The sequence below is a fragment of the Carassius gibelio genome, chromosome A12 (assembly GCF_023724105.1).
Source record: "Carassius gibelio isolate Cgi1373 ecotype wild population from Czech Republic chromosome A12, carGib1.2-hapl.c, whole genome shotgun sequence".
Classification (NCBI taxonomy): domain Eukaryota; kingdom Metazoa; phylum Chordata; class Actinopteri; order Cypriniformes; family Cyprinidae; genus Carassius; species Carassius gibelio.
In genome coordinates, this window is record NC_068382.1 from 18,989,269 (window position 1) to 19,133,447 (window position 144,179).

The 144,179-nt window shown below is 36.3% G+C and overlaps 4 protein-coding genes across 7 annotated transcripts in view; 3 read left to right on the plus strand and 1 right to left on the minus strand.

The window, feature by feature from the left end:
• Nucleotides 1-2,683: 2,683 nt before the first annotated feature.
• Nucleotides 2,684-69,185, plus strand: LOC128025394 (ankyrin repeat and fibronectin type-III domain-containing protein 1-like). The gene is made up of 24 exons (XM_052611724.1): nt 2,684-3,046; nt 3,856-3,959; nt 4,172-4,324; nt 7,543-7,757; nt 15,352-15,581; nt 29,372-29,409; nt 36,965-37,093; nt 40,148-40,340; nt 41,022-41,232; nt 45,240-45,434; nt 46,637-46,750; nt 47,307-47,404; nt 47,649-47,739; nt 48,703-48,810; nt 54,185-54,284; nt 55,077-55,209; nt 55,942-56,058; nt 56,932-57,147; nt 57,565-57,731; nt 60,634-60,775; nt 61,019-61,187; nt 61,900-62,066; nt 66,233-66,446; nt 67,864-69,185. The coding sequence occupies exons 2-24, from the start codon at nt 3,868-3,870 to the stop codon at nt 68,619-68,621; spliced, it is 4,050 nt and encodes a 1,349-aa protein (XP_052467684.1). The 5' UTR covers nt 2,684-3,046; nt 3,856-3,867; the 3' UTR covers nt 68,622-69,185.
• A 4,757-nt stretch (nt 69,186-73,942) lies between these two features.
• Nucleotides 73,943-75,379, plus strand: LOC128025758 (noggin-3-like). The gene has a single exon (XM_052612287.1). The coding sequence runs from the start codon at nt 74,426-74,428 to the stop codon at nt 75,095-75,097; it is 672 nt and encodes a 223-aa protein (XP_052468247.1). The 5' UTR covers nt 73,943-74,425; the 3' UTR covers nt 75,098-75,379.
• Nucleotides 75,380-85,113: 9,734 nt separating this feature from the next.
• Nucleotides 85,114-89,986, minus strand: LOC128025615 (ectonucleotide pyrophosphatase/phosphodiesterase family member 7-like). Its single transcript, XM_052612113.1, has 6 exons — nt 89,605-89,986; nt 88,495-88,640; nt 87,728-88,360; nt 87,385-87,640; nt 86,868-86,991; nt 85,114-86,776 (listed from the first exon to the last, which is right to left on the minus strand). The coding sequence occupies exons 1-6, from the start codon at nt 89,849-89,851 to the stop codon at nt 86,716-86,718; spliced, it is 1,467 nt and encodes a 488-aa protein (XP_052468073.1). The 5' UTR covers nt 89,852-89,986; the 3' UTR covers nt 85,114-86,715.
• A 36,958-nt stretch (nt 89,987-126,944) lies between these two features.
• The window catches only part of LOC128025396 (RNA binding protein fox-1 homolog 3-like), a 388,629-nt gene continuing 371,394 nt past the window's right edge, over nt 126,945-144,179 (plus strand). For 2 of the 4 annotated variants that reach the window (XM_052611727.1, XM_052611728.1), the window contains exon 1: nt 126,954-127,343. The gene's annotated coding sequence lies outside the window, so the exon portion shown is untranslated. Of the gene's footprint in view, nt 127,344-144,179 lie in introns of all 4 variants that reach the window. The other 2 variants (XM_052611731.1, XM_052611730.1) reach the window with 2 other exon arrangements.

Genomic DNA, 144,179 nt, shown 5'->3' on the forward strand with positions numbered 1-144,179 from the left:
AATGCACAAAGTTTCCTGTGAGGGTTAGGGGTAGGGTTGGTCAATGGCGATAGAATATACAGTTTCTACAGTATAAAAACCATTACGCCTATGGGATTTCCCCACTTTTCACAAAAACAAACATGTGTGTGTGTGTGTGTGTGTGTGTTTGTGTGTGTGTGTGTGTGTTAAATACAGCAATGTACTGTAAGTATAATGAATTTTAAGCCAAAGTAAACTACAAAAGTGATAAAAAATATTTAGCAATATTACAAATATGTCATTTTAAATGTCATTTATCAATAAAAATAATTTGGTGTTATACACAAAGGTAAACCAAGGATGCACTATTGTTCATGCTGTTTGTGTTAATGGAGGAAAAAGACAAAGTAGAATGTTTTTCTTAATCTGGGGTTACAACATTTGTCTATTCATGCTTTGATCTGTCCATCAGCATCTATTACAGTTTACAGTTGTGCAGTGAACCCTAGCACATACCACCTAACCAAAGTTTTATGGTTTGACAAGGATTATAGTGTAAAGGTACCAGATGGACAAAAAAAATAAAAATAACGCAGATCTTAAAAAGAAGGTCATAGATGGGGGCCATGCAAAACATGCGTGACAAAGTGCATAATCTGTTTAGAATCTAGTGAATGCGCTGCTCTGGTTTTTATGTGGTTTGAAGTCACCAATATTTCCATTTAAAGCAGATTGTTTTAACCTCAAATGTCATGCACATTGTACAGTTTAATCAAAACCTTGGTATTTTTATGCATATATGTGATCTGGGTCAGTCTGATTCTCTAGAAACTCAAAAGACTGCTGGTTCATTGAAAAAAACTGCAACACTGAATAAACTCATGCATTGTGCATGATGAATATGCTTTTATTTTTTCACTTTAAAAAAATCTTAATATTTTGACAAATATATATATTTTACTAAATTGGATTAAAATGACAAATTAGTTCAATTGAATACATTTTCAGTAATTACAAATATATTTGAATCAAAACTATTCCTCAAACACTCTACCAGGTCAGTCTGACTCTACCACGCTTTTTCCATTTTTCTTCTCTTTCTGCATCTTATTAATATTCCACTGAAGCCCAGAAGCAACAGTCCACTGGTGAGGAGCAGAAGTCCCAGAATGGAGATGGTCGATCCGTGGGTGCTGTAATAATAAGAAAGAAGTTACTTCAGCGCCAAATCAACATATTAGAATGATTTCTGAAGGACTGTATGACACTGGAGTAATGGCTGCTTGAAATGGATAATATTTTAAAATACACTAAAATAGAAAATATTGAACAATATTTCGTTTTTTTCATGTTTTTGTCTAAATAAATTCAGAAATTCTTTGAAAAACATTTTAAAAACCTTGCCGACCCCAAACTTTTGAAAGATAGTGTATGAGCAGATTTACAAGACAGCGAAGTAAAATTAGTTACCAGTTTTCTGAAGTAATGCAAGCAAGTTTAATGCACGAATTATAAAACTGCTCAGATTGAGAAGCTGAAGGAGAAACTTACCATGAGATGAAGCATATGTGCCCTAGAGAGGCAACCAGACTGAAAAGAAGCTTTTCTTTTTCTTCTATATGTTTCTCTTCTTTTAAAGTCTACCTTACTTAACCCTCTACATACCGACTGCACATAGAAAATCATTCCTGTGATGGGTCGGTTTCTGAGCCACCAGGGTGCCACAGTATCCAAGGAATGAAAACAAATCTGTGCACCACAGCTGCAAGGCCAGACACTCCCCTAGCTTTCTCTGGCCATGCCGTCAATTACAGACAGATGTTCAATGCTCTCCGCCTCTTTCATCTTATTCCCACTCCCATTACTGGGTGCTGTGCTCGGGCTCTTGCTCATCTGTGATCTGTGTAGTGCATGAAGAAGTCTAGAAGAGACTCTATAAAAAAATTTATTTTTCCTCAGTCAGGAGATCTGTTCAGTCTCTGAAGATATGCTCCCTCTTGTGGTCTTTATAGTGACTAACAGGGAAAAAAGTTTCATCTGCAGGGAGTGAGTGGGTTTAATATAAATTCTAAATGTATAATTATATACTGTGTTATTTGGACCGTAATGTTTAAAAACAGCATTAAATGTATTTATTTTTCACAAGTATTTTACAGTATGTCCCTCCCCAGCCTTTTAAAATCACTATGTATTTGACTTGAGTAAAATCAGATTATTTAGTTATCACATTAAGTGCATTTTAGATTAATTTACAAAACTTTTACAGGCAGTTTTAACAATAGCTACATATTTCTGACCAATGAAATAGCTAAAACCTGCAAATAATAATAATGATGATAAATAAATAAAATAAAAATGTACTTCATTAAAGTGAATTACCACTTTACTCTCTCTCTCTCTCTCTCTCTCTGTCTTGGTTTAGCAGAGGGTTGTGTGTGTGTGTGTGTTGTTGAATTAATAGTTATATATTTCTCATGAATGTACAAAAACTTTATAGCTTATGTGACTGAGGCTAGTCATCATGTTGTTTGGTGGAAATGGCTGAGATGTTCTTTGGTTAGGCTACATCAACATGAAGATGAAGAACTGTTTATGTGAGATAATTGCAGTCTCTCATTTTCCTGGATAACTACATAAATATTTCCTGTCTTATCATACACTGACAAGCACAAAAAAAAAAAAAAAAAAAAAAAAAAAAAAAAAAAATCTGGACAGACGGGTTTTAACGAATATCGACATTTTAACGGTCATACGGTCGTTAGCAAAACATAGGGAATTTAAACATTACTCCGTGGAACATAGTTTATTGTTACTGAACCAGAGATGAAAAGCGCATATCTTCGGAGCAGATGACAGTGTTTCTTCACTTCCTGATGGCGAACAGGGATCATATCTGGTGAGTTTAGCCGAAATCTTTAGCTTTTGTTCCCAAATACACTCGCAGGAGATAGACGTTTCATTATGCCTGAGTGGAAGACACGTAACGGGAAGTTTTGAGTCCAGTTTCAGGGTTTTACGGGAAGAGGATGCAGATATTCTGAGTATCCGCAGCGGTTCCTTGAGTCCAGAACCGGAGAACAAAGAGGTACATTCCCTGCTTTTCCAAAAGAGTCCGTGTTCGTATTCAATGAAGCTGTCTGCACTGGACGTAGCGTGAAAATGTGTCAACTTTACAGTGTACATCACAGCTGGACTGTTTGCAGTGAAGGTGGGGGTGTTATACGAAAGGAAGATGAGTAATTAAAGATGGATACATGTGGGATACGAACAGTGTTGTGATGGGAAAAGTGTGAGGAGATTTTAAAGCTCATTTCGAAACCACAAGTCTGCTAAAGCTCATTTGCCCGAGGGCATTTCTGTGATTAAGGATATGAGTGTTTGTCATGATAGTTTATTTTTGAAAGTCAGTTTCTTTATTAAGTCAGTCAGAGTCAGTCAAAATGTAACATTTCCTCCGTTATTACACAGGGGTAAATATTCAGTTAATTTAAACATTTACCATGAAATGCTGTCACAGGGTATCCGAGTAAGTGTCACAATGGAACCTGCCTGGTTTGACTTTTCAGTAAAATGTAAACAGTCAAACAATTCATCATGAAACATCATGTTCATATTTCTACGTTTATGATTTCATATTTAAAATGCCAGGACAGGACAGAATTCACATTTTGTATTAAAACTTAAAAAGGCTACTGAGTCATATGTATGGTATGAACATAATAATGTGTGCAGGCTTGATTTGCCAGCTTCTGTTTGGCACCACTAGCAGGGACCTGTGCATAGAAGTGACCTCAGGTCCAAAACATTAGCCATGTGGATAACTGGCTTCATTAGTGGCTGCGGAAGAAAATGATCAGCATACAGTGCACTAACAGGTTGTTGTGTTTTCCTCAGAAATGGCTCAAGATGCCTTGTGAGACTGAGAAAACTTGCCTGCTGGCTCCACAAACATCATGTGGTAGTCACAAATATGAAATCCCAGGAATGGGAGAGGACAGGTACTAAAAGTTGCACACACACACACACACACACACACACACACACACACACACACACACACACACATATATATATATATATATACTTGATCACATTACACAAATAAACATTCTTTTTTCATATATTTTTACAATTCTAAACAATTTTTTACTGTAATATATTTTACAAAAGCACAACTGACATGATATGTCTTTGTATTCCTATACTACAGTGTTTTAGAAATGCTGAGCTACTCCAAATTCTCTGATCTGGAGACATGGCTGTGTATGCCCTCAAATTTGTTACCCAGGAGCCGGGATTCAGTTTGCTCCTTGCCTTCACCGTCCCATGAGAATGGCACTGCAGACACAGAACAAGAGTCCAGGTAACATGTTTGTGAGAGAATTTTAAGGATGGGTCTCGATAGTTCCTGTTTCTTTGTCACAGACCAGTTTGATTGCTTTTCTTAGTGTAGGCGTTTCAGTTAAGGTTTGTGTGTGTGTGTAGGCTGTTTGCTTGGTAAGCAGTGTCTTGCTTTATCTTATAGACATGCAAAAGGATTTTTTAGATTTTGTGTAAAGACCACTTAACTGTATACTGACTATTGACAAGCAGCTAACTACTGTACACTTTTTTTGTGCAAGTTCCAAGCCTCTTCTGTGGTATCTTTCATCTCACATATTCAAATAAGTCTGACTCACATTTGCATTTTGCTTCTGTAGTTGTTAAGTAGACATGCAGTAACTGAAATAATGCATAAATAAATAAATGAAAAAAATATCATCACAGTTTTTGCAATTACTATGTTTTAAATACTGAACAAATATATGTGTGTTTATATATATATATATATATATATATATATATATATATATATATATATATATATATATATATATATATATTTATTTATAAATAGTCTTGATGTTTAGTTTAGTGCAGTTGCTAGACTGCAATTCTTTCAGTGACCACATGATGTCAACATTTACACAGTGTTGGGATCTGCCAGTAAAATCAGCTGAAGCCTAAAGGTCACACCTTATTTAAAGGTCCAATTCACGCTATTTACAAACCATTAACTGTGATTATTACCTCAATAAACTCCTAATTTGCTGCTTATGAATAGTTAGTAACGTAGTTGTTAAGTTTAGTAATTGGGCAATATTAGGGATGTAGAATACGGTCAAATACTAATTCTAATAAACTAATCTAATAATCAGCCATTATGTTAATAATAGGCATGCTAATAAGCAACTAATTAAAATAGATAACTACTCCCTATACTAAAATGTGACCGGGGTCATTTTTAAAGGGGTCATATGATGTTGATAAAAATAACAATATTTTGTGTATTTTTATGTAATCTGTTTTTAGGTTCAAAACACACTATATTTTCCACATAATGTATATTATTGTTTCTCCTCTATGCCCGGCCTTTCTGAAACGTGTCATTTTTTACAAAGCTTATCATTCAGAAAAGCGAGGTGTGCTCTGATTCACCAGCTATCCAGTGCATTGTGATTGGCCGAATGCCTCAAGCGTTTGACGGAAATGTTATGACCCTTATACTGTGATGCGTGTCCCGGTCAGAAAACTGGTACAACAAGACAAAAACAATAAAATCCATTACAAACAAGCCATTTGTTGCATCCAGTGGGGAAATAATTGCAGATTATAATGACTTATACTGTCTTTTTATGTGTTGCGTTGCATCATGCATCATAAACATAAAACCATGTCTGCATTTGTCATCAGAGAAACAAGCAACTATTCTACACTGCTCAAAACTCCCACATGTTGGGCTCTTGGGGTTTCAATAGGAAATCAAAACCAATCATGTCTTCTCAGCTACCTTTTATATGGCACTCTCAACAAAAAGCGAATCATCAAAGCACCCAAAACCATATGCTGCAAAGTAAGAACAAAAATGCAATGCATACAATGACTAAGACCAGCTAATACAGTTTTAATCCTACCTGGGGCACAAAAAGAAACTCACCGCCATTAAAGTTGATATAATCAGGCTACATTCATAAGCTGCTCTGCCATTTATTAAAAACAAAAAGCAGGGTTTCATACTGTGATGGTGTTATTACATCTCTCAGTGGAAACAAAGCATTCACTGGAAACTTCTCCTAACTTGCTACAGTTAATCAAGCCTCACAAAAGCAACACAGTCAACTCTACCATCAGATATACACTGAACTTGACTCTTGACAGACTGATGTGGCTTTTGTGTGCGCGCACGGCTGGTGCACTTCAGCTGAAGGTGCAATTTAATATTTATGCCGGGCGCTGAAGGCTCAGTGGGGCTGGTTTTTGTTTTTTTACTAGGAGCTTTCTTTTTATCCCAGAGCGATTACGCTGTTGATTTGACTATGAAAAGGCTTTAGCTATGGGAAGTCCTGGGCAAAAACTGTGGCGTTAAATCTTGCAGGTGCATTCAAGTTTAAAATGTTGCTCATTGCTCAAATGGAAACACATGGAAAATCTTTAATAAGTTGTTTTACATGAAGAGTAGAAGTCTATGAGGGCATCATGTTTACAATGGAACGGATTGTTGAATTCTTGTTTAGAAGAAAAAAATCAGGATCATGCAAGAGAGGATCATGGAAAAGCCAAAGCTATACCCTTCCTGATTCCAGGTACTGTATGTCCTCAACCAGAAAGGGATATTTTTAGTCTTTTTTGTGTTTGTTTATTTGTATATCTATTTGTTATTTTTATTAAGACTGCTGCTAAATGTATTACTACGGTACATTGAAAAATATTTCATCTTCCAAATTGATCTCAATTTTTTTAAACCCATCTTGAGGTATACAGGTGCATTTCAATAAATTAGAATGTCGTGGAAAAGTTCATTTATTAACTCAAATTGTGAAACTCTTGTATTAAATAAATTCATTTTAACTGTAAAGTAGTATCTGTAAATTATTTTGTGATATACAAAAACTGGTGAAACTGGAAAATCATTTAATGTAGTTTTCTGGTAAAATACTAATGAATGTTACTTTTTGGAGGTAAAAAACAACAATTCGTCTTATGATCTACAGTTTAAAAACTGTATATAAAAAAGAAAAAATGTATTATATGTGATTTTATAATGGGTGTTAGTATATTTTAAATATTATTATTATTATTTGTAAATTGCAGTTTTGAAACTTTAATATGTAAAGGTTGTTCTGTTAAGTATTTTACATTTTGTAAAATAATTATTCTGGCAACCACAGCTGCCATTTTATTCTGTAATGTTGACAGTGTTTTTTTTTTGTTTTTTTTTTTACAGTGTAGAACACAATGTACTCAAACTAAGCATTAAATGTACTCATAATTTTGTCTATACAGCTTGATGTGTTTAATATAATGCTTCAAAATACTCTCTCATTTTGTTCACATACACATTTTTCAAAACTGTAATTCCCTTCTTTTTCTGACATACAGCTGAAAGCATTGATTGGTATGGAAATAAAACATGCGTTTATCCCTGCTGTTATGACATGCTGTGCGGTACGGGGGAGCTCCATTGTGATCGTGAAAACATCACACTATGACAGCTAATTATAGTGGAGGGACAGCAGAAATGAAATCTCTTTTGTTCCACAGGCCCCTGGAGAACGAGTCTATCCATCTGAGCCAGTGCCAGGAGAGGGAAACCCATCTATTGCCAGTTTCAGCCGCCCCTCAGTCCTCATCGCCCCTGTGGACCACCTCAACTCCTCTGCCCAAGCCCACCAGAGACTCCTGTCAAGGTGGCGTGAGTGTGAGGAAACGCCGGCGCCTGGCAGCCAGCCCCGGAGGACTACACTGGGACGCATCAGGTATGCCAATCACAAACTGCATCCATTCATCACAGTCCCCAATACCAACTCCTCTCCAAAACTCTTTTGGCTCTCAGTATGTATAATTGTGCCAGTGCTGTGGGTTGAAACCTTTTTCAAAAAAGTACATATGTGTAGTTTTTCAGTGTCTGAGTTTGATGAACCACATTTGGAGGTCTTGTGGTTCCTGAATGGATTGATTTCTCATTTCGCTATTTTTTGCCAGGCATTGATGTTTGTTTTTATTTGCTTGATTGCCTGCTACATCAAGCAATTTGCACAGTTTGACATACATATTTGTGAAATTCGAGGGCGAAGGCTCTCTGCAAAATTAATGACTCGAGTAATCTGGCTAATTGCTTCTGCTGAGAGTGATACTCTCACTGTGTTTGCTGCAATTACCAATAGTAAATGGCTGATGCTGTGGAATACTGTAGGCACTGTATATGAAATGCTAATTTATTTTTGCATATCTTTTGACATATATTGTGTTATTTTATATCCACTACAAAGCACATCCAAATGAAAACCAAATAGATGAGACCCAGCAATTAACCCTGTGCTGAAAATACTCTGCCTAATTTGGTGTTAAAAATTGCTAGTAAATCTTTCATTGTGCCGTGTTATTATCTAATCTTGGTTTAAACCTTTTTTTGTCAGCATTTCTTTCAATTAGCGCAGGTTTTGTATTTCTTTTTGGAAGTTATCGGTCGTAGGCCTCAATAGTCTCAATGCACCTTAGATTTTGAGTGCCAATAAATGGTAATAATTTTTACCAGACAACAGTCACTTAAAAAAGTTATGCAACTGAGATGCATAAATCTGAGTCTAAAAATAAACACAAAACCTGTCTTAATTAAAATAAAAGTTAATTAAAAGAAATGAATAGCAAGTACAGTTGTCATTTTTGAACAGGAACACCACAAGTGTAAAAAGGTGGGTAAAAAAATCCCCAAAAGTTATAAAAATTATAAAATTGTTTGGAAAATTGTTATAACCTGTGTGAATAAAATAAGTTTTAGTCCAATGTTATAACATTAACTAGCAAAAAGAAAAATGGAACATAGAGATTAAAGCACATTTTTAAAAACCAAGAATATTTTACAGAAAATATCAAAGTATGTGTTTCATATTAGTGTTTTAACTAACCTCATCCAGTGCTAGAGTTCATGCTGTTATGCTGGCACTGTCATTAGTGCTCATGTTGTATGTGAAAATGACTCCTAATTGCAGGTTCATTTGTGGCTCTGCCCTAGTAGTGGTGAACCTTTGGATGGCATAATGAGCAATTCCGTTTACATGGACTTGTCAAGGAAAACAACATTTCCTGGTATCGAGAGATGAAGAAGAGGCAGTGATATTTATTTAGTCACTCTCCAACCCCACCTACCCTTCAAAAGAGTGTTATCACTATCTTTAGGGGTGGTACGGAATGGCAGGAAATGACTTTTGTTAATGCCATAAACAGCTCGGCCTATCTCTGGAAGAGCGTATGACTGGTATGTAAACAGTGGATGGTGTTACTGGGCACTTGGAAGATTGGTAAAGAGTTTGTTCACCATAAAATGTAAATTCTGTCATCATTTACTCTCCTTTATGTCATTCCAAACACCACTTTATTTCTTCCAGGGAAGATGAAAGGAGAAAATATTCACACTTTTCTCCTTACAATGAACACGGCCTTTGGAATGACATGAGGATGAGTTAACCCCTTAACTGTCACTCATATTTTTGAACATTGACTTTGTAGTGCACGATCCAAACTTAAATTTGTGACTGAAAACATTTTGTAACATGATATTGATGTACCATTTACATGGTAATGCAATGTCTGATTTTAAAATGGGTTTTAAAGGATGAATTTTGAGATTTTAAGTTTTCAGTTGATATGTAATTTCTCATGATTTATAAAATGTGATCGAGAAAAAGGCAACAAAGAAGTCTTGTTTTTTTAAATTTATAATGCCATTTATAATGTGTAACTTGTAAGAATGTAATACTTTTATTCAACAAGAATGCCATACATTTCTCAAAAGTGACATTTATAATGTTACAAAAAATTTATATTTTAAATAAATACTTTTTTTCTGACAACAGCAAAAAAAGTATCATGGATTCCAAAGAAATCTTAAGCAGCACAACTGTTTTTAACCTTGATAAGTCTATTAGAATGATTTCTGAAGCATCATGACAACTGAAGACTGGAATAATGACTTTGCTATCACAGGGAATACATTAGATTTCAGAATACAGTTATTTTAAATTGCAATAACATTTCACAATATTACTGTTTTTACTGTTTATTTGTTTAAATAATACATGCAGCCTGGGTAAGCATAAGAGCTTCTTTCAAAAACACTGATGCATTTTGACAATCTCAAACTTTTGAATGGTAATGTGATCTTTCAGTATATACTGCATAAAATACAGCTGACAGTAGACTAGTGCTCCATTCTGAACTTATATGTGATCAAATGTAAGTTAAGTTTGATTCAGTGTACTTAGCAGAGAAAACATCATTCAGTAAAAGTTTTTTTTAGGACAAGCTTTATCAGATTCAAAGATTTGCAAAACATCAGCCTAGCCATGCTGTTGTAAGCATGATGTAAACAATGACAGTGTTTTCCACACCTTTATCTGGTTTGTAATAGTGACTGTTTTCCGTACCTAAATTCACCTTTGGGCTAAAAGTGAAAGACATGAAAAAGAAAGTGTTGATGTGATGCCCCTCTAGGGATCATGGGATTGTTTCTACAGAAGTGTTGAGTACACATATTGATGTCAGCAGTGGCGTCAGAATCAATATTTTATCCAAAGAGCTCCAATGGGTGCTGGGTGTTATCTTCCTATAATGACACCATCATGTGTAACAGAATGAGTGCTGCGGGAGGATTGTTTTCAGCTACTGGGTTCTCTGTTTTTACCTGGGGACGTGAGATTCAGCCTTAATGTACTAAATGATACAATCAGTGTTAGATAACCCCTGTGTACAGGGAAGCGCTTAATGACACAAGCGGGAAATTATAGCTAAAAGGGGTTGTCTGGGTGAAAGCAGTTAAGTCATTCATTCATTTGTTCATTCATAAAGTCTTTTCAGAAAGTTTTTTTCATTATTTGTTGATATTACTTTGGTATGAAAAATCTCAGATTATCTTATAAGAATGAATTTCTTGTATGTTTCTTTTATGTTATATAGGAAACTATATTGGTGTAAACTAAATTACATAAAAACACTGATTCTAAAATAAAGAATCGGTCTATGAAGAATCGGTAAAGATTTTTACGTTGTTTTCTACTTTAAAATAAATGTCAAATTATGTAAAATCACAGTATCCACAAAAATATTTTGCAGCACAGCTGTTTTAAACATTGATAATCATGAAGAAATGTTTCTTGAGCACCAAATAGAAAAATATTAAAATAATTTTTGAAGGATTATGTGAAGACCGGAGGCATGGCTATTGAAATTTAAGCTTTTACATCAAAGCAATAAATTAAATGTTATTATATTACAATAGTGTGCAGTGTGCAGTGCACTGCCCCAGTCATCCAGTAGAGGTCACAATTGCATTTGAGCTTGGACACATAACTGAACAGAAGCCGTGTCGGTTGTCCCGAAGAGATGATTGAGAAGCAAACAATAGAGTATTTGTGTTTTTTCTAACCACAGCTGTATTAAATTTAAATTCCATCATTTCTGAGCTTGTAGGGCAGTAGAAATTCAGCCATTTTTTACCGAACCTTTCATTTCCCATTAAAATGTCATTTGTCATTCAAACTGTAGCCGATGATTAACCACACAGCAGTGTTTCAGCATTAAATGGAATTGTAGCAACTTTGAGTACTGTGATGTCAGATGATTTGCAAGTGCCAACTATGAATATTACTATTGATTTGTTCCTGATGTGTGGTTACTTTTGTTAATTGAAAAAACAATTAACATTTGATTATGTCCCATAATCCTTTGCCCAGTCTCATCAGCACTCATTGTTTGCACCTGTGTCTCATTTACCTTGTTAGCTCACCTTATAAAATCCTGGTTCTCTCTGTCTTTCTTCGTTAAGTCTTCTGTGTGTGGGCAGCTGCATTTCTTAGCCTTTTATCCTTGTTCGCTTGTTTATTTGTCTTCATTATGTGGACTGCTTATTGTGTTCAACCTAAAACCTGTTTTGACTACAATTGTGGATTATCCCTACTATAAACTTCTGCACATGGATCCTCAGCCGTCATGTCTTTGTGCAGTTTTGTGGCAAATAATAGTAGTGAAGTATTGAATAAAACATTTTGAAATTATTTGCAATTTTACAAGACTGAAATAGTATTTTCTTGAAAAATGTACTCCAATGATCTTTGTCTCATTTATAAAATGATATACTGTGTCCATAATTCTGTATGCATTATGTGATGTCCCAGCAGATCATGATTCTTGGTCATATCTCCCAACTAACCTGCACATTATCAGCAGATTTGTTGCCAAACTTTTACTAGAATGGTTAATAAAGATATTGTCTTCCTCTAATGGGCCCGGATGACATGCTGTGTGGCTTTTGGCAAGAAGTATGGCCTTCCCGATGAATGCCAGCATCTCTTTACCCACTGCTTTTGAGGATGAGGAAGATTGAACCCAAATGGTTGTCATGGAAACTGTGATCATTAGCACCAGATGTGGTTTGTTTTAAAGTCTTAAGATTCTTCTCACGTGTTAAATTTATTTGGACGCTGTGTTAAATTACTCTTATCAAATGCTTTACTCTCAGCTGTGCTTGAAAGACAGCCTCAGCGCTTCATCAACATGCATACGTCCTTGTGTCCATCCATGGGTGCTTTTCAGACATAATGGGTAATTGGACAAATTAGATCAGTCCCATAATTTGTGTTTTGATCGCTTATTTGACTTTAAAGTGGGGTTGTTCTGTAAAAAATGCTTTGCAGACTCATTCAATTTGTTAGTGCGCTCACCCCTGGAGCCAAACTCAAGCTGTAGGAGGTTTTACAAATAATGTCACCGCCGCTGATGTGATATAACATCTTCACATAACACCGAGCTGCTTGGTTATGAGTCTTTGTTGAACCCAGACTCCTGGGATTAAATGTCAAACCTCTTTACTGTGTTAGTGACTCATCAGTATAAATATAAAGATTCAACTGCTAACACAGGTATGGATATCTAAATGGTTGGCATTGTAATATATTGTTTTAATAATGTAGTTTGCATGTCAGATAGCAATATGGTGTGTGGAAATGCTGTGAAGGCATCAAGCAGATGGTATGCATACTGTAGATGCGAGCTCATAATGTGAAAATAATTTCTAGCTGCGCTAGCCAGAGCACCACAGGAATCTGTCGTCAGGGACCAGTGAAGGAACTTGATATGGTTCAATTGGACACATGACACACACACATACGCTGCTCCCATCAGTCCAGGTTTCATTCTGCTACGGTCACCATCATTTCCATAGCAATGCGCTAACAAAGTTAGTCTACAGTATTTGTTTGACAAGTGAGATTATATAATGTATGACTGTAGCGTGCAATTCACACTTGGATTGACACCTGGGTAACTAATAAGAGTTGTTGAATAGCATAAAATGCTGAGGTGTTCAGTGGACTATTTGTGGATTTGTCAATGGAACACATGGATTTCCAGTAATTGGGCTGTTTTTAGTTTTTTTTTTTTTTTTTTAGAAAATGAACCTATTTTTTTTTCTGATGCGGTTATTTCAGTTGTTCTTGGCAGTTGGTATTGCTTGCAGTATCTTGGAGAATATGAAATTATATAAAATGATAATTTTAAAACTATGGGGTATGGATGTTTCTTCAAATGTGGGCAAGTAAACAATCTGAAAAAGACATGTTTCTACACAATGTCATTTTACAAATCTCAAATTACAGTATGCATTGTGTCTAATAGCATTCTGTGCAGAAAATGACATTTTAAACTTCATCATAAAATGGACTTATACTGTATGACCTGCTTGTATGTCATTGGAAAAAAAACACCCATGAATCAAAGTATTACTCTCTGATACTATTGCTGTGCTGTGCTACAGTGTTTGGTGCTTCTCTCTATTGACCGTCTGCATTTATGTGGCTTGTTGATTGTTTTCACAAGCTGGCATCATATACTGTATTTGAGCTTGGTTATCAAAATGTTCCAGATTTTGTCTGGACACCATTCAAATTCATTACAGATGCAAAACATAGTGGATTGTAGCTGTAAAACGGAATTCATAAATGTTTATTTGACATCTTCAGAGGATGTTTTCTTCACAACAGGCGAGGTCTTCATGCAGTTTTAATTGTAAGGGGAGGACATGAAACCATGCAATGTGTTGCCCAGTGGATAAAGAGCAAGAACTGCTGCTCACCAGCTGATATACAGAGAAACCAAACACCCCTCTAACAAACCTAGAAACATATGGTGCATGTGTGTGTTTACATTATAAGCCTCCAGTTTACAAGAACTGCTTTATTAGATCATCAGGATACTACACTTTTAATTTTACTTGAGGTGAAAGTGAAATTTTTAGTCATTCGATTTATGTGGTACAATAGGTGGTAATAATATTTTTTTTACATCATGTTCTTTACTATGATGTTGTTACAGACATGACTCACTAGAGAACCATTGGGAAGATGCTTTATCAGAGCATTTAAAATGAAGTGAGAGCATGGGCTATTTAAAATGGTTAGAACGTTCTATTCATATTTCTTCTTATTGAAGTGATTTCTCATATCTCATCGCTGCTGTTTTCTACACTGTTTAGGCCTAAATTTAAGATTTATGTATTTGAAATGCATATCTAATTCCCATCCATTTTGATTACACAGTTTTAACATAAACTAATAAACTTATATTTGTCAGTTATATATATGTAAATCCACTAAAATTGTGGAATAAGCAATATTCAGTTAATTAAAATGTATGGGATCGAATGAAATTGTATTTATTGATGATAAATATATAGTTTAAACCTGGTTGTTCTGTATAAACTTATTCAGTTTTTTCGTAACGTTGTCTTACCTGTTTCATTTATGTAAGGAAGCTAGTTTCTGCCACAAAATATAAATATGAAAAAGGTAATAAATGCAACTTTTATCTCGCTATTCCGACTATTTTCTTGGAATTCTGAGTTTCCATTTCACAATGCTGAGCTTATATTTTGAAATTCTGAGTTTATATTTTATCAGTTCTGACTTTTTTTTTGTTCTCATAACTGAAAAACAATTAAGAGAACTGTGAGATAAACTCATAAATGAAAAAAGTTTAAATTGTGAGATAAAAAGTTGCAATTACACCTTTTTTTAGATTTATTATTATTATTATTATTCCATGGCAAAAACAGGCCTCCATATGTACTGTATGTACATCACATTAAGCTTACAGTATGTTAAGACTGTTTAAAAAGATGTGAAGTTTAAATGCAATTCATATACATAGATCCTAAATGTAGGCCTAAATATTTTTGTGAACACAAACACTTCAAAATGTGTGTTCTTGTGAGGGGAGGTTTTGGTCCTATCCTCATTCTCCGGTGTTTTCTTTCTCTCTGGGTGTCAGCTATCACTTGAAGTGTCTGTTTCTCTCTTTCAGGGTCAGTGCTGCGTGACCATGACCGAGGGGAGACGTTGTCACTGTCGGAAGTGAAGCGCTTTCCTCGGAGTGTGGATTCAGAGAGCCGGGTCCCAGAGCCTTGGAGGGATATAGTGCCTCTTAGGAAGACCATATCCATCGATGACCGCCTTTTCCAGCAAACGCCTAGAGAACATCACAGACTCCTCAGCCGAATAGAGAGGGGCAAGAAGAAACTCAGGAACATTAATGTGAGTGGAAGAGATGTTTCATATAGCTGTCAAATAGAGCTCAGCTTAGGAAATTTCATATTGCTCCTATATATAAATGTGCCCTTCGTTGCTTGTTTTAGCAATGTCTTGTTTAAGGACATTTCTTAGCATATCTATCTTTGTAGGCAGATATTGATGTAGTGCATACAGTGTTTCGACAGTTTCACAGCTGCTGAGCTTTTGCCATGAGGTTCTTCATAGACGTTCAGTTGTGTAACAGTTCAAAAAAGAGGTACGCTTGCACAGAATTCATCCTGGAGTTTGATCATTGCTGTCTATTCAGCGAACACTCATCTGTCATCCTACACCAGTGAGTCAGTGCTTTGAGGACGCACTGCCTTGTAACCTTACATTAGGGACTTTTGCAGAACATGAATTCCATATGCATAAATTTGCTGTAGAAAAGAAGCTGTATCTGCAGTTCTGAGAAAGCTGGTGTGTATATAAATATAGATTTTAAGAAGGCATAGATAAAGAAGTATTTATGAAGTATTAGGCTTTTATGTGCTGGTCTCAGATAATCATGGCCATGAATAAACAAACAGGTCTGCACATTTCTAGCTTCTCGGAATGGATGTTTATGGATTATGGGTGGATTGCATCAAACTTTACCTTTTTTAAAACTCATTACTGAAGCACATGATTCAGCACAACTTGGGGTCATTTACTGACAACAAAGTCCTTTATAAATTGGAAAAAAAAAAGTGAAAAAGTAAAAACATTTTGATCATGAGGCATCTATCAGAAGTTGGATCCCTCTGGGTGAAGCGTGGCTTATTAATATTTTACAACCTCCAAGAGAACACTAAATAGTAGGGGTGTAACGGTACGTGTATTCGTACCGGACCGTTTCAGTACAGGGTTTTCGATACGGTGCACGTGTGTACCGAATGCAATATTTTGATTGCAAAACATAGGTACATTTTGTGCCTTTACACACCAGAATCTTGCCTGACGCGGCACTGGCTCGCTGCTGCTACTGTAGGTGACATAGAGGGAGGCCACCGAGGCGCCGACAGACCAGGATCTTGTCTTCACAACAACAATATCTATACTTCATGTTGGTCATAAATATAAAGCCTACTGATAAAGGACACCGTCAACAGTATTGACGGCAAAATAGACTATGTTTGTCAGGTGCAATATGCCAGTGGTTCACCGGCCTAAGGTTTTCAAAAGGCATCACGCGAGTGTGAACATCACTACAACTAGGAAAAAAACTATTGAAATTCAAACGCAGCTCCTGTCGCATTTAAAAAGACTTTACTCTTTGGAAAAGTTATATATATTTTTTAAATATGAGCAGGCCTACAAGCTGGGATTGTTAATGCTGCACTGTAATCATAGTTATTTATTTATATTTTTCATTATATTTTATTATATGATATTGGTTTGAGACTGAGAATATTTTATTTAGTGGAGAACTTTGCAGCAGTATTTTATTTCTTATACTTTTAAATTTTTTTATATATTTTATTAAAAAGTATTTAATACAAATTGTTAAAAAAAGTTTATAGTAATAAACAACCTACAGTTTAATGTTTGCATTTCTTTCCCTTACTGTACCGAAAATTAACCGAACCGTGACTTTAAAACCGAGGTACGTACCGAACCGTGATTGTTGCGTACCGTTACACCCCTACTAAATAGATAAATGTTTCTAATAAAACTAGAAGTATTAGAATTCATATAATCAAGGTGAAAGCAACAATCAAGGATTTAATTCAGTATTCTACATTACAAAGAAGATATAAAATATCTCACATGGGGAAAGGTGAATAATTCTTTTTTTACATTTTTGAATTTGTTCATTTATTTATCATCTTATTATTTATGTATCATTATTATTTATTGTTTCAAAATAATTTTCCTTTTATTAAAAAAAAACTATTTTAATAAATATTTAAAGCCATTAAAAAAGTTTACATTTATATATTTTTGAACTTGCTTATATACACAAATCTTTGAACGAACTGTTTCACTATAATGAATCTAACTTAATATTACTTTAGATGCTATAGAGGGCAGTCTTGAGCATGCACCTGGTGCAAGAAGGCCACAGCAATTCAAGACTAGTGTGCTTAAACAGCAATGCTGTGTTTTTGTGTAAAAAATCTCTACATTTTGGTAAAAGTAGCTTGTTATTGGAGACGTTAGTCTTTTTTTAGAACTCATGCTACAGCCGTTCTAAGAAAATACTTTTCCATGGTTCAAAATCTCACAATTCACAAATCATCCAGGAATTAGTGTGCTTATCTCAGGAAGGAAATCATGCAGTTCATCATAATGCAGATAAAAAATGAATACTGTGTATTACTGTATATTGTGAGGTATCGGATCCTACTGCACATCAACAAAGCTGAACATCAGTATGGTGTGTGGAAATGCCGTGAAGGCATCAAAGCAGATGGTATGCAAAGATGCGAGCTTATAATGTGAAAATAATTTCTAGCTGCGCTAGCCAGAGCACCACAGGAATCTGTCGTCAGGGACCAGTGAAGGAACTTGATATGGTTCAATTGGACACATGACACACACACAGACGCTGCTCCCATCAGTTCAGGTTTCATTCTGCTACAGTCACCATCGTTTCCATAGCAATCAATGAATGAAGTTGGATTCTTAGTGTGTTTCAAAGTCAGATTACGTAACGTTTTAATGGTGTAGCATGCAAGGCATAATTGCATTGATGCCCTGGTCTTAAAGAACTTAAAGAATCTTTGAAATACATAATATTCTGAGATTTTTACTGCTTGTTTGTGAGTTGTTGAGTGGAAAACAAGTGTCCAATAATTGGTCTGTTTTAAGGGAAAATGTATTATGATTTACTTTTGGTAACACTTTAGAATAGGAAACACTTGTTAACTATTAACTACAAAATTTCTCTCAATAAATTCTTAATTTGCTGCTTATTAATAGTAAATAAGGTAGTTGTTTATGTATTGGGTAAGATTAGGCATGTAGAATAAGGTCAAGTGGAATAAGGCATTAATATGTTCTTAATTAGCACTAATACATGGCTAATAATCTAGTAATATGCATGCTAATAAGCAACTAATAGGTGTTACCTATTCTAAAGTGTTACCACTCAAACCATTGCAGTCTGTTGGCCATATAATGTAAGCGGATGAGAATCACAGCTTTGAGAGTCATAAAACATACACAAACAAAACCAAATGAAACCCTGTGGCTCATGATGATACGTTAGTGATGTTATGTTCTGTGCCTGAGCATGTGTCAAGAAATCCTGGCAGTTTTCAGTGAAGCGTGTATAGAGGCTTGTATCACTTTAGAGCAATGATGTCACTGATGACATCTGAAGCCTCAACTGGCCTGACTGATTCAGGAAGCTGTTCAAATGTTGTAAATTCATAGTGCTCTGTCCTGTTAAACCCAGCCACTTTCCAGTTTTAGATTAATAATATTGCCCTTCCTGCCTATTATGAGCAAATAATTGATTTACACATATTTGATAGCCCCTTTCATTTCAAGCCTACATGTTTATTACACAGTTATTACATTTAAATTAAGTCATTTAGCAGATGCTTTTATCCAAAGCGACTTACAAATGAGGACAATGGAATCAATGACCATCATGGCCTCCTAACAATTCCTATATCTACTGATTGGCTTCATCACTCTGTCTCCTCTCCACCAGTAAGCTGGTGTGTGGTGGGCGTTGTTGCGCACTATGGCTGCCAGCACATCATCCAGGTGGATGCTGCACACTGGTGGTGGATGAGGAGATACCCCCTGACAATGTAAAGCACTTTGAGTGTTTAGAAAAGCGCTATATAAATTTAAGGAATTATTATTATTCATATTATTAGAAGAGTCATCTTCATCGAAACAAGTTTGGAGAAATGTATCATATTATATTACTTGCTCATCCATGGATCCTCTGCAGTGATTGGGTGCCGTCAGAATGATAGTCCAAACAGCTGATAAAACAATAATCACAATAATCCACAGATAATCAACATGACTCCAGTCCATCAATTATGTTTTGTGAAGAAAATAATATTGGATTATTGGGATCCATCAAGACATTTTATACTTTTTTTTAAACAAACCATTGTTTCCGACTAGAATACAAGTCCTTTATACATAATATTGTTTTCTCTAGTGTAAAAGTCATATTTTTCTGTATCAGGAGAGAAATATGCACCGATCAAGCTCACAAGTGAAAAAAGAATACAAATAAAAAAGAACATTGCCATTGTCACATTTCATCACTTGTGATGAACAAGGTCTCAGAAAAACATTCACAATGTCAAATTCTAGCACAAGATCTTTTTTTTTTTTTTTTTTTTTTCATATTTATAGAAACAAATCTGTTTTGTGATGATTCCAAAATTACTCATTGATGTGGTGACAAACTATGGGTCTCATTCATGAAACATTCATAAATATACGAGTAAATATCTGAGTGATTTGCGCGTAAAGAGAACTTCCCGAAAACTCCTGATTCACAAAAACTTCGTAAACGTCAGATGTGATAGTGCAATGTGTGTGTGTGTTAATGAATTCCAAACAGTCGTAAATGGGACGCGCGTGCACGCTCACTCTCAATTACCATAAATCCCGCCTATTAAATCCGACTGACAACTATATATGAGCATCATATTATGATACCAAACGAAGGATTTCAACGTTTCTTCTCAAAAGCGACTGAAAAAGAAACATTTCTCAGCTGCAGAAATTGAAGTTTTATTATCAGAAGTTCATTCAAAACGCCACATTTTATTTTCAAGCGTATTAGTGGCGTATCAGGTCCTAAAAAAGGAAGTTTGGCAGCATATTACAGATCCTATTACTGGCTCTCATAATAAAAGTTAAAAGAAAAACCGTATGTAATTAATATATATAATATTTTTTTCAAAATGCTGTGTAAATATGTACCCGATTAAGGTGAATTAAAATGCAGCCGTATTAATGAGCAAAACGTTCAGACGTTAAACGCACTATTTACGTGTGGCTGGGAGCAGGTGTAGATTTCTTTCGTACCAACTAACATTTGGAAAATACGAACGTTTTAATGAATCCGAAAATTTACGCCAAAACCACTTTACACGCGATTTACACAAAAATTCGTTCTGCTCGTGTTTCATGAATGAGACCCATTGCCCATAAGAGACGGTCTATGGTACTAATAATATTTGATCAAAATGTTTATTCCAGCTTTTGCCCTGTCTGTTAGATAGTAAACATCACATAAAAACTTTATGCATGTATGTTTCAGTAAAAATGAAGACTCTGATCCTTCAGAGCTGAAAACAAAACATGCACAGAGGTTTGCTTGAACAGACACATTCATACTTTAATGATCCTTTTCTGATTTTAAAAGACATAGAAACACATGACAAGAGTTTGTAAAGATATAACAAAAACAAAAAAAATCTCCTTTTGTCTTTGTGGGTTTGCATAGGCATGAGGGTGAGTAAATAATGACAGGGCTTTTGTTTTAGTTTCATTCCCTCCAGACAGGCTAACAAAATAATAGGGCGCTAGGCTCATAGATAATCTGCATACGTTATAAAGATTGACTGGGAATTTTACAGTCCAGCTGGAGATGATTTCCTACTAGTCTAGCAATTTTTTTTTATTATTATTACTACATTCCTTGCTCTCCTATAATTTCCTAACAATTGTTCCACTGAAATTGTTCTGTGACCAAAAATATGAGAGACTAAAGTTTGTGTTTGCTCTGTTTTCATACCAAATGCAGAATTTCATGTCACCCAGTTGTTTTTTTACACCTTGTCGAATGAAAAAGTGCCATGTTTAAGCGGTGCATTTGAATCCTTGGGCCATTTCCAAAGAGACGGATTTCTGAGAAATGATGTGGACGTAAAAAAAAAAAAAAAAAACATGGGTCCACTCCACAACCCAAGTTCCGTTTTTTCATTCCCAGAATGCTTGTGGATGAGTTGTCAAACTTTATAGCCCCATGGCAGGAGAAAACACAGTTACACAGATATTCCAGAATTTTCCCCTGCTCACAGCTCAGGCATGACTGCATGGAAAGTGTCAGCGGAGAGCTCCTTTGTTATGGTGAATAGTAAAGCCTTTAAAATCGAAATGCACCTTAAAGCGGAGTCTGCAAGACCCTCTGTGTAATTATGTTGCCAGTTTATGTCAATCACTCTCTAGCACTGATGGTCATGAAATTCAGAAGGCTAGAGGGTTTGTTCTGATGCTTGTGTTATTATGCAAGGCTTGATATTCTGACGTATGAAAGTCTGAATTGACGCATAAGCAGTGAACTGTATCGAAACCTTAAGAAAAACAACTATACAAATCAGTGAATGAGAATATTAGATACCCAGCACATTGAAACAGAACCTCTTGCTGCAAAACTCATATTATTTTGTATGTTTCACTCGAACTGCATGAGCTCCTCAAGTTTGTTCTGAACTTGTTTACATGGTCATTTCATTTTTGTAATTATTTATAAAGCTCTTTAAAACTCAGTGACACAAATCTGCTTATCCCATTACTGACCTTGTAATAATTGTTTATTTATTTTGCCATCAGTGATTATTTGGTTTAAATTCTTTTTTTTTTTTTTTTTTTTTAATCTGACAAAAGATATGTTGGATGCTGCAGACCAATGCAGCAATTTATTGCCCTTGATTATCACCATATGTTACCATGGTGCTTGGTTAGTGAGGGTCTGAGAGTTGAGTTATTCTACTCAAGGTGCTCAATGCATTCAGGGTGATGTAATTGAAGATCCAGAAGCTTTTAAAACCAATCTTTCCAAAAACTGGCTCCCAGGAATTGTTTCATCTCATGTATTACTGCTTCGGGCATCAAACATCTTTAGACAACAGAACAGCTTTGAAAAATTAACCTTCTATAATTGTTACAGAACAACCACTTGAACCTTCGTTCATACTAGAATAGCATCTCCACAACCATCTCCACATGATTGCGTAATGGATTTCAATCAGTGCTGATTGATAATAGCAAAGCCTATTCTAAGAAACATACAAAAGCTTTAATTTCATGGATTGTATGGAGAATCTCCTACAGAGTTTATTCTTTACAGTTTCACAGTGTTTAAGGTTAATGTATCTCCTTGTTGTGTTTACTCACCACTTTGCATTCCCTCTTTCTAGTGTCCCTATAGTTCCTGCGCTCCAATACAGCATAAGGTCTACATTGCTTCTAGGACTTTTCTGGGATGTTTAGCTCCAGACCTCTCCGACATTCTGTCCTGTTTCCCCTCCCCTCCTCCTCTTTATGGTGGTCTCTGGCAGCGCCTGCCGGATTCCTTCGTGTCTATCACTCTAATCAGGCGGCCAAACTCATTACAGAGTCCACTGAGTCAAGCGCCGCCAAAAAGAGAACTTGCCTGCTGTCTAATGGGGGAGGGCTATTTTATTTTCCTTTTGGATGGGGTGCGGTGGTCTAGTTCGGAAGACTTGCTTTCTACAGGTTTAAGTGTGGCCTTATATGAAAGTTTGCTTCATTAAGAGACCATAAGGGGGCAAGCTTGCCCTCTCTCTGCCATGCCGGAGCTGTTGTCTGGCCCAAGGTGATGAGCGTGGGTAGAAGATGTTACAAAACAATTTCAAAGCTGTCTTGCACCCAGACGTCGTAAAAGGTTGGATAACAATGTGCAGCTGCTTAGTTTAAATCTCTGATTTCAGATGTTTATGAATGTTTTGTTTGTGTGGGTGGAATCAATTTAGCAGCACATTAAGAGGGAAAAGAAAATGCCAGGCCTTCTTACTAAGTTATGGAGAGGAGAATAAGAAGCTGTGAATTTAATGCTCAACATTTCCATGAATTATTAATGTAGCTTAATGCTAAACTCATTACAAGATAAAGTATCAGCAAAACAAATGTTTGCATTCAGAATTGCATTTGAGCTGACCGAAATCCATACATTTATGTAAAATTTTATGATAATACTATCGATCTGAGAATGATACAAAGATCCAGAGCTTTAGTGGAAGCAAAAACATCTGGTCACCTGATTAGTGGTATAGAAATGCCGTCGAATCTTTAAATCTTTTATTTTTTTTCCCCCTTCTTTTTGTTATTTGAAGATTTACATAACAAAAATAACAACTTTCCAAAGTGATTGTACCCTACTGAAACACCATGGTAAAAAATAACTTTTAGTTTTGGGATATTTCGGTTAATTAAAGGTGTGTAGATCTTAACATATTTCATGCTTGCATATTATGCCTGATGCATAATATGTCAGTGAACCTTTTTGTCCATCAACATCAAAATTTGATTTAATTTAAATTAATTTGAAAATTTATTTATTCATTTTCATCATTCCCTTTTTTCCCTTGAACACTATTTTATTTATAATGCTTCTAAGTGGTCATATGAATTATTAGTACAGACATTCCCTGTAGTTTCTCAAGTAATATATGCTAAAAAGGCGGCATTTATGATAATTATAAAACAATGCTGTGTAGAATAGTTTTAGCTGATAATTTAGAAATTTAAAACACTGCAGGATTTGTCAAACAATTACATATTGCATTTACACTTGCACTTGGAGCAAAATATGCTCCAATTATTGAAGCTTTAATCTGATAAGGCAAGAATTGCCAGTAATCGTCATAAAGCTCATGTTTTTCACACCAGGACAGTGTGTTCCTGCACAACTGCACACTAATGAATAATGAAACGGCACAATTTGCTAATGTGTTGCTGAATGCCTGCACCATATGAAAGCCGGTTGTCACCTAAACATATAAAATGGTTGTGCAGGCCATGAATTTCAGCAATCACTTAATATTGCTGCCACAAGAGCTGGGAGCTGCCAAGACCAGGCTGCCAGGGGCATCACCACAGCCCCCTCTTCCTCCCAGACCAGAAGCGAGATCTGGGCTATGAATGCTAGCATTGCTCCCCTAATTGGGCCTGGGAGAGGTTTAACAACCATGCTACAGTTTACTCTACTGACAAATAGAAAAATAAAGGCCTTGTTCAAATTAGCACAGTGAAGTGAGAAGTTCTAGAAGCCCTTGACTGTCTTGGCTGTCAGCTCTGAGCTTGCCTGGCCTAATCTACAGAAAGAGGTTATTTGAGTTCAGTTCAAGCTATTCACTTCATTCATTACGTCCAGAGCTGAAAACAGACTTCGGTTTCAGCCGAGAATGATCCTTTAAGCTGGTATGAGCAGGGTCAAGAAGCAGAAGACTCTATACGGAGTTCAGAGGGCAGATTAGATAAACCAGGCATCCATAATGATCCTCCGGGTGCTAAGCAATTAGCATTCAAATGCCCTGCCATCCGCTATTCCTCTTGACTGAGCCGTATATAAATTAGTCAAAGTGAATTATTGATTACAGTAATTTGAAGTCATACACCTCCGGCTTCCTCGTGGGCTGCAATTGTAGCTATGCTCACGCTAACTAATTTGTCCAATTAACTTGCTATTAAATACCGTGCTGGGTCCTTGATCTGTATTGACTTTTTTTTTTTTTTCTAAATGTGTCATGAAAAACATTTTATCCAAATCGACTTGCAAATGAGCAATGCTACAACACAAACAATTCTGCTTAAATAATCCACCGGCATTGCATTTCCTCTTGGCTGATTTTGGATTTGTTTGGGGACAAATAACTTTATGACTGGCCCTGTACAGTGGCATCACTAATAGTTGGTTAACACCAGGGGAGTGACTAACTTAAAGTGGCTTACTTTTGCTTACGTAGTAAACCCAAAACCATGTACCTTTCCAGTAACATGCTACTTTTCCATTCAAATAGTACATTTATGCATTTAGCATATATAATTGGACTGATATTTATAAGTGAGCGTTTAAAAAAAATAGTAAAAGCAAGTTAATACACTACTTACTGTTCAAAAGTACCTCTAAGTTTGATTTTTTGAAAATCTATATTTGCTACTTTAACTAGAATACTTCATACATTCAATATCAGCTTATAGTATAGCATACTATATCAAAACACTAGCTTTACTGTAGCTTAAGTAACTTGTAGGCACAGTTTTGATTCGCTTCCACATCACTGGTCAACACATTATTGATGCTCATGTGAAAATCAATTGTGATGCAGCAGTGGAGAAAGGTTTAATTCATGCTGCCATGGCAGAAGCAGGATTGTTCAGTACTGTAAAAAAGGAGAATTGCTATGGTATTTATTTGACATGTTTATGAAGGGACATGGTAAAAGCTATCTATATGTACAGTAAGTCTTCACTTGTAAGCTCACAAGACCAGATGTCTGTCCATCCAAGAAGATATTTTGGGATGGTGAATACTTCCGTTTCCTGTCTGCCAGTGTGTTAGATTAGAGTTCGCTGCCAGAATTTATCTGTCCACCGTATGCACAGCTGCAAAATGTTTTTTTCTGCTGTGTGGAGGTTTTAGTTTTAGTATGAGCTTTCAGACACCTGGTTTATAGCTTGATGCCTTACTTTAACACATTATATGAATGAATGAACTCTGTTTGTGCTGTTTGATTTAACATTGTGTTTAATCTTCAGACCTGTCAGAGCAGTGTTCCTCCAGTGACTGTTCTGCATCACAACTAGAAAGACCGTACCATTGCATTGTCTTAGTCTCTGTTCATGTTTTAAAGCAATTACAGCCCTTCCAGACTCCTTTAATTCCCAAAGATTGACAGCTGTCGCCCCTGAACTGTTGTATTGGTCCAGAAGGTTCACTGACATTAAAAAACAGGCACACTCAAGAGCAGCCCTGTGTTGTGTTCCCGATAGAGCTTCCTGAGTGTGACATTTCACCAAAATCAACAAGCCATCAATAGCAATTCTCTCGATTAGAAATCTCAAAGCTGCTAAGCTCAAAGTGCTGGTCGGCTGGCATTTGCTGCTCTCAGACATTTTGCTGTGGTCACATTTTCACATGGTTCAAGATTGCTGTCTCATTTTTACTGGATTGTGTTTGATCTGGATTTTCAAGTCAAAAACACGACCTTGTTGAGTATGATAAAGTCTCGTTATGACAAGTAAACTGACTCCATAAAGTAACTGACTTCTTGTTATTACAAATTTGTTTAAAAAGCAGTTTCTTGCACTTTACACTTTGTCATAATTGTGACATTAGATCTCACATATGCAATTTTTTATTTTGCACTTGCAATTGTGAGTTTATCTATCATAGTTTGGGAATTTTTATTTAAAAATTTGACTTTTGTCAGTTTTACTGTAGTATCATGGGAATGCTATTATAGTTTTTGTTAATATTTTGAATGAGTAATTTTAGTTACATTTTTGGTAACGTTGGGTGTTTTGTATTGTAGTTTTTTTATGTCTATATAATTTTTCAAATATGTATTTTACATGAAATTAAAATAACTTCTAATTTTATATATATTTCAGCTAAAAAAATTTTTTTTTCAAGATTGCATTTTAATATCAAATTTGCAATAAAATCTAACAGCAAGGATACTGTACATTTTGTTCTTTTAACTCAGAATACACTAAAAATGATCCAATGTGTCATCCAATGTGTATGCAGTATAGCATAGGTTTAAATTTAAACATTATGATTTTCATTTGAACTTAAACTTTATATTTGATATCTTAGTATCTGATGTGTATATGATACCTTCATTCATTCACCTTTTAATGTGACCATGTTGTAATCTACTGAATCTGTTGTTTAAAAAGAGATTTCTGACCCAAAAAGTGCAATATTGAGAATTTCTCCCATTTCTACAAATGGTTAGTCTCATTATTTCTTGCCAGGTTTTGTATGATTTTGTGTATACATCTGATGTTTAGCATTGACAGTATGTATGAAACATCTAACCTGCCAAAAGGCCAGTTTATGGAAATGTTAGGGAATTTGATGTCAGTTTGTTACACACAATTACACTCATAATGATCATTGTCATTCATCTCCAGCTGATTTCATCAAGACGCTATGCGAGCAGATAAGCAGCATTTATGGAGGACTCAGTCCCTCTCGGATATATTCACGACTCTTCACGCTATGTGCTTTGTTAGGAAGCATGACTTCAGTCACAGACGCTGCTGGGTTTGGAATAGAACATTGTGTACCACACACTGTGGCAAGTGTGTCATCATCAATGGAAATTGATTCAGCTCGATTTTGTGCATCTCAGTGAGTCACATCATATACTGTAAGACGTGTTCTTTCAGTATGTGAATATATATTTTTCTTTACTTCAGGAGAAAGAGGCTCGTGGCTACTGAGCCTTTTGTCAATATTAACCAGAAGAACGGTCTGGACAGTGTAGTAGTATTTTCATTTCTTTTTATATCAGTGTGATATAGTGATGTTATTTTTGTGCAGATATTGATTTAAGGAGTATTTTTAACATCCAGTGGCACAAGCACTTCAGATATTGCTTTGCACGGAATTTACAGATCTACAGATAATTATTTCTTAATTGCTCATTTCTTTTGTTTGGTTATTTAAAAAGGCTGATTGCCTTGCGTTCCTGCTTCCGTTTCACATTAAAGCTAATTAAGGACTCCTCTCATGAGAATTAACTTTGAATTAACTTTTTAAGAGTTGGTTTCTTTGAACAAATGATGCTATTAAAACAGAGGGGACCAATGAAAGAGTGGTGTGTGACTGGACTCTTGAAATGAGGAAGCAACTTCTCTTCACTGTGTTTAAAGAGCATTTATTTTTGTAATTTTACTTTGAAACCATTTCCGGGTATTGACTGAACACCATTTACTTTAGACTTTCAACAAACAGCCAATAGTTTGAACGATTATATACTCTTAAAAAAGTTCTTTACTGGCATTAATATTTTCATGAATAACCTTTAACATTCATGGAACCTTATATAACCTTATGATATAATATATAATATATACACAGCTGGACTTAAAAAGTAAAATAAATGGTTTATATATTGTTCCATTGCATTATTGTTCTCCATTCCATGTTTCACATTTTATACATTTTTGCTTTTCATATTTCATATTCATATTTTTTGCCTCCCTTGTATCCTCCAAAAAACATTCCTGCAGTGTTTATAATTGCATACAATAACAAAGACCACATAAAGAACAAAGTGCTGTATGCTGTAACAGCTCAAGCATCGTACAAATCTATTTTTGTGTACTTCACCCATAATAATACTTATGATGCGTTTCACTTCATGTGAGTTTCATGCATCGGTAGTTGATCGATGTGCACGGTTTTCAGCACTTGTACATGCCGTTAGATGTCAGATGAAAGGATATGCACATCTACAAGAAAGGTCGTTTTCAAAACATTCTCGAAAGTTGCTATGACAACAGTGAGAGTGCCATTCCCAAGCGTGGGGACACAGTTTCTGGTAACAGAAGTGCTTTGGTATCTGCGTTGATTACGGCATAATTAGAAAATTGAATATTTCTGTTTGGCATTGTAGTAATAGAGAGTGTTAATATCTTTAACTCACATTATGTAAGCAACGAGGGGCCACATTTACACATCTGTTTTATGCATCTGTATGTCTGCTGTGGAATCCTAGACTAGTAATTCAGGCACTGTAGTTTCATGCATTTTTGTCATGTTGCCTTTATTTGACTTATGGGTAATTCAATACCTATACAATCTAGTATTAGTTTGGAAAAGTTCATAATTGCATAACAACTGATTTACTTTCCAAGCAAAAGCATAAAGTGACAGTTTTTAAACAAAACTATTTATATAACTAGTTTTTTACTTTTGAGTAAGTTTTCAGATAGTCTTAATTTAGAATTAATCAAGGTTAATTTATCATTAATGTTAATATAAATGATATTTAAAGTTGTACTGTTTTGTTCATTTAATTTTGCAGAGTCTTGGAGCCACTGGCAGATACGAAACCCATAAAAAGTAAGTGGTTTATTTTACATCCTTCACCTTCTAAAACTCCATGCAGTTGTCCGAAATGAAAACGGAAAAGATAAAGACAAGAAACAGATGTTGAACTAATGACAGCACTATCAAATGTTGTTCACAAAATTGACACACTTGAGAAAACTCATGAATATGATGAAGTGTAACTACAGTTGGCTAATGAGCTCGGTATGAACTCTATAATTATATAATAATCATTGCAAGGCAGTAAAATTCTGTATTTCTGGTTTAGACATGTTCCGACTTCAGAACCAAGATATCAGAAGGTCTTGTTATCACAGAAGACGTTTATAACTGTTTATTTTGTGCTTCTTATCATTGTTATCCGTTGTGATCCACTGAAATTTTAATCCAATCAAATGCACAAAGGAGCATGTTTCTAAGCTATTGGTTTTATCTATATGAATCCATGGGGGGGGGGGGGGGGGGCACCATTAACCAGAAGCAGCCAATATCCTACAGTGTTATGTGCACTATTATTGGCTGCTCTGGTCACCTACTTTGATGAAACTTCATGAAGGTTTGCTTTTTGATATATCAACTTGACTAAGCTATCTGCAGCATTTACTATTTGATAATGTATTTATTCATTCATTTAACTGTTGCAATATGTTAATGAGCAAAAAATGCATGGGTTCTGTGGCAGTTCACAGTGTGTAATAGCTCTACAGGTGTCTGTCATTCCTTTTGATGCAGTTTTATTTTTACAGTGAAGCATTGTATTCAGCTCAACACAACAATACATTTTCTAGAAACAGTAGAGCCTCTTATGGGGTTTTAAAATCCCTAACCTGTCAGTTTGTTTGGGTAATAGTGTGTTTGCATGCGCACGTCTAGTAGCTGCAGAGGGAAACTGTTCTGAATGCTTCCGCTCGGTGAGAAACCGTACTGCCTGCAGTCTGAATCAGTGGAGCCCATGGTATCCATTAAGAAATATGGCACTAGTAGTGTTGCTATGGAGATCAACTCAATGGAAGCCGCATTTAAGCCTCAGCAAGACATAATCAAGTCGTTGGCTTTCATGATTCCAGAGATAGGTGCTGCAACATTGTGGTGTTGATACACTGCATTGTTTCACAGTTTTATAATTCAAATTATTTAGACTTTATTGCAGTTTCATAATTCAAATTATTTAGACTTTATTACAAATATGTTCTGACGCTGCTGTATTCCATAATGCATGAACACTGCTTTTGTAGCAGTGCAATTATGTTATTAAGAGTGAAATTGATAGTTGACCCTAAATGAAAAATCTGTCATCTGTATCTGTGAAAAATAAAAAATCTGTGAAAAAAAAGCTGTTGCCACCATTCACTTTCATTTTATGGAGAAGAACAGCTTGAACTCCCTTTGTGTTCCACAGAGAAAAGAAAGTCATACTGGGTTTGAAAGACATGAATGTACAAATCAGCTTTCGTAGCAGTGCAATTATGTAATTAATGGTGAAAGTGATAGTTGACCCTAAATGAAAAATCTGTCATCGTGTCTCCTTATGTCTGTCCAAACCCGTATGATTTTTTTTTTCTTCTTTGGATCATAAAAGTAGTAGTTTAGAAGAATGCTTGAGATGCTCTTTTCCATTCAATGCAAGTAGATGGGAACTATGTCCTGCCAAATCACAATTAAAGCTAATTAAATTATCCTATACTACCTGTGCAGTATATTTCTAGTCATCTGAAGCCACAAACTGAAATTTAAAGGAATAGGTGAGCCAAAAAATGAAAATTTGCTGAAAATGTACTCAACCGTCAGGCCATCCAAGATATAGATGAGTAGATAAAATCACCAATCGATCATCTGCAGTGAATGGGTGCTGGTAGAATAAGGTCAAACGGCTGATACAATTTAATCACAATAATTTAAAAGTAATCCACACAAATCCAGTCTATCAGTTAACATTAAAGTAAAAACTGCATTGGCAGCGCAAAAGGTTGTGGGTTCAATTCCCAGGGAACACACATACTGGTAAAATATGTATAGCCTGAATGCACTGTAGGTCGCTATGGATAAAAGCGTCTGCTAAATGCATAAAGGTAAATTTAAATCCATCGCTTCTGGCCAAAATATAAAACCATAATACATAAAGCATAAAAACTCTCAATCACCTGTTGTCCTCTCACATCAACATATTTGTTTACGACTGTTTTAGACTGTTTTCAATTCATCTGTTCATATTTCTCTCCTGATTCAGATGAGACAATTATTTTCTTTTGAGAAAGCAATATTATGGATAGAGGACTCATATTTAAGCCAGAAGCAACATTTTTCAGTTATAATTGTCTTAATGAAAAATACAACTCTGAAGACATCTTTGAAACAGCGGATGGCTTCACAGACAAAAATCAAAGTTTGAACATTGCAATCGGCTATTTGCTTCCTATGAAGAATGACAACATCAGGACTAATTGACAGCTGCTTGATTTATGCTCGGTCAGTCGAGGCATTCTCTGGCTCATTTCTCACTGATGGATGTTTCCCGCTCATGACACAGTTGAAACATTACATTTGATGTATGTATTTTATGCCAAAAAAAGAAGAGTCCAGGTTGATCTCAGGATGAGTTGTACTTTCGCTGACACAAATTGTTCTGAATTATAGTTTTGGCTGACTCAACCTAGCATGGGACACAGAAATCCATGTTGCCCACACATAAAGGTAAAACTTGAGTTTATTAAGGAGAGTTACGTAAAGATCTCTTTAATGTTTATATAAGCTTTATACGACACTTGACTTTTATATGCTGAAGGATTGAATCACAGAGTCCTTAATCATGTGCCAATAGTTTAGCTTAACGAATTCAGTCAAACACAGTCACAGTTTGCTAAACTAAAGTATTATCAAATTTTGTTGATTGCAGTGGGTGCCTTCAAATTGAATTTAGTTCACCCAAAAATGAATATCCCGTCATCATTAGTCTCCCTTGTGTCGTTCCAAACCTGTATGACTTCTGTGGAACATAAAAGCAGATATTTTGCGAATCGTCTCAGAATCTCCTTGTCCAAACATTGGAAGTCAGTGGGTTCCAACTTGTTGTTTGGTTCCCAATGTTCTTCTAATATTAGGTTTGGAATGACATGAGGCCAAGTAAGTAATTTCATTTTTGGTCAAGCTGTCCATTTTATTGGAATCGCATTCATTGCAATCAAACTGATAATCTTAACATTGCTAGTGTGGTACTCTACCCATCAAGTATGACAAAAATCAGCGTTTTCATTTATAAAATCTTGCAGACATTTGATAATTTACTCTACAAGTTCTTGGAGCTTGATTTTGGCTCTAGTATCCACTTCCCACATTTTCTGTTCATTGGAGTAGCTGTTTTGAGACTAATCACCATCGTACATGTGGTTTGCACTTCGCCTGAGGAATCGTCGCATGATATTGTGGATTTGCCTGCCAGTAAACGATATTTTTAGGTTTTGAGCAAAATACTAATAGAAACCAAGCATCCAAGCCCATACTCCGATGAGATGTGTGTCGCAGAGCTGTTGTCGTGGCTTTTGTTTTGCCTGCCATGCAAATGGAAGACTTGGCCTTGAGCTGCGGAGAGGAGCTGCACACAAAAGCCTGCTGAGAAGAGAACGCTTGCTCTTTCAAGCCGTCGTGACTTGGTATACTGCCTTCTGATTGGCTACGTGTTTGCTCCTCTCATAGCCCCCCTTCTGCAGGTTTCTTGTCTTTCCATGAGTAAAGAAATATCTGGAAGCGGCTGCAATGTGAGACGACTGGATCAGGTTGGAGATGACATGAGTTTAGAAGTGGTTTTGTGATAGCTACAACTTTACATGAAGTTCCACGAGGACTCATAAAGCCGTTTCATGCTTCAAGCAATAGGAACCAAGGGTGTCTTTTTTATCTCCTTCCATTTGCTTCACTGGTTCTACCTGTTTTCACACCTTCCTTTTGTGCTTTCAGTCATTCTACACCTGTGCTTATGTACTATTACTAGCTGGCCTGGTTTCTTCATTGTTTCCTTCTAGTATCACTTTTAACTTCCTCTTGACTGGTGTTATCAATAGTACAGATGTCAGTACTGAAAGTTCGAAAATGTGACGATACCAGCATTTCCCACTAGCATTTTGAGCACTGTTGAGCAGATCCTTGAACAGCTCTGATTGGCCATTGTGTTCACGCACTCAACAGATATGTCTGTTGAACACAATGGCCAATCAGAGCCGTTTAAGAATTCAAAATGCTGGTATCGTCACATTTTTAACTTTTGACAACACTACTCCTGACGTTAGAAAGAAACTAAGCCCTTTTTAACAGAGCCACTACATGTTGACAGAGTTATTTGTCTTGCTTTTGTAAATTAGTTTCTTTGTCCCAGTGCTGCCAAACATGAGGAATTGAGTTTATAAAGCGTAATGTTGCACGGAGGTATTCCTGTAGGCCACGGGATGCAATATCACTGTGCAAAAGTAGCAGGAAAAATTCAAGAAATAATAAATGTATTTATTTACTCCTTATTAGAGATTGCCTTGGGCTGAGTGGTGCACAATGATACTTTACTTTATTTTTATTAATTTTTTTTCTAATACCCTTTCAAGGACTTCCACTGATAGGAACTGATGACACGGGTATCTCGCTGTACAATTAGTGTCAGTTTTCATTAAGCTTGTGTTTCCTGAATGCTCACATGCAAGACGATGAGAGCTTTGCTTTTAAGCTGCAGCTATGGAAACAGCTTTGTTCTGCCCCCATGGAAAATGTTCTTCAAAATTTTTGCCATTATATTTGAACTGTTTTGATGCAGTTCCCTCTTAAAGAGGCCGACCCCTTATCCCTGGTGTATATATCTGGTGTCATTTAAGAATATACACTTTGAGTATTGCATGTGAGACAGTTTTAGCTCTTGAAAGCTTGTTTTGAGAGTTAGTATTAAAGTAAAGTATGTGAATTTATTTTATTAACTTTAAGTTTAGCTGTGTCTGAAATTGCTGTTTTTTACACATGTACAGTATTAGGTGGTGTATGTTTATAAAACATTATTACTATATTATAATATAATATACACTAAAACATTGTTGTAGGATTTATAATTGTACTCATAAACTCACTTTTATTAATTACTAATGAATTTCACAATTAATTCCTAAGAAATGGCAAGTAACAAATTGAATTAAGTTACATTTTACATTATTTCAGTATTGTTTAGAGCCATAAAAAAGGCTGAAATATACTGCAATATATATATATATATATATATATTAATCAACAATCATTTTTTACAGTGTATAATACTGTTTACTGATTTATGTAATCAAACCATTCACAAAACAAAAAAGCAATGTAAAAGTAAATTTGATTAAAATGTATTATTCTTTTGCTCTTTCATATTGTTCTTGTTATTTGACGTACAAAGAACAGTGAATAAGGGAGGCCGATTTTGGACATTTCATTATTATTTAAATGTATTTCTTATCTAAAAGTGAGTATTTCATATAAACATTGTTTTTAAGCACTTGACCATTGACTTTGTTTTCGATTTAGCATTACCTAAAAAATTAAATAAAAAAACTGTTGACAAATTGAGGACAGAAATTGAGTCTCTGGCTGCACCTCATACGTTTTATGTTAGATAAGGAACAATTGAATCTGTCTTTTTAATTTGGCATATATTCATTAATGCTTAAATAAAGAACACATCCCTATATCATTTAGCTGAATTAAATTGTCAAATTGCAGCTATCTTCATGCATCTTTTTTTGTATCACCTTCTTGTTTTCTTCTCTGTATCTCCTCATTACTTCTTTAAAGTGTCTCTCTCTTCTTTTAGAAGTTTGATTTAACACAGGATGGAATTTATGTGGGTAAGAGTGCAGTAGTAAAATGTCTTGTCTGGCCATGTGGTCGTGTGAATCATCCACTTTTCTTTCCTCAAACTTGTCTTTATCTCCAACTGGAATGGTTGGGTATCTTCAAACCAACTATGGAGGAGGACTGCCTTTAGCTCTTCTTTGTTTTAGTGACCATTTTGCATGCGAAAAAAATGGCTTGAGCTATTCTCTGAGAAATTAAAGCATTTACTAATATCCAAGTAGGTGGAGAGATAAGCCATATTAGTATAATATTCCTTTTCCCCGGGGATCCATTTCACACCATGTCACGACTATAGACACAGTAAAGTCTGAGCACATCCTCCCACAGTAAAACATGTTTTTTTTTTTTTTTTTTGTAGTCTAATTCAGATTTCATCATGAAAAGCTAGTATTACTTCTAAAAAGTCTTCGAAATCTCCTAAATGGAACTGTAATTTTCCATTGGCCTTTGTAGACAATAAAAATCAGGGCATGCTTTTGTGCACTAGGGCACTAAACACACAGTCAAGCATTCCAGCTATTAAGTCAGTATTAATGGATTAAAAGCATTACATGCAGTGATTGAGCACTCATTTTCAATATTGCTTTAAAACCTAAGGGTCTTCACAAATACAGAGACACAAACAACCTTTTTTCCCGTAATGTTCTGATCATTATTATAACAACATCATCAACGAGGGGGAAATTAGGACATGTTTTAGTTTGAAGTATGCCTCAATTAAGTTGGAGCATTATGCATTTTGCCCTCTGGCCACATTTTAAATTGAAGAGTTCAACTAGCCACAATTGAGTTTTCATCAGCTTGCTTTTGTGATTCATGTGTAATCCCAAAACCTAGTGAACTGCCTCACTGCATGCTAATTTAATTGAAGCTGTCTATCTATCTTGATTAGAATTTTTTTATTTTGTATTCTTTCTATAATTATTTGAATATTTTTCTTTAAATAATATCTTTAAATGTTTAGGCAGTCGTGTCACCAGTGTGTGTGGTCAGAGGCTATGACCTTTGTATTCATCTCTTTTTCCAAGAATCTGATGGAAACTCAGTGGTGGCTGGTTGAGCGCCTTAGTATAAAATGCACCCAGAGGGGGCGAAACATAATCTTAATAATTATGCTTGCTACCTTTGGAGCAGGCCTCCTGTGATGTCTTAAAATACTGTGTTGACAGACAGCTCAGTAGGGTTTGAAACTGCAAATTTGTGCAAATGTGTACATGAGAGGCAAGTCACCTGTGGATCCAACTCAGGTCCACTCATGAAAGTCAGAACACCAGATTGTTGTTATGTTGGGGATTAGATGCCTGTTTCTGCAGATAAGAGGAAGAATGAGAGAACTGGAACAACAGGTCCCCCCCCACCCCATCGCTTTCACAGCGTGCTCTGGGCATGCTCAGTGGAATCTCGCGTTAAACGCCTGTGTGCTTTTGTTGTCTCTGTGTCGCTCATCCTAGTGCCTGCAGAATGCCCCTCTCTCCCCCTCCTTCTCTCTTTCTCTCTCTCTCCCTCTCCCTCCCCCCTCCATCTCCTCTCCTCTCACCGCACATTAGCCAGCCAACACCGTGGCGAGATGCTCGTGAAGAGGAGAGCTGCGGTGAACACCTGGTACTCCGGGCGACTCCAGAGCAGGGGTGTCTGTTTTGACCCTTTTCCTCTTCCAGTGTCCTGAATCAAACACTGTCCCACATCTAACTGGACTTTCTCTCATCAGATCTGAGAGTAGAATCTCCCGACTGGCTCAGAGACTCAACCAGAGGCAGAGCGATGCTGCGCTGATTAAGGATTTCAGACCCCTCTTCCTCCTCTCTGGCGCTGCGGGAAGCTCTCAGAGCTTGGACAGGTGAGTTGAGAATCGCTTTCACTCTCGTCCGTCCGCAGTCTCTTACTTCAAGTGTACTTTTCCTCACAGTTCAATTCCCCTCTTAAGTGCTACTAAAATTACCCATCACCCCCATGCTGCTTCCCACAGGTGCTTCTCAGTCATCCAGGCAGCTGCATTTTTCATTTTTTGATTGGCCTTATTGTATTCAAGGCATAACCGTAGAGCACCACTCTGATTTGACCTCTCACTTTGCTCGCTTGAATACTCAGTTGTGTCAGAGGCTTCACTCTGGCACTGCAGAGTGCAATATTATTAGTGCACTGAGTAGGTGTTTGCACACTCAAAACTGCGCACAAGAAAAAAAAAAAAAGGACACTGCCTTAATGTCATGTCTGACAGGATTATGGAGCGCTGAGATGAGAAATACCACAGTGATCCCCTTCGGTTCCATAGCTTTTAAGGGGAATGTCAATTAAGGACAAATTCGATGTAATTGCGAGATTATTATTATTTTTTTTTTCAATAATGAGGACTTCAAGTTCTCTTTTTTTTTAACAGCATGTTTTTTTATGCTCTGTTCAGACAGTGTGTACTCGCACCAGATGTTTTGACAAATGTTTCAGATCTTGTCTTTTATTCAGGCATTTATATGAATTGTTTTCACATGTCATGGAGTGATTGATGGTGTTCAGAGTATTTTTTCACAAATGTATACATTTTTGGGATGTAGCAAAACATATTACATATGTGCGGCCATTTTTTTTTTTTTTTTTTTTTATAAATTGGATTCTCTCAACAGCTACTATAAATTCACTGTCTATATATACTGTTATTCTTAGCTCAGAATTAATTGATTTCCTGGAGGATTTCATTATAGTATAAGAACACTGAGGATATCCTTGATAACCAGATTATGTTGTCCTGCAGTGATGGCCTCGGTCTGGCCAGTGCTGTCTCACGACCAATTCATACATATTTCGCAAGGTAGCAAATTTATACAAATGTAATTTGTATGATTTCTGTAAGGATTGAATCTGTAGATTTAAGGACAGGGTTAGGGGTAATCTTTCATACAAATTTGCCACCTCATAATATATGTAAGATTTTTCACAAATCATACAAATTCATGCGAGTGATGTTGTATTTAGCCACCTAGTAAAGTATCTACGAATTGCAGTTAGGTCAATTTGGCCTGGCTGCCATTGTTAATTAAATTGTTTTGGATCACTGAGTGATATCAGTTTTGATGTTGAGTAATAATGCCATGAAATGAGTTTTTCTTTTTTTAAGGGGTCATATGATGCGATTTAAATTTTTCCTTTCTCTTTGGAGTGTTACAAGCTCTTGGTGCATAAAGATCTGTAAAGTTGCAAAGACTAAAGTCTCAAATCCAAAGAGATATTCTTTATAAAATGTAATAGTCGACTACACCCCCCCACATCTCCATGTCACAATGTGGAAAATTTGCAGAACACCACCCAAATGTTCATTAAAAAAAAGTAGCATAACTTTCTCACTGTTGCTGCACCCGCCATGTTGTCGGGATGCTGTGTTTTGTTGTGAAAGCAAAGCTACTTTATTTGGCCTTCCAAAAGAGGACACAACTAGAAATCAGTGGTTAAGTTGTATTCTGTTCTGGAACAGTTCAACCCAAATATTCAGATGTGTGCAGCACATTATACAGAGGATGAGGACTGTTTCCTCTGAGAGTAGCCTACAAAATGGAGTCTGTTTCTATAAAGTGGGGCAATTCCACAGTCTGGCGCTTCTGACTCACAGTCTGTAAGTATGGTTTCATATTTAAAGAATTTGCTACAAATGATTCAAGCGAGAGTTTTAAACAGTGTAAAGTAGTGCTTGTTGTTTGTCGTTTCTCCGATCACAAATGCAGACATGGTTTTATGTTTATGCAGCGCGATGCGAAATGTGTAGAAAGACAGTGTGAGTAATTATAATTCGTAATTATCCACACGGGATGCAACAAATTCCTCGTTTATACTGTTTTTTTTATTGTTTTTGTCCTGTCGCACCGGTGTTCTGATAAATAATGCTACATACCAGATTGGTAGGGGGTGTAACATTTCCATCACACGCTTGAGGTATTTGTCCAATCACAATGCACTGGATAGCTGGCCAATCAGCTTTTCAGAACAATAAGCTTTGTAAAAATCGACAAGTTTCAGAAAGGCAGGGCATAGATGAGCAGCAATAATGTACATTATGTGGAAAATAATGTGTTTTTTGAACCTTCAACCGCATAAACACATAGCATTACACCAAATAATGTTTATTTTAGCAACGTCATATGACCCCTTTAAAATCTTTTGAAGGAATGAAGTTTATGCCTATGAAATCTCTTATGCTCAAAGCTTTTTTTATCTGATACAGAAATAGTAACATCGTGAAATATTTAAAATAGCTGTTTCAATTTTAATATATTTTCAAATGTAATTGATTCATGTTAAGGCAAAGCTGAATTTTCATCAGTTCTTACTCTTCAGTGTCACATGATAAAATAAAAGCAGATTCACTGCTCAAGGAACCTTTCTTATTAGTTTAAAACAGTTATTTTTTTGGAAACAGTGATACATTTTTTTCAGGATTTTTTCAATAATCAAATTCAGAATAACAGCATTGATTTGAAATAGAAATCTTTTGTAACACTGTAAATGTCACTTTTGATAAATTGAATGCATTCTTGCTGAATTAAAGTGAATTAAATTAATTTCTGTAAAAAAAAAAAAAAAAAAAAAAACATTATGAAAATGTAGTGTAGATATCAGAAAAGTTTATTTAGATGTCACATATTTGCTTTTTCTTTTCAAAATAAAATACCTGTGCATATGCAGTTATTTTGCAGCTAGCTTTATGCTTGAGCTGAGGAATTAATGACTATCCAGTGGCCAGGCCATCTGTCACCAAGACACTGCTGACTCAGATATTAGTCATAAATTGCATACCGAAACACATGCTATTAATTTATTTTGAGAGCACCCCCTTAACTGCACTGATGTAACAGTCATCACACCTAAATGTGTTTTGTCTGTTCTCTTTCCCTTCTCAATTCCACAGGAACTTCTCCATTAGTATGACCCAACAGATGCAGAACCTGCAGCTGACGCAGACTAAGAAGGGGGCAGGTCCCGCCTCCCCGAGTGCTGCCAAGCGCCTCTACCGAAACCTCTCAGAGAAGCTCAAGGGAAGCCACTCCTCCTTTGAGGATGTCTACTTTTTTGGTCGATCTGATCGGATCCGTAAAGTATCTGTGAGTATCTTAATGTTTTTTTTTTTATTCATCAATAATTCACCATTTTTCTTACAGTAAAAAGCTGACATTAGCCAACATTTACATTAATAAACTGTATAATCAATTGATATTAACATTCACTTGACCTTACACATGACATGCTTAAAACTGGAGTGACATTTCGGATGCCCATGAGACTGTCAGCGCTGTGCCATGCTCTCAGAGCTTACACAAATGTCACTGATTATATACGACTAGGTCTAGCAATCCTCTTGTTGACTCAAGTGCCCAAATACATCTTTCACCCTCGCTGCCTGCATATGTTTTCATACATGGATTTAACTCACAATTGAAGAGCAGAAACTCAACTGCTAAGAAACTCAGAAACTATGAATTCACATTTGAATTGTTCATTTATTATTGCATTAATTGATCGGGGTACTAGTAGTTTCTGTTGCACGCCTGGTTAAAGATCTGTGCTACTAATCGTATGGTTGTAGGTCAAACCCATGAGAAATCATCTATTGGCAATCTGTGCTCTTTTTTTCATGTTGTCTGAGTGAGGGGCAAAGGTGCAATAGGGGGACTGTTCCTGTAACAAATATTCTGCAAATTACAGTGTATAAAAAGTTCTGTTAAATGACTACTTAGATTATCATGAGTGCCGCTGCTTACCTTCAAACCGTTTTTTCTCCTCAGAACTTTCAGAGCAGTGAGGCTCTGTTTGAGGCTGTTGAACAGCAGGACCTGGATGCCGTACAGATCCTGCTGTTTCAGTACACAGCTGATGAACTGGACCTCAACACTCCCAACAGTGAAGGTCTGACACCTCTGGACATCTCCATCATGACCAACAACGTCCCCATAGCCAAACTGCTACTCAAAGCTGGAGGGAAGGAGAGCCCTCACTGTGAGTATGCATATTTAACAGCGATGAGCTTCAAACAGTCAAGTCCTTCAGTGTGTCTAATGTGTTTCATTATTAAAGAGCCATTCTTGAGGTTTAAAATGTAATTTGACTGGAGTGAATCAATTAATTAATCTAGCCCTTTATGAACATTTGTCACGGTGGTGTCACAATATCACCTTGTTTGGACGTTGTTCTCTGTTTGCCTGTCTGTCATCATGTTTACCGATTTGATTTCTTCATTACGTTCAGCTGTGTTTTCATTCTCATCTCGTTTGTCTTTCTTTTTAAGTCCTGTGTCTAAAACAAAACATTTTGAAATACTAGCATTTTCTTAGTAATTTATATATATATATATATATATATATATATATAGATATAGATAGATAGATAGATAGATATATATATATATATATATATATATATATATATATAGATAGATAGATAGATAGATAGATAGATAGATAGATAGTATTTGATTTAATGTATTAAGTCTTGTGTCCCCTCATTAAATGTCAGCTGTTGCATATTGATATATAAAATATATATTCCAAATGAATACAGTACTGTATACTATACTAGAATACTAGTTCTACATACATATATAGGCGCACACACACACACATATACACAAACATATGCACACAAACATAGTATGTAGTATTCATTGTATTAACACTTAAACACACTGTGTGATTTAAATATTTAAATTGTATAAAATTAAATTAAGTGGTTTAAAAAGTCAGTTTAGCAATAAAATATCTACATTTATTAATTTAATATTAAACAGTTGTAGTTCTAAATAGTCTCTCTCTCTCTCTCTCTCTCTCTACATATATATATATATATATACAGTTCAATTTAATAAAACTTAGTCACATTTGATAAAATGTTTCAGTTTTACAGTTAATATCACAGTAATACAATAAAATCTCTTTTACAGAAGCAGTAATTCTGTGTTTTTGGCTGAATTAAATTAAATTAGGCATTTTATTTACTATTAACATTTAAATTTGTATTACTTTGATTTTATTACTTATTATCTTAGGTTACTTTTGTATGTTTTGCTTATCTTCACATTTTCATCCCTAAGGAACAGAAGTGCATTCTATGCAGTTTCTTCACCATCAAAAGGTTTTTCTTGTGTCACACGCTCCTGTTTGGCTTGGGTGACCAAAAGCAGATGCTCTGTAATTGGACAAGCTGTTTAGAATGAAGCTGACGATAAACAGACTGAGCCGAAGTGAGTGTTTGGCACTTTGCTTTAGGGGCTCGTGTAATAATCGCCTCCAAGTAGGAATACTAGAATAAACTTTTCCATGAAAGCTGCCATAAGCACGCATAATTTTACTTTAAACATCTACTGACATCTGTCGTGACCACTAATGAGTTAATGAATTATGTAATTATGTAATATTTTGGTAATAACGTTGTACAGTGTCACATACTGTACGCTTATAATAAAACAATCATTGTTGTCATTCATGCATATTTTTTAACATGCATATAAAAATTGTTGTGACAACTTGGGTCCGGATATCAGGTTTTAATGCATCAAGAACAGATCTGTTAAAAATATCTGCGCCCATTGCCCTTGGAATAATCAACAGCATATTCAGTCCATGAGTCTATTGTAACAGTAGAACAGGTGTTTCTTACCTTGAAAGACGTGAAAAAAAAGTCCTCCAGTCCACAGCGCAATCCTGAAAAAGCCGAATGTTGTCTGCGACCTAACAGGGAGTACTGTACTGCAGTCTGAGCAAGGCCGGGGTGGGGTAGACAGCACACGGCATCCCTCACAAAAATCTTAACAAGGTTTGTCGTTTAATGGTTTGACTTTTCCAATTATGCATGTAACAGGAGGCAATTATACAAAGTGATTTATTGTACCCGGGCTACAGTTAAATTTCAAAACAGTTCATCGTGGCACAATCCAATCCTTGTAAACAAACAGAAAACAAACATTGCCGTATTTTCCCCTCCTGGGCTTTGGAATTTATATTTATGTCAAGCCAGAAGTGTCAAGTAAATCAATCAGCCAGACGCCTGACAGTTTAGGGGGCTGACCGAAGACTGATGTTAAAGCATGTTTATGGACAAGACTGGGGCCCATAATGCCTATATTTAGGGCTGTCCCAAAGTCCCAACAATGCCAACTGTGTGTGACAGTGCCGACTTGCCCATTAATTTATAGTTTGTTCAATTAACCGCATGTAGTAGCCAGATGTCAATCTTCAGAGCACAGGAAATTGCACCTCAAGGCAGCTAATATCAACCTTTTCCACTGTGCCCTGGACCCCCGTGTAAGACCGGCTAGGTTAGACCCTCTTTTTTTGAGTTGACAACACGCACTTTATCATCTCCCCCGGAGAGCTCCCGTCTCCAGGGGTTCGGGCTGGGCCAGTGAAAGAGGGTTTCTTCAGCCATGTATTTATTTGTTTATTTTGCTGTCATGGTCTATGACTAAGACTCTGAAAGAAAATGCAGTCGTATTCACAGCCCATGAGGAGGTCTGGTCAGGCAGTATTCATTTTACCATGACAAATCTATATGGCCAAACACAGTCCTGTGTGTTCCAGACGACCGTAGAGTACATTCATCCACACTGCTATGCTGACACATGGAGTGTGAGCTGGGAGAATTAATGGTAGTGTAATGGGCTTCCTGTCATTTCAATTAGGACTTTTATTTTTGGTTCATGTAAGTTGGAGATACATGTCATTTTCACATTACAGTTTTGATTATAAACAAGTTGACGAATTTGCATGCGAAAACTTTTATGCCCTGCCTAAACTGATTTTTTTTTTTTTTTTTGTGACAAAACAATTTTGCTTGTTTTTTAATACTTTTTTTGTTTTGTTTTGTTTTTTGGATATGGAGCGTAATGCTTCATTAGGTTTCCAGAAAGTAAATGTCCTAGTCATTGTCTCCATAGAGAAATTGATTTTCGGCAGTAATGCATAAACCCTTCGAGATAGAGCTACCACGAGGCTGTTAAATTATGATTCATTCTTCTGTAGAAGCCACAAGTGTGAAGTAAATATTATTTCAGAAACTCACTACTCATAATAATTGTATCTGTCTCTTATTTTGAAGTTTATCTAGCTTTTTTGTATCTTTGTTTCTGTTTTGTTATTCTGGTTGTATTTCTTATGGTTTATTGATTTGTCATGTGTTGGTTTTTCTTACTGGTTTATGTGGTTATGTGTTTGGTCTGGTTATGTAGTTGTTCATTATTGAATGTTTGATATGTTCTTGTTGGCCTTCTTGCTGAGTTTTGATGAGTTAATTTTCTGTGTAAACCATGCTCTGTTTATTTGGTTCTGCTTTGTTTGATTTTTGATTCATTTTATATTTTTTTATTTTATTATTATAGCTCAAAAACCTACACTACTCACTCCTCAAGAGAGAAAGAACAAATATAAATTTGAAAACAAATTTCTACTCCCTACACTCTCAAAATGCATATATATTTTGCAACAAACTCAAAATATATTGTTTTTACAACTAAAACTATAAAGTCATTATATATTGTACTATAGTTTTTGTATTACGTCAATCTCAATGTGTCATGGAATGATAGCTTCATTTCCTTATAAATTATTTTAAGTATGCAGTCTAGTGCCTGTTTTCAGGTAATTTAGCTTCCAGTCGAATTGTAATGTTGTGTTCATCTCCGAGCTGGTTGGTTTGGTTCAAGGCTTAAAAAACTCTTTGATGGAAAAACCTTTTTACTGCCCACAGAGGAAATTCTAGTACATAGGCCACTGAAAAAATGGGTGACCAGTGTTGTGCTCTATTGTACAAGAGCTTGAATGTGTATTTAATTTTCATTTCATAGCAGAGAACCTGTATTTTTTACACTATACAGGTTTGAAGTAACACATTTTGACTTTACACCTCACTGTTAAACTGAGATACAAGGTTGCCCAGAAGCTAAAAAAGAAAAAAATCATACATTTTGTAATCATACAAAAGTATCATTACCAGACCTCTGTGTTGTGTTTCAGTTGTCAGTTTGGAGAGCAGAGATGCCCATCTCTCAGCGCTGGTGCAGGAAGCCCAAAGGAGAGCCAGCGACCTGTCCACCCAGGTTATGAGAGAAAGTCTCAGCCTGGAAACATCTGACAAGGAAAAACAGCTCAAAGCTTGGGAGTGGAGATGCAAACTCTACAAGCGCATGCGCACGGGATTCGAGCATGCACGTAAGTTAAACCTGAGACTGCTACTGTTGTCTAACCTTTCAGGGAGAGGAAAGGTCATTCATATGTTAAGATACAATACAATTACACAGAAAACTAGCCTTTTTTAATATCAGTCCTGTCTAATCTATCACTATCTGCTGAAAGGTCATCTATTCCTGTTAACTTTATTAGAATGTGAATACTCTTCAAACAAGCCACTATGATCATTTGGCCCACTGATATTAATATCAGGTTGATTGGCCTGAAATGACCCTTGAGCTGGGAACACACAAGATAGTTCCTCTCACCCTCCTGTCATATTGATTACTTGTTAAATCAGGTGAGTTTCGTTGGCTTCTCTTTGTAAACAACCTCAAGTGAAAGCAGCCGCGATAAATCAGCATCGCTTTGTCACAGACACTCTCGGATTGCCAAGAAATACTCAGCGGTATCTCTGAAAAGGTTTTTAGGTAACACAAGAGCACCATTAGCTGTACAATATGAAGGTGCTAACAAGAAGATGGAGTCACAAACAGCTTGCATGTGCAAATAAAGTGGGTATAGAAAAAAATAATCCCCCTTTACTTTAAAAAAAGAAAGCAGAATTTGCATGAGCAACTTGAATTCAACATGATATCTGCGTTGAAAAATTGTCTACCCTCAGGCATAATGGATTCCTGTTGAAATGAGTGGATTTCACCCCTTTTTGCAGTTCTCCACTGCTGTTGGATTCCCCTTGGGCAGACAGTGGCTCCATTTACACTGACAGCAGGTCAACAGAAAAGCAATAAACCGATATTACATTCCACCTCTGAAGGACAATAAGATGTCTATTTAAAGGTTTAAGCAATTTCAAACTTTATTTTCATTAATTGTGAAAATAAATTGTAAGTTGAGCCACTTTTGTGTGCAGACACTCAAACACTTCAATTGATCTTTCTAACGGAAATCGCCCCAAAAACATAGCTATCGTTGCTGAGCTGGGCTGGCTGAGATGCTCAAACAGAGCAGAACATGTTTTGATGTCGGAACAATGTTTATACTTGCGGGGAATCAACCTGACAATGTATTACTTTGCATAATAAGTCACACATCATAATAATTAAACATCACCTGTATTTATGGTTATTTAATTACCAACAGTTATTGTACTCCCCACCCTAAAAGCACAATGCAAGCTATGTGCAAGTTCTGCTATGTGACCTTTGAACTGGCTCTTTCAGGACCACCGGAGGCTCCGTTGATGGTGCGTCTGAGTGTGACCGGCAGCACGTCTCTCACTGTTAGCTTTCAGGAACCTGCCAGCATGAACTCGGCTGTAGTGACCAAATACAAAGGTCAGTGCAGCCATTTGTCTGTATTACAGACACATATACCTGATTGCATTGAGAAAGGGTGTTTTTTTTAAATTAAATTGTTATTACAGTGGGTATAACAACTGTATGAAAGGGGTGGAGAAGAGGTGTTTTATTACTTTTATTGGCAGTTTACAGTTGCAGTTTCTCTTAATTTCAAAAGATGATTAATAGGTGAACAAACCCATGGACTTAAATTAAAGGAACATCACAAGTCATATCTAGGCATCTGAATATTATTTAGAGAGTTGGAGATATGTATCAGTGCACAGCCACTGTAAATCCCCCTTAGGAACCATCTAGAGCATCTTAGCAATGACCCACAGCAGCCTAGCAATATGCATGGACGAAAACCACTCACATTTTCTAATATAAATATCTAGTTATTCAAACTATGAAATTGTTTTAGCTGGAATTTCTGTAGTTTATGATGTCATGGTCCTGTTTCATTCTGTCGTATTTTGGTTCTTTAGATGCACTCATTTATTGATGTTCTCAGCTTTTAACTCTGTATAATGTATGATGGCGTTTATTGCAGTGGAATGGAGCTGTCTGAAGGACTTCTCTTTATTAGCCGGAGAGCTGATCCTCGAAAATCTTCAGTCCCTGAAACACACAATAACAGGTCTTACCACGGTGAGCTCAAATTACTTTGTAGACTTTACTGTTATCCAGAGATAGATGCTTCGAGTCACTGTGTTTTCTCAGAATAACATATCATCGTCTCTTGTGCACTTGTAGCCACAAACACAAAGATTATTGTCTGGTCTATATGTCTGCTGTCAGTTATGTGTTATTTTATGTCCACAGAACTCCACTGGTAGTACAGCTTGTTATAAGTAAATTATGTCTTAGATATTTTTTTTCGTGTTTGTTACAGGGTAGACAATACTACGTTCAAGTGTCTGCCTACAATATGAAAGGCTGGGGTCCGGCACAACTCTCTCAACCTCCCTCTGCTGTTCCCTCCAGTAAGTTCTGAAGAGCAGCCACAGTTGTTAAGTACCACAATAAAGGATAATTTATAAAAAAGCATACTACAGCTTCAAACACCACTGACTGGAAAGTTCTCAAAGCTTTGAGCTTTGCGTCAGCATAGTTTTGTGCTTCTAATTCAACTATTATGTCAGATAAAAGGAAAGAAAATTATATTGATTTTAGCCAACATCCTTGGATATAGGACTGCGCTATTATTTAACAATCTGGCCTTGAGTTTAAGCTTTCAAATAAGCACTGCAAAGAAAAACAAACTGACAAGTGTTGCGTCAGTAACAAATCCAGCATTATAAAACTGCATGTACGCAATACAGACACAGAGACAGCTACAGTTTTTTTTATACTCATTATAATACATTGCATTCAATTGACCCTCTCTTGATAACGTGTTGCTGTTCAGTAAGTCCCCCAACACTGTTTCACCATACTTTTGGATTGTTTTGGGGTATTTTAAGCCTCGTTCACACCAAGAACGATAACTAAAGATAACTATAAAGATAACGATATTAGCGTCCAGCCGTCCACACCAGCGAACGATATCGTCTGTTTATTCTGAGCGCACGTGCGTCTGCCGCTTTAAATCCTCGAGCTCGTTATAGCAATAGCAGGGTGGATTCTGATTGGATGTCAATGTTTGTATCATTCATCAGCTGGAAAAAAATCGTTCTGAAAATGATTCCAACGATACCATTTCTCTATGCCTTTATCGTTATAGTTGTAGTGTGGACTCTGCTCTTCTTTAATATTGAGAACGATTTTTAGAACTATATCTTTATCGTTATCTTTATAATTATCGTGCTTGGTGTGAACGGGCCTTAAGACTTTTAAGCATTTGCAGGACCATCTGACTGAATCAAATTACATTTTTTTTTTTTTTTGACATCTAGAACATGTCACAAATCTAAAGCTGAGTCTTGTGTGATATTGCTCTCTGTTAGACTGGAAGGACTGCGATGGGAGAGAAAGCAAGAGGAGAGGACACATTGAGGCTATGGAGAGGCTGTTACAGCAGGTTCGAGCCACACACCAGCACTACTGCTGTGGAGGTACACACACACACACACACAAACACAGACACACACATACAGATCAATCGTATTGATTCACATAGATACACAAAGTGTAAGAACACTATCTCTCATTCACACAAATATTCACAAATGCTCCTTTTTTAGCTTCCTGGGAATTTCATTTATATAATTTTTTAGAAAAAGGAGATTGAGAAATGAGCAGTTATGTGACGTAGCAAGGCTCTGGAGCACATGGGATGTCTCTTGTGAGAAACTTTAGTGGATTTACATCAACGTCTGTGTAAGATACATGTAAGAGATCAAAATGTTATGTTCAAAATGTGTTTATTTTTATACTTTTATTCAGAAAAGGTGCCTTCAATAGACAAGATGTTTAATTTGATTTGAATATTTTTGTTTAAAATAAATGATGTTCTCTCAAACTTTCTATTCATTAAATAATCCTAATTACAAAATGTCATGGTTTCCACAAAATATTAAGCAGCACAACTGTTTTTTACACACACACACACACACACACACACAAAAGTTTCTGTAGTACCAATTCAGCATATCAGAATGATTTCTGAAGGATCATGTGACATTGAAGACTGGAGTAATGACTACTGAAAATTCAGCTTTGCCATGACAGGGATGAATTACAAATTAAAATATATAAAAAGAGTTATTTCAATTGTAATAATATTTCACAAAATGACTATTTTTGTGAGAATAAGATTTTTCAAAAACATAAAAAACTGTACATAGTTTTGAGCATTAGTGTGTTTTAAACATTTCAGGTTTATGAGCTTGGGTTGATTAAACAATTATACTCCCAATGGTCAACATCCTCATTTGTCTTTGAGCAACATATTTATGGTCCCTGATATCAAACTGGTCCTGGCTTCAGAGCCTCATAAATCGCCACAGTAGCGTAGGTGTATTCAATTAGGTTTGAAAGTTTTGGTAATATCTCTGCTCTCCCATGTGAGCTTTAAAACCTATTACCCTGTAAATGGTTCAAAACATTGGGAATCTCATACCTGCTGCATTGTGATCAGTGGTGCGGGGAAATATTTTAAACCAGTGATTCTATACAGTCCAATCACGAACCAATATTCATTAATAGTTAACACGGAGGTCAAGTCTGTAGTAGACTTTATCTCCAAAATGATAAAAAAAAAAATTCAAATGTTGATTACAGTTCTGTGATGCCTCTTTTTTGAAGAGTTGTGTGATGTTTCTTGTTTGCTCTTATTGCTTGTTTTTTTCTTCTTCATTTTTTCATTTATACTTATATCTTTAAATCTATTATATATATCTGGAGAATTTCACAATGGAATTAATATTTTATATTCATTTAATTTTTTTCTATAAGTGTATACATTCTTTATAATTTTCTAATAAATGTCTAATATTTTGTTAAATTGGTTTAATTTATTTACATTTTTTGCTGCATTCATTCTCATTTGAATTTAGAGCAATGCTTTCATTATCATGATTTTAGACTGCTTTGTAAAACTCACCAGATGACATCATCCTCATAATCTCAGTTTTTTGCTCAGCTGGTGCTCTTTTATTTGCTTTTTTATTGTGTTCGGCCTTTGCCTCGTCGGTCTCTCATAATGCTCTCACTCTTTCTCATCGTCTCTCTCTCTGCCTATTTCTCCCTAACATCCACCCATCGGCCCACTCACCAGAAATCTCTCCCTACCATCATCCTTTCGTCTTCTAAGTCCACACTTCTTCCAGTAGATTAACTCCGTATTAAAGTGACTAAATGAAGCATGGTCAAAGTGTTTTGACTCAAGTATGGTCATCCAGAGCAGCATGAATACGCTCTCTCAGCATTCCTGCTGCCTGCCCTCCTACACTCTGCACGCAAGAGGTGAGGCCGGGGAGGAGGACATGTAAATAAATAATGTTTTAATACATTTATCCATTTTAGATTTTAACATCTATGTGTCAAACATGTCATCCGTATAGTGCAGCACTGTAAATCATAGGACTCGAGCACAAACACCTTTAAAACGAGGCTTGCTGGACGTATCGTGAAGCGTACAGTCTGCTTTGGCCTCAGGCCCACCCTCTAACCCAGAGGCCGGCCGTCGAGGTATAGATGAACGCTGTTCCTGGTGCTGACAGTGCTGCACTGCTCACAAACAGTAACTTCATTAGGCAGCTATGCAGCCGGCCACAAGCAGGAGGGGGGTGAGCAAAAAAACGGCATCACTCATCTGTTTAGAAGTCAACACTAATGATGTCAGAGAGACGGCTGCCAGCGTCGCAAATGAATTTATTTAATTGATTCTACAAGAAAAACACTGAATGATGTGGAAAGCAGAAAACTATGCAAAAATAACTCATCTGTCTTTGTCCATTTTAATTTAGAGAGAATGTGGGTATGTACATTGCCAAAAGCATTTTCTTCATCAGTCTGTCTTGTTTTTCAGTAAAAATGTTGAAATATCTTTAAAAACCACATAAATTAAAAACTAAAAAAATGTAATAGTTTGATTATAAGAACATATAAATATCCTTAAGTACAAAATATCCACATTAATTTATTTAAAATATTTGACGTAATATATTCAGGAAAGTAAAAACTAAAAAAAAAAAAAAATATATATATATATATATATATATATATATATATATATATTTCACAGATTCCCCTTGCAGAATCTGTGAAAATATGAGTAATTTAAAAAAAATAAGAGAGCTCATACTAAATGCATGTTATTTTTTATTTAGTACTGTCCTGAGTAAGATATTGTACATGAAAGATATTAACATTTAGTCCACAAGACAAAAAAATTGATGAAATTATTAAAATAACCCTACTCAAAAGTTTGGGAACCCTTGGTTCTTATTACTGTGTGCTGTTACCTGATGCTCCACGACTGTCTTTCTGTTTTGTGATGGTTGTGCATGAGTCCCTTGTTTGTTCTGAACAGTTAAACTGAGCAGCGTTCTTCAGAAAAATCTTTAAGGTCCTGCAGATTCTTCAGTTTTCCAGCATCTTTGCATATCAGAACAAACAAGGGACTCATGCACAACCATCACAAAACAGAAAGACAGTCGTGGAGCATCAGGTAACAGCACACAGTATTAAGAACCAAGGGTTCCCAAACTTTTGAGTAGGGTTATTTTAATAATTTCATAAATTTTTTTGTCTTGTGGACTAAATGTTAATATCTTTTATGTACAATATCTTACTCAGGACAGTACTAAATAAAAAATAACATGCATTTAGTATGAGCTCTCTTATTTTTTGAAAATTACTCATATTTTCACAGATTCTGCAAGGGGTGCCCAAACTTTCGATCCCCTATATATATATATATATATTTTATTTATTTATTTATTTTTTTCTTACCACACTGTCAGAGACATAAAGTATTCACAGAAGTGAAGTGCAAACAATTAAAGAATGAGCAAGCAAGAATACATTTCTTAATATATTCATCTAGTTCTAAGAACTTTTAGAGATATTTCCTAGAAAACAAAATAAATTATTATTTGCAATATGTGTGCATTATGTGTCCCCATAGTAATTTTTGGAGCAATGGTGTTCGAAAATAAATCTGCAAAATTAATCCGCATCAGTACAATGACACCACTATAAAAACCACTCTGACAAAAAAATGCAGCTTGTTTAAGCAGAGGTTATCTTAATTTATGATGTGTATATGTGGAGCTGAGAGGTTGCTCTCAAGCCAAGGTGTGTGTGTGTGTGTGTGTGTGTCATGCACACAGCTCCCAGTGTTCCTGCATGAGACACAGCAACACCCACACGCACAGCGCAATCGCTCACACGCACACCTCCGCCACTGCTATGTAAGCGCTTTCTGTCAACGAGGGCCTGGAAAGTCTGGCCACGATCGTTATGGATGATCTCGCTCGCTCTCGTATGTTGAAAAGGGTCCGTTGACCCCCGCTAAATTAGTTAGAAAATGAAGAATGCTACCCGCGCTCGCCGTCTCTCCGGCTCTCACTAACCTCATTTCATGGTTGCACTCACTGTGCGGTAGACAGATGGATTGCCAAGTCATTAATCAAAGGCGATCCATTTTTTTTCTTTTTGCTTTCATAAATGAAAATGCATTTCTTTATTTATTTATTGTGACAGTTTGGCGGCACAGGAGGCCAATGCACTCATGTCTTATAATCTGCTTGTCAAAGCCAGTTAACCTTTTGAGGGAGAAATAAATACAAATTCTGCTTTCAACTTATCAACACGTGCAGTGGCTCTGTTTGCGGACACTGGAAACTACCACTAATCTTAACATTTAAAACAAAATGTTAAAACGGATTTAATGTGTTCCCAAAGTGGATAATTATGTTCTTACTCCTACTTGTTGTGATGCAAAAATTGCAGATGACATCCAAACCTTGAAGACTGGTTGTGATATTCCAGCATATGCAATCAAAGTTGACTTTTTTTCAATAGGGATGTAATTGTCATGAGATTCCAGTAAGATTCCGTGTTGCAGTTATGAGGTTACGTTATGTCATTATCTCGCCAAGCAGGAAACCATTAGTGTGCGCATTTAATCACGTACTGTTAACAGTCGCCACGGTAGGGTCAAAGGGGCCAGGGGTTAATCTTCTTAAGGGACTTTTAAGACACATTATTCCTTGAGGAGTTTGATAGTGATTTTCAAACGGAAAATCTGCCTTCCTACCTCCCTTCTTTAGCCCCTCCGGTGGAGACATTGAGACTAGAGTTAGCGTGATTGCTCTCACAGTGACTCACTCACTCGCTCTGATGGCCACTTTCACGTTGTAAACAGCTTCTCAGCCAAATGGATTGTTCCGTCTGCCCTGCTGTTTACACGGGGGGCAATTACGTGACGCTTAATTTCACGAAAACAGGGACGTCTGAAGATTGGCATCGCTGAAATGTGGGCTGATATGGCTGCACTTGAAGCTGGAGATACGCAGCTGAAATGTTCCAGATAACCAGTTTGTCGGTGGCCTGGGTTACTCCCCCGGACCCTCACTTACACTTACGCACTGAGACTCTTTCACCCTGTCTGTCTTCAAAGTGCTGTACGTTTATTCCTTCATTCAGAATGTTGTTTTGCTCTTTACAATGATTTTTTTTGTCTTGATGACAACAGTGTTTTCAAGTGACTCGGAAATGTTCATCTCCAGAGGATGACCAAAACTACATGGCTTATACTCAATAAATCACTGGGTTTTCTTAACAACTAGTCAATCTTAAGGAAGTCAGAATGAATCAGTGTTTCAGTAGAGTAACCTGCAGATAAATAAGATTATTTTTCACACAGTTTTTCCATTGTAGGTCTCTCACACTATTTTGAGTCTCCCATAGGAATCTACCAAGTGTATATATTTTGTTGTTTTTACCTGTTTGTTCATCTTGCCTCGTCTTTTCCCCTAGACACATCAAAGTTGCCGAATCCAAGTCGTAAACAGTCAGTGTCCCGGAGCCTGAAACACCTTTTTCACTCCTCTACTAAATTTGTCAAGACTCTCAAAAGGTGGTATGAGCATATGACAGAAAATAGGTGGCACTTTGCCACGAAAAGTTTACATATTTTTGTCAAATTAGTTTTATTTCAGAATTAAAGGCAAAAATAGTTATTGCTAGATTGTTGTGCTATTAGATATGTTCATGAAATTACATTTAAGCACTTCTTTATTTGCAGCCTTTTCCACCTCTGGTGGTCTTGACCTTTTCTGCTGAATCCAGCAATCAAAATCAAACGTCATAATTTTTAAAGAATCTTTTGAAAAATTGATTAGCTATATAATGCATATATTTATAATTATAATTTATAATTTATTGTGATATTAAAATGAAACATTTTTTTTTTTTTCACATTTTAATGGCAAAATATATTTTGCCAATTTAATTTGAATGTTTATGCAACATTTATTGCTAGAAAATGACAAAATTGCTGTCTAGGGTTTTTAAGGGATTTAACAACATTTAGACATGCAAAAACATCAATTGTCTCTACAGTGAATAGAAAATAAAACTTATAATTGTATAAGGTATTTTGGTGTTTCTGCTAATGAATTTATTAAAATATAAATGTAATATTTTATTTGCTTCCTGTAAGGTTAACAATCAACATTATCTTAACTTTAAGAAATTCATATCACTAAATATTTGCTGAAATAAAAGCCCCCCTCTTTACGAGTTCCAGGCCCTATATTGTATTCTATTCTTGGAAAGTGCCAAGCATTATAGTATCAACATTCTAGCTGAATATGCTGAATTCGTCTTGTTCTGAATATGTTCTCTTGGCTGTTTTTTTTTCTTTCAGGGGAGTTTATATAGCATCAGTATTTTACCATAAAGACAGTCTGCTAGTGACTAATGAGGATCAGATCCCCATAGTGGAGGTGGAAGACTCATACAGCAGCTCCCTCATGCAGGACTTTCTGTGGTTTACCAAGGTATGTAAAAACATAGTCAACCGCGACATTAAGCAGCGGAGAGGTCAGGAGAGAAACGGCACTAAAGTAACGTGCGTTCTGTTAACACTGAACTGAAACATACATTTTCGGTGTTTTCATTACACATCTCTTTGACAAGTATCAATATTTTTGTTGGTTTCTTCCAAATGCAGCCCGTGGTCAGCTTAGCGTCCTAAATATATTCTGTCAAAGTGAACAGTCACCACACTTTTGACGTTAGGCCGCGCATTTGTAATTAGCCCATCATTACAAGGCTAAAGTGGTGTGATGCAAAAAGCAGAGAGAGCCTTAGCAGAATATAGCTCTTTGTTTGATGGCCAAATACTTCTAGATTTTATGGTGAGATTGGAGGTAATGTTATACTCATGGAACGAACCTTGCAGCATTTCAAGCGCTCAAGTCCACATCCAAATGTTTATTTTACAACTTGTCTCCTAATATGCAATTAAAAATGAAAGTTCGTCAAGGCAAATTTTGATGTTGGCTTGATAAACCTTGTCTCCCAGTTTAAAATAGTTTGAAGGTTAAACGGGCAGGCGCACGGTTTCTTCTTTACAAATGATGGACTTTTCTGTCTAAAGCACTTTATAGCAGAGATATCGCCTCACTGAAGATAAAGCACTCTGGCATTCATGACTTTGAATGATGTCGAGGAATTAGGTAAATAGCTTCCTCTTACTTTAAAAGTGCACGCGTGTGTTTATTTTGCAGCTGTCCTGTATGTGGGAAGACGTCCGGTGGCTGAGACAGAGCCTGGCAGTCTCCACCTCTTCCTCTTCCACTCTGCAGTCCAGACAGAAGATGCTGGCGGCCGCGGGCCAACTGCAGGTTTGCCAGCCCGCGATGAGCCTTGCTAACAATTTGTCACTATAATGGGATTTGATCTCAGTACAAATTGAAATTGGGTTGGATAATCTCTTATGTGGGACTCTTAGTAGAGTGTGCGAGTGTGTTTTGAGCATATTTTAAATTGCATAACAATTATTTTGGCCTACATGTTCTACTTACCGTATTTTCCGGACTATAAGTCACACTTTTTTTCATAGTTTGGCTGGTCCTGCGACTTATAGTCAGGTGCGACTTATTTATCAAAATAAATTTGACATGAACAAAGAGAAATTAACTAAGAGAAATGAACCAAGTTTAAACAGACGGTAGTGTTTTCTCTTGGTTATTGGTTCTAAATAAATGCGACTTATAGTCCAGTGCGACTTATATATGTTTTTTTCCCATTATGACGTAATTTTGGACTGATGCGACTTATAGTCCAAAAAATATGTTAACAGTTGTTTTAGTACAATAATGTGTAAATTTTTTAGTTAAACTAAAATATTTTTAATATTTATTTTTCAATGCAATGCATTTACATTATAACCATTATTTAATGAATTTATATATTTTATTATTAAATAGTCAATTTTTCAAAATTGAGAGAATTACACATTGGTCCAGTCCTGCATTCCAGAAATACTTGGTGCTATGTCCTTTTTGTCAGGTATGTTGTATTTATATAGTGCTAAATCAAAAGCATAATGATTTGATAAAGAGGACAGTCTTTATTATATTCTGTATGATTATTATCGGTTCCATGGTGGTTTCAATGTCACAACCCCAAAAAAACTATTGTCTTGTAGTGGACACCGTGCACAGCATCATAGCATTATATTCTTCTCCATTTCTTTCTTTTCTTTCTCCAAACAGAATCTTCTGGGCACTCACAATTTGGGAAGAGTCCATTATGAGCCTATTAAAGACCGTCATGGGAATGTCCTGCTTTTGACAGTGAGGGAGATGGATAGCCTTTATTCCTTTTTCAATGGGAAGTGGATGCAGGTATCCAAACTGCAGAGTCAGAGGAAGTCTCTTTCCACTCCTGAGGAACCATATGCCCTGGACATCCTCCTCATAACCATTCAGGTAAATACAGCTCTGTCTTGACTCAAATGTCAACTCTTGCACGGTTTAATCTACAGACTTTAATGATACCTCAAATAATCAGAATCAGAAAGAGCTTTATTTTCAAGTACAGTATGTTTGCACATACAATGATTTTGTTCTGGTGACAGAAGCTTCCAGTACACAGAGACAGCAACGAACAAATAATAAGTAATAAATATATGTGAATGAAATGCATGTGTGTATATATATATATATATATATATATATATATACACAAACACATATACTGTATATGAACCTAAATACAAAAAAATGCATTTACAATTGTGGTATTTACAAGCAATGGAATAAGTTGTAAGGTGGTATTAAATAATACACCATTCAAAGAAAGTTTTTATTTAATTTTTTATATAAACTCTCTTATTTTGATTGTAGGACATTCTGGCCTATCAGCGACGAAGTCAGCATCGGCTGTCCTCTGGACTTTATCTGGGTTACCTGAAGCTTAGCAGCTCTGTGGATCAGATCAAAGTTCTGGTTCCTCAGCGGATGCCCAACATGCTCTGCCACACCAAGATACGAGACAACTGGAACGTTTCAAGGTCAGCTTAGAGTGTTCTTCAACATGTTATTGACTTTTACAGTTTTACAGATATTTCTTGTTGTAACGTGGGAGCCGATGAGACGTGCAGATCCATATGCAAGCTTTTATTACACAGAGACATGGTCATAACAGACATGGGTCAAACACTAGCATACAGGTATATAGAGCAAGACACAAGAATAATCCTAGGGCGAGCGTGGGTCTTCGACGAGTGAGCAATATCCAGAGGGCTAAGCAAGAGGGGTAATCCAGTATCCAGAGCAAAAGTGTCAAAACACAAGTAACAGGGCAAAGCAAGAAAAAGACTACACTATGAAAACTAGAAACAAGGCTATGAGAACTAAAAAAAGAGACAAGACCAAGCGAACTAACACGAAAAGGCTTTGTATTGCTAGAAGAGTGACTTACACAAAACAATACTTGGTAGTGTGTGAGAGAAAGTCCAATGCTTATAAAGCGTGTCTGATGATTGTGCTGTGTGTGTGTGTAATGGGTCTCAGGTGCATGGTGTGATTCTTATCAGGTGAACTTGTGATTGGTGCAATGGAGCATGGGAAATGTAGTACAGGGTGTACTGTCTAGTGAGAGAGTCTGTGTGGTGGAGGATGACCTCTAATAATAAGGACACTTATTATTAGGGTTTTTCTCTTTATTTCTCTTCAGAGGTGTCAACTCATTTTAGGACATGGGCCATTTTGAACTAAATGTTACTGTCACACACCTTTTTACTTTTCTTTTTTTATTACTCGTAATTTCTGTGGTCCATTTTTCCCTCATGTTTGATTGTGTCTTTTAGTTCAGGTGTGTCTGGTTAATTATCCTTGTTGGCTCCACTATATTAGTTGTGTTCTGTTCGCTGTTTGTCGTCTGGTCTGCTACATCCTTAAGTGTGTCTCCTGTCTGTTCTGTCATGGATTTATCCTTGTATCTTCATCTTCATCTTCATCTTGATCTTCATTTTCATCTTCATCTTCTTCATGTGTTTATCTCACCGTAGTGTGATAGTTAAGTGGTTAGATTTGTTTTTTTTTTTACTTGAGTGTAGAGCACATGCGCAATGCTGATTTTGTTGTTATTTTTTTTTCTGAGATCATGCCATGTTGGAACATGTTTGTGTGCAATTTTGAGAAATATAATATACAGATTTACAAAATGATAACTCATAATTGTGAGAAAAAAAATCTGAATTTTGAGAGAAAAGTCAATTACCTTTTTGTTTTTTATTTATTTTGTGGCAGAAAAAAACATTATTGCTAGATATAAACTCAAAATCCTGAGTTTACATCTCACAATACTTAACATTTTAAATTTTCAAGAAAAAAAAAGTATGTTAGATAAAGTCTAATTACTTTTTTTTTTTTTTTTTTTTTAAATCCCATAATGGCAATAAGCTTCAATAATTTGGCTAAAAAACTGTGGGAAGTGACCTGGGATGTTTAAATGAAAAATGCAAATTTCTGCAAATAAAAAGTAAGATTCTATACATAATATGCAACAAAACAAATGGGATGATTGTTTGGTCCTGCTTTAGGGGAAATATAATATTCTGAATATACTAATATAGTAAATGAGTGAGGATGTGTTTTAGCTCATGTTTTCCTCAAATCATCCTGCATTTTGCAGTTCACAAACTAGTTCTGTGAAGCATTTTTTTCCTTAAGTCTTTTTTTTTCATCTAAAAAATATGAAAGACAACGACCCTAGGTTTAAAAGCACGTGATAAATATTGCAAACAATTAAAGCATGTATTCAAAGGCTGTAATTGAATCATATAATTATTTTCTCCTTTTTTGTTAATTTATTGCTTTTACCAAAAGAGCAACAAATGTACATCTTGACTCGTCATAAAAACCTCTCATGCAATTTAATTAATGTCATTGATATGGATGTTCAGTTTTAAACATTTTATAGCACCGAAACAAGTTAATATTTCTTATTAGTGAAGCCAATACGAGCTCTCCAGAGTGAGTGTACCTGAGAAGATTGAAATATGCCTGAACTCTGCGTCGGGCTCCCCCTCACCACAGGCTTACATAGTTTCTTGACACCACCATTTTTTACAGTCAAAACAAAACTGCTATTTGTTTTTGTTCGGTAAAGGAGCTATTTATTTATTTTCATCTCGGGTCATGGTGTTGACCTTGGTAGGTAGCTAGAGACAGGGAGAGTATTATCCTGCAGCTCTGTGTGGCAGTAAAACTAAATTTACTATGGAGCCGGACTGTGGAAGTCAGTGGGAGGTTCACACTGGACGATGCCCACTCACGGCTCGAGGAAAACCTCTCGAGCAAAGAAATTTGCGTTTTTTTCCACCAACCTACCCCCTAGAATCTAGCCTTGAAGGTGTCCTTGAGACTAAGACCAAATTACTCAATTTTGCCCCATCATCATCTTACCTGCATACTATGAGCTGATGCTTTTCATCCTTCAGTTTTTATGAAATTTATGGAAAGTTTAATTATTTATATATATATATATATATATATATATATATATATATATATATATATATATATATATATATATATATATATATATATATATATATACTTTAGGTTTATGGATATTTTGTCACAGATAATAGTGTAATAATTATTTTTTTAATTCTCTTTGCAATACATTTTTTTTAATTCTCTCTGCAACAAATACCCAAGCATTGTCGCTTTCCTAGGCATCTGTTTGAGCATTATTGGACAATTAAGCACTTTTCTTGGTGTAAAATGTTCAGATTAAAAGGAAGAGTTTTTAGTGGTTGGCCACAAGCATCTCACTAATCTTTACCCTAAAAATCAGACATGCCATCCCACTAGCCTTTGGAAACCACTCTGTCGAGGACACTACTGGAAGCCTTGATATAGAGCTGTGTGTATGTTGACTAAACACTGTCTCTTCCCACCCAGGAATGAGTGGGAATGGCTGCAGTCACTGTCTGGCCCTGTGGAGGTGGAAAGAGAAGATCAGGATACAGACTGCCTCCTCTTCTCTGAGCTCCAGACAGCCATTAAGAGTCTGCTGCACCAGATCAATCTACCTCTCCACCAGGTACTGCAGTCTACAGGACAAGTCTGTGGTATATTGGTGTAAAGCACCACAATCATCCCAAAAAAATTCAATATATAAAAGTTTGTCAATATATTTTACTTAATCCTTTGAGATCTGGATGGATGGATGGATGATTAGAGGGGACAGATGTGATTGATGCTAAGTTACATGGCATAACATTGTTACCCTTCGACCCTCATGAGTTAAAGTGTGTGTGTGTGTGTGTGTGTGTGTCCCACACAGGCCAAGCACTTCCGTCTTTACACACATGAGGTGCTAGAGCTGGGTCACAATGTGTCCTTTCTTCTGCTGCTGCCTGCCTCAGACGACGTCTGCTCTGCCCCGGGACAGACCAACCCCTACACACCACACTCGGGGTTCCTCAACCTCCCTCTTCAAATGTTTGAGCTCGGTACACTGGCTTCTGTTTCGACCCCTACAATATTAGCTCAGTTGGCCTTATAAAAATCCACAGATTCCTCCCCCCTCTGCCTCCAGTCACACTCCCTCAGGACCTCTAGTAAATCAAGCAGACACACACACACACACACAGACACACACACACACACATACACAGAGAGACACCAGCGGGGTGGCGGTGCGCACCACGGCCAGCCAAACAGCCCCCCACCCCCCACGCTGAGCCCAGACTGTGTAAAATAAGGAAAGGTTAAACAAGTAATCAATATTATAATTCAATAAAATGTGTTTTAAAGAATGGCAGATCACTTTCATTCAAATAGCAAGGTTTGTTTTCAGACGCGAAGGCAAAGCGTTTGCTTGTATGCTTAGCAGTGGTGCCAGTTAGAACACTTAGTAGCTTATTCAGCTGCTGTTGTGGGGAGAGTTTCAAACAACTTTTTAAACATTATACTGTGAGGTAGTTTCAACCCAAACACCATACGCTTGTAAACCACCCACAGATTTCCATTACAAAAGCATCTTTTAAAAAGATTTGTCAGTGTTTTTTGGGGACATTAATGATAACCTTCGTAGGGTCTCAATTTCATGTAGCATACCACCCATTGAAGTCAATTTGAGGAATGCAATATTATCTCACTACCCTTATATTAAATTGTCCATTACTAACTGTGGTGTTATATATTTCTGTCTCCCATGTGCAGTTCACTTCTGCTCATATAAGGAGAAATTTATCAGTCTGTATTGCCGGCTGTCCTCAGTGCTGGATCTGGACGCTCTAATTACCCAGCAGGCTTTTAGAGAGGCCATCACTGACTCTGAGGTGTCCACAGCCAAACAGAGACAACAGCACATATTGGACTACATTCAGGTATGGTTTTTGAAGGATAATATGATTTGTGATCCCCCCCCCCCGCCTCCCGCTTTAGAAATTATATTTTTACATACTATAATTCAGTATCATATTGAATATTGATGGTGCAACACATTTTATATAACCTTTTTATTTTTATTTTTATTTATTTATTTACAAAAAATATAAAGTGCTGTAAAAAAAAGGCCTGGACTAAATATTATTAAAAAATGTAAATAATTAGTCACCTTGTGCTAATACTTTTAACCTGCTAACTGTCACCCCGTCCCGTATACGGGACGCCTACATTGACTATACTATATTACAATCAAATCTAATCTAATCTTGACAAACTATATATCGTTGGAAAGGTCTAAGACTCCCAAATATATATTTTACCAATATTTTTTGTTAAAAATTATGTAGGAAAAGTAATAGATTAATTTATGACAAGAGTGCACCCTCAGAAATCTACATTACAAAAGGAGTTTTGACCTTTGTTTAAAAAAAAAGACTTCCTAGTTGTCTTTTTCTCTATCACATTTTAGAAATCATCAGATGTTATATATCACTTGAAAACATAAAATTTCAAAATTCATCCTTCAAAACCCATTTTAAAATCAGACATTGCATTACCATGTAAATGGTACATCAAAATCATGTTACAAAATGTTTTCAGTCATGAATTTAAAAAAAATAGGTTTGTATCATGCACATTGAAGTCTATCTTCAAAAACGTAAGTGACATTTAACAGTTTAATATAGCAATATCTTTTGGATGACATTCAAAATGACAATTTCTTTTTTTTTTTAATAATCTAATTCAGCTCTATATTGTATATTAATGAATCAACGCCATTTTTAACAAGCTTCTTTTAACGTTTCTTTTTACAAAAATTTATAAAATACTTTTACAAGGGCCTGGACTCATAAATATGATACAAAATAGAAACAATTTAGCACCTTATGCCTTTTCTACAGCAATATGTTTTCGGATGACTTGCAAGAATATATATTTTCAAGTTGAATGTGTAGTTTTCGTGTGCATTTTCTTCTTCAATACTTCTCAAATAGCTGTTTTATAAGATCTGTATTATTTGGGGTTTTGTACAGCTTGTTGTACGTCTTGGAACTATATTAGTTCAGGAATAATTTGCAAATGAATCTCCATTGTAATTGGAGTAGTCAGTGTGAGCTTGTTTTGAACATCCATCACAACAAATCCATTCCTTCCCAATTTAAATAATTTGTTGCACTGCAAGCATTTTGCATCTTTATAGCCAAGCTTAACAGTGTTTTTGGTCTAAATAATTTGTTTTCACAAATTCAGCAGTCTCTGAAAAACTATTGATTAATCACCTTAAATAAATGAGAAGTAAACTTCGTTACAAAAGTTTGGTGTCGGTAAGATTTATTAATGTATTTGAAATAAGTCTCTTATGCTCACCAAAGCTGTTTATTTATCCAATTCGAAAACAATTGAGCTACAATTTTTTTTTTTTTTGTCTGTGTAAACTACATTTTTTCAGGATTTTACTGATCCCAAACGATTGAATGGAATTTGAATGTGGTAATTTCAGTTATTCAGTCTTATGCCAATGCATGCAGTGACTTTGTAAGAATGTATGCATAACATGATGTATAGCAATAAACAGGTGTGTAGAATAGTGCTATAGTTTTTTTTTTTTTTTTGTTGCTATTTAGTATTTTTTAATTGTTTGTACACTATCTGAAATTATGCTTTACTGCTTCATTCCCTTTTATTAGCCCCATTCGTGTTGTTTCAATTACAACTTTTAGCAATACGTCATTCATGTTTTACTCCTGAGGATCACATGTTTATTCCCAGCCGCTTGGGAGTGTTGGAAACATCAAACTACAAAAACAATTTAAACTAATAATCCAATTAGGATAGTTTATTGATGTCATAAAGCATAACTACTAGACGTATAAACTGTAAAACAAGTTGTTTTTCTTGTGTCGAAATTTCAATAACAGCTCAGCAGGCTTTCTTACAGTTTGACTTGAAAGAGAGGCATGTGTTAAGTGTGCCGGTCTGAAATAATCCCTCTCCGCCACCCCGGTCTGGACGATTAATTGAGATTGACCACAAAACCACAAGAGTGTTTGTGTGATGTCAGGTCCAAGAGGCGCTGGAAAAAAGCAGCACACTAACCACAGATTACACAGTGCCTGAGAGCGACGAGGGGAAAAAATAATACCGATCAATGAGTGTTACTGCATGAATGTGTGCGTGGGGCTGAGCAATGTGGCATCAATTAGCGTGAAAACCTTAACGTTCTAGGAGGCGGCGAATGAGAAAAGAGCCACGTCTGTCTGTCAGTGGCATGCTGGTGGAAAGTGCTTTGCGCTCTGCTCTCGTGCGAGAGGGCAGGTTTGTATCGCTGTGAGGTCCTGTCAAAGAGCTAACGGCAGACCGCAAAATGTACGTTTCAGATGCATGTGGCGAGATGTATAGTTGAGATGGAGCTTCCATGACACTCAAATTTACTTAGTAGTAACATTATGGCTTTAAATTGGCAGATTTACAAGTTTGCTGCTATAATGCGAGTGAAATAAACTACTAGTTAATCTGATATTACTCACAGTTTTTTTGCACAACAACTTTTTGGCTACAAAAGTCCAGATTTTACAATGGACATAGTTTAACACTAAAATAGTTAATATGACAGGCTGAGAGGAAAGATTGACTGTTAGTTTCAAAATATCTCTTGAATTTTTATGTTTTCTTTGACAGTCAATAACTGTTTTTTTATATATAGCTTGAGTATAAATGTAGATTATAGCCGTGTTGCATCGGTCTAATATTGTAAAAAATTTTGCCAGTATTTTGCATCGTAATACTGTTGAGTTTGATTTCACAGCCCTTAATACATATAAAAATGGGAAGCATTTTCTCATTCCTGTTAGCGGTCAGGCCTAATCATTTTCCTGTTCTAAATATGCATGATTACATGGTCGGATGCATTTTATTATTTCCATTTAACATTATTTCTCCATGCAGTCCTGGCCCAGTTGAAATGGACCTTGGCTGACGAGCAGCCTCTCAATATTGGATATATCTAATATTTGAATATTTTTCTCCAAATGTTTTGCATAAAAATCCCTTTGACACACATAAAAAGGAAAACAGTTTCTAATTCCTTTAATAACGGTCAGAAATATAACGTTTGCTATCCTAAATAGCAGTTCAGTTACATTTTCTTTATTTCCATTTGAACATTATTCTTCCCCACTGTCCGCGGCTCTATCAGAACAGACCTGTGATTAATTTTTGGGTTGAGAGTAGCTAAATTAGAGCACTGTGTATGATATATATAAGCCACAATGCCTATTTATTCTTATTTTCCCTTAATTTGTTGCAATATTTCCCATCCTGCAGGATCAGCCAAACATTTATTAGTTCAAGTAGTCTATTTCGCAACCTAAAGAAACTCATATTATTGCCCTTGTCATACTGGAGTCCCCTCTTCGTCATTAGAAGCCCGGCATATTTTCCAAAGGAGTCATCCTGTGGTGTCAAGGCTCATTCCCATAAGATGGATCTCACATGGCATTTGCTAGAAAAAGCTCAGATTGCAGAGTCTTTTTTTTTTTTCATCTACCCTGCTTCATTTTTGTACAGCCTTTTTCCTTCCAATTTGAAATAAGCTCCTTGTAAATACAATTGCTATAGTACGTCCCAAGGATGGAAAATATGAAAGTGGTAGTTGTGAAGATTCACTTCATGGCGGTTAACAGCTCTGATTGAAAACACATTTTACTTCTCATTTCGCTTCTGCACACTAAACAGGAGCAATATGTACAATTCAGCTCTGACCTGCTGTGATTGGTGAACAGGGGAAGGTGACACAAAATAAATTGTGATATTAGTCACGGTCATGCACCTTCAGACTTCACAGCAAGTTTGCTGTGGCCTCCTTTGAAGCTTTTGTGTGATGCGCGTTAATGGTTTGAAAAGCTTTGTGATGTTTGTGATGGCATTGATGTTTGTGTGGGGGGAAATACCGCATTTCTCACACTGAAAGCTGCAATTTGCATTTATGTCGAATCAGCATTTAAATGGCACCCTTTGGTTTTTCAAGCTAACTTTATTTTCAGCATTTCCAATGAAATAACAGTGGACTCAGCCTCACTGTTTTTTTCCCTTTGTGTGTTTGAAGCAATCGGATGAGATGTGGCGAGACGTCCGCTGGATCACCAATGCCCTGCAGCATGCCCGCTATAAACAGCCTCTCGGTTGGATGCCGATCACCTGGTTAGTAGATGTCAGCGTGGAGCCTCCTGTCCAGAAGAATGACTCCATGTCCTCTAACACAGACTACGTGCCCACTCCCTCGCCCTCTCCAGAAATGAGGAGACGAAAGCCCACAGCTGGTAAATGCTGTTTTTCAATAGCTGCATTTCTTCCAGGCATAAAAATATGTGTGGTGCTTGACTGCGTGTCTGTGTTGCATTCAAATTTGTATTATATTTGCAGTAGTGAGAACGTGGTATTTGTTGACAGAAACGTTCTTTTGTGCTGTAAGAAATGCGTAAGTGCATCGGCTTCATTATAATGCAACACGCTTATTGATATGATAAAACATTCAGTATTAAAGCTTTGAGATGCCATGTGTTTTGCAGAGCATTACAGGGTGTTCAAAGGGAAGAGAGTTTATAAAATTGTGGCAAATAAATATATAACAAAAGACACTAGTTTTCAAGAAAAAGATGAAATGACAGATTACGCTCACATCAGTGATGTTCTGGCACCCTGTGATGCTTGGAAATTTGGGTTTCAAACTATACTGTATCACTAAGGATTGGCAAATTATGATAATTCACAGATCATCATTACTCTTGTAATAAGACCCAATTGCTCCATGTCTTGATTTGATAGATTTGCATTTGTCTAAGGCATTGCACAAATCACAAACTGCTTATTTTATATTTTAAAAGACAGAGTGGCAATAAATTTAAGGCCATTTTTTGATGATTTAATGATTCCAAATCTTACCAGTGTCTCAGTGCATTAAAAAAAAAACATGCAGTGCTGATAAAGTATGCCTTTACATTTATTTTGAATGTATTAAGAAAATTAAAAACATTAATTAAAAACAGATGATAAGACAATTTTCCCAGGGATTATAATTATTGCATTATGTGTGAGGATGTGTATTCAACCAACCTGCCGCTGTTTAAATTAAAACTGTTTTCATTGATCTTTCAGAAAGAACCTATGCATGATTCTTCACTATATACCATAGATACTTAATAGTATCTTTTAAATGCATTTAACCAAACAATATTGCATTATATAATGGTTGACCGTACAGTATGTGATATCCCAGCAGTTTTATTTTCTACATTATAAATAAACACCAAAAGTTCAGGTGAGTTAAGTAATTTATCATCTACAATATCTGTCTGTCTCTCATATCGTGTTATATATTTTGAATCATAGTTTCTACAAAAATATGAATAACTATTTTCAGCACTGATAATAAGAAATGTTTCTTTAGCATGCGACACTGAAGAGTTGAGTAATAACTTCTGAAAGTTCAGCAAAAAAGTTATTTTAATTGAAACAAAAAATGTCACAATAATACTGTGTTTTTGATCAAATAAAGGCATCTTTGATGATCACAAACTTTTGAACAGGGGTGTGTATTGGTTATTCCACAATGGACTCTGAACATGGTTCATCCAGTCAGATTTTAAAGGCAAAGGATTTTTAATAAAGCATGTCTAGTTCTATGAACACTTTGCTTATTTCTAATGGACGTATTATTTCAATCCCCATCTGATGCAGAATCCCAGCCGGGTTCAGATGAAGAGGGCTGTTCGGAGGTCTTTCTCCCCACAGACAGTGACTATGACTCCAGTGATGCTTTGAGCCCTCGTGACCTGGACTTAGTTTACTCCTCAGCCCAGGATCTCTCCCATCAGGCTGTGCATGTCCTCAGCGGCAGTGCTCCTGATGTTCTCCAGATGCATGATCTCAAATACAGCACTTGCTCCAAGTCCATCCTGGAAACCGAATCGTGCACCAAGGACATGGAGGACCTATCGCTGTCCTCTTATTCTGTGAAAACTACAGACAAGCCATCCCGCAGCAAGTTCCTGGCCGATCCACCAACGAAACGTAAGCTGCTGTCCAAAAGCCATCCCCAGAGGAGTTATTTTGGCGGGCCGCACCGCTGGCTGCGCGTACAGAGCGAGAGTCACACTCCTTCACTATCCGAAGGCATCTACACCAGACAGAGCGATATCGACCTGCCACTGGAGTCGCCCCTATCCCTACCACGCTCTCCCACTACCTCCTACAGTTTGGATGAATACAGGGCGCCCTTCAGGGAGTCTAAGCCCAATGTTCGCAGGATCTTTGTGGAGTCATGCAGCAAGACGTCACCCTGCAGAGATGCCCCACATTGGGAGGAGGCGGAGACAGGATCGAGAGGAGCTGTAGCCAGAGAGGTCGGATCGGGATACGGCACTACAGCTCAGGACATGGATTCGGATGAGCAAACGAATGAACAAGTGTCGGAAATCCTCAGCAGCACTCTCTAGGATGATATAAGCATTCCATCATGTAGACATGGGGATATATCAGTACTAAAATTGCCTCTAAGCTCCAAAACACCCCTTTTGTCTCCAACTGCACACTTTACAACAACTCACAGTTGTAATGAGTGAACACTTAGCCTAATCAATTCTTGCATCCTCTCTGCAGAGGATGAAGTTGCTGGTCAACTCTGCGGGACTCATTAATCATGGCTCTGACTGTTACGATGTTGATTATCAATGCAACGTGAAACAAAGCACTGCTTTTCCTCAGAACTTGAAATTTTCCTCAACCAATAGAGCCCAACAGTGAGCGCCCACTTTCTCAGCTGCCTTTGTTCGGAATGTATATTTCCCATTTATTATCACCATAGGGATTGAAAAGCCTCCTCAGACTAAAAGATTTTGAAGTCATGAACAAAACCCAAATTAGCTCTAAATATTACAGCTTTTTGATTAGAAGCTACAATAGTATTTAAACCAGTTTATGACACTCTAAACATAAACATTCTAATCCATTGATTAGAAGTAAAACTAAAGGAACACATTTTTTATGTAAGGTATTAAGTGTGTGTGTATAATATATATATATATATATATATATATATATATATATATATGTGTGTGTGTGTGTGTGTGTGTAAATTTAAAAAAACTTAAGTTTATATATATATATATATATATATATATATATATATAAAAACTTGTTTAATATATATTAAATTAAAATTAAATTAATGCATTTAGCAGATGCTTTTATCCAAAGCGACTTACAGTGCATTCAGGCTATTTTTATCTGAATTTTTACCTATCATGTGTTCCCAGGGGGGAATCGAACCCCCAACCTTGCGCTTGATATATATATTTATATATATTATATGATTTAATAACATCTGGTTGGTCTATTTTGAAAGGTTTAAAGGTTATTGATGAAAATCAAGGTCTCTGTGGAGAAAATGAATGGGATTTCTACTTCTGGAAACATACTGTTGTGCCCTGTTGTGGTGTTTTTAGGTGGAGAAAGGACTTAAACCGAATTTTAACTGACCGTCAAATCACCTATGTATTTACTTGCAATGAAAGATTGATGTATCCGCTAATTTCACTGCCCATTAAGCATTGTTTGCTCTTACTATTGATGTATGAAGTGGCATCACCCACTTCACATTACATCTGTTTCTAATCGATTGCGTTTCAGTGTTCAGAAACCCTGGATGACTGTAAGATGATCCCGTCACTACAAACTCTGTTACCAAACACGAGCCCTTTTCAATTGAAAAAGCTGGTAAGTAGTTCTAAGGAAAGAGTGCGTGACATTTGTTCCACAGAATGTGTTTCATTGAAAAATACCTTGAGTTGTGTGATGTTTACCATATGATGGTGGTTTGTGGCGTGTGATTGTTCACATTTGAAGATTTGTTGTAATTTGTCTGTTTCTGTTCCTATTTATGCTGGGTAACCCACTGTTATGAAAGGAAAAGAAAACCACTTATGTTTTAAGGTCTGAAGGAATGATAAAAAATGCACTTTTAATACATAAAGTATATTTGCTTTCCACAACTTTTACTATAATAAGAGTTTGTTAGCTGGATTATTTTGAATCGGACCACTTTTGACCGTTTGCGGAGGAAGGAACCTTGCTTTTACCGCAAATTTGTGCCACATATATAAACACACATTCATAAATATTTCAATGATTTGGAAGTGGATCATTCTTTAAACATAATGACCAATATCACAGCCCTCATTTTATCAATGAAGCCATAGATATTTTAAATGAAATGCAAGTTATGGTCTAAGGACATAACCAAAAAGGTAGATTGTTTAGTAATGCATCAGTAATTCTGTAAAACTATACCACATTCATTTTGCAATGATTATTACCTAACAGATTCATTGTGAATATAGTATATATTTATTCACATAATCCATATGTACGGCCTGTAGTTAAGTGAGATATTTTTTCCCCCGAATGAAGAGGGCAGCTTTTGCAAGCAACATTGTGAATGTGTCTGCTGCAATGTTTTAACAATTTATTACTGTTTGTAGTGTTTTTTTACGAATGAAAGAAAAATGGTATTTGCACAAAATGTTAATTCATTTCCAAAAAAAAAAAAAAAATGTCACAACTGGAGTTTTTCCTGTGAAGGATTGTCTAAAGAAATGTACAGTGATGTCAGCTGGTGCTCCAGATCCTGTGGGTAAAATGCACACAACACAAGCCCACACACACGAGGCATTATTTATCATATTCCACCTTCCAGTTACATCATTGAACTCTTTCCAGTTAGCGTATTATTGTTAAATGATTTAGTATGTTTGTCTAGATACCTTTATACTGTGCACAATGCAAGCCAAAACAATTAAAAAGCATCATATCTGTATATTTTTGCATTATGGATTTATTGATCCAAATAATATATTTCAGTATTGTATTTCTGATGGTTGGTCCCATGTCATAGAAGTTTCTGATGTAACTTGTTTGCTTTTTGTGATGCATCTCGGAAATGACGTTGTGACAGATGTATTTAAGTCATAAAAAATAAACATTCCAGAGTAAATATTTTATGATATGTTATTTGTATTTCTTTCATTTGAGGCCAATCTGAGGTTTTTCTTTTTTTTTTTCTTTCATGGTTTGTCGTTGTTTTCAACATTTGGCTCACTGTAGATTGATTTAATAATTGGGAACTGTTGAATACAACTGTTGAATAAGTGTTGAATACAGATTTTAAAATAGAAAGACATTTATGTGAATCTTAATTTTCAATGTTAATCGAAATGTATAATTATGAAATGTTAATCTTACAGATTTTAAAATGCAGAAAACTACAAGTTATGCACCTTTTTAGTTATAATTTATAATAATTATATTAATTATATTTGTATAATATATTGTTATGTTGTTATCTGTTTAATCTTAATTTGCAATGTTAAGAATTTAAACACAGACCAGTCAAAATGTACAATTAAGAAATGTTTTAAAAAGAAAATGAAGTGTTATATGTGATCAAAGTGAGCTGTGTGCTGTTCTGTTTAAATCATTCTCAATTGATATCAGCTTACTCCGAAACACATTCTGAAATAAAATCAGTGGGTGCCACTGTTCATGGCTTTTTTGGTTGCATTCAGACACCCCATGATATTCCCGTGCTCCTCTTTAACGTTTAAATTGACCTTAGAGCAATTTTCTGGATTGCTCCTGTGTCTGCGAGTGTCCGGCGCCAGTAGAATGCGAGTTCTTATTTAAAAGAAAGGAAGTGGGCTGAAATTATGTTTTTGAGATAAGCTTGCCAACCGACTGTAGTGACGAAGGAATCTGTGGGCCTTGATAATGGCCTATCCTCCGGCTAGAATTACAGAACACAGGACCGGATCAGTCTACCGGTGAACAGAGACATTTCTGAGAGCCAAATAAAGAGCTATGCTGTTTTCCAGAGTCCTCCATAAGAACATGAACTGATTAATGCATTTGTGATCAACAGACGCCATACTGTCTTAGCACTAAATGTCACTCATAATAAGTGTCTTAACCTGTGAACTGCGGCTCAGTTGATGTATGTTGTTATACTTTTGAGGATTCCTTCGTTCTGTTTTGTCATTTTTACGAATGACTGTTTAACTGTGTTACAGTGGTAACCATGGAAGTGTGTGCTTGGACACTGCAAGGTGGATTAGATAGCCTACCATATTCAAACAGGCTCCTGTCAGTTTTAGCAGTGAATTGATAACACTGCGTCATTCCGGACCTAATCATCAGATCGTCTCCTTGATAGCAATATTCGCCAGTTTAAGTTCATTTCCAATGTACACATAAACTCTCATTTCTTTCCTTTAACTAATGGTGAGATTCACGTGTTTCAAATCATCTGGAGGTATATTTTTTCCTTTGATTTTAGCAGAATATCTGGGCAAAGGCCAGTCGCGCCTCCATGACCATCAACATCTGATCTGACTCTGAAGTTCACTTAATCTTAATGACGGATCAGAAGGCCTCCCAACTCGAGGTCGAAATATTCCTGATTCTTTCATTACACTGATAGATAAAAATGTCATTTATTTTTGTTTAGTTCCCTGTGAAGACCTTTGATGATCTAACAAGAGAGCAATTTGAACGCTCGATTTGAAAGTTACGGTTTCGCCGTAGCTAACACGCAGTCAGTTCAGTTTGAAACACAAACACAGTCTCTGTTAGGCTCTGCTATTTGACCGTTTGTTTAAGTTGTTAACATTGTAAACCAAGCTTCTTATCAATTTACAAAAAAAAAAAAAAAAAAATTAAACACATTCATAACAAAAACTGATAAAAAATATAAATATATTATAAAAATAATTATTTTAAAAATTCATAAAATATAAACTGTATTTGAAAATCTGTATTAAATCTATATAAGGTTAACATTTCCTAATTATATATTGTCAATTGGCCTGTTTAAATCATTTAAATTGTTCACCATGCTTTATATCAATTTATAAAGATATCAAACTCATCTAACAAAACAATAAAAACGTATCAGAACATGAAATATATTTTTCTGTATTCTGTTTTACTGTAATTTTCTATATTTTTTAAAGGCTGAAAACTGTAAATGTTGATATCTGTTTAATATTTTATTTGTATTTATTTTAAAATAGGAGTTAAGCAGTTTGTTTTTAATTATTTTACATTTTAATCATATTTATTCACATGACAAAAGCCTAAGACTTGAAAAGACACATTTCATCCAGGTCAAATGGAACCTTTGTTGATATTTATGACTCAATAATGCTTGTTTAATTGCAAAAAACTTTTTAATGAATATATATATATATATATATATATATATATATATATATATATATATATATATATATATATAATGTATGAAAACTTTCACTAGTTAACAATTATTTTTTTATTTTTTTGTTAAGTTGTATTGACTCATGTATTCAGGTGCAAGGAAAAGTATTTGTATTGCATTTTACTTCATGGTTACCTGACATGTTTAAAACAAACAAATATAAATATGTTTCAAAAACATATAACAATTACGCTTTATGTAAGAATAATAATATAATTATATAAGTGAAATAAATGATGATTAAAATGTTGCTTCACAATGAATAAAGAATGAATGAATTGGACCAATTTACGCTGCAGTCTAGTTCACCGAGATCCTAAAGATTCTTCTGTCATTCATCTCGTGGTATGTCATTCATGTGCGCGCGCACCGGCAGAGGGCGACCAACGATAGTCAACCCTCCGGACCACCTTATACCCAACCCACACACCCCCATGCCCCACTCCCGGACCATCCCACCGACCCCCCTTCCCTAAATAGACGGAGGTGTCGTGGAGCTCTGGCAACAGACCCACAATTGAGAATGGGTCTTTGGGTTCTACGACCCGCGAGGATAAATCAGACGAGCCAGGTGATTCTCAGTTCGGCGCCCGTCACCAGTAACCATGCGGATCCTCGGACACCAGGACTCCGGATTCAGACGCGAGGAGCCCGCGAGCTCAAAAAGGAGACCGGGTCCAGCTCAAAACGCCTTATTCTGTCATGAGCCCTTCTGCTGATGGGAACCTGTGCGTAAAAGCGGAACGAGACGCGCAGAATGACCACAAAGTAGACACTGACACAGGATACTTGGATGTCCCATCACATTTACGCGCGAAGTGGCATCGAGGATAGTGTCGTTTGAACTGAATGAACATTTTCTAAGGAGACCGCTCGTGGAGAGACACCGCGCGCGCTGGAGACTGCGCGCTCACGGCTCGCCAAAAACTCAAGCGAACTCTTAAGCGCGAGGATTAATCAGCCGAAAAGATGGATAACGTGCCGTATTTTCTGGCTACATACGTGCTCATTTTCTCTCTCGGATTCAGGATAGAACAAGGGATGTGCCAACATTACTACCTCCTCCGTCCCATTCCCAGTGACACTCTGCCTTTAGTGGAACTCATAGAGGACCCGGATCCCATACTGGACCCTAAGGAGCGGGATCTGAACGAGACCGAACTCAGAGCCATACTAGGCAGTCACTTTGACCAGAACTTCATGTCCATCAGCCCACCGGATGACAAATACGCAGGACAGGATGACCTGAACGAGTCTGAACTTTTAAAGCGTCCCACCGGCACCATGCCTAAAGAAATCAAATCCATGGAGTTTGAGATCCAGCATGGGAAAAAACACAAGCCCAGTAAGAAACTCAGAAGAAGGCTTCAGCTGTGGCTGTGGTCCTATGCCTTCTGCCCGGTGGTGCACACATGGCAGGACCTGGGGAACCGCTTCTGGCCCCGCTATGTGAAGGTGGGCAGCTGCTACAATAAAAGGTCTTGTTCAGTTCCAGAAGGGATGGTTTGCAAACCTGCCAAATCCAGCCATTTTACAGTTTTGCGATGGAGGTGCCAGCAGAAAAAGGGTGGGCTCAAATGTGCCTGGATACAAGTCCAGTACCCCATTATATCAGAGTGCAAATGCTCCTGCCCGAACTGAAATAAGCTCTGTGCTCATTCTCACATACACTGTCTAGTGTAGGAATGTATATTTGATGTATATGTGGTGCCATTCTAGGTTACACTTTACATTGGTGTTCATGTTACTGTGTAATTTCGTACAGAAATACTGAGTGATGCTGACAAAACTTTGTGTAACATGTGATTCTTTGGTGGAGCTGCTTGGTATTATAGTCATTTTAATAAATAAGTATAGTAATAAGTCTAACGTGGACACTGTAATGTAAAGTGGTGCCTGTATCATTTATTAAAAAAAAGGAAAGAAATGGTCAGTATTTTCCTATAATATCCAGTGTCTACTGTAACTTTGGTTGTAATGTAACTTTATACATATTTATGTCAAAGAACATTTCGCATTCAAAGTGCGTTTATTGAAGGAATTCCAAGCTTTTTCCATTATTCGGAAAAAAAATAATACTTTATACACCTCAGATGGGAGAATATAGATTACAGTCTTGGTGTGCTGTATATATATATATATATATATATATAAGGGGAATGGAAAATAACTGCTCATGTAAATTAAAAGAAACTATTTATTCTTTATGTCCATGTAGTCAAAATGCATTTAAAATAAAACCACTAAAAATGGCGTGAACTGTTTTTTGATTATTTCACTTACTGTACATATAAAAAAAACCGCCACTATTTATAAAGCCCTCCACACTGATGTGACGCTAATAGAGGTGATATTATTTTAATTTGACTTAGGAAGTTAAATCTGGATCGTAATGAACAATGGGAGGGAGTGGATCAGTTTCTTTGTTTTGTTTTGTTTTGTTTTTCCTCCGAGATGCCATTCCGTCCTCAGACAGTCTGAAGGGTCTTTGTAAAAGGATTAGAAGTTAAAGACCTTCATTTTCAGACTCTTTCATTTAATCTGCGTGGCGCCTGAAACACATGCTGGATGGATGATCACATGTAAAAACATTCTCTGCTCTGTCTGCTGCCTAAAGTCCGTTGGCATGAAAAGAACAACTTGACCTCGCAAAGTAATGAAGATACTGAATTTCCACTCTGTATCGATTAAGTTTAACCTCCTTTTTTTGACAAACGTCACATAGATGGTTTTCCATCTTACACATTTTACACTGCAGCATTTTAAAGAGTTAAATTCTGCTTAGAGTAAATCTCAGTCAGGGATCATTCATGCATAAGCTTCAACGTAACATCTAATACACAGCTTTAAAACAAAAATGAAACTTTTCCTCGTGCCAAAAGAGTAAATCCTGCTTTTGTTACATAGATTTTGACTTAATCCAGCAGCACATTGTGCAGCATCGCTTGGTTTTGCACAGAAAGGAGGGTTTACATGAAGGAACATGACATCTTTATCCTTCTCAGCTCACCACAGAATAAAAACACTGCCTGTTCCTCCAGTTTACCAATAAACTAAGATTATGGACCTGTCACTCCACTGTACTTAACAGGAAATGCTGTGTGCCAGTGTCTTTCTTTCTCTCTGCATGAGGCATATTTTCACACAGTGAACACTGGGCAGCATCATGCGTGGTTTTCAACACCGGCTTAATGTACCTCGATGGACATAAACACTCATAGATGCTCTGAATAATCCAATTTCATGGGTCTCAAGGCATCACATCCCAGGAGATATAACTGGAAACTTCATCTTGCCTAGTAACATCTAACATGCCACCCAAGTTCTGGAGATCATCCAGTATCGCTAACAATCAGGTGTGATGAAAGACAGTCTGGCCACCGAGGCGCTCCTCTAACCATGACACAGTGGAAAAACCACCAGTCATTAAATGTTCAGATTGTTTTTTTGCACAGACACTCCCTTAAAGAGAAAGCCTCTCATTGGTCTGACCAAACAGCTGGCGTGCAGAGGATGGAGGGAACTCAAACCGAAGGAACCTGAGGATGTGAGTGGGTCTGTGGGCAACACCAATGAGAAACTCCTTGCAAAAAAAAAACAAAGAAAAACAAAAGAGCTCCAATATCACTCGCAAATATATTTACATAATTATTTAATGATTCAGAGTTTTATAGTTTAAACAGAGTTTAAAGAGTTTACTCTCTTTCTAATCTTTTTGTATTCTATCTCTTTTCTTTTAATTTATTATACAATTAACAAAAAAAAAGACCTCAAACAGTAGCTTGCTCTATTCTTTTTCCATCTGTTTTCTTTTTATGTATTATATTATTTAAAAATCCCTTACATGTACTGCATTTAAGCTGACTAAGACTTGTTAAAGAACTTGTATATCATTGCTCTTTTGTTGACTTCGATCGCTTCCATTGTCCTCATTTGTAAGTCGCTTTGGTTAAAAGCGTCTGCTAAATGACTAAAATCTAAATGTAAACGTTCAAACAATGTCCATCCTTAAAAGCTTATTGATATGCAGTATTTTCACTAAATCTAAGATGGTAGAACATGACCTAAGCCATGATAAAAAATATTTAAATAAAAAATACAAAAAAAAAAATAATTAATTATCATATTATAGAATATAACCTATAAAAAAAATTAAAGTGATGGTTGACTTTTTTTTCTAAACTTGATTGTGTTTATGGGGTGCAGTCTTACATGTGTTAATGCTATGTATTTTGTTTCGGTTTTTTTTTTTTTTTAAATCACATTATTTTTTACATAATTTACCTTTATTCTACACTGCTCTGTCCCCTCTCCTATAAACATGCTGATCCTTTCCTGCTTTTATGAATCCCCTCCCTCAGAAAAACGGGATAGGCTATGATTGGTTAGATTTTGAAACTTGTGAATCCATTAGAATCATTTGAAGACAGAATCACGATTCATATATGAATAGTTTTTACGTTCACCCCTAGTTTTCTTCATCTTTTCTAAAGCAGTGCAAGATGGCCCTGCCCTCTTTGTTGCATGTTCCTGGGAGCGGGGTTTATCAGGGTTTGTGATGTCATAAACCCGGGAAGTAACGTTGTAGTCCCTACAAGCAGTTTTTGTAGGCATTAAACTGCCAGAATTTTAAAAGATGATATCTCTGTTTACATTGAACTTTCAGTGTGGTAACTTTACAGATATTGTTTATGCTCAAACAGCAACATTACACACTAACTAACGTTAAAACGTTAATGTTTAAATAAAATATATAGATTTTGGCTAAATGTCAAGTATCAAGCCATAGAGAGAGAGAGAGAGAGAGAGAGAGAGAGAGAGTATAATATAAATTTTTTGCACATCTAATACTCTCTGGAACATTTCTCAAATCATGCTAGACATCATATACATTAAATAATAAATATACAACATTTTAGTATTAGTATTAGTTGGATCCCACTATATAATATATACATATATATTTTAGTTTTTGTAGCCTGTGTTGTGGAGTTCCATTAGCGTTTTGTTTGTTTTCTATTATACACATTTTCATTTCTACTGTTAAAGCTGGACCAGATGAGCCTCCAAAAACAGAAACACAAAAACACACCAACTGTGAAAACATATCTGTAAAATTGAGAAATTATGTTGTTTTTAACTTTGGCAATGAAATGTGTCACTACAGCCTTGACAACATTTCTCATATTTTATGGGAGTGTGACATTCAAAAAAAACAACATGTGGTAAAACTCTTTATTATAGCTTACATTTACAGTTATGTGAATGATGTCAGGAAGAGACATGTATCAACATAAGCCTCAGGCCGATGTCTGTCACTACTCTGCTTCAAGGAAATTCACTTCATTTTATAATCTTTTTTTTGTCTCTCTCAAAATCTCAATAGCATTATATTGTTCTTGGACGACATTAAAACGCTATTGTTAGGCACCTTTTGAAAATGGCCAGGTGTAATTGGGATATCTTTGTTTGCTCTTGAGGATAACATCACAGAGAAAAAGGTCAGCGTGATCTCAAGTTCATGCCAGAGATCATAGCAATGGGGTCAGGCGGATGATTGCATGTCATATGTTGGAAGATCAGAGATATATTTGCAGACGTGCAGGCTCAAACTGACTTTGAAGTGTAAGAGAGTTGGAACCAGATATGATTAAAGTACATCTCCTTATTAATGAAAGGGGAACATCAATGCACACTCATCTGGACTGCAAATTTATCCAAACATAAAAAAACAAAAATGCATGCAGTTGATTTTTTTTTCTTTTCTTTTTATTTATTTATAGTTTATATATATATATATATTTTTTTTTTTACTTCTTCTTCTTCTTCTTCTTTTTATTTTTTTTTTTTTTTTTCAGTTTCTGGCAACCTTATATACCCTAATCTTAAATAATAATAATTATAATCTAAAAGCGTATATTTTTCATTTTACCTTAAGGTTGACAGACAGAAATGCCTAAAGCCCCTTTTGCCTTCACTTTGAGCTCAAGTTCTCATCCTTTCTCCCCCTCCAAAACACTACACAAACATGAGGGATGGCAAATACTTGACTCAACTGAGGTTTAATCAAACCGCAAGTTTCATCTCCCTTTTGTTCCTCCTTGTTTTTTTTCCCCCTTAAGAAATTGGCAGCGTAGGCCTATAATTTTCCCCCAATCGCCAGGCCAATGTGGGCTCTGTGCCATCGTTCCACCCATCTCTGTCTATATTGTAAAGAATGGGCTCGTTCCCGTAGCAGAGGAAGGATCTCTTCTTCTGTATTCATAACGCTTTGAACAAACATTTTAATCCTTTACTGAAAGACAGATCTCTGTGTACGCAGTTACCACCCGTATGCTTCATTCTCAATATTTTCAAGTGTAGATCAGGTTCCTCCGTTTGAAATATTACAGTGCTGTCGTCATGCTCGGCTGCTGCAATAGATATTTACAGGAGATTAGATGAATGTATAGAGGTTTAATTTGTAATGAGGTGGAACAGATCGCCTTCAGTCCTCATGGAAACAGTATTTTGTTTGTGTTCAAGCTAATTAACATCATGGAAGCTCATCAAGAGCTCAACAACTGAGCCACCCGGGAAATCTGCGGCACAATTTTACAGCCAAGGCCTGAAATCTCAGTCTTTCGCTGTCCAGATCAATTACTCACAAAATTTAGCAGTTGGACTGAGAGGTGTTTTTGATGGCGGCACTGACACGGGTCGACGTAAGAACTTTTTCTCCTGCATTAATTCTCTATGCAAAAATGGGATCCATCATGTATCGGCCTGTGGCTGTTTGAAGGAGGCTGGACTGGTGTTGAAAGTATTGGCAAAGCTGATCCATAATAAATGCACCCAGCAGACTGTGGCGCCACTCTCGCGTGTGCCTCTGTACATGAGCATTGCTTTGTGTATGTGTGTGTGCTGGATGAGACAGCATGTGAGTGCATGTTTTTGTGTCTGTATATGTAATGGAATCAAAGTTTAGAATTCCTCTTGAATTATACCCCCACTATTTGTTTCCAAATACAGGCTCAGGACTGAATTGTTATGGATCACAGCCTTTCTTAACATGAGAAGCGGTGTAACAGAAGATGTGAACACTCATAAAGAATATTGCCATTAAATGTCTCGGCTGCATTTTCCAAAGTAAACGAGTGGCGTTGTTGATGGATAGAGGCGGCAGGAGAATTGCTAATCCAATTTTCGAAATCTTTTATTCTTTTTCTTGCATTTCACTGCCAAACAAAACAAAAATGTAAAAAATGGTTTATCTTATTGTTTTAGAATCTGTTATATCTGACTCAATTCTGACCCTTATTCGGTGAAAGTATACTGACATATTCCACTTATACATACATATATTTGTATAATATTAGAATAACCATGAAGAGTTAGTATAATATATATATAAAAAAAGTAATGATAATATATTAATGAAAGCAAAATTTAATCAAACTTTTAGCAGCATTAATTTTCTTCTAGATGTATATCTCATCCAGAAGGACACATCAGAATCACTTTAGATCAGTCGTGATTATTTCCATCGTACCAGTTATGTAGACATTTCTAGCATCCTCTGTCTTGCTGCCAAGCACGAAGCGCCCCCCAGTGGAACATATAAGAACTCGTATTAATTAATTCAATCCATAGACAGGTTTAACACCGAACGGCTGTGCCATTTCCTAACTAGTATGAGTCACCAAAAAAAAAAAACCTTAAGACTTTTTAAATTTTAGAAACACAGGTATTTGACTGAGAGGCTATTCAGCACCCTTTACATCACACCCACAAAGATATGGGTTAATTAGCTTATATTTCATTTATACCGCTATGTTTTATGGTGAAGAAAAAACACGACACCACCATTTTAACAAGAAAGTATGTTGCCTACTTTGTTGACACCCTAGTTCCACAACTACTGATTAATTCAGCCTGGAACACTGAATTGAGTCTATAGGGACATCATAGTATTCATCATCACTCCATATTGCTGGAATTTATTTGACAATTATTTTCAAATTGTTGCTACGCATGTCTACCGTGCTTAAGCCGGAAGAGAAAATACATTTGCCGCCAAAACGCCCCTTGCGTATTAAAAACAACTATTATGCCTACTCCATACAAAAGTTAAACAATTACTAAAGTTTTAGTGCAGTGTAGAAATATAAACAGTCTATGTAAACATGTGAGTACACATTATATATATATACACACAGTATATATAAAGTGTTACATATAATATATACAGAAATAACTACAGTAGAATGAATAAATAGAATGAATGTGGCCTAGTTATGTTTATTGGCAAGTCATAGAAACTGATTGCTTGGTGTAGCCTACTATCAGCTCTCCTTCATGACCAGGTAAGTCAGTAAAGCAGCACTCTTCATAGTAAGTTTAATGTTCCAATTCCTTAAAAGTTTGTCATTGTACACTAAATCAGCTTATCTGGCTTGTTTTATGGTGGTCAGGTGAAGTGGTCATAGGCCTTTGGGCATATATGGCCGGTTGCCTGTTGGTTAATTTGTTCTTTATTCACACTCAGAGAGGTTTGGCTCCATTTAGCATATGACTCATTGTACTCTTAAAGGGGTCATATGATGCTGTTTAAATGGACATTATTTTGTGTATTTGGTGTAATGATATGTGTTTATGCGGTTTAAGGTTAAAACAACACATTATTTTTTATCTTTACAGTAACAATTCAAAGAGAAAGGAGCAATTGAAATCGCATCATATGACCCCTTTAATATACGTGAGAATCCATAACTAGATTTTGATTAAACCTTCTTCCGTCTGTAAATATGTTACAAAGAAGGACATCATTTGTTTTTGCATTGCAAAAAGCATCTTAAGTATTAAAACCATATCATACACCTTACTGCTCGCACAAATACATAAAAGCAAACCATATATGACACAGACAAATGTTAGTTTTTTTGTTCAGCCGCTTTGTGAAAATGATTCTGAAGCATCTATCCATCAAAGAAGGAATGACAGATTTATGGCTTTGCTGTTGAGACCATTTCCTTCTTTACATAGATATTACCTCCTAAATCTTGCAGCTACATTTGAGTTATTCAACCTGGCAGGCATGAAAGCATGAGGCAAGCATTGGAGGACCGACCTGCACCCATTCTGGCATGAGGAGAAGTTATCAAGGATCCATGCCTTGTTTCATCTCAAAGGAATGCCTCATCAGAACTGCTTGGGGAGCGAGCGAGTGCGTGAGTGAGGATATGGAGGTGTTGAGTCAGTGTTTCCATAGCGGTTTTGGAGAAGAAAGCACGGCGCACTTTCTGTGCAGTGACACCTCATTGACAGGTATGTTACAGAGGTGTGCCGGTGTCCGGAGCCAGGCGGCCGTACCGCAGAGCTTGTCAGAGTAAATCTGTCGTCGCAAGCCCCTATGAGGTCTCACCAGAGTGCGAGGCGACATGATTCTTGTCTGCCCCCGCGAGACAAGGCCGCTGGAAGACATGGCGTTTGACCAAGAACACCAATGCATCTTGGCCGGTCCTTGTGAAATAGTTTAGATGGTTTCAAACCTCATCCACTAAGGGTTTTATTGGATAGACCACAATAAAAAGGCTCTATATTTGAATTTCAATTTATATGACTGTTCAAATTAATAGAAGACAACTATTTCGGTATATTCTGCCCGTTGAGAGGAATAAAGGCGGCGCTCAAAAAAGCAATACACTGTGAACTTGAAATAGCCCTGGAAAAATAGTCCACATGATCCTTTTGAAACGGAGTTGTGCATTCCCTTCAGCTCAGCACAGTATGTTTGTTAAGCCTCAGATGTAAACATGCTTGTTTCCCGGCTCAAGCGTGCTTCTGTGGGCTGAACGTCGCAGACAAGCATGTAGTCGGAGGGAAGGAGAGAATCCACTCAGAAGAATGTGGCTGTTTGACATAGGCTCTCACAGCTCATAATGGATGAGAGCAGAGAATATTAGAGTGGCCTGGTTAGGAGCTGACATGTTGTGATAGAATAAAAGTGCTATGTAGGTCTTCAGAGGGAAATTCCCAAGTGTTTGACCAGCCAAAACGACAGTCATAACAAGGTCTCAAGAGGAAGCAACGCAGTTAACACTTGTCTCCTATCTGTCATTACTGACAGATCCAAAACTGGGTGAAGTTTAAAAGGATGCATGTGTGTACTGACAAAAGGGAATATTACATGTTTGGTATAAGCTCCACAGAAAGCATTTGTGGCATAATATTAATTACCACAACATTTCAATTAATTTCTTTAAAAATGCAATTAATGATATAGCCTAATGGTTAAATGGCAAAGTTTTGAAGGCTTTAAAAGAAGAAATGAGCAGCTTATAATTTTATAAAATATCTTACATTATATTAAAACTAAAATTGGTACTAGACAATTTTATGGTTTCATTTTCATGTCGATTAAGCTGTAAAATTGCATATAACATTCCATATAAAGTAACTGCAAATAACTATAGAAAAGGTTAGTAAGTGATTTACATGATTTTCTTAATTAAAAACGATTTTACTAAAACTAAAACCATAACAATTATTTACATGTAGTTTAACTTGATTTACTAAAATAATGAAAACCTAAATAGAAATGAATGCAAATTCTAGACATTAAAAATATAAAAATGAATAAAACAAAAAACAAAACATAATTGCAAAAACTTTACCTATGAATAAAACAAAAAGAAAATATTCAATATACTAGCACCACAAGGATACTAAAATACACATTGTTTACAGTTTAAAATTTGGCCCCATTCACTTCCATTGTAAGCACCCTACTGTAACCCAGATGTTTCCTTTTTTGAAAGGAAACGAAGGACGTCAAAATGTATTTTTGTGGATTTCAACATCATGCCACAAGTGTTGACTTTAACTTTTAATATGCTTAGCTTTAATATGTCCTCTGAAAGACATCTCACTGACTCTAAGTGTAGTGTGATAAATTTCTGCATTCAAGCCTGAGTTGCTTTAAAAGCATAAATGATGATCTCTACAGACAGGAGAAGACTGTGTGTCCTGCAGCCGTAGTAAAGCAATAGACACAGACGGAGAGACAGAAAAATGTTATTGCACTGGAAGATGGATGGGAGTCTGGCACACGTGCCAGGGGGAGACTCCACATTTCCAGACTGGCTCTGCTCTGGCGGGTGACTGAGTGTGTGTACGTGTGTGTGTATGTGAGAGTGTGTTATGAGGGGGCTACACTGCAGCACACTGTTCAAACTGTTTATGCATACCAGCCCGCTCTGAGTGCCTCTTTGTCATGAGCTGTTTACTTAAACTTATTTTGGGAAAATTCCACATGACTGGATGGGATTTCATCATAAATCATTGAATCTGCAGCTTTGTGTAATGATAACTTCTGTCAGTCATTTAGTCCTCCTAAGCTCCTTTTCTGCGTTGTGTTTTTCCATAGAACCGACTGGTATTGTCCAGCCCATTGTGTGGAATATAAGGTGAGTTTGCATGCGAGGGGAATTGGAAGACAAGAAAGTCTCAAGACTTGAGTAAAATAATGTGTCATCATTAACAGTTATTATTTAGCTGGATGCAGTTGGTTTACATAGTGTCACAATTGTTTTGAGTTGGAAAATACTCACTATTTCCACCAGATGGCATCAGTATATACTGTAGCTATACAATATGCTGCATATTAATCAACATGAGGCAGTAAAGCAATTTTTATTACAAATCATTACAAAGCATTTCTAATTTAAAACAACTTTTTAAAATGACAAATTATATTTTCAGCATTTCTAATTTAATGGAACATTTTAAATACATATCATCAGCATAATAATATGAATGAAGGGTTAATTGTAGGGTTAAAAGAACGCAGATTTCAGTGCCTCATTTCGGTACCTCTTAAATGCCTGAGCGATCGATTTAAATATTTGTCCTGGTTCTCTGAAATGTACACAAGCAGGGCCGTCGCTAGGCTTTTTTTTAATCGGGGCTATAGCATTTAGCTCCATAAACTGTACTCAAATTCGCATTCGCCTCAGAGTCAGTCCGCTTAAATTTCATATGAAACCGGCGTCAGACCGGTCTCCTCTCCGTCTTTCAGCGCGCTTTTCGATCTGCAGACCGCTTCGGAGCAGCTCGAGCAGACTCAAACACAAACGAGGACACGAGGTGTGTGTTTATCGATAGATAGTTATATATATGTGCAGTTCTTTATCATAAATACATTTTACAAAAGGTCAGGAGGGAGCAGTCGGTTTTCCCATCTACTGTAAAGTTTTCGCTGCTTTCACCGCTCATCACACCACAGCTGTTTCCTTCACTTTAATTACACTTTTTTTTTTAAATACACTTAATTTAATTATACATACTTTATATATACACTACTGTGCAGTAGTTTTTTGGTAGTGTGTTGTCAGACTGCTTGTGCATTCAACAATCTCACTAGATTATTATTAAAATTAATGGCAAAATTAATGTTTGGAAATGTAAACTGATATTTCCTACTGACATACTACAGCAAAAGATATAAATAACTTGTTTAAAACTCTTTTTTGGGGTGAAAATACTAATGTGCCTAAGACTGTACTTTACAAATGACATTGTTGCTACTCTATAAATAATGAGCATACAGTCATTCACAGAACTGATTAAAGACAGTGACAGACAGCACTTATTTTAACTGAATATCAGAGATATTGACAGAGATACAGAAACATTGTGTTTGGTTTTATATTAAACAATGTCCCGGATCGTGAAATACATTTATTAGCCTTAGATAAAGGGAAGTTTAGCAAATTAGAGCATCCAAGGAGTGTGTGAATGCTATGGATTTATTTTAAATATTTGTAATGTTCTTTAAAGTTATCCGTTTTAGACTTTTTTTATTGTATTTATTTATTTTTATAGAAGTATTGATTCAGGCACTGTTTAGTCACCCGTACCATTTTAAAAGTATCGAAATGGCACCGGTAGTGAATAAAACCCAATCGATTCCCAACCCTAGCTAACTGCAAATTGTACATGGACTTACTAACTAAATAGCGTAGTACTGTACAATCTGTTCCTCTTTTCTTTTAATGACACTTGTAGTCAAGATGCCTTGACGTGAATACTTAAATATAAAAATATGAAAAAAAAAAAAAAAATCTTTTTAACTAACTTAATTTATTTATCTATTTTACATCCAGGATTTAAGTGGGGTGAAAAGCCCTCAATGTTTCACGTCTCATTGTGGTCTCAGATTCTTGGATCCCACTGTAGCATTAAATGACAAGCAATTCAAGAATAAGTAAATGTCCGTCTTAGAACGATGTTTGCTTGGAGTCAGCTTTTATCTGGTCCTCATCATCCATGACTTTTCCTCTGTTGGAGAGTGAAGGCAAAGTAATACGTCAGACTTTTAATTGATAATGTGCTAGGGGGAAAAAAAAAATACTTATTTCAACTGTCGTACCTTGTATTCGCTTTCCATCTTTTATACATGTTGAAGGATGTAACAACAACACACACAAGAAATAAAAATCCAGCCACAGCAGCAAGACCAACGAACACGTTATGAAGAATTGACTTGGGGGCCTCTACAAGAGGATGAAAAAAAACATTGATTATCTGTAACTTATGCAATTTGTGATAAGATGATGATAGTGTTGGTTCATGTGTTATTGGTTCATGGGTGAAGGACAGGGTAAAAGAGTTATACTTGTAATAACTTATCAAAATACCACATCTAATGACTATCATGATAAGTTGTCTTAAACTGTCAAGGTAGTTAAGGGCAAAGCAGAGATTGTGTCTGACATAATATAGCAGTTTATTGGTATTAATTTGATTTAATGTTGTTAATGATTTAATCTTTTCTAAAGTATGATTATTTTTACCCCTAAAAATAATCAAAGTAATTCTTATCTCGGATCTAATTTGAATTATTTGGTCAGATATGTAAGATCTGTACTTTTATTAACATACAGTACCTCCAGATTCGCCTCCAGAATCGCATGACTCTCCGTTGGATATCAGCATGTGTTTGGTGTCACCCAGTGACCCGTCATTGATTTCTGGCTTTATCCCCAGTAAGTGGCACATTAGCGGGTAAACGCTAACAGTCTCAAATGGTCCAACCAACAAGTTTCTGTGGAAATCTGGTCCTACTGCCCTGAAGAAAGGCTTCATGTCCATGACCTCATTGTCATAGCCATGTTCCCCTTTATTGGTCTGGAATGTGTAGAACTGTAAGAATATGAAATTATCACATATAACCCAATGTTTTCCATGTATATTTATCGTGTCTATTATAGGTGTTTATGGAATTCTTACCCCATTGATGACATATCCTGGGTCTGCGTAGAGAACGATGGGTAGGATGCGTGGATGTTTGGAGTAATGTAGTCGAGCAGGCATGTCTTCTTTCTTGTAAACGTGAAGGTTCGGATGACCTCCTTTCAAGGCTTGATAAACCTTTTCAAGCATCCCTTCTTTGGGCAGCAGCAGCCCAAAAGGTCCATAGTCCACCATGTGGAATTTCAGATCTTTCAAGGAGAATCCTGGGATGTCGGTGAGTATTATCTCTTTTACTTGATCTCCTTTAAAGACAGTGCTCATTCCATGGTCAGCTGTGATGATTATATTCAGATGGTCACTGAGTCCGTGTTTCTCAGCAGTTTCCCTTATGTAGCCCACAGTTCGGTCAACTTTCTCTACTGCCCTGCGGCGCTCAGGTGAATCAGGCCCGTACTTGTGGCCAGTTTCATCAGGGTCGCCGAAATACAAAGTGACAAAATCTAAGTCTTGATCTTTAAACCATTCCTTCAAGACCTTGTCCACTTTCTCCCTCCATGCCGTCTCATTGGTGTGGTTATAATACCTCGGTTCCACCTCCTTCACTTGGATATTTTCTTTCTGGTAAGTGGCAGCAGTGCCAGGGAAATGTAAGGATCCAGTTTTCTTACCCTGAGAAAGGACACATTTACTAGTCACTTCATATTTTATTTAAAGCAAATGTATGTATATTAGGATGTGATATAGTATTTGTATTCTTATTTGAGATGTACTAAAGCTTTTGTGTCAGGCTTTTTGAGACGTACCTGTCTTTGAGCAGTGATCCAAATGGGTAGACTGCCATTATCCCAGTATTCATCCACAAACTGTGTCATGTAGTATTGTTTCTTCTCTTGTGTGGTTGTGTTGAACCAGTTGTTGTGAATCACCCCATGGTTCTCAATGTACCTTCCTAGGAAAAGAGATATTTTTAGTGACACTAATTTATGAGTTCTGAATTATGCTGAGACTTCCCAGAAGATTTTATTGGGTTTGAAAATTTGGCAGTTACATATACCCAAAGCATCTTTCATTGCATGCATTGTATATTGCATATGTTTTATCAGTTCGTGCATTCTTAAGGAATCAAACCCATGACATTAGCGTTTCTAGCATTACGCTTGTCTGTTTGAGCTAAATTAACAATCAAAGTACTGTATATTGAGTTCCTAAAGCTGCCTTTAACTAAACATCCATTGTCTTTACTCTCTCTGTCTTAATATAAACACAGTGTGCCTAAAATATTTAGACATATAAGATGCACTTACACCAAAAAACCTGTGTAAATTTCATTGCATTCTATAAAAGCAAGTTGCATTTGCAAACAATCAATGCTTTGCTCATGCCAAATTTACTCTGCAAAGGTGGCAAAGCAGAACTTCTGAAGTGGTAATTAAATGTCTTTACACATTGTTTAATGCTGCTCAGATGTGGCATACATGCATTTACTAAGCAATTTCAACTGTGTATACTGTTATTAATTTGGACTAAGGTGGGTCAGAGCAGACATCATTTAATCTGCATTAATTTTTAAATTATTTCTTTACAGTAAATTTTGCCCAAGAAAAGAGCAACCTAAACTTGGCTGCGTAAAGACACATTTTGACACATAAAAAAAAATTGAAGTAAAAAATAAGTAATTTCTTAAAAAAATAAATAATAATAATAATAAAACAAATAATGTTTTGGCTTCTATATATTTATACCAAATGTTAGCATGTTTGCATATGCAATTATATATTCAGTGGTCTGATTAAGAACTAATTCACCGTAGATATTAGAATATAGCATGCATCTAAAACTTGCATTTTGTAAATTATCTATTTACTCTAAATTAGAAATGTATTGCTGTCGTTTTTTTTTTTTCTTCTCCTTACCAGATAACAGGGTGAAGTGTGTAGGACTGGTGATGGTCAGGAAAGGTGGAGTGACATATGCTGCCTTGACTCCTTCCTCAGCCATTTTGTCCAGGTTTGGGGTGTCCACATCTCGGTCGTAGTCCCACCTGAACCCATCAAAGCTGATCAGTAGAAGTTTGTTTTTGCCTGTAGTGCAGTGATCTCTGACTGGAACAGACAGAGACTCAGGGAATATTAACAGCAAAATGCTCAGTGCCAATAACATGACGGGTATTTCACCACTACAGCTGATGTAACAAACGTGCTTCTCTCTGGATGGTCCGAGGGTTGCTTCTGATCTAACAGCCTCAGCTTTTGACTGATCCTTTTGTCTTTGTGTTTTTTTTCCATCCCTTTCTGCACACTAAAGTTCACACTATTGATGTTTATGAGACGAATTACATGCTTATGCTATCTTTTGATATCTTATCAAGTGGCTTATCAGGCGTTATGGGACAAAAGCAATTATACAGCTCTTTTCTGAGCAGCGTTTCTAAGATTTACTGCTCACTGCTTATAAAATGAAACATGGTGTTTTATATCAAGGCTGTATTGTGTGAAGGTAAAGATAAGTGTCTAACCAGTCATTAGACACATTGCCTAAGTGAGTTATTTATCTATGCTTATGCAATTGGGATGAAAAAAAAGTGGACTTTAATAATCAGACAGTGCTTCAAAAGGTCGGCTATATTAAAGAATGGAAGCTGTATAAGGGCTGTTGTTGACTAATTTTTGCTCTTAACCAATTTGGGAATCATCCCTGCTGAAATGACCAGCACATCTTGCTGTGTTTTGTTCCCACCAGCCTTCTTATCTGGCACAATTTCCTTGGATAGCCAGCTGGAACAACGCTAAACAGCTTGGACATTCCTGCTGGTCTTTTCAGCATGGAGTCCTAAGTTATGCACGGTCATTGTTGACAAAGGGTATTTCCATTGTTTGTAACCACACAATATTTATGCATATTATTCTTATTATTTGTTTTCTGAAATGATGCACATTTGAAATTGTAATTTTGTGGCCCAAAGGAATGTCTATGTTATGAGTATGGTAATGCACTCGAGTTTGTAGTTTCACGTTCCTAATCTAATTTAGTGTAATCCTCAAAATTGTGGTTCAGACCTGCACAACAGTTAGGAGTAAAAACTGTGGTGTGAATTTTTAGGTCATTGCGAAACGTTTCAATTGTAGTTGTAGTCAAGATCTTAACTGCGGTGTTTTTTCTTCTGTTTGAGGCCTTTCTTTTTTTCCATAATTTGCTGATTCTTGATCCGTGAGTATATTTCACTGGCTTCCATTATGTTCAGACCATGTGAAATTTATATGTTATTTTATTATGCAAGTTACGTAGCTTTTATGTTGATTTCAACCGAAAATTAAGGCAGAAAAGTCACCTCTAGCCTCTGTCTCTCTCTCCCCCTCTGTCTCAAACAAAGATAATAAAGTAATACTCTTTGAAATCATAAATATTTTATTCACTCAGTATTTAATTCCTATCTCCTGTCATATTATGTAAGATAAGCATCTATACAAATTCTGGACAGATGTTTTAGTTTTAAACTTCATTTTTATTTACATAATGTTAAATGCCTCAGATTTGCAGTCCAGTTTCTATTCAGTGGTATTATGCAGAGTCAACATGTGTCCACATCCCAGTCGTTTTCCCACCTGAACCCATCAAAAATGGTCAGCAGTAGTTTGTTTTTGCCTGTGGTGCAGTGATCTCTGGCTAGAACCGAGAGGGACTCTGGAAATATTAGCAGCAAAACGCTCAGTGGCAAATAACATGTCAGGACTACTGTTTTTACACAGAACAATTCTGATCATTATATATTTCTCTGCTGTCAGCTCTTTCTGTTCTTCTATTCTTTTCCAGGTGCTTTGGCATCGGTTTTTGCCGACTTAAGACTTAACATTATCATTGAGGTTTATGAGAAGGATTGCATGTTTTTGTTATCTTGCATTATCTGACAGCCTTATCAGAATTTAAAGGGCACAGGCAATTACTCAGCTCTTTTCCTTATAGTTTTATAATTCATTTATAGTTCACTGCTTATGACATTAAATAAAATGTAAGCTATATGAAGTTTATGTATATATATATTTTTTTACCTAGTGTTCAGGTTTCATCATTCATTCCCACAATTCCATCCCCAGTACATACAGTCTTTATAAAACGGGGGTTGTAAGAAAATCAGGGTATGTGTGTGGGACAATCTTTAGAACCTCCATTTTTGTACTGCTCATAGTGTGCTTGTACCTGGTCTTACTTTTTTTGTTGTTTTACCAAACTTTGTCCTGAGGAGTTTTAACCCTCTCAGGCTCAAATTAAGTTTTAGTTTTAGTAATGTTTTTAGTACAGATTCCTAAAATATGTATCTGGAGTAATAAGGTTTTTAGTTACTTTACTGTTGCAAATCTGCAACGCCTGCTTTGAGAGGGTTAAGCATGAGTCCAGATTTCCCATTTGTACTGTACAGCCAATTTACCCTTGTGCTGCACGAAACTGTCCACCAGAGGGAGAAATACTCAAACTGAGAATGAATAAATTCAGGCTGCCTTTACAACCAATGTACTTTCACATTCCAGAACACGTTTTATATCAAGATGAGTGATCAATATGACAGACTGTAATCATTTTTAGATATATGTTGTGTGAAACTTTTTTTTTTGTAACTATATGTAAACCCTGTTACTCAGGAGAATACTAAACAATGAACTGAGTTCTTCAGCTTTAAAGTTTAACAAATGTTATATCTTCACTTTTCAGTCTTCGCGCTTTTGATGCTAATAAAATCCTGTTTTCTGTGCCTGCCTGTCTGCCACCTCCTAAGCTTTAAAGGAATGCCGGGAATAGATTGGCTCTTATACGTGACAGGAACCTTTTGGGTAGTTATTACAGAAATCACTGGAACAGCTGTGGCAGGAACTTCTGAACCACTGGGAAGACATAACCCCCCCCCCAAAAATGGTGCTTAAATGTAACCTAAAATAAATGGTGGTTTAGGTTCCTCTTACAGCCACTTGATGGCGCCAGACACAGTTTAGTTTCAGTCATGGTTACCTGCAGGAATCCTGTCTGTAGTTTCATTTGGTGGTTCACACTACGGAGGCACTGAGATGTGCAATCTATTAACATTCATCGCAGTGTGGTCGTATAATTGGATGAAATGATCTTTGGTAAAAGCTTAGTGTGAGTATTATTATTTTTTTTGTCTTTTTTCAACGCAGAAGTAACGTTGGCGGTTTTCTGTGAATGTGCGAGACTTCCGGTTCATTAGCCGCTGTAGGAAATAACAAAAAGAATAAGAAGTATTGTAGCAGGAAATTCTATTGAGAGCAAACATCTCTTTTACAGTTTTTTTCCCCCAATAAACTTTGTACAGACATGTTAAAAAAGATCTCAGAAATGTAGTTTAGAAGACCCACAAGATGTTTTGAACATTTGAGCATCAATGTATGGCACGCACGACCTCTTAGTTCCCATTCGCTTGTGTTATTGGTATTTTCATGGTCTTGACCCAGGCTTTCAATAACTGAATAACTGTGGTTGTTTTATAGTATGACCTCCGTGTGACACACGTTCATGACCTCAAAACTAATCTCATTTAATAATGCAGTTTATGATGCACTTTCTCAGCTAGCAAATGCTAGCTGTTTGAGGACATGGTGATATATTATCATGACTATTGAAAACAACTGGTGGTAAATGGAAAGGACCATTTAGATCTACAGCAGTGATTACCACTTAGGCTTTTTTTTTCATATAACAGCAGCCGCGGCGCTACCATTGGGCCCTGGACGGAGATGAAGGGAAACACGTTTTTTTGGGAGGGGGGGGGCATATTTTAACTGGCCCATCCAGTTTTCTGGAGGCCCACCTACAATAAAAATCCTGGTGCCGCTACTGTATAACAGTTATGGTTATTCAATCATGTCATCCATTCTATATTGATCTCTGTGTGAATTTGTTTAGATTATTGGTATGGTAACCACAAATATTGATCCATTTGCCTTATTTTTAAGATACATTATAGGTTTATATAATTGAATTGAAGCATACATCACCTAGTTCACAAATTGTCCATGTGCACAAACATTTTTGGACTGGCAAAATTGAGCCTACAATTAACAAGTTACTCAAAATTAACTTGTTACCTGTTTTTTAGCCATATCACAAGAGTGTTGGTGTTTAGAGAAGCAGCACTCTTGCTTTCCTCAGTACATAGTTCGCACCACTGCCCTCTTTGACCGTTTATGAAATAAGAAAGGTAGAATCACATATCGATGGTAATGATGTCTGTTCGTATATCACTGGGAGAGTATTTTATCTTGGAGGCTGGTCAGTAGTGTTTTATGATGCGACCTTATTGAAGTCAATCAAATCATCTGACAGCTAGTTGCTCAGATGGGGGTTGCTTTTGGCCTTGGGATGGGTTCAAGGTGAACACCTAATCTCTTGGAAGAAAACCTATTACTGTCATCAGGGCTCCTTTTTTCTCATTTACATTCACCTGCATACATGAACAGAAAACGAAAGCTGTGTGTATTAGACACAGAGTGAGTGCTAGTTCTTCATTCTGCGCATGTGAAGCGTTTAAAGTTGGCATGGAATGAAAATTCACCCTATCTGTTTTCCACATTCATGTCATAGATCATATTGTGAATGATTTATTTTGCATATGTTTCATTTTTTGACCTCATAATGTCAACTAAATCTTCCAGTGAAAATGAAAGGTTTCTTTCTGACTTTTCCAATCATTTAAATCCAAAGCATACAGAGACTAGTCTCAGCCACAGAAATCTCACCCACAAACCTTTGGATGCATGTCTGATGCATATGACACTGTAAATTAGAAACATTCCGGGAGTTTCGAAGTCGTCATCGGATTGGTTGAATTAAACAGGATTTCCAGGAGATGTTGGTGCCGCGTTATTTAACGTTCTGCCTGGAAACAAATATCCCGTGATGCCAATCTCCTTCATGTTAGAAGGAGGCTGTCATTTTTACAACTGGGATATTGAGCGCTTATCAGGATCAACTAAACACTGGATTTTTACGTGAAATATTTAAAGTTTGTGGCATAGAATCTTTGAAATACGTCCAAGAGTTGTAGACATGGTCTATCATTGTAGGGATATTTCCACGCCCCTAAACATGACTTGGCTGCCATTCAAAGATGCCAAGGTTCCCAGACCTTCTGCTGTTAGTCTGAAGGTCTGGCTACGCGAGACAACACGTACACTAACGTACACATACAGTCGAAGCCATAGCCTTTCAAAGCAGGTGGATGCGCACAAGAGAGTCTGGTCTTAGTCACAGTGTCTGCATCATTTCTCTCCAGAAGTTATGAACAATAAAAACGCTCAGATCAGACATGATTCTCTATTAATTATCACATTTTAATAAACAGTGTTGGGTTTATTTTAATTATTTATGTGAGTGCAAAACGTTAGTTGGCGTACACATTTCATTTTAGTTTTTGCCTTTATGAATCCTGATTTGTTCCTCACTTTTGACACAGGATGAAAACATTTTGATAATCTGTCGCACTCAGCTACATCACCATATGAAAGAAAACATATTTTTCTACTTTCGTTTTATCTCAATTTTAAGTAACATTGACACTGGACTGTACATTTGAATTGTATGACTGGGTTTTGGCCTGCTTGAAACATCAAAGTCACAGCAAACTTCTATTTGTACGTGCTCATTGAGCTTATGGTTTATATTCACAGTGCTTGTTTGGTCTGAACAGGCGGCATGTCTGGTAGTTGGCCAAGGGGGTGGAGGTCTCCTAGTGGCACTGTGCAAGCAGGATTAGGACTAAGCCTAGGTAAAGCTCTGGTTAGGTTTAGTCTTAAGCCCTGCACCGGGCACTTCAAATAACATACCCTAAGCCCTCAAATACTAGACTGTGGCCTCAGCTATCATATTACAAGTTTGAAAGGCACCTTGTAACACTATTTCTGAGCCTTTTAATAGTTCTCCTTTTTATGGGTTTACCTTGGTGAAGACTCAGTCCTAATGAAGAAGACGAACCTGAAAGGGTAAAGGAGTGGGGGTTAACGCTTGTTAAATACCACCGACTGAAGATACTTTTTTACAGTACATCGTTAAAGTTGCACTCGCTCATAGCCACTTGATAGCATTCACTATATAACGCTGGGGGAAATGAATGCGGAGGAAGCGTGTATCGATATTGTTTGTGCGAAACCTATGAAAAGATGTTGTTAAGTGGTTGTATTTGTCAACCGGGGTTTGTAATCAAGCGAGAGGAGAGGCTTCCTGCAGAGATGTGTCATCTTGTCTTATAGTGACTCATCAGCGATAAAATGATGCTGGGAAAGACAAGTAATAGTAAAATGAAATGGATAATGTTGTATGCTTTATCGTAGCAGGTTTGTTTTCCTGTCGTTTTTGGTCATTTGCGCTTGTATCACTGAGGGCGTATGGCTGGCGAGGCAGCTGTGAGACATTATCGCAGCCCTGCGTCACGTTCATTTGTGACAAATGCGTTCTGAGCCACACAACGTTGCATTCAACTCTTATTACTTAATTAGTTTTTACAGCAAATGTTGTTACACAGCAGCAGTCACATACGGATCTAATACCAAGATCTCTTTCATTAATTAAGTGTGTTAATTGTGAGTATAACAGATGAGTGCAGTATGGCCGGATTCGTCTCCTGTCTCCTTTTCACGCTGTTTTTCATGGGGACATAAGCTGTCATTGGCTTTTCAGACTCCACCAAAGCCGCAGCTGGCTAATTACCTGCCACTCAGGTTCAACTCTTTTTCAAGGAATTGTGTTTAAAGCTAGAAAAATGCAGGTTAACCTGGCTTTGTTTGACGTTTAGTTCAGCTTTAGGTCAGGGGAGGATGTCATTTTTGTCCGGATCCAGAGGTTTGGGTTCTAATTTTAACTGGTTTTGTTTTGTGGTGAGCATTCTGTCATGCTGTGATCAGTACGTCCAGAACCATATATATATATATATATATAAATTGTATTATCATTGTAGATGTTTTGAAAAACAAAACAAAACAAATTTTGCTCCTGGGATCAAATGTTAAATTGCGAGATTTAATATAGTTACTTTAATGCTGTTTGTGAATTCATTTTTATTTTATTATTCTATTCTATTCTATTCTATTTATTTATCATTATTATTTTTTAATTATTGTCTATTTCTGCCATAAATAAAGCCTTGGATATTTTTATGTCAATCAATCAGGCAATTAATAAATAAACTTAATAAATAACTTAAAATAAACTTTATATAAATAAACAAAATACTTAAACACACAAAAAAAAAGATTATGAACACAAATAAATAGACCTGAATACATAAATTCAAATATAAATATATAAGATGAAATGTCGTTAATTTATTTTTGTTTGTTTGTTTCACCAGTTTTGTTTTATTGTTTTTTTTCATTGTCATTTTCTAGAAGGTTCTGTGATCAACTGCTTTGTTTAATCTGTTCTTACAGTGAGCGTTTATTTTTTCTGGCAGGCAACATTGTGTGCTTGTTGTGTGAGTAAATTGTGTGCCTGTGTAATCTATTGGATAGTGTGTGTTTGTGTGTTACAGTACCTGGACTGGCGCAGTGAGGCATGGGGACAGGGTCTGAGAATGCCGTGCCACCTTAGCGCCCTCCACTGACTGCCAGCAGGCCACTGAAACAGCGGCCCCTTGTGTGCTGACAGTGATATATGGGTAATTTTAAAGTCGTTCTTTTCAAAGCAGGCAGCTGCTGAGAGGGCATCCAACCACAGCCCATTCCCACGCAGTTCTTTTTTTTTCTTTAAAGAGAAAAAACTCATTTAAATGTACTTTACAGATCAAGGCAAATCAGATCTACATTAATGTGGCTGCATCTTCTTTGTGTTTCTGCCGTGGGCTTACGCATAAAACACACAAATAACCCAACTACACTGATTATCTCTCACATTAACAAGATCGAGTAGAGAAGTTTGAGTTATGTGGTCATTTAAATGCCGAACAAAATGGGGAAAAGTTGGACTGTGGGACATTAAAACTCAAAGCTAGTAATAACGCTACGACGGATCAATGTTATGAACTCTGTTAGCACAGTTTTGCAATAAATTAGAGCCCAGAATTGATTTCAGTTACACATGCTGCATTTCATGTATTTTTTTCTACAATATGAATTTATCTCACTTCATGAGGTTCGTTAACTCTGAGGTTGGTCTCTTCGGGTCACAGGGCAATGTCTTTGTCAGGAAACCACATTCTGTTTATAGGTCTCTGGAATAGGGAACGTTCTTGTCATAAGTGGTTAAAGAAAAGGGAATTCAGGCAATTAAAAAATGGCTTATTTGCTGGATATTGTGCTGAGCTATTGGGAGGTGAGAGAAGAGTTTGAAAATTACAATGGCTAGACTCTGTATTGGTTATTAACTAAGATGGGAGACAAAGAGAGAACAGGAACACATGATTTAGGTAGAGTATAGCCATGGATTTAAACTTCTCTTTGAGAGTAAATTTCAGCTTCCGTGTTGAAAGGAGATGTTCACATTTACTGAGGGTGATTATTCAGGCAGGTAGTAAAATCAGAAAATCTGATGCAAATATGTTAAGTAATTTGAAGGTCTAAACCAGAGCATTATAACGCTCTGAGAAATTTGGCCTCCTATTTTTTTTGGAAATAATGAATTTATTTTCAGAGTTTTGTTTGGATTGGCAACAGTGGGAAGAAGAAATACATTCTGTAAAATCAGACTTGAACTCAATCAATACGCAAGAAGTAATTCTGCTATGGATAGTGTTCACTTACCTGCCTGTTTCAAATCAGTTTTCTGAATGTCATTGTCACCTAATTAATATTTATGAACCAAGCTGATAAAATGCATAATGTGCTCTCTGCACTGTTTCTTGTTCTTCTGCTTGTGAATGGCCAAAAATATGTGAAATTTTATTTTTGGAAGGTTGTACAAAAGGGCAATAATTACCCCCTTGTCACTTATCTACTCCTAAATGATACATTATTTTTTTAGATACTATGTACTCTGTACTATATTTGTTACAACTGCATTTTATATACCCCCCCCCCCCATTAACCAAACAGTATTCAAACAAAAAAAAAAAATATTATTATCTGTAATTGTGGCAACAATGCTTGTTTTCTAGTCTTTTTTATTAACAGGAAACCAGTAGTGTTGATATTTCAAATTAATTAAACATGATTTGTTTTTATAGATTCAGGGAACCATGGTTACATTCGTAACCTGAGACGTTTTCCAAGGAGGTCTCCCATTCATGTACTGACCAGACTCAGCCCTGCTTGGCTTCAGTGGGCAACCGGTCTTGGGCTCCAGGGTGATGTGGCTGCCGATTGTACATAAGTACATACATTATTGTACATAAGTGCCAAAATATCCTTATATTCACATATTAAAATGTCAAAATATTACAATGAACTGCAACTGCATACCACCAACAATATGTACAACTATCAGTCTTAATTCACATACGTTGTGATACATCAGCCTTCTCTTACCGTTTCTGAAAAGTCTCTTTTCTGTTTCAAGTGAGAATACTTTCTCAACAGTAGTTCATAAGCACTATTCGTTTAAAACACATCGTTGAAGTCTTAAAGTCTTTAAAATAAAAAAATGCAGATAAGATCAGGATAACACTTTAGTATAGGGACCAATTCTCATTGTAAACTAATTGCATATTAGCATGCTTATTATTAACCTATTGGCTATGTATTGGTACTTATAAAGCACATATTCTGCATGACCATATTCTGCATCTTTAATCCTACCCAATACCTAAACTTAACAACTACCTCACTAACTATTAATGAGCTGCAAATTAAGAGATTATTGATGCAAAAGCCATGGTTAATGGTTTGTTAATAGTGAGAACTAGACCTTAAAATCAATATTTTTTGGTAGTTCATCGGGATATCATGAGTGCAAATTTGCTGTTTGCTTGTAAGATCTGAAGGTGTGTTATGCCAATCTTAACTGGATAGGAAAATGTAATTTATTTTATTTTATTTATTTACCACCCTAACCCTTTTATTGAGTAATAGAAGCATCTGCACCAAAATATGATAAAGTCTGAGTCTGCTTTTGATGCCCTCAGCAAAAACCTATTCCATATTTTTTTTCCCCCTCCATGTTTAATGTTAATAAGCATATTTATTTTGTCTCCATCTGGCCATTCTACATTTAGCTATTGCACATTGTACTTGCAGATCTTGTACACAAGTAAATGATTGTTTGACTCTTGAAAAGGCTAAATAGGTTTTTGGTAATTAGGCATTGTCTCTTTGTGTGAGAGTGTCAGATAACTGTCATTGGTTACACATTGCCTGGTCTCAGTCTCCTTTTTTTACACAGAGCTAATTAAAGCCTAATTTAAAGGTTTGCTTGCTTTCTGTCAGTCCTCTGTTGGCCGTAATATGTTTTTCTGACAGAAGAAAAATATAGCCATCAGCGTGATGTTCCAGGCTTAATTAAGCAGGCGGTATAGCTGCACAGCTTCTGTGCCAGTTCGATTTGACCTTGAGTTTTTCGCGATAGATTAGCCTTTAGTAGCTCTAGAGTTTTTGAATCTCTCCATACTGCTGCAATGTGCAAATTGTTAATGAAGAGGTGGCACGTCCAAACGGGTCATGTTCTCCGGATTTAGGATAATGACAGTGAACGTGATGCGTCTGATCAAAACTATGGCAGCAGAGCCATCGGGATTCCCTATTGTTTGCGAGGTGATAGAGGAGCGGAGCTGGGCTCTAATCAGCGGTTGAGTGACAGCACTCCCAAAAGCAATTCCTGCACTGTAATCCCCCTTTGTGGACAGCGTTGGAGATAAGCTGGCCGGGTTAATGCACCGTGCTCCTCTCTGCAGACCCATGCTGACAGGGCCCTGACAGGTAGACACAGACACAGGTGCTTGTTTATGCTAATGGTGTGTCGGACTGGCCAGATAGAGATGTCATGGGTATCTGGGAGGGCTGAGTGCACGCGTAAACACACAAACACCCTCCAGCTGCTTTTTTACCTCTCAAGTGGCTGGATAGAAATCATTCAATGGGAATGTTGCAGGATTGGGACTCTTGAGAAAGGAGGAAGGAGCCAAATGTGTGATTATGAATGTGTTTAGAGAGGGTAATGGATAGGGGTGATCCTTGGTTCCTGATGTTGTTCCTTAGGTCGACAACTCGATGGGGAACCGGCTATTGAGGGTCATTACTCATATCTGCACACACAGGGAGGAGTCGGAGAGGGTGGAAGCCATGAATCAAGGGCGAGCAGCCATCACACAGAGATTGATGAAAAGCCAACGCATGGTTAAGCCTGATTTCATTTACAAGCGCAGTTTTACCAGAGGTGGGAGTGGCGTATGTGCGTACGTTCTTATGTGTGTGCGGAAGGGGACAAACAACACACCCCTGGGCTGAGATTTCATAAAACAAATACTTGTAATGAATAATGGTGTGGTGACTTTGATTGAATATGAGCAAGGAGTGGGGGTTGATCAACAATGCAAAAAAGGTAGTGAGGAAAAGGCCTTCTCGTCGTACCTGCAGTCGAGGTCATGTCCTCTTCGATGCATGTTTATGGCTCAGGGTGGAACATGACGTGAATCGATTATCACACAAACTCTAATTATTCTCATGTTTAAATGCATAGGAAAAGGACCAGGCAGCAGGCGCAATGCAAATGCAATCCCGATAAGGTCAGTAAAAAGTGCTCTCAGTTATTATCGTGTCAGTGCGTCTACGGCAGATCTGATCATTATTGGAATTCTATGTGGCTGTTGCTCCAGATGAAATGACAATTTTTTTTTTCACTTTTAAATTTATAAGGTCATGTTTCCAGGTTGTATGGAAATTGAGTAGAGAAAGTTGCCATTTTTGCTGGCTCTTCATAGCAGTGTTCTACTTTGTACTGACACCTATTGGTGTGGATGCATGATGCTCGTTTGGTTTAGGATGAAAGTTTATGAAAGGCTTTTTTTTGCCCACCTTCATGTCATTTCAAACCCCTCTGGTCGTCTTTCAGCTGTGTTTAGCAAAATGTTAATGCATATTTTTTGTACAATGAAAGAGAATGGTGATCAAGGGCTGTCAAACTCTAAAAATGAACAAAAACCTTATAAACAATTAGCTTTTATATGTCTTCTAAAGCTTTATGATAGCTTTGTGTGAGGAAGAGACATTTAAGTATTTTTTACTGATAATGTTGCAATGTGCAGCTTTCAAATATCATTCATGTTTAAATTAGAAATGCAAAATGCTATTTCATACATACTGAGTTTTTTCCTCTGTTAAAGAGTTGGATTCCCATGCTAAACATGGACAAAGTAAAAAAAATTAAGTTGTACGTTTGAAGGAGTATTTTTGTTCCAAAAATACCTCTTCCGGTTTGTCACAAGTTTCGGAAAGTTTTTTTCGATTATGGGTCTGTGTGACGTTAGATGGTGCGGAATTTCCTTATATGAATCCTAAGGGCACTTCTCCCGGAAGAGTGCGCGTGTGCCCGTAGACCAGAGCATAGACATTCACTGACCAGAGCGAGAGAGCGAAATGTCCCCAAAGTGTGTTTTCGGTTGCCAGGGCAAGAAAACCCTGCACAGATTACCAAAAAAAAAAAAAAAAAAAAAAAAAAACAGCATTAAGGGACCAGTGGATGGAGTTTATTTTTACAGAGCATCAACGGAGTTGTGCAAGTGTTTTTGTTTGTTCCCTGCATTTTGAAGATGCTTGTTTTACAAACAAGGCCCAGTTTGACGCCGGATTTGCACATCGTTTATTTCTTAAGGATGATGCAGTGAGTTGGTGAGTAAAACTGCTTCAAATATCTCTGTGTTGTTAACTTAGCTTTCGGCGCGTAAGCATATCAAGTAAACAACATGCGATGTATGGTGTGTGTGTATTTAAATACATTTGTGTAGCTGGCCACATAATGCATTTCAAGACATAAGTATAACTGGTTCTATTTCTTGGCAGCAAACATTTTCCGCCTCAGTTGGCATCAAACTGCACTTCCCACATGTAAACCTTTAAAAAAAAAAAAAAAGACGACATAAAGTGGAATTTAGTCATTTTCCAAAACCGCTAAGCAAATATATATAGTTTCAATAACTTACATACCACATAGAGACGTCCTGCTGTGGTCGTTGCTGCTCTTGTTCAATTTCAGCCTCTGGATCTGATTCTGGATCATAAATATACGCTGAATCTGACTGTTAGCCATGGTTTGTTTTGGATGATGGTTTTTTCCTCACGGTAATGTCACAGTTTCCAGATACTCTCAACGCAAAAGCCTTCTCGCGCTTGTGATTCTTTAAAAACTCCTTCAAACGTACAACTTAATTTTTAAAACTTTTTCCATGCTTAGCATGGGAATCCAACTCTTTAACAGAGTAAAAAACTCAGTATGCATGAAATAGCATTTCACCCCCCTTTAACATTTTTAAAATATTTTTAAACACTCAAATATTCAACCATCAATATAAAACAAAATGCTAATTTCCTATGTTCTTCTTCAAAACTGATTATGACGTTAAGAATATGCACATATTTAGATTACACAAATGAGATTCAAGAACTGTGTCGATTTTAAATTTCATTGTGTAACTTTTAGCAGATACTCTACTGTGTGTATAATATCACCTTCACCTGCTTTATACGGCTGCTCTGTGTTTGGTCATGAGAATGCAGTGTTTGCTGTGTAGATCTCATCTTCAAAAACACATCTCCGACATAATAGAGCTCCTTACTTATTTAGCCCACGGCACAGCTTCAGTCGATGAAATGGCTCTCGCCAAGGGTATGAATGACTCCAAGGGCGGAGGGCGCTGGGGGTTGTGGATGGGGATCTTTCTTCTTTGTGTCTCATCTTTTCCGCATCTCCCCAGGGCCACTCCGACCTAATGGGTGCATGTTCCGCTCTGGCATTCCATTCCAATTTGATAATAATGATATTTGCACAGGACGCCCTCTGCTTGCACAGTGTAATTACCTGCTTTTTATATGATCTCTATTATTGGAAATCAATGTCGATAAGAGCACCCCATTAGAGCTTGTTATTATCACAGCTTGGGTTTTGCAACACTGCCATTATTATTTTACACACTCTAGACTGGCAGGGTTTACGGCCTGCTTGCTGCAGCCAGGCTGGAATGTCAGTCTAATTCATAGACAGGCAACGGGGGAATACAATTTGGGGATTCAAAACTGAGAATCACTAATGAGCATTTTTTAAACTGGTCAGCAACTGAATCCGGTTGAATGTTAAAACTGACAACTGGAAAAAAGATAATGGTGGTCTTAAGAATTAATAATAATAATAATAATTTTTTTTTTTTTTGTGGAATTTTCTGCCTTGTGCAGGTCCAGTAAGGTAGATTTTCTCCACAGGGAGAGTCTTATCACATTTGTCTGTCTAAAAATTCACAGCTTTTGCCTCTCACCCTGCTGAGAGAGTGAATTGATTATTAGCAGTGAACTGTCCTTTAACGAAGCAATGAAACAGAGCTGATTGTGGAAACAGTTGACTTGTGGGACAAGTGCTGAAACCAAATTCATATATAATTTGAATATGCAATTTATTTTGTATTGCACATTCACAGCAGTTCCAAAATTTGATAGAAATACTGAGAGGTGGCTTGTTGCCAATTAACTTTACTACGACTGTTTTATCACCTGAAAATGCGACACCCTGAACAGCATAAATAATTTAATTTGATTAATGATTACTGCTAAACGAAATCTTGGGTTTGGTGTTATGGTAAGAAAAAAAAGGCATGCAATTTCATTGCATCACTATTATTTAATGCATATTTTGAATGAAGTATTACATGATCCAAAATATACTAACATTCTTGGTATACACTTTATTCATACGTTTTTTTCAATACTTTTATATTTCCATACCTATGATAGGTTAAATGCTGTTTTTTTTTTTTCAGTTCATCTGAAGCACTTTCTTTTAAATCACTGTGTTTGCTAGAACATATTTCCATTTGTTCTTTTATATGTTACTATTTCACACTATTTCCTATTAAAGACATCAGTTATACATTAACATTTTCCTTTTAATGAGTCTGGATTATGTGTAATCTGTCATTACGGAGCTGGTGGGTCTGTCCTATATTTTACACTATGTCATTAAGCTGTACCTGTTGCACAGTTCTCCAAACTGAATAACTGCTGTTCAGCAATCTTCTCGTATTGATTTCTGAAGAAGAGCTGGCCCACTTGAAGGAATCTTGTTTTTCATTAAGTTGTATGTCAAAAGAAGTGTAGAGGAATCAGACATTGGAGAAATAATAACCCTGACGTTTACTGCATCGCGAATAAGGATGGTTTAATTGAGCTATGCAAGGCCATGCTAACTGGTATCTCCATAGCAGTGAGAGCAGGAGAGTAACTTAATGGAGGGGAGGTACTCTTGGGATGCAATTTAGAGCTGAAAACAGATAAGAGTGGGAATGAATCAATGGGAGGTAGATGCTGGAGAATGTTGTCTGGACATATCGAGTGGGATGGAGACAGTGGGGCCTTGACACGGTTCCTAGACTGGTGTGAATTCAGATTTAGTGGAGTCTCAATACATTCACACTCAACCTGATACCCAATTACTAAAAATCTTTCCATATGTGTTGGTTGTCGGTATTTTTTATGGATTCGGTATGAGGCCTCACTCAGGTGATTACTAAGCAATCCAAAAGCAATTTCTTTGCGAAGTCAATCTCTGAGTGGGGAGATATGTCCTTGACATTATCTTGCATAAAATAAATAAATAAATAAATAAACAATACTAAAGTTTGTTTGTTTACATGTACTTTTAAATGCATAAGCATGAGACCAAATTAAGATGATGTAGCGATGTAGTTCAGTGGTTAGAAAACACGCTGTGTCCTGACTGACTGATGATCCGATCTTGTGATCGCATGTTAATGCCAAGTGTAAATGCAGTCCTGACTGACTGATTGATTTATTCATTTAAAAACCATTTAAGGTGGTTTTAATTTTTTTCTTTTGGTAACATGGTTCAACTTCAGACAGCAGACTGTCTCTTGATGGATTTTTGCATGTTACACCAACCCCCCTAAAAAAAATCTATTTCCTAGATTTCAGAGAAACCTCGCTCAGCTCTGTAGTTTTGTACTTCATGTGTTCTGATGTCTGAAAAATAAATATAGGCTCTCGGTTAGATTCGAGATCCTGATGCCAGGCACGGACAGATGGATGTGAGGTTATGTTTGCTCTCTACTTTGGCTGTGCTGGATTACTTTTATGGAAGAAACATGAAAGTTGCTCATGATGAAAATTTCATGGATCAAGAATAGGAAGGAGACCAACCACCCCATTGAGTCTATTTATTTATTTTCAGGGCGGTTTCAGGGTCATCTCAGAAGCAGAGTATACAGTAACACTACAATACAATAAATTGTCTTCCATCCAGGTTATCTTCAAGGCTATACAGACTTTTATGAACTGGACTGACATTTCCCTCACCGTTACAATTCTTCAAATGACTTTCATCCATGTGTGATGAATAATATATATTTTCTTCACCATTGAAAAAAGGCAGGATGACGTGTTTTGCATCGGCTGTAGTCTGAGTATACAATACAATGGTTTCACCTTAGTTAAGGCATATTCTTAGATTTAAACCACCGTAACAGTTATATGATAAAATAAATAACAATTAGAAGAAGAAAAAAAAACCAGTTCACCAGGTAATGTAGTTTATTCACCCAATTATAGGCTGCCAAGCACATCGCTACTTGACACTTTAATATTATAGAGTTACAGGTGTGTAAAAAAATATGCTTTTTAGAACCTTTTCAAATGTGAATCAACCATCAGCATCTTGAGTCAGCTATTTGTTTTATTTATTACATTATTACATTATTTATTATATTATGTAGTTAAAATTAACTATAACCTCGTATACTGCACTGCATCAGTTAGAAGTCTCTTGACAGAAATTCCTAAGACATACCAGGTAAATCAAACGTTTTTGTCTGTGTATTTATGTAAACATGCATAAATTGGAAGAACTACAATCTTTGTGTCAGTTCTTCTAGTGTTCTCAGAGCAAGGCAGAACAAACAACATTTATTGAAATAATTCTGTCCCAGGGGTTTGTCTTTGTTCCCATCTTGGGTCGAATGGCTTTAAAGCCAATCTCAGATTTTTATAGCAGAAGGTTGGAGCTCTGCCCCTTTCACCCTATTCTTTAATATTGAAAAAAAAAATGAAGCTATTGATTTTCTGTCTGTTTCTCACTCTGCTTGGAATATTAAAATGACAGTGAGATCTTCCCGTCCCGATTCTGAGGCCGTGTTGATGTTGAGCTGCAGTAAAAATGGTTGTTGATGGCAGGATAGGGTATTATTTTATTTTTTGAAGAGCAGAATTGAAGAAAAGAAGGTCACAAGGCTAATATCGCTGTTTCTTCTTGCGTGGTGCCATTAGTCCCTTTGTTCAAAAAGATAAGAGCTTTTATATTTGACTGTGTGTGGTTTTGTTTAATGTGTGATCTGGTAGCACAACTGTATAATAGAAAGTACACTAAAATATTAAATTAATCTATAAAGACGTATGGCAGAATCAGATTTGTAGTTTTAAATGATGATTTTCACTTAAGGACCCATTTTAAGATTAATGTGCCGAGATAACTGTAAGCTGTAATCCATTGGCCAATTTTTCTGAAGAGGGTAAAACAGCTTTGAAAACCTGCTTGGATTTAGATCATCATTTTTACAGTTCAGTTTGGTGCCAACTTCTGGCACAGAAAAAGCATACTTCAAAGGGTGTTTATGTGTTTGCAGATATCTTTGACAGTAGAGACATCAGTGTTTTTTTCTATACCCAGTGTATTTGGGATTTTGCTAATTTATTGGATATTATGGTACAATGAAGAGCCCAAAGGAAATTATTTGTAAATTATTTATTTATTAAAATATTTTCAGCAGTGTTGATATGTACGATTGGTTAAAGGGATACTCCACACCGAAAAATTAACATTTTGTCATTAATCACTTACCTCCATGTCATTCCAAACCCGTAAAAGCTTTGTTTTAAGATATTTTGGATGAAAACCGGGAGGCTTGTGACTGTCCCATAGACTGCCAAGTAAGTTACACTGTCAACGTCCAGAAAAGTATGAAAGACGCAATCGGAATAGTCCATCTGCCATCAGTGGTTCAACCGTGACATTATGAAGTGACGTGAATACTTTTTGTACACAAAGAACACAAAAATAAAGTCTTTATTCAACAGTTCCTCTCCTCTGTTTCTCTCCACTTCACAGTAGCACCATTTTGGAGATTATGAGCATAAATATATGTAAAAAAAAACATATTCTTGTGGCGCCACTGATACAAGCCTCCCGGTTTTCATCCAAAATATCTTAAATTGTGTTCCAAAGATGAACAAAGCTTTTATGGGTTTGGAACGACATCAGGGGGGAAGTGAATAATGACAATTTTTTTTTTATTTTGGGATGCAGTATCTCTTTAATAACTATATAATGACATTGATTTGCTTTAAAATGTAAGCAAGTTGACATGCAGATCATCTACGTGTACAGTGTTGTGTGCTATCCTGAAGAATTCAGGCTGCTCTAACACGTAGAGGAAAGAAACACCGTTTTTATTTCAGCTCCCTGTGGAAATACACTTCTACAACTATCCATACAAGCTCAAAACAACATCAGACACCATGAGTGTCCTTCAGCGGAAACTTTCCAACAACTTCCCTTTTAATGAAAAGCGCAATGACAAGCCCAAGGAGAAGCAATTCACCGAAAAACAATTTACGACTCAAAAAGGACAAAGAGAGTGTTAAGGAAACAAAAAGAGAAAGGAAAAGTTGCAGAGGAATGTGACAAGTCCCCGGAAATCAAATCAAATGGATAGTGATGAGTGTATTTTTGCCAGACTTGAGGAGGTCACATAAACAGCGTTTGAAGAGACTGAGGTCCAAAGTCACACATTTTACTCAAGCATTCTGCTCCATGACCATTGAGGGAGGTTGTAACCCTGAGAATCTGTTTTAGTTTAGCAGAGTTGCCATTAATACTGGCCATTTTAACACCCTAACCTTTCTAGTGCTCACCTCAAGGGTGTTTTTAGTGGAAAAAAAAAAATGCTTTTGGAACAAATGCTTGGGGCGGTCTAAAAGTGACCTCCAGCCAAAGTCAGTTTTTTTCCACTTCTTTTTAATCAGTAGATTCCACAACCCCCAGCCGCACTGCGTCCCCTCACATTCTGCCCTTCGTACTCAACTTCTTTTTCCTTTCTGTCCTAAGGGTGAAAATGGCACTGTGCATCTTGCAATGTCTTTAGTCATAGTGAAAGTCATGCAGTGTTAATATGTAAAGCAGAAAGGTGAACAAAGAACCCGGTTAAGTTATTGTTTGAACACTGGGGGACACATGTGCACGTTTATTCAACCATTACAGATACCATCGAAAAATATTTTTTACACCATACGAATTTTGTGAATGAAATGTTTTTTTTTTTTTTTTTTCTACTTTAGAAAACTTTGGTTTGCGTGTGACATGATTAGTCAGAAAAAAATTTAGTTTTACTTGAAATTGTAATTGCATTAATGTTAGGGCTGAAAAAAAGTAATCTTTCTGATTAATAAAATATCTAATTAATTTAGATATTTGATAATTTAGAGTTGATTGAGTTTTTTTATTTATTAATTGTTATATAAACCCATTTATAGCTTTTCTTTTCTTTTTCATGGGATATTAGAAGCAAACTGTAAACTGAGTTTAGAATTTATATTAATTTAACATGTAATAATTTGTTTTACACAAGCAATATAATTTAAAGTTTACTTACATTTTTTGTTTATCTGTTAGATAAATGGCAAACTGCATAATTTGGACCAGTTTTATTTTGTTTTCTTAAAATTTTCATAATGTAGTTATTATAGATTCCCTGTATAATACAGTAATAGCTGAGAGGGAATTTCTTTCTAATGTAAGCAAATATACATTTTAAATTAAATGCACCTGCATGAATCACCACGGAATTTAACTGAGAGCTTGTGAGTCAGAAGTGGGATATGTTTACTGATATCTTCCCAGCACTATTTTATGTTGGTATTTGCTTGTAACTTGAGTGTATGGTCATTTTGTTAATAAACAAAGTGGATTGCTTTACAGCCAAATTCAGTCTGATGTTTATTTACATGCTGTGATAAAATGCAATACTATTTATTTATACGACTGCAATACACTCCATTTCAAACACTGGATAAGTCACATTTTCCCTTCCTCTCACAAATTTTGTCTATGCAGAGATCATAGTTTAATACCTCAAGAGTCCTTGTCTCTTAACCTGGTAGTTTCCAAACCTGTTGCGCAGTTTTTGTATTAATAAGCATAAGTGTAAATATATTTAAAGCTGGGAGGAATGTCAACGAGAAGTATGTTCTTCCACTTTGACAAAAAGGGGGGAAAAAGGTCTTCAAGGAGTTTAAATGTCATCACTGCAGTGTGCTCTGAAGTTATTAATAAACCTTTATTGTGCGATAGCGCTAGCTCTGCGAGATATGAATAAGCCTCAGTGGAATTCTCACATGGAGGCATCATTTTTCTTGATGACAACAAAAGACAGTGCTCTGTTGATATCACTTTAAAACATCAGCTTTTTGTCTGGGTTAATAGAGGACAGAGTTGTGCAAACAAACATGCTACAAAGGCAAAGAGTTCTTGCCTTTGTAGCATGTGAATCAAAATGTTGTGTGTCAGATATAAAAAATGATCAAAATAACTTTGGGGAAAAAAACAGGCCTTTGTTTACATTTGCTTCAGTAGCAGATATTTTCTTATCAAAGAAACATGAAAATGCATGTAAATGTTGTGCTGATTACTTCAGAAGGACATCGAGCATAGAAATGCAGTCCAAACCAAGAGGTGCCGGTAAGAATATAAAATGTATGTAGTGTATGTTACATTATTTTTACAGGTCAATCGAGTAAAAGAACCCGCTTCAAAGCCCTCTCGCTCGTATCGGTCTACAGGAGATTGTTTTTATTTTATTTTTGAGGCTCAATCCTCTACAGGATATCTCCAACTGCATCTCCAGTCTGCTTGATTGACCAGGACCAGAGGCAGACGATGCATCAAATTACTTTGTAACTGTCCTTCAGGGAAGCGTCTGGCCCTGAGCTGGGCCACACTAGACTTTTTAACTGTGACACCAGCTTATTAGATCACAGAGGTCATCCACCTTCTGCTCGTTTAACGGCCAGACCACCAATAATAGACATTCTGGCCATCATTGGGATGAAGCAGTGTGTCAACGCAGTGCCGGACTCCAATTTGAAAAGTGTTTGAGACCTCCAATGGGAGTCCCAGCTCTGTTTCAGGCACATTTGTCCGGTGACCTTGCAGGGTCAATCGTTTTTCAAAAGGAATGGAAAGATTAATCCGGGGCCTCGAACTGTTCCCATCTTAAGCACTAACTGATTGGCCCGAGTGCTGAGGGAAACGAGATATAAGTCCATTTTACTGTCCTTCCATTTACTATACAAATAAATTGTGTTAAGGTTAAACCCTGCATTAGATGTTTGCTTCTCCTTTCAAAAATTCTATCGCTCAGCCATTGTTTTAAAGAGTTTAAAGAAGCATGCAGGGGTTTCGCCCACTTTTATTCATCCAAGTGGTTTTTGCTTTTGCTGTTTCACACAGGAGCTTTTTATTTGTCTTTTTTTGTTCCTTTTCATCCATTTTGCCTGAGGATATTCTTGTATTCAGTCCAAACAAAGTTGTTGCTTGTGCATAGAATCTGGCTGTAGTAGCAGGACAAGAGTTATTTAGAATTTTGCTGTGTGTAAACCTGTTTCATGAAAAAGCTTTCATTCTATTAATTTGCTGATCCCTGAATTTATTCGGCAAAATGATTACATTTGACTTAGAAATTTGTAGAACTGGCATTAGCAAAGAGGAATGATATGATAAAATAAGTTAATTTGAGCACTTAAATTGGACAGTAAATAACTGCTCCCTCAAATAAGCTAATTACTCAAAAAAATTAAGGTAACAATATTACACATACTATTTTTGAGTAATTTTTCAGGCTTGATTTTTGTAATGGAACCTACCTGAATAAATCATGTGAAAAATCCTAAATTAATTAATCTATGACACAATGAGTTTAATATAATTAAGGAAATGTTTTTTGATTTCGAGTGAGGTCTGTTTGTATTTTGTTATTTTATACATTTACAAGACTGTAAACAGCCAAACAGCTCAAGTAGGAAAATACTTGAAAAATATGTAAATGTAAATACTGGAAAGTACTGCACTAGCATTAGCAAAGCTACTGTTCATTAAACAAGTTTTATGGCTTGGAGGAGTAGTATCCATATAAGCTCTACTCTTCTGCACAGTGGTAATGATTGCACTGTGCAATGGAAACATAAGTGTAAGAGAAACTCTTACAAATGTCAAACATAACTGAACATTAAACAATAATAGATGCTTCCCTTCAATCAAAAACATAAAATAGCATTTAATTTCAAAATTTATTCTCCATATCCAGCCATATGCAAAGCATGCTGGGAACTAACAATCACCTCTAAAATTAAACTGCAAAATTGACCTAATTCTCTTAAAATAAATAGGTAGTCTTTTTTTCCTTAATTATTTTAGTTTAATCAGTTCCCCAATTCTCCTTAAAAAAAAAAAAAAAAGTCTCCTTAAAAAAAATTAGGAAAACACATCTCTTGGTTTTATTGGTAAAAAGTCCTCAACATTTTCTATACAACACTGAATCACAAGTTCTTTAATGAAATCCACACATTATTTTTAATTATCATCTTAATTTTTTTAAATGAAAATTAAGAGACCCATGATTATTTTTTTTAAAGTAAATGTTCTGCTCTATGTAAATGGTAAATCAAACATGAATCATGACTATATGCTTGCTAATTTGGTTGCTGAATAAAGAATTTCATGTTTTTTTTTTTCTATAATATAATGTTTAGTTGTTTTTGTCATTACATTTTAATGTAAGTTGGCATTAATATGAATATAAATAAATATATATATATATATATATATATATATATATATATATATATATATATATATATATATATATATATATATATATATATATATATAAATTTCACAGTTTTTCTTTTCATAATGTAGAGTGTTAATTTATTACTTGTGATTAATAAATCAGTAAACGAGATGTAATAAATCCTGCATATAGAGTTAATGCTCTCTTGATTTTTTGTGCTTATGTGAAAGTACAATAAGTCTGATTAAATGTAAGTAAAAAATATTTTATAAATGAAGTATAAAATAAATTAATAAAAATGCAGCCCTTCTTAATGATTACATATTTTCTTTTTGAACTGGAAATGAGAAAATGTGCAACTACAAACCTCTTCACTAAAACACATCTATGTATTCAAATTGTCAGAAAATCATGTTGAATTATTTTGAATGATTTGTTTTATGATGTGGCTGGTCATGTGATATCAACATGGTGGCGGAAATGATCGTAGAATAATTTTTTTTTTTTTTTTTTTAGGCCACTGAAATGAATACAGTCATCTTATTTGAGTGTGACATTTTAATGAAAAAAAAAAAAAAAACACTGCACCTTTAATTCTGTTTAGGGCTCATGAGAGTTCTCAAAAAAGACAGCTTGGTTATGTGAACCGACTGGTTTCCCTGGTTGTCAGTGGAACCAGCAAAATTGTTTCTGCACATTATTGATATGCATATCAGAAAAGGGTCAGTTTATATTAACAGACATCTATAATTCTTTCCAGTGTCTGATCTGCAAATAAATGAGCTTCACTTTGGACTTTAAGCATCCTTCATGTGTGCACTCGAGAGACATTTGTTCAGCGAAAAAAAGAGCTCAGATTGAAATTTTCCTGGCACCTGTGATTGATTTTCTTTTCTACAGATGTGAAACAAAGTTGATGGATTTTTTCTTCTCAGCGAATGCTAGGCAATCCTTGACTCTTGTTTTTTGGTCTTCTTTAAGGCTATTTTGAAATTGAATACTGTAATATAACTTTAATTTGCTTTTAATTGCGTTTTTGAGCTTTGCTCTCTTAAGTATTCCTTCCCTGTTATTGTTAAATATTGTTAAACTACCCTAAAATGTCTTTTTAAATTATTCACAAATATTATTAGGTATTAAAATAATCTTTCTCTAAATTCAATTTGTTTTTAAAGAAAGAAATACTGCGTGTTTCCTAATATTACAAACTTGAAAGTGGAAAGCACAGACTGTTCTATTATCAAACAGCCTTCCTCATAGTAGCTTATTTCAGATGCACATTGTTTTTTTTTTATCAGTTTATTAAATTATTGTTTTGTTTCAAACTATTTAAAGTTCCACAGAGAGAAAAACACAGCTGCTCTCCGTGGCTGGATAACTTTGGATCCACTGGTAACAGCCATGAATTCCTGTGAAAAAATATATTTGTTTTGTGCTGTTATCATCTAACATTTTAATCAAAATTATTATTTTTTTAAGTAAGCAAGTGAGGTTGTAAGAAATTTATTTGATAGACGAGGCTCTTTTTGCAAAAAATAAATAAATAAATAAATAATAGTTTGTCTTTGTTTTTAAACTTCAAAGCAAGAACTTTGAAAATCTGTGAATAAAACATTTTGTTTTTAAGTTCTGCTCGTGCACAAAGTTTGAGTGCCGTTATAGCGTTGCATCACCGTGGCAAGATGCCACAAACGGTCTCATGGAGCTTGGCACCTCGTTCTGAGAGACCTGCTGTCCAGAGCAAAACTATTAGTTAATGGAACAGCATGACATCACTGCGATGAAGAGACAAATCTGCGCACATGACAGACAGTGTGACACGTTTTAGCCAGAGTTGTAGCGAGACGGTATGAGGCGAAGTGTCTGGCCAGTGCTTGCTCTCTGTTGTTTACAAGCTTTGGGCTTCTAGCGCTCCCGGCCTCTTCCCACTGGCCCGCCATCACTCAAAAACTGTCCGTCTGCTGGAAGGATCCTGTCCGTCTGACAGTGATGGATTCACCCATCTCTGTGACTGCAAGCCTTCACATGAGTTCCCTTGCACAGAGTGACTGCACTCATTAAGATAAATAGCCACAAATCAAAAGTGCCTTTTTGGTGCAAAAAAGGGTTCACCGCTTGGCCAAGTGATTCATGTTTACTTTTATGAAGTCGATTTGAATCGATATGGGTCAGAAATTAACATGGAAGGTTAAGAAATTTTCCAGGGGGTTCTTCTAGTATTTAAAGGACTTCAGACTACTAATCTACATAATATGAATACAAATGATTCTGACAGTGGAACACGGTGCACAGCAGACCGCTGGCAGCATTCGATTATGTTTATCAATCATCTTGCCTGTTTATGATGGGGCAGAGAGAGCATGTGGCCCTCTGTGGCATGGGGAGAGGATGCTGTGCACTGAATCTGTCACATGCTGTATGATATTCCAGGGACACGGTCCAAAGACGTTCTTGTAATGTAGCTTACATGAGAGTTCTTGATAGATCATAATGTATGTTTAGAATGGAGCCTGTCAAATGGTTAAAGATCTGACTTTGACTTTTAAAGGGATAGTGCACCCTAAAATTAAAACTCTGTCAATATTTACTTGCTAGAGAGGCTGGAGAAGTGTAGCGTCCAACTTAACATAATACATAAAATTTTGGCAGTGCGCATATCCAAAAATAGCTCAAAGATAAAAAAATATATATATCCAAATAGGCCAAAAAAAGCTCATGTATTGTCCAGAGGACACAAATAAAGTGCAAAAAAGTGTGTGATGAGTTTTTTTAACCCTAATGTTGTTTTCTCAATAATACATAAGGTACATTGAAAAATGTGCTTATGTTCTTGCAGTGAAACTCGACTGTGCAAAACAACATTGGACCCCATTGCCATTTTATTGAATGTTGTTACAGTTTTGATCTAAATGGGTTTTAGACCATTTTAGACTTGCGTGTTTGGAACTACATGAGGTAAAAAAAAAAAAATAGTGATTGAATTTTCATTACTAGCTTTAGTTTGCCCATTCAGCATAAACTAAGGTGATAATTCTTTCTGTTTTTAGTTCAATTTTAGATTTTAGTATAGTAGATTTTATATTGATATAAAAATACAAAATTGCACTGATTTAATTTTTTTTTTGTATAGAAAATTTTAACTTCAATTTGTAAAAAAAAATAATAATAACAATTAATATCAAGAAAAAAATATTAAAAACTTAAGTGAATTATTAAATTTAAATAAAAAAAACTGTTTTATTGAAATTTTTGCATGATTTGGTGTTTTATATTTTTGTACAGATTGTTTTTTAAACTTGTGCTTTTGGTGCTATTTTGGATTGCCACTTAAGGTCCATTTTAAAATGTGTATTTAAAATAGCACAAAATTGCTGTGTTGTGTTAGAAAATCATTTAGATAGACGCATGTTTTCAGTGTCGTATGCACTTGTTTGCTCTCCTCGGACTTGGCTAAGTGACTATGAAATGAACATGGCGCAAGTTTCTTTTCTCCTCCAGTAATAGGTTAAGACTTTCAAATAGGATGAGAGCAACATGATCTTTGGAAATATTGACTAATCAATGAAAAGTAATTTACAGTGATTACCCTTCTACGTGTGAAGATCTTTTAAACAGTGTCAAGACTTGTAAACCATCCCCCTTTTGCACCCGAAGCTTTCACATGGCAAAAATCCATACCCAGCAAATACAATCTCATTTCTCTCTCCCGCCCCGTCGCTTTAAATAGTCCATATTGAATTAACTCCATAAAAATGGAGATCGATCTTTCCATTGCCCATCTTGATGCTGCTGTTCGCACTACTGAACTCATAATCACCTCTGATCCAGGCAAGGCATTAGTTCAGAAGAGAAAAGCTTTTCCCATCAACCAAGAGTCGCATATATCCGACCATCAGACGTGCAGCTCTTTGCTAATATCATCTGGTGTCTGATTATGCCAGCTAATGGTTCAACTTCGAATATTGTATTAACCATAAATTCATTTTCTTAAATCCAATTTATTGATAGCCACTGATATATAAACATACTGTGATTATGTGACGTATTCATTTAGGAGAAACCCTTCTTAACAATGTATAATAATAATGAAGCAATATCATAGCTTTGTGTCAAAAATGAATTTGCTTGCTCTCTGATAATCTTACTTTTACTTAACTGTGACTGAACCTTTTAGTTAGTGGACAGTGCTTGAGAACTGGTTTTGTCTAATTTGTGAATGAACCATTCTGAACTACCCTTACTGACTCATTGAAAAGATCCGACTCAAAAAAAATGATTTGTTCAGAAAGCATTGCTTTTCCAATCAACTACTGATGAACTACTTATGAACTTATGAACTCAATTACTAATGAACTCACAAATAATAAAAAAAGTCAGTTTTATTTTTTCTTGTAGAAAGCCTGGTTTCTGGCATTTGAATCCATTTCAAAGCTAAGATTCTTCAGTCTTCTTTCATTGACTGGGGAAGTCATGGCCTAATGGTTAGAGAGTCGGACTCACAGTTGAGGGGAATTGTGGGTGGGGGGACTGCTTGTACAGTGCTCTCTCCACCCTCAATGCCACGACTTAGGTGCCCTTGAGCAAGGCACTGAACCCCCACCTGCTCCCCGGGCGCTGCAGCATAAATGGCTGCCCACTGCTCTGTGTGTGTGTGTGTGTGTGTGTTCACTGCTCTGTGTGTGTGCACTTCGGATGGGTTAAATGCAGAGCATGAATTCTGAGTATTGGTCACCATACTTGGCTGAATTTCACGTCACTCACTTTTTTGTAGTTGCAGTCACAAAACGACCTGCATGCTAATTTCTGAAAACAGGTGATTTTATGTTGTTTCCCATTGCCATTCCAGATCCATATTTGTATATAAATCCTTTTTCTCTGATAATCTTAATCTTCATTTTGTTTAACCATTGTGACTGAATCTTTAAATCACTTGATTGAACTTGAGAGCCGGGTTTTTCTTAATTGATTTATTGAGGAAGAAAAAAAAATCAAAAGAATCATTCATTCATGAATCAGACATCATTACTTCTCTTATAAAATACTTATGACCTCATGAAAGTGCTAAGCAGAGGTAGGGCTGATACAATTAAACAGTTAACAATTAAAGTTTTTATATTTTTTACTCGCAGAAAGACATTTACAATTGTTTTAACGCTTAAAAGCTGGATGCCCCATTGTTCATTACATGCAAAGCAAAATGTCTCTTTTTGCATTCCATAGAATAAAATCACATGAGTGTGTATAAATTATGACAATTGTTCTGTTTGTGTAGATGAACAATCCGAATACCATTTGTGAAGATTTTATATTATTTCCCCTTAACTTTCCAGATCACCCCTGTCAATATCAGTAGCTCAGTAACCGTAATCAAGCCACTGTTTCATTGGCCTGCAGTTCTCCTTTTCATTCTTTTCATTTGAACTGCATCTTTAAGGTCTGGCAGTTGTGGGTTATCTAATGAATCAACCACTGTAGAGAACAAAGGCAGTATAAAACATTTAAATCATACACTTGTGCATCAATGTTCACAGTCAGCACTGGAGGGGTATTGGTGCAATGATATTTTCTTGTGACTGAGAAACAAGAAAGCCTGTATCAAAGCAAACAAGAATAATGGAGCGAAGAATGACACATTCATTATTCATCACGGGGTTTTTCGCAAAACATTTATTTATTCATCCACCGGCTTATTTATTTGTTTTATTTTTGAGCGAATCCCACACTGCACACGACAGCAGACTCAAGTCATGGTTAGGGCTGCAGATTTTGGGACGCATGCATTTCACAAAGTTTTTCTTGCTATTTACGCAACTTTGAGAACGTTGTTGTCAGTTTGCTGATAAATAGGTAAAGGTGAAAGGGGGTTTTCACCTTCTCTTGCGCTGTTATTGCCATGTGCACACCGTGATGTAAACCGTCGCCTGGAGAGAGGAAGAAGCGTGATTGCACCGGGGAGATGGAGGATGTACCTGATAAATCCAGAGGTCTGGTTTTGAGATTCTTGCTGCTGGATATTTGATGCAGAGCTATTACGGGCTGCGAAGTAGCTTTGCCCCAACTACCAGATTCCTCCGTTATCACAATGGAGATTAATTTGCATGTGTGCCAGACACAGGCTTTTTCTGAACTTATTTATCGCTTTCCAGTGGCAGGAAATTCCCCAAATTTGATGAAAATGTGCACATACTCAATCTTCTATGCATCAGTCATATGGGAGCCATCAGACAAACATAAATTAGAGAAATGCATGGTGAAGGCCTCATTTATAAAAGCAAAAATAATCACAAAACAGTGAACCCTCGGGGACCTCAAATACAATTTTCATTTGCTTCAGATCCTTCATTTTTCTCCTCTGTCACTTTCTGTACCTGGACTCCCTCATCTAGGGACGATCATTAGACTAATTAGCAGGTAATCAATGTTTAATTAAAACGAGGTTGTTAATGAAAATGACTGGTGGTGTTATTTTGGACCGACTCTCTGTCACACCATCCTCATGTGAAATAGACATTACGGGAAAGCACTTTTAGCACATTCATACTTTTGATGCAGTTAGACAGAAGTTGTCGCACTCAGTAACCCTGTGCCGCAACAATAACTTCCGACATGAGAAACCAAACCACTTTGGAGCATCACTAAAACTGCAAAAGTCACATAATATTTAGCACACGCCTTGTTCTTTTCATTAAGCTAGTAGTGTAGTGCACTTTTAATTTACTTCAGTTTAATTTAGTTTTTTTTTTTTTTTTGCAGATGCACACTTGTTTGTGAAAGCAGCTGAGCTATGTTGTTGTATATGAGCAAATGAAACATTTGATAAACAGAAGCATGCTTACTGCAAAGCTTTGCACTAAATACTCCTACGTGCTACAATTCTAGTACAAAAAAAAAGAACCCTACAGAGCTGAGACATTCCCGGTAGACAGGCGAGAACATCCTTCAGTCAAGGTTATGAGATGGGCCGGGCAGAGCTGAATGAGTTCTCAGTGATCATATACCCTAATTTGAACAAAGCATAATGAGGGGCTGTAATAAAACATCTGTTTTAGCAAAGTCGGTGATTAAAACTGACCTTTGAGTAAGACAGGGAAGTGCTTAACGACTGGAGTGGTATGCAAAGTGAAAAATGAATGCATTATCAATGTAATTAATGTCTATGGTGGACCTAAAGGCATTATGCAAATTGCACTGAATCTTAATGCCATTCACATTAAATGTTCTGTCTACTGATTGCCCACAGACTTTCCTCATGAAGGTTCAACATTAACTCCCCAACCTTGCTAAACTTAGTCGTCTCCATCCCAAATCTTCAGAGTGGTTAAGATGTGGTGGAGAGGCAAAAATGTCTCAGTATTTTGTTTTCCAACGTCTGACATTAAATTTTTTGTGTTTGCCATAAATAAACAATAGCAACTATCATTCCCAGGCAAGTTCCCCCTGAAAATATTTCTTCATATTCATCTTCATTTGTTCAAAATTTTTCAAAACTTTAAAAAGTCATTTCCAGTCATTTCTGATTGCTCCACATGGTTATGTTAATGGATTTTTAGAATTTTTTTTGTTTTTTTTTTGTTTTTAGCAGATATTCAACTCTGGACTGAATTGTTTTGTTTGAATTCATTCGGATCATTTTTTTTAAATGATTGCCTTTTTTTAATATTAAATGATACATGTTGAGTTAATAAATGAATACATGTTGGGCTTAAATTATGGCAAAACATTATTCTTTTTTATTTATTTTTAAAGATGTCCATATTACTACAAACTGTACTAAAAGGTGAACCAGACATTAGTAAAGTCATTATTTTACACGTGTGTGAAGGGAATTTCACATTTGGCATATGGCACATTTTTGTAAAATGGCTTTAGTGTTATTTATTTCAAAATTGTTCGATTATGAGGGTTCTTAGTTAATGTGACAGTTTTTACCTATTAATTGAGTGTCTTGATTTCTTCACGATTTGTGATTTTTGACTTCTGAATTCTAAGAGCCTATAGAAATGCAAGTTTTTTAATTAACTTGATGACATTAATGACTCAACATCAGTGCAGCTTTTGCACTTAATATTGTGTTTCTAGTGAATCTATGCAGGCAGAAATTGTAAAATACACTGCTTTCCATCTAAATGGCTAGAACACTAAGCAATTTTCAGAAATAAAAAGAAAGCATCCATCCACGTCAAATTATGATAGCAGATTCTACCCCGAGAAGCTCTGTCTAGACTACATTCATCTAGCAAAAACAGTTTCAGGAAAGCAGCACTTCTGCTGTAAATAAATTGCAGGCTGAAGGTTGAGTGTCTTAGAAATGCTTTGTTGATTTGTGCGAGCTAAGATTATGAAGTAGTGATTATTTAACTGCAGGTCAGGCATACACCAGTGTCACAGAATGATATTTCCTCTGCTCATCCGCCTTAGAATATCTGGTGCTGTAAGTCTTTGTGATTTTTGTAAGCCTTACTTTACTGTAAAACATGTATTTCCCTGCCTTACATCATAGGAATGCTTTAAACAGAAATTGCATTAATGGACATTAAAAAAAGAAAAAGAAAACAAAGGTATTTTTTTTTATTAAAATTTGTATTAAAGTAAAAACATAAAAAAATACAGTTTAAAACAGTTTGTTTAATTTGAGTTTGCCATGAATTTAGCCTTACTGATATTAATGTGATATTGATATGGCATAAATAAATGATTTCCTAAATGCACAATAAAATGTCAGATTTGACCTTGTCTGTTACAACACAAAAAAGTGCAACGTTTGACACACTTTCTTAACACCAAATCATCTTCATCTCACACCAACAGTCTTTTTTGAAATCCTAATGATCCTTTGTGTAAAATAGATTTCATTAATTTGGACAGAAGAGCTCTTATCCTAGCTGATGTGCTGTTCACGTTGTATCATTAGAGCTGCGTACTGTGATAATGCGGGGAGAGGGGAGTTTTCCTGCTCCCCAACCAAGGCCAAGTTTTTCATCAATGCATTTGTAGTGTGCTTATAGGGATTTAGATTATCCTGCTTCATCAATAAACTGCACAGGTCATTGATGAAATTATCCTTTGAATACAATTAAGGAAGTAATAAAGGCTCTCATTGTCCTTGACAGATTGATGATCTTAATCTTTGGGGTGAGAACATTACCTGCTCATCCCAATGTGAGGTGAAATGTCCCCATAATGCCTGACATAAATATTACAGGTAAATAATGGTTCTGAAGTATCCGTGCAGCACAGAGGTGATATTTTTATTTGATTTTAGGTGGAAAAATTATACTAATTTACTACCTAGTGCCTAGTGTCGCTGATTAATTACTTGAACAAATTTGCTTAAACTTGTTTTTCTCAAATTATCTACATTAATTAGACACATGACTATGCAGTGACCTGTCAAATGGGGGCAGTGATATTTAAACCTGTTTTTATGCCGGAAACTCTTTCCAAAAGCACTTTCGGTTCTCCGGAAGATAATTAACAGCCAGAGAAGAGTTTCCATGCTTTGGTAATTAGTTATTTTGATCAGGTCACCATGCACCTTTCGTAGAAATGCTCAGAGATGGGCCGGACTCGAGAAGTTAATCCGAGCTGCTGTGATTTAAATAGCATTTCAGGCTCTCTCAATAAATAATTCACTCTCCAGCGATCACACCAAATTTCATTAGCCTGATATCATCAGGGCCTCCACTCTGGAGCATCTCTCTCTGCATCAGGGCGAGAGGACTTCTCGCTGCACGCTGCCTCTGGGTCACTGCACAACACGCACACAGTCATACAACGGCACACCTCTGCTGATTTAGTGTGAAGCCAGTTAAAAATGATTAAGCAGAACAAGGAAAATGCACATTGCACAAAGGGCATTTACAATACTGATTGCTCAAATTTCAGTGGGGTCACGTAGTGTCTTTTGTGGTGTGGTGTGTAATTGGTGTATCCGAGATTTAGTTTGTGGAAGTGCAACAGTAACACTTGTGTTTTTCCAAACCTCTTCTTCTAAATTATTTCCTGTTGCTGTTTTTATGTTAGCATCACAGAATAGAGGATGTTTTTTAACATTGTTTTCCAAGTAGGGGAAACTGCAGGCTGGAGAAGGGGGCGTGGCAAAAGATTAGGGATATTGGTCTTTCTAATTGGTTAGGGATATAGGAGTTAGTTTCTGTTGTAGCATTCTTCCGCCACGCCCCTTTTGCCACGCCCATTACTCCTCCCTGCAGCTACACCGTCTTCAGTTTACTGCCATTAATATTACAGATTGCCTGTAAGAGAAGCAACAGAATGTTGAAAATGTTCAGAGGATAGTTACTTGACATGTTTTTCAAGTGCTGATGTGATTCTTGTCATAACCCATAATGTTGCATTTGTTAATCCTGACAATAAGATTGAACAGTTAAAAGCAAACGATTGCTTACAAATCACACGTGTCTCCTCTTGATTTTTTAAAATAGATCTTGAAAGTGTCTTCAGTGGCTCAGATAAGTGCAGTCAAAGTCAGATTTCAGTATGAACTGAATCATTTGCATTTCCAAATTGTAATTGAATAGTGAATTTGTAGATCTATACTTATGAAATAGGCATCATAATATTGTAACCCGCTCTCAGACATGTATAATGTCATTGGGCACTGAAGTGTCTGTGTGCTGGAGCTCGAGCTGCAGTGGCATGGTGTGATTCGCCCAGACTTAATTGGAGTGATTGTGAAAGCATTGTAGCAGTATAATGTGCTGGTGTTCAGGGAAGCATAGAGCCATAGAGCGATCAGTTTGAGGAGGTGACTGGTTGTGAGTCACACACACAATTGTCAAAAGTACAGAGAAAGAAAGCAGCCCTAGGAGTCTAAAAAAATTGTCATTTTTTTAAGGATTTTATTTTCATTTTAGAAAGATAGTCAGGATTCTGCTAAAGGAATAATGTGGGTATAATACAAAATAGGTCCAGACAGCAGCATTTTGGGCCAGTTTTTGGAGCATTCAAATCCATCTTTATTATAGTTATCTCTTTATATAATAAAATCATTGTTAAAAACGTGCTAAAACTTGTTTTATTTGAACTATAAAGTTGTTCTTGTTATTTATATAGTTGATAGCGTTGCACTGTCATGGCAACAAAGTTGTAAAATTTTATTAAACTTTTTAAAAAAGATTTGTAAAAAATTTTTTTTTTTTAATTATATATATTTTACATTATGAGCATTTTAATGTTTGCAAATGGGCCCCCTGCACTTTGTCCTCACTCTGTCTCAGATATTTCTCTTTTCTTAATCAAGCAAAGTAGGAACAAAATAAAAAAAAATTGTGTCAACCAGTGTCATTTTAGTATTATTGAGATAATTTTATATTTTATATATATATATATATATATATAATTATTATTATTTATTTTTTTGAATGTTTTTTCATTTTTATGTTTTGTTTTCCTTGTAATTTTAGTTGATGTTTTGGGATACAATTTTACATGATTGTTCTTTGGTTTTTGTATATTTCTATATAGTTGTTATTCATTTATATTTTTTTTTGTGATCATGTTAAACTAAATTAAAATGAGAATTGTTGCCTTGGAAACTAGCCAAAATACAATTATTAAGGTTACGTTTATTTTATATTTTATTTTATAATCGTTACCATTTCTTTTATTTCAAGTAACAAGCGTTTTTAAAATAGTTTTTAGTTGACTCTAGTAACTACTCTAGTAACTCTGTTGTTAATCAGCATAGTCTTAGACCATATGTCAAATGCTGTTGCTTGAGAACAGCTGATATACACAACATCCGCAACATCAGATCAGCTGAGAGTGGCCTGTCCCTTCCCCCTGTTTTGGCAGCTTGACCTTATCAGGAAACGTGTGAATCATTGTCTTACAAATCACATCTGCATACCTCATCTCCACATTCCCTAAAACATCCTTATGTTTTCAGCAGCCATGTTAGTTTACCCCACTTCACCTCCCTCACACCTCAAATCTTTCTCATTCTCCAAAAGTGTCAAAGACATCTTTATTGCGTCTGGGCTGGCAATGTTTTTTTCTTCTTCTTCTTCTTCCAGTGTGACAAGATAAAGGCGAGTCTGCACTTCAAACAGCTTCTGTTGGATGCGCAGGAATAACAATCGGCGCTTCATTATTTATTTTTCGCCTCTGTTGTCTCTGGCAGTTATCTTAGCCATACGTCGTTAAACCAACACCCCTTCCCGACAGTCCTCTTCCCGTTATTATTACAAATTCAAAAGAAATACTTTCTGAAGTGTAGCGAGCGCCTGGGGAGCTGATTAGCTATTTACAGATGCCACCCACAAAATCCCATGACCCTTGGAGTAGAGGCTGCTAACAGACAAGCCAATTAGCAAAGAGAGAGGCTGCAGTCTGCTATTAACGCCATTATTCTCTCTATAATGTCGGCTATTGTTATTCTCTGTGTAGCGCTGCGGTGGAAGCAGAGGGCACCTGTGTGAACCTGTTAATGGAGGTGCTGAGTGCCGGTGATGGGGCTGAGAGAAGGGCAGATGTGAGTGGGGAAATCCCAATTTAGTGGCATGTTGAGGTGGCTGCTGCTTTGGGATCCATTTCAGGCCCACAACGTTAACAGGATATGATTAGTGACTGCTGGGAATCCACACTCTGGATGGGTGAAAACACTTTATTATATATATAAAAAATAAAAAAGAGTTTTGGGTCCATTCAGATGCTTTCTTGCAACCTACGCTGTTTATTATTTTTTAACGGAAATATGTGCTTGATAGTTAAACTGTTGTTTTAATTAAAAATATATATCTATATTTTGAGGCATTTTTGTCCCATTTTTATCTAAAACTTCTAGCTGCTCAAAAAGAGCTAATTAAAGTAAATTTGTTCAAATAAAACACAAATGGCTTTTATTTAAATTCATAATGACTAAAAATGACAATCAATCATCTATCAATTTTCAAACAGGTTTTTGTCTTGCAAGGGCCAATAAATGAATGATATAGATATTTCTAAACATTTTAAAGCGGCAGATATATTATTATATATTATAAGTTTGGGGTCAGTAAGGTTTATTTTAAATGCATTCAATTAATCAAAAGTGACACAAAAAAGACTGAACATTTGCTGAAAATTAAGCTTTGCTTCTAAAATATATTAAAATACAAAATAGTTATTTAAAATTTTAATAATATTACACAATATTACTATTTTTACCATATTTCTGATCAAATAAATATAGCCGCATAAAATATAAATCTAGATAAGACTTATAAGAGACTAAGAAAAAAAAAATGCAGTATATTATTATATTATATTATATTATATTATATTATATTATATTATATTATATTATATTATATTATATTATATTATATTATATTATATTAAAATTCATAACTATGTTTAATTATGGGACATACCCTGATGATGATATGATGGCCAGCAATGAACAGAAACAGAAACAATTACCACAGCAACAACAGCTGCATTGATTTTGCAGATGACGATAGCGCTACAGCATTAATGACAAGATGAAGTAGTACTAGATGTAATTGATGGGACACATTCTCTGATATCAAGTCATGAATTACATCACAGTGCTAAGATCAGAGTTCAAATGGCTAATTTAGCTTTTAATTGAAATCAGTGGTGTGTAGTCTACCCTGACAGCATTGAGTGCTCAGGGGCCCACAGGGCTGCCATTGAGTTTCCACACTTTATATCCTTGATCAGTTAACGACGTTTCCCAGAATAGAATACTGAAACTCTTTTTTTTTGAAAAATATATTTTTTTGAATATTGAAACTGTTTTAAACCTTCCGGGCCACTTCCCATTGATAAGCATACAGAATTTGGAAATTGCATGGAATAGATCAAACATCAAGTGTATTTGTAAATGGTGATCAAGTTTAACTGCAAGCATGGTTTTATTGCAGTACAAGACAAAAAAAAAAAAAATATATGATTGGAGAATGTGCATGTGCCTGGTTGTATTGCTTTGGGGAAATGGTATAAATTTAGTGCGGTTTAGAGATTGAGGATTGAGGGAGCGATGGCGGAAAATAATAGAGGGCTATAGCTGCCTCTCGTCTCTATCGTTCAGTACTTGTCAGCCTGTGTTAGCGGTCGGAGCCTTCTAAGAAGGGCTCGTGTGAAACTGTCAGTGCATCCTCTCCACCTCCGCGTTCTGTCTCTCCTCCTCCTTTTTCTTCCCTGTCTGTCCCTCCCACCCCCCATCTCTCCCTCTCTCTATCTCTGATGTGTTCTTACAGTGTAAGGCTCAGCCAGTGAGTGAAAGCCCAAGCACCCTCCCCAACACACACACACACACACACTCCCCCACCGCTTGTGTGAACGTAAACACACATACACACACCACAGACGCGTGTGGTTGACCGCACCGGGCTCTCAGCTATGTGTGAAGACACGCGCGGCACGCCAAAGAAGCAGCACTACTGAAATCTGACGCTCGCTTTGTAGCAGGACCGCCAACCAGATTGCATCGAAAATCATCCTACTTTCTCTCTCTCTCTTTTTCCCTACCTATCTTTTCAGTTGTACTTGTGTGAACAGAGCTGGAGAAAAGATAATACCCCCCCCCCTTCTCTCTCTGTCTCTCTCGCTCTCTCTCGTTCTGTCTGTCCTATGGTGGGATAAACAGTGAAAAGATGAGCCTGTGATACAGCACCAGACTTGAGTGACCTGACAGCTCAAACTGTGAGTACACGAGTCTCTTACTTTCACTTCCACACACTGGCACACACTCATGCCTACATGCAAACAGCATGCAAACTCTTTAATTGTTGTCTTCGAATAAAGACAGGTGTGTTGTCAGCTGCTGTTTTGGTAAAACTCTTTATTCTCTGCGTTTGACATCAGGTTTGTTGTTAAGATTTGCCCTGAATAATTGGTATCATTTTGATGAAAAAAATATCCTCCGGCAATCTCGGTGCTTTGTAAATTTAAGTGGCACTTAATGTGTCCAGAATTGCACGTGGAGATTTGCGTTTTCTCACACGCGTTATTCAGAAGTACATCTCGCTCTTCATTTATTCCTTAAACAGGGGACTGGATTAGAAGACGAAAATATATCATCATAATGAGTGTCAACCATATTTCTTGATTATTCATTTTAATTCAAAAGGGAAATTGTGAAATGGTGCTATTGTTTACTTCGAATTTCCTTTTGAAAATAGGATTCTTTGCCACACATTTGTGTGGAGTTCACGGCTAAATAAAGAAAGAAATGTAAAATAATAGTAATATATTGTGTTTTAGCATAATTCCTTTTGTGTATCTGTGTAATCTTCGTTTTATCATTTGGGTGTGCACATATTAGCCTCTACTGTGTGTTGCAGTGTAGAATTGGAGTTTTTTTGTTTTGTGTGTTGTTGAGTGCTGGATGAGAAGAAAGCGTGAGGTTTGCATCCTCTCTGGATGACCGGCCAGAGAGTGAGAGAGAAAGAGATATAGACAGTGAGACAGAGAACAGTGTGTCACATTCGACTTGCTTGTGACGGTTTGCTCAAGCAGTGTAGCATAGCTGACAACTAAAGCGAGAACACAGTGTTACCCTTGGTCTGTGAACAGCCTGGAAACAAAGTGAAGCCGTTCAAATGGCTTTCAGGAGTTCTTTTTGTTGTAAGAGTAAATATGAGCTTGATTTAACATTTTAATTGTTATTATTATGATTATTTATTTTATTGAAAATGGTGAATAAGTTAACCTATATATAAATACCATATTACACAGTATGTTGACATTATTTATAACATTATTTAATTCCAAAAATTCTTTGGAAATAGTTTTATTTATACATTTTCTTTGATCTTTTTAAATAATGAATGGAATGTAGAACAGTAAGTGTATAGCTGCTGCTCTACGTAAGCCATCAAAGGATAGACTGAAGAATAGTTTCTTGGCAGTTTACACACAGTACTAAGTTGTTTTGGTACTGTAGCTAGTTGCTTTTCATTTCTCCACTACACATCTAAACTTTGCACCTGAATAGTGTATATTTATAGTCTATATATTCCTACACATAATTTCATAGTCTGCACAGAATTGTACTTTAACATACTTTTTACAGGCTCACATGCTTATCTTATTAGTGTTGATTGCCTGTTGTGTAGTATATGTATTCTTTACATTTCTACTGCATGCTGTTTTTGCACTGCCTGGATATTTGCTGTGATGACTACTGTCTGGCACATAGGAGATCAAAGCCACCAAGAAATCAATTTTACATGTGCACACAGAGGGCATTTGCTTTACTTTGCTTGCCAGTAGATTTTTACTTGCCCTTTCATCATTTTCAAAAATAATAATAATAATAATAATTTTTGTAATTTGCAGTAATGCTGCAATAAACTTCTTCTTTTTTGCAATGTATCAGGAAAATATACTATGATTGCATTTAACATCTTTTATAAAAAACATATGTCGGTGTGTGTGTGTGTATTTCAAATGTTTTTCATTTGCAGTAATAGCTGCAATAAACATGTTTGCAATATATAAGAAAATATATGAAGGTTTTATTGAGCATGTTCTTTCCACAAATATATTAATTAAAACAGTTTTTTTTTTTTTTTTTTTTTTAAATAAATAAATATGTAGTTGCAAGCTGCAATAAAAACATTTTTATCAGGATAATATATTTAGATTGTTGCTGGTAAAGTGTAGTATAGTGCAAAGCCTTGCTGTTTTGTTAATTTTTTTTTACTGAAGTCCTAGTAATTCTATTAAGTCAGCTAGAATTTTACCTTCAAATACATGATTAACAAATTATTAGAAAATAAGAGAGTAAATACTTGCCCAGTAGGATGGGGATGAGTTCTCTTAACTGTCCCGAAACTCTTTTGCCAGCGGCCCATTCTTATTTTGTCCTGATATTGCAATAAAGTATTTTACTACTACTGCACAACTACTATGACAATCAAATAGAAACCAACATCTTCTGGCAGTTAATCGAGCTCTCCACCTTTTCTCTCTCCTTTTCTCACTCTCCGGTGTGTCTGCACTTGTGTGATTTCACCATTAGGCTCGACTACTGTGCCGTTTCTCGATATGATGACAATTTCCTGCTGAGGCGCATGTCAAATGAAACAATGGTATGAGATGTGTGAACCACATGGTCAGAAAGGTTCGTAGCTTGTGAATGCAGATTTCATTCATCCATATGTTGGCAAAGAGTGTAGCACTAACATGAAACAAGCTTTTTACCAAGCCTCTTGATTTCAACGTAAAATTGGCATGTTACTTAACTCTATCCCAGCATGAGTCTCCGGGTTTTTTGTTAAAGGATTTTGTGTTGAATACTCCTGTCAGAATGAGCTACATAGAAGTTAGCATATGTGTAATAAATGCCAGTGATGGCTTTTAGGTGAACTCTTCTAAGTTCTATAAAAAGCAACAGCACAGCCAGAAAAAAAAAAAAAAAAACAATCATCAATGTCAAAATTTTTTATTGCAAGTATGAGGTTTTTCTGCCAATATCAAAAGAGATATGTGTAAAGGACATAAGGTAAGACTCTGTATCCCTTTTTTTTAATATTTCACTTCTATATTTAAATTATTATTTCAGCCCTTCTGTGAGAAGCACATAAGAAGTTCTTGACAGGTGAATAATTTTTTATGCATTCAATAGAGATATTATAGCAGTTGTGAAGGGCCATCTAACAGAAATTATGAAGAGTTTTATACTATCAAATAATGTCATAATTGCTGCTAGATCAAGTCCATTTTATCACATTGGGAGACCAGACTAGCAGTTCTTATATATTTGGCAGTAAACCAGTTACGTTACACAGAGTATATTTTAGTTGCCAGAAGAGTGTCTCACAATTAATTATATAAAGTGACTTATAAAATAAAAGCTTTATTTGATAGTGTGTTTGTGTGTGTGTGTGTGTGTGTGTGTGTGTGTATATATATATATATATATATATATATATATATATATATATATATATATATATATGACCATTTATTGTCTGTCTGGGGTACAAAAATAGCTATTGCCTCAATGAGAAAATTCTTAATTAAACAGAATGCTTGTTGAAAAAAGCATGGCAGTCAGTATAAGGCGACTGTCCTTTTTTTTCTCTCAGCTGCCTGGGTATATTCATTTATTTTCTCCACAGGGATTTAAGCAGTTTTTCAGTATGTAGCAATTCAGGAAAGAGTTTTAAACCTTTAAATCAACCCCCCCCCCCCCAAAAAAAAAAAAAGCATCTCTAAATGATTCACATGATTTGCTTCCATAAAAGTTTTGAAAAAAAACTGCAACTTTTATCCGATATCCCATTAAACACTGCAAATGATGTAATCAAATCATTAATGATGGTATGATATAAAACTATTGACTTTATCTTATAAGCACAAAAGTACAAGATGTTACAAATTTGTTAAAAATATTGACATGTGTACTTCTCCTGAAGTGATTACCATCATCAGAGCTCATGGTTGTCTTCCTTGAAATATTTGTACAATATTACTAAAGTTCTGTTTCCCTATAGAGAAAATGAAGGGGATTTTTTTTTCAACTTCTTCAACAAACACATTCAATATTGTATCAAAAAGCAGCTTTTTTGCTTTATGCGTGGGCATAAAGGGGCACACCCTCTGTTCCCCCTTTTATATTTACCTTCACAACCATTTAATATAAAAGGCTCAAAAAATATATGTACTTTCATGCTTATATGTATTATGATATATAATATCAGGGTTAAAGGGAGCCACCCTGACCTCACCTTGGACCCCTCGGTGTCACAGTCGCCCGATGAGTGACTGATGCAGGACTAAAGGACCTACTTGTTTCTGTTCAATGGAGAGCTTTCTCTCCCGTCTCCCTGTTTATTTATGAGCCCCTCTCATCCAGCCTGAGCGAGGGAAGATAAATCTGTCACACTCTTACACTTTGTACTACTGCTACAACCCACCCGTCCACACCAGTTTACTCTTATGGTTTCCTTTATTAAGGTTTAGTTAGAGTACATGAAGACGGCATACCAACATATGTTTGCCTTGCTTTTAAAGGCTTTTGTTAAAAAAAAAACTGCTAATGTTTTAAATTTATAGTAACGGACTGTATGGTTTTGCATTGCAATCCTTTTGCAGGTTCCATAACAGACATCTATTGGCTGTCTGTGTATACAACAGACACTATGCTTGCCGTCAGCTGAGAATTGCTTTATTTTATTATTATTTTTAAACCCTTTAAAACATAGTTTAGATAAGATACAAGATTTATGTGTTTGAAGTTCAGAGTGATCGGTGGGTCCGGAAACAGTGACTCATCTTCTTGTCATAACTTGTCATGCTGCTCATATTTTTGGATGAAGCTACATTAAAGGCCTTCTGTTTGATCATCTGTCTGTTTAGAAAGCCACCGGAAGTGCTGTCACTCAAAGCATTCACACCATTGAGCACCTGTTACAAATATTTGCAAACATATTTTAATAGAAGTTGGACATTTTTTAGAAATCCATTTATATTTTTGTGTATTTATTAGCTGCAATGATGATGCAGCGCAGCTAGAATCGGGGCTGTTTATGCTTCTGAATTTTAAATATTTATACACCTAATACTTTTATTCTGCAAGCATGCATTGATCACATATTACATTATAGATATGCTGTTTTTTTTAATGGTTCATTAAAGAATCCTGAAACAAAAATGTCAAAGTTTCCATAAAAAAAATATTAAGCAGCACAGCTCTTTTCAACATTGATAATAATAATAAATGTTTCTTGTGCACCAAATCAGTATATTAGAATGATGTCTGAAGGATCGTGTGGAGGGAATGAATGGCTGCTTAAAATTCAGCCCATGAACAGATTACAGTTTAAAGTATATTAAATTAGAATAAAGTTATTTTAAATATCTTTGACCAAATAAATGCAGCTTTGCCCAAAAGGGTTCAATAAAAAGAAAAATAATATTATGAACTAGACTCATTACCCAACTCTGTAGCTTTTAAACTGTCAATCCCATATTTGTGTTTAATTTGTTTACTTTTAAAATTTGTTTTTAAAAATCTTTTTTTTTTTTTTTTTTTTTTTTATCAAATTGTGGAAGTTTAAAGGGAGCCAGGCTCAAAGGAAAGCTTTAAAAATGCATCTAACAGCAGCAACAACCTTTGGCGACGTGTGTTGATGACAGCTCTAGTGTAATCCCTCAGTATTCAGCTAGGCAATATTTCCATATGCGACTGCCAAGACCATAGCAGTCGAATCCATGCCCTCCAAGGAACAGCTTTGATAGTCAGACTCACAGAGATTGTGTGGTCCTAGACTGCTATCCGTGAGACCCCCGACTCAAAAAAACCCCTCACACTAACCTCTGTGAAGTGAGGAATGGAGCAAGTACAGTATACAATATCATAAGGAAGGAAAACATCACAGCAACACCTGGTTAGGGGTTTTAATGTTTCCATTGAATGTACAAACTGTGTTCTAAACGGTACACCGGAGCTGCGAAATGAGGGACCAGTGTTTGGACTGTGCCTCTGAAACGCCCTGACAAAAGACAGCTTAGCCAACAATTTCCTCTCCTTCACAGAGGGGGGAAATAAAAAAGCAAACTGGCTGGGGGAAAGACCAGCTTTATCCACAGACCGTTTGATGTTGGATTTTGTGTGCGTGTATATGTGTGTGTGCAGGGCACCGCTGGTCCTGCGAGAGCATTGGTAATCATTGTGTGTCAAGGGAGGAATACAGTCGCCTCTGGTCCCTGGAGAGACACTCTTGCGTCTCCCGAATCCACCAAAACAGGCAGAAAAGCTAGTTAACAGCCGCCGTCGCGGACACACAGACCCTGGCCATTAGTGATCACTCACTCTCTTTTTCTCTCTCTGTGCCGGGTCTGGTGGCAGTGATTAGAGCGCTGTGGAAGCCGCTGTAATAAGGACGGGGGTACGGCTTTCGCGCTGGCATGATCTGTTGTGCGGCCGTGGCGGGTTTTTAGAGGGCTGCGGCGGGAAGATAGGGAGATTGAATGGGGGCGGGGGGAACTGTCCTGAGGTAAGAGAGGAGAAAATGGGTGAACTGGTGTTAGTTGGTAAAAGAGCTGGCATGGGCAGCAGGGAACGGAAACTCTCTTTTCTGATGGGCGGAACAGCACATTTATCCTCTATATTTTTACACAGCCTTACACTCTCTACAAGACACTGTCCTGTTTGTTGTTGTTAATGGTATAATCATTGGCGTATAAAGGTGTCAGAAGAGCAATATGATAAAAAAACATCAGAAGCAGTTTGAATGGGATGTAAATGAAAATTTTGAATTCTGATACTTCTCAGTGATTCTGGAGCCTTAATGATGCTATTAACAATTCTTTAAGTATATTTGCAGTTCTCTGTTCATTTTGAGTGGCTCTTGATTGAAGGTAATGGTTTAGTGATTGAGTCAGATGTTACAAATCACTGAATTTGTTTGTGCTTTTTTTCCCAAAAGCTTTGTGAGATTAAGACCCCAGTGGTTTCTACTTTCTACATTAGACTTGTGATGCTTTTGGGAAACTCAGCCAAGACTAGACAGATTCAAAAAAATTATAATTATTGAGTTTGAGTTTGAGAGTGCATTTTATTAGGAAGAACCAACTCAGGGTCTTTTTTTCCCCTTTTTGAGATTAGTTTTTTTCTCTATTTAAGTGAATAAAGCTCTAATTATTTGCCTGTTCCTACTTAGGAAATATCTGCTTGGTGGCATTACCCCAAAATATGATGTCATCGTATACTCACTCCCCCTCATTTTGTTTCAAACCTACCGTATGTGATGTACTTCAAAGAAGATATTAAAAAAAATATTGATAACCAAACCATTTTGGTGACCATTGACTTCCAGTGTATGAAAAAAAAAAATTAAAAAAAAAATTATGTTTTGAGACTTTATATATTTTTTTTATGTTACACAGATAAAGTCATATAGTTTTATTACAATATACATGTACATTTCTTTGGTGAACTATTTCAAGGCACTTTGGACATAATCAGCCATATCCTTTTTTTCAATAGAGATGTGAAGGTGTGTTCAATTTGTCCAGTCACACCTGTGAGCTGTAAGTGTAGCTTAGCACAAGGGATGACAGATGGTCAGGTTGTTAGTGAGAGCAGGGTTTGACCCACCCCAGCATGAGCAGCAGTCGACTGACAGCGGCCAGTGCATCTGCAGCAGATCCCTTACTCCAGTGGACCGTCCCTTCCCCGCATGGCAGCCAGGTCTGGCCTTAAACACTCTGGAGACTCGCACTTACTGTTTGGAACACTACACATCCATGAGAGGTGAAAAATGGCCAGTGTGAGTTTTCGCTGAGAGAGAGAGAGAGAGAGAAAGAGAGAGAGAGAGAGAGAGAGAGAGGGAGGGAGAGAGAGAAAGAGAGAGAGAGGAAGGGAGAGAGAGAGAGGCCCAGAAAGGTGCTGTCAACAAAAATTCACAGTGACTTAACACATACAGACATGCTGACTGAACACAACAGAGAAACAAACACTGAACACATGTGTGCAAGATGGGTGTGTGTGTTTGTGTGTGTGTTGGTATTGATTTATTGTCTAAACATAACATAATATTTATGTTTATAATGTGGCAACATAAGCAAATCATGCATCTTTTTGTTTTCTTTGGAATCAGGAGCAAGAAAAATACATCTTTAGACAACACAAAAAAGACAATAAGGACAAGAAAAAATGTAAACCTTGCATTTTAAGTCTTGGCACAGCTTCTTTTTTTTTTTTTTTTTGACATTAACCTTAGGTTTAGAAATACACCTAACCTAAGTGCAAAAATGCAAACATCTCTCTGTTGTACATGCTTAACGTGCATTTCTGCACCATTATGGTGGTAACAAACCTCAGTACTCAAGGGAGTTGTGCCATTAAACCGGATGTGTTGTTATTCAGGTATCTACAGTAGCTATAAACATGTTGACACTAGCTATGTTGTTCAGCAAGATTCTTTTTTTAATATATTGCTAAAACACAAATAATAACATTACTAAATATTAGTCTAAATGTAAAATGTAAAATAAAATCATAAAAATAAAAGTGAATTCAAAATGTAAAAAAAAACAAAAAAAAACAATAATATTTATGTCAGGGTTTTGCACTGTCACTTTGTTTTATGTTTTGTTTCTTTTGTCTAGTGTCAGTACATGGCCTTGATAATGGTTTTCTCGGCCATGTGCTCCTTTAGCTTCTCCTCCTTGTTTCCTTTCTACCACACCCTCTTGTTAGCCTGGTTAGTCCAGTTGTGCTCACCTGTCCATCATGTATTTTCCTCCATATTATAGTGCCCCTTACCCTTTTGTGTTTGCTGGTTAGTTGTCATTTCATCCCCCTCTGTCACTGTCTTGGTGTCTGTTCGTGGATGTGGCTAAATATGTGTCCGTGTCTCCCTGCCTGGTTGGTCTTGTGTTTAGTCTAGTCCTTGTAGTTCCATGTTTTTGTCTTGCTCCTTGTTTTAGTAATATGTTTGTTGTTGTTTTTTTGTTTTTTTGTAATTATCTATTTAGTTTTTCTAGCCCTGATTCTTGGTTTTGTTTGAAATTCTCTAAGTTGGTTAAATTGGTAATTTCTTATTTTGTTACTTAACCTTTTATTAGTTTATATTTTTTTCCTTGTCTTGAGTTTAATTTGTGTTTTTGTGGAGCTTTGTCCTGTCTAGTCTTGTGTTCGAGTTCCTGACCGGTCCCCATGTGTTCTGCCTTGGTTCTACCTGCCTGGCACTTGGTCGGTTTCAGAGTCGGTCGTCAACAAGTGTCTGAGCTTTGCTCTATGGTGCCTTGTGTGGTCTTCTCCATCGACCTGGTCATGCTTCCCCCTCTGTTGCCAAAGTATTCTGCCAGTTGTTTCCTGAAGCTTTCCCAGTGGCCTTCCCTAACTGTTCGTTTACTGTTCCTGTTGTGGTATCTATTGTGCATGCCACTAAACTCTTGTATCAGTCTGTCTTCTCAATAAAACCTTGTTTCTCACTGCAATTGGGTCCTCCTTCCAGATCCCTGACAATATAAATACAAAAATCTGTTATTGGCTGAAATATGTTTTATTTATATACCAGTTAATATTGAACAATAAACAAGCTAATCTGTAAATCTAATGTTGGGATGCCAAAGTTTACTTTAAGTAAATGACAAAATAGATTTGTTTTACATTTTTTATTTGGACAAAATGCAGATGTATAAAATCTAAGAGCCATTTTTCAGTTATTGACCATAAAAAATAAAATAGCAGCTTATTATTGATGTGTGCATTCCTTGTTGACTTGAATCGAAAGCGATGATGAAAGGAAGTAAATACCAGTGTTCTCATTGGGTTCTCTTCCTTACTGCTCTTACTGTATTAAAAATTACTTGGTTTTATTTAAACGGACATCTGTGAACAAACGCCTCAGTGTTTCTTGTAAATCATTAAAGACAGGTCATAGTTTCTCCACAGACCTCCTGGTATTTTCTTCTGGATATTTTTAGCCGTAGCTTCTCCTATAGCTGTGACAGGTAGCCACTGCAGCATTATTAGCAGTGGTTGCATCAGTGGCAGGAGCTTAGAGTTCACTACCAGTTTTGGACAGTATTGTTGATATAGTGATAGCGCGATTCACTATAGGAATGGTGATAGTTAGCCGAGGTTCTGCCCTGGCTGGCTAGAGGCTGTGTCGAGCAGCACGGCCCTTGTGCCCGCTCTGCCTGTTCACCGTCTCTGCACGTGTGCTTTTATTTAGCAGGAGCTGTCATCTCCCATAAACCCTCAGTGCGCTTACATCCATTGCCTCTGCCAACTTCTATGCGTCAGGCACACTTGTTACAGGAGAGAGAGCTGACAGCTCCAGTCCAAACGGTCCCTCACTATCCCTGGAGAGAAAAAGAGATATTTGGTAGCATGTATTATGAACCCTTAGGCCAGAAATACACCTAGCGTAAGAACGAAAATGCAAACATCTCTGTGTTGTACATGCTTAATCTGCATCTCTGCGCCATTATGGTGGTAACAAACCTCAGTACTCAAGGGAGTTACCATCTAGTGTTCGTGCCATTAAACCGGATGTGGTGTTATTCAGGTATCTACAGTAGCTATAAACATGTTGACACTAGCTATGTTGTTCAGCAAGATTCTTTTTATATATATATTGCTGTGCCATGAGAGTAGTTGACCTTAAAGAGAAAGTTAACAGAGGACAGATTTTGTTAATGTACGCTATAGTGTCAGTTGCATGTTAGGACTGTCACAGTGCAATTTAGCAGACTATAAATTGTCATAAAAATTACTGCAATGTAATGCAATTATTGCATTATTAAAAAAATCTAGGGATGCTGTATATTATATTATATAATCATTTTAATCAATGTAAACAATATTTATAAATCAAATGATTATACAGATTATATATTAATTAATATTATGTGTCTAAAACAGCCTCTTTCGTTCCTTAGCAGCCATGTTTGCAGGAGCTATATAAAGAAAGCATGTAGGAGTGAAGCTTTCAGGACTTTGGAAAGCTTTGGAGCGGCTCCCACCAGGGGCCAGCCACCTCCTCTATGTCAGTTAGCCGGCTGGTTAATCATCAAACATACTACACACAGACAGAAAGCAACAGAAACTTCTCTTCGCATTTTGTCAAGTTCCAGTCTCCTTAAGCCCTCGAACGGATAGAAGATGAAAAATGCACAAGGCAAGGCGTGCTGACAACACGAGGACATCCTTCACATTCGGTCCAGTGTTTCAATGAAGTTACAGCATGAGGTCTTCAGGTTTGAATACAAATCATCATACGGTCTCTGTTGAGTCCTTCTCCACAGGGGCTTTCCTTTCAAGTGTTCCTTCCAGTCCAGAGAAAACCAGAACAGTTTTTTTTTTTTTCTCTGAGATAACCTGCCTGCCTCGCTCTTGGGTATGCAGAGAGAGTTTCTGCTTCTTTAGTGTGCATGCTGTTTACTTTTAAGTAAAGAGTATTAAGTATGCGTTTGCAGACTCCGGTGACAATACATTATCAAGTAAATTTTGCTCTGCGCCCATGCTTGTTTGAGTGTGACATTTGCAAGCGTCAACATGGTTTAAATTCAAACTAGAAACAATGTCACTGCATGTGAAGTAAAGTTAAAAAGGACGCTTTGTTTTGTTTCAGAGCAACTTGCCGACCGCCTTTACAGGACTGAAGAATCAGGATAATACAATCCACAGACAGATAATTACAGCACAGCCCTGATCGCAATGCTAAACAGAAGACCTTTATCCACTATGGCTCTGAGCTGAAAATCCATGAATCACAACCGCTGTCGCACAATCACTACACTCTACAGTATATTGGCTTTAAAATCCCTGGATTTGATCTGACTCTACTTGCTTTGTCTTTATAAGAAAAATATGGCAATATTGTACAGCCTCAGCATGTGAATTAAGAGATTTTATATAATAGTTTATTTCAATTTTTTGATTGAACCAATTATATTCTTTATATATATATATATATATATATATATATATATATATATATATATATATATATATATATATATATATATATATATATATATATATATATATATATAAATAATCTATTCCATAGTGATTATTTATTTTTTAACATGCACTAATGCTTACCAAGGCTGCATTTATTAGATCAAAATTACTGAAAAATGTAATTCATATAATTATTTTATTTTGTGATATTTTTCTATAGCATTTGAAGAATTATAAATAGCTATAAATAACTCTAATTATGTTGCTTGTTATTATAATTGTATAATATTAGGTTATTATATATATATATATATATATGTGTATGTGTATGTGTGTGTGTGTGTGTGTGTGTGTGTATATATATATATATATATATATATATATATATATATATATATATATATATATATATATATATATATATATATATTACTGTTATCCCTATTAAAAACATGATATTTATAGGAAAGCTGTAATACTTTTTGTTTCCAGGATTCTCTGATGAATAGACAGTTCAAAAGAGCAGTAACTTAACTGTCACTTTTGATCAGTGCAATGCATCCTTGCTGAGTAAAAGTTTTAATATAAAATTGTTAAGTTGTATTAATAAATAAATACTGACCCCAGACTTTTGAATGGTATAAAATTATTTATAATTTTTTTAAATATATTTTTTATTATATTATTATATTTATTATATTATTTATTATATTTAATTATATATTTAACTTTATTTTATTGTGAAAAGTATACATGACTTTGGACCATTTATATATGTTTTTTTTTTTTTTTTTTTTTTTTTTAATGGCCTTGTTTTCCAATTCAGATTATTAATTAAATACAGCATCCACCCTGACTAAGGTCCTATCACCTGAGATATCTGATGTGCTGGTTAGCTTTAGTCCAAAACATTCTCTAGGGTTTTCTGATTGTGTCCCTCTTTCTGGTTCAGGACAAAGACTTCTTTGAATGCAACCATCGGCGTTAATCTAATTTGAATAGAAAGTTTGAGTTGAATTGATTTGAATCAAATTACACGCAAGTGAAAACGCTTTACCTCTGCCTCATCAGGACAGGGCCTTGTCTGTTTCTTTTTGCTCAGTTCAGTGCGAGCTGTCATCAGCATGTCAGATAGTGCTGTTTTATACATCATTGAACTCTTCTCTCATTGTTCTGACCCGTGGAATAGATTGTCTTTGAAAATAACATGATTCCATCTGACCTTCCTTATAAACCCACATGTAGACACTTTAGTGTGCATCAGGCCTTATGTAGACTGGTATTTCATTGTAATGGAAAGCGAGTCATCAAGCAGAACACATGACACTCGTTTCCTCCCTGTGTGTGTGTTTTTTGTAGATGTACTCTGGCACTGTTCAGCCCTGGCCTGTAGCCGGCTATGGGACGGGCCCGTCGTGTGGGGAGCAGGAAGCACCCCACCGGCCCTATGCCTCAGTACCAGCAGGAAGGAAGGAGATTCTGCACCTGCTATAGTGCCAATCCCCGCCAATCTCCAAAGCCAGAGTCCTCCCTTTTTCCTTGGCCAACAGTGGGTTTGTCCTTTACTGTTGGGACGAGACGGGCAGGTGCTACTGGGCCGATCGCAGTGGTTGTACAACATTGATGTCTGTCATCGATGAGTGCCCTTTTTTCTCCTCTCAGGCATTGATTGGAAAAAAAAACGTCAAAGTGGAGCCCAAGATGTGATCAATGGCAGCCAGGACCCTCCTGCAATCCCACTACAGGGTGGGGGAGAGAATTCCATGGCACCGGTTCTCTCTCACACATGTATTTGGGTGGTGTCGTTTTCCAAGTCTGTTCATCTTTGCACAGTTTTAGTTATCTTTGATAGTGTACTTTGGTTTCTGCCTTTGTTTTCCCCCCTTTATCTTAACTGGGCAGAGGGTAAATGATAAACGTACAGTAATGCACATTTACAGCATCACTTCAGTGTATTGAGGCTGAATTGAGAGAAGTTTATATTATTAAGTTGCCCTTACAACATTAAATTATTTTTGTTTGACATACTATGAAACCTACTGTAAAAATTTTGGATTTTTTTAGTGTGTGTGTGGTATTGGTGTTTGGTCTGAATTTGTTAATATTATTATTTATTTAAAATAAGTATAATATATAATAACTTACCAACTGTAATTCAAATGTTAGGGCTCAAAGTCTTTTTTTTTTCTTCATGTTTTAAAGATGTGCCTCGTCTGTAGTAAAAATAATACTTTTGTGGAATATTACAAAGCGGCTGTTGTAGGTCATTTAAAAACTACATTGATATTGTTTAATCTGAAGTTCAGAAAGAGGGTTAAAATGGAGATATATGGCTTTATAGCCAAAAACTCACTGCTCTGTGGACACCTTAGGGAGAAAAATGATGAAAAATGTATGAACTCTTTCATAACGATAAAGCAGTGAAGTGTTTGATTCCATAGTTTTTAATCTTTCCTTTAATAATCTTGAACACTTTGCTTCTCTGACCCTTCTGCTGATTGATTATGCAAGTTTTAAAATGACAGTATATTCTAGATGAGGACACTGCGCACATTTCTACATATCTACTTGGTGCTCAGATCATGTAAAGCAGTTTGTTAATGGCTTTCAGTCTTTGATTTGCATTTATATTTGGAACAGCTCTTTACAATTAGTGTAAAAGTGTGTGTGGCAGGTTGTGCTGAAATTGGTCTTGAGTTCTGGATGAGGGGCAGGGCACAAAACCTGATCAATCTGAACTGCTTGGAGTGCAGAGACTCTCACACAGTCTCTCTCTCTCATTCTTGACCCCCCCCCCCCCCACAACCCTCTAATCGATATCAGATGTTATCAGCTCATCAGCTGTGAATAGGTGACGTAATAGAGGTCAAGACACCGAGGACTTCATCGGTTTCCACAACCAGTTCAGTGACATTGTTGATTGAGACACACATATTCAACAGCAACACAGGGCCTGACTCTTGTGTGTGTGCGTGTGTGTGTCTGTGTCTGTGCATGGCTTGGTTTACAGTCACAGTGTAGTCAGGGATATGAAATTATTATACCAAAAAAGACGAGCTCTATATATCACAGTGCACACTGCGGGCAGCATATCAGTAAGAAAATTAAAGAGACTAATCCAGGCCAACCGGCACAAAGCAGCAACACGATAATGGAGCCACAGCTCGATATTCCAGAGAAAGAGAGAAACTATAAAATCGGTGAAGAGGTCCACCTCGAATAGCACCTTGGAAATGGTACGGAAATCAAGCACAAGGCAAACTAATAAAATTCACCCTCCTAGCACAAACGCTACTCTGCTTCGCGTCTTCATAAGAGCAAGCCGACAATATCATAAAACCTGAGAATATTGTGGTGAGGTCATGTTACTGGTTTGTGTAGTGGAATTTGTAGATTGAGAAGAATGTGCAGAGTCCATGAATAAAAGGGAATCATGCTTGTTTGTCTGGAAGCTGGAATATATCTTTTTTTATAATATATATATATATATATATATATATATATATATATATATATATATATATATATATATATATATATATATATATATATAAACAAATAAATATTGCAGTCTTTATTTTATTCTTCAGTATTACATGTTCTATCAGAAATTATTCTAATATGCTAAATTGGTGTTTAAAAACCCCATTGACAACAGATGGCCTGCTGTTTTTGTGGAAACCATTATTATTTGTCTTCAGGATTCTTTGATGAATAAAAAGTTTAAAGGAAATATAATAATAATAATAATAATAATAATAATAATAAACAATTTACTGGTATGTTATGCTCATCAAGGCTGCATTAAAAATAAAACAACATATTAGAAATTTAAAGAACTGTTTTATGTTTTTAGAATATTTATTATTATTATTATTAGATATTTAAAATATTTGTTTTTCTTATTTTGAAATGTAATTTATTCTTGTGATGATGCAAAGCTCAGATGATGATTTCCGAATATATATTAATATATATATTAATAAAATTACTTTATCTACTGTATTTATAATAAAAAAAATGCAGCCTGTGAGCGTAATACATTTCTTTCAAAAACATAAATAAATCGGAAATATTCCAAACGTCTGAATTCTAGCATTAAAATAAAACTTGGTGGGCTCATATGTTTTAACTGAACTTCTGAATTAATATTCAAAGTCATTCTGAAAACCAAAAGACAATTGAATCATTTTAAAGGTTCATCATATGAGGATTGAACTTACAGTAACCTTGATTTTTTCAAAAATACTTTTCAAAATGGGTTATATTTCTAGCCTGTTGTGGTTCCTCGGTCCTGTCTCTGTTCTGAGTATCGAGTTTGCTGTTTGTGGCGGTCAGCGGGGTTACTGGTTTTGCAAGTCAAATACAGGAAGGTGAGGATGCGCTTATCTCTGGCTGACAAGTGCGATCTATGTCAGAAACGGGTGCAAGGTGTACCCTGTGCTCTGGATGCCCCATTCTGGAACTAACACTGATTGAAACTGGCTTGCCACAAACTACCCAGCATCCTTTTTGCCTTGAGCCCCTCTGGCCCAGAGCAGTATACAGAACCACACAGCTTAAATAGACAAAATATACTTTTAAATTAGTTTCTCTGTTTTTTTTAGGTAAGTAAAAGTCATCCAGTTGCACTTTTGCCAATCTGGACCACAAAGAATTGAGCAGCTCATTATTTTAATAAACAAGAACAGTATATTATTGCACTGAAGTCACAGTGAAATGTTTGTTTGTTACCCTGTCGATCCACAGAGCTCAGAGGTGGTCGAATCAGTGGTAAAGCCACATTCTATTAGGTTCAGAAGGCCTTTCCTTCACTCACTGGGGGCCAGTTGCCTGGCAAGCTTAATACAAATTGTAATTGGGTGCCATAAATCGTGCACAGCGACAGAGTAGGTCAAGGCCCACAGACAAGATTACTAAAGCATTACGGTCAATCAAAAAGAGTCCTTGAATTGGAAGATTTTAATTAGAGTTTGGTTCTTGTGTGTGCACCGTGTACTAATGCGTGTCTCTCGTTGTTCTTCTGAAAGTTTGTTGAAATTTTGTAAAGAGAAATTGGAATCAATTAAATCCTCAGCGCTGGAAGTTAAATGCCAATGTGGATG

What these genes read in the sequence shown, in the direction of transcription:
- LOC128025758 (XM_052612287.1), top strand. Translation starts at nt 74,426, where the DNA reads ATGGATAACGTGCCGTATTTTCTGGCTACATACGTGCTCATTTTCTCT.
- LOC128025615 (XM_052612113.1), bottom strand. Translation starts at nt 89,851, where the DNA reads ATGTTATTGGCACTGAGCATTTTGCTGTTAATATTCCCTGAGTCTCTG. An exon ending in ACACTTCACCCTGTTATCTG is followed by an intron (nt 88,641 to 89,604) that starts GTAAGGAGAAGA and finishes CTCTTTTCCTAG; the next exon opens with GAAGGTACATTGAGAACCAT. An exon ending in TTCTGGAGGCGAATCTGGAG is followed by an intron (nt 86,992 to 87,384) that starts GTACTGTATGTT and finishes ATCCTCTTGTAG; the next exon opens with AGGCCCCCAAGTCAATTCTT.
- LOC128025394 (XM_052611724.1), top strand. Translation starts at nt 3,868, where the DNA reads ATGCCTTGTGAGACTGAGAAAACTTGCCTGCTGGCTCCACAAACATCA. An exon ending in CCAGGAATGGGAGAGGACAG is followed by an intron (nt 3,960 to 4,171) that starts GTACTAAAAGTT and finishes CCTATACTACAG; the next exon opens with TGTTTTAGAAATGCTGAGCT. An exon ending in GACACAGAACAAGAGTCCAG is followed by an intron (nt 4,325 to 7,542) that starts GTAACATGTTTG and finishes TTTGTTCCACAG; the next exon opens with GCCCCTGGAGAACGAGTCTA.